The sequence below is a fragment of the Dipodomys ordii genome, unplaced genomic scaffold, assembly GCF_000151885.1.
Source record: "Dipodomys ordii isolate 6190 unplaced genomic scaffold, Dord_2.0 Scaffold97, whole genome shotgun sequence".
NCBI lineage: Eukaryota > Metazoa > Chordata > Mammalia > Rodentia > Heteromyidae > Dipodomys > Dipodomys ordii.
In genome coordinates, this window is record NW_012267313.1 from 6,243,438 (window position 1) to 6,387,616 (window position 144,179).

The following is a 144,179-nucleotide window of genomic DNA, read 5'->3' on the forward strand; positions in this document are numbered from 1 at the left end:
TCTTTTAAAAATGAGTACACTCATGCACTCCTTTAAGAAGCAGTAAATCTGAAGTTATTATTCAAGAATTTATGAGATGCTGGATCCCCTTCCCTCCCCCAATCCAGGCCCCTAAACAGCCATGTGCACTTAGTATTATCCAAAGGCCACAGTAAGGTGGATGTAACAGCTGTAGTTACCACCAGGGGGTGCCAAAGTACAGCACCTGTTTGCATCTTACTCTGAAGGGCAAGATGAAAGAATTACCCCAAGACTGGAAAATTAGTGTACAGATCCCCCGTGGGCCACCATAGGATATCTTCATCTGATAAAAAGATGGTGATCACCATAGATGGACCAAGCCGTTGCAGTTGTCCAGAAAAATCTCTCGATTTTATAAATGAACTGATGCATAGGCAAACTTAACAGGATTTGTCCAGTGCCACACTGTTGGGTAGATTCTGCAGAATGGAGCCAGAGTAGAAGCTTCCAGGCTTTTTGTTCCATTTCAACATTCCATGCCCTTGAAGTGAATGTGCTACAAGGAAAGTACCACTGCATTCATCCCAGCCACTTTGTCCTTCCCACCATTTTGGAGGACAAGGAGTACAGTCTTACTCCCTGAACCACCAGGCTCTAATGAATAGATATTGAGAAATTTCCCTCCCTCCCTAAAGGTATTTTTTCTAGAAATGAATGGGCTTTACTCGAAGGACTTTGTGTCCCGTTCAGAGAAACCATACTCCTATTGGAGTATGTCAAACTCCTCACTTTTTATCTCTGTGTATCCTGGGAGCACCAGCTGCAGGGTCTTGCTTATTTCCATAGTCAGGACACTGCTGGCCCCTTGTCAAAACTAACAAAATCTCTTGTGCCAAAAAAATACATTAGCAACTAATATTTTAGAATATATTAAAATGTCTGTGTTATAGTGCATGCTAAAGCCTCATTTCCAATAGATGCAAATCTGATATCTTCAGGTAAGACCCATGTTCTCACTTTAAGATAAAGCTCCTGATTTCTCCATAAACGCTATGGGTCTAGGGGAAAAGCCCACAGCACAATATCAATTAGAGTTAGAACCATTTAGAGCACCTATTGATTTTTAATATGCCTGGTCTAAAGAGGTGACTTCAGTGGGCTTCCTTCTCCTTAATTTGACAGCTGCTCTACATGTCCAGAGCATGGACTAATGAGGTTACAGCTGTCAGCATTAATCAACAAGTCCAAATACGAACAAGGAATTGGGTAGCTGGTTTCAGTTAATTTGTGCAAATGTACAGATTGGGTGGGCAATGTTGACACTGGTGACTCAAAACAAACTTTCCGGAATTGAGCCAATTATGATCTCACCAGTTCTCAGCTCTACTCTGGGGAGATAAGACACAAATTACAGAAACAGGAGTTGGAATGAAATAGAGTTTATAGCTCTAAGCCACCCATGAAAAGCCCATTTATATTCAGCCTATTTTCCTCCTCATCGAGTATCTAATTGGATTTCCACAAGTTGGGTCTAGTTATTCTAGAAAAAGTTCTCAAATCATTCTGGTGATGCTGTTTGGGATTCACAGGTTTTGTAAGTCTGCCATGGGACTTTATGTAAGAGCCACCCCTCCCCCTGACCTGTGCACTTATGAGAGCATCAGAGTGAGTGCCAGGATTGCTGCACATCCCTTCTGTTATGAAAACATCATTCTATTAATATAAATACACACTGCATTTGCCAGGGCTAACTAGAACAGGTGCAAAGTCTTCAGATGCTTGCTGGTACTGAGAAATGAAAAGAGTGTACAAACAGTTTTCTCTGGTGGTGGCACTGCTGGTGTCGATGTAGCATTCATCTCTGTTGCATTCCTTGATGTTCATGGAAGCTAGCCCAGGAAACTCGACACGACCCGAGAGGAGGGAAGAAGGAGGAAGAAAAAGATAGTGATGACATGGTCTCTAGGATTCTGTTTATGCAAATAGCTCTCCTCTTGATCTAGGGCTTGTGTGGGTTATGTATGGAGTAGATTCTGTCAATTCTCCCACTGTGAATTAAAAAGAAGTTGCCAACATCAATATTCTGCCTATTCTAAACTTAGAAAACAATTTGAAGGCTCCGGATGCTTCTGTTCTTCCTCTATTTTTTTTTCAATCTTATACATGTGACTTGCCACTGTGTTGCCTGTGGTTTCAAATTCACTTTGTAGTTTTCCAAACAAGAGAAAGTCATTACCTGACTGGGGCTCCCTGCCCCAGTAACTGAGTTCACTCAAGATTTCACTTCATATCATGCATGAGGTAAATAAGTGAGCATGCCTTTTGTTGAACTGGTCTTAATAAATAAGTCTTAAATGTTCCATGTGTTAGTAGTGGATTACTAATTTTTGAATTTAAACATTTCAGGAGTACTTCATCATAAGTAAGATCCTAAGGGTCTGTGTGTGTGTGTGTGTGTAAAACATATCCAGTAGTTACCCTATAACTTTAACCATTGTTTTGTTGTCTGAATTTTTAGCTACTCACAGCTAACCATGGTCTATATCTACATATATAGTAGAAAATTCCAGAAATGAGAACTTGAAATAAGTCTGCAATTTTTTATTTTATTGTAAGGGTAATGTACAGAGGGGTTACAGTTACATAAGTAAGGTAATGATACATTTCTTGTCAGTGTTATCTCCTCCCTCATTTTTCCCACTCTCCCTCACCTTGACCCCCTCCTTCCCCCAAGTTGTAAAGTTCATTTCCAACACAGTGTCCTGTGAGTAGCATTGTTGCATTGGTTCACCCTTTTGCCTTTGTCTTTCCATTTTGTTATTTTCCTTCCCTTCCCCAAATCAGATAAACATATATACAAGACACAGGGTACCAAAATTAAGAACAGTGACAAAGCAAAGCCAAGGGGAAATAATAAAAGAAAAAAGAAAGAACTTCACACAGTACTACCTCCCTGCCAAAACCTCTAGTTTCCATATATTGTAGTTCATCTCAATTAGCCTTATTTTAGATGGTCATATGTACATAGTTATTGAGCTATTGTAATCCCCTGCTAGGACTATCCTAACATATATTAATTATTACAAATGAAGGAAACCATGGAGCCTATGTTTCTTTGGGTCTGGCTTACTTCACTTAATATGATGTTTTCCCCAAGTCTTTCTATTTCCTTATGAATGGGGCGATGTCATTCTTTCTGATGGAAGCATAAGTAACTTTTATTATAGTTTGTTATTAGACTTGTCCTATTTTATTAATCATTGTTATTTTCAAACTGTACCTGATTTGTGAATTAAACTTTATAATAGTGATTTTCCAATACACAAGATTCAATATTCTGTGTGATTTCAGGCATGCACTAGACACCTAGTTCCACACTCCTGTGCTATGTGAGGATATTCTACACAGAACACTGTCATCAACAGTAGAAGAATGGTAGAAGAATATATATTTAAAGTGATACAGGTAAAGTGCTTATATGTGCATGTATGTAAATGCCTGTATAGTAGATTGTGACAAATTATTGCCATCATCACTGATGGAGTATCTTTCACTCTGCTGGGCAGAATTTTTAGATGTCTTCTAGGAAATACATCTTGCATGCTTTCCTCTCCTTCAGTGTAAATATGAACTGTGAATACAATGAGAGATTACCATATGATTACATTAAGAAGAAATTGCATGGAAGATGTAATTAAGGCTTCTAACCAGTTGATTTTGAGTTAATCAAAAGGTACTTTATTCTAATTAAGTGAGACAAAAGAATGAGAGACTGGGCCTTCCCTCACCTCATGGAGTTTGTCCTGATGACATTGAAGAACTTGGCTGCCATACTGAGAAAGAGCCCAATGAGATCAAACACCAAAATCTTCTAGGAGCAGATAGAGACCTCTAGCTGACATCCCCAAAGAAAGCAAGGATCTTAGTTTTATGGAGCATAGATGGAACAATAGCTCTGATAGACATCTTGATTTCAGCCTTCAAGAGTTGGAGCAGAGGGCTGGGAAGGTGGCTCGGTGGTAGAGTGCTTGTCTTGCATGCATGAGGCCCTGGGTTTGAATCCTCAGCACCACATAAGCAAAAAGAAAAAAGCCGGAAGTGGTGCTGTGGCTCAAATGGTAGAACGCTAGCTTTGAGCTGAAGAGCTGAGGGACAGTGCCCAGGCCCAGAGTTCAGGCCCCACGACCGGACCCCCCCCTCCATAAAAAAAGAGTTGGAGCAGAAACTCAGCTAAACTGTGAGATGGTGGATGGGTATTGCTTGAAGCCACTAAGTGTGTGGTCATTTTCTATAGAGCAGCAGAAAATGAATATGCTTTTTCTCAGTACAGATGGCATCGTGGCTTTGAACATCAACAAGACTGGCCCTTTGAAGAAAGGGAAATTGGGTGCATACCACAAATTACCTGCTACAAAGAACATCAAATTATAAATGGCGGTGGTTGTTACATCCTTCTTCTTGTCAAACATCTCATTTTCTTCTCTGCTTTAGGGTAGCCACTCTTTCATTTCTCAAAAGGAAAAGAAGTTTGAATTCTGATTTAAAGTATCAAAACACATCATTCATCAAGGATGCAGCACGCGCAGTGTGGGGATTAAGTAATTATTCATGAGAGTTCCCTATCTTTTATCTGAACTGCATTCCAAGGAGGCTGTCTGTGATCAGATTGAACCTTTTGTTTTATACTGGAGAGCTGGAAGGAGATGGAAGGGAAGGGAAGCACAAGTACTAGGCACGGGTGGGGATTTGGTTTCAGATTTATGTGTTGTGAGACAAGCAGGCAGAGAACATGCCTGATTCAAAAAACAAGATTCCATGTCCTGGCCACATGGATACCATGTAGATGACACTAATCAATATTTTTCAAGTAAACCAAATTGAGTAAAGACATTTCTTTTGATAGGGCACAATGAAGATTTTATCTTACTTATTTCATTTGGTTGTTGCTAGTGTCCTAGTTTTCTACCCTCAGTACACACATCCTGCATGTTCTCCCTTCCTTAAGTGTTGGTAAGAACTGTGAATATTATTGTTGCTGGGCCACACCTCCAGTCCAACTTTTTGCTAGATATTTTGGAGATGAATTGTTGTGTGCAGTTTTCTCCTCTGGCTGGTTTTGAACCACTACTCCATATCTCAGCCTCCTGAGGAACTAGGTTATAAACATGAACCTCTAGCATCAACTTTTTAAAATTTATTTTAAAGAATAAAACACATAAACATTTTTGTGTTTATATTTGTAGCATATGAGTAACAAAATGCAAAATGATTATGTTGCATAGTTGAATGTTTTTGTGCTTACCTTTAAAGTGGCATTATACAATATAAAGAAGAGCTAGCAGGAAAAAAAAGAAAAAGAAATGGCTATTGAAAAAGAAATTTAAAAATAAAGCAATGCATTTAAAAATATTTTACAATAATGTGAACATGGTATGAATGCATGCATGCAATACAGGAGAACTGTAGAGTATTTTAATATGATGAGCTTCTTAACTTTCCACTTAGAAAGTACAAGTCTCTGGGAATACAAAGAGAAAAGCTAATGTCCCTGCCCAAGAACTTAGCAGACAAGCCATCCTGCCATCAGGGAAGATGGAGAGAAGGCAGGGATTGGAGAAGAGATGGTGGTAACTCGGAGTGACACAGATCAGGTCGCCCTTTAACTTTATTCATTGTTTTGTTTTCTGCATTTTTAGCTACTCACAAATAACTAACTAACAGAAGGAGTATTGTAAGGAGACATCCACTCCATGTCTACTTTATGTAGCTAAAGTTTTAAATAAATGACAAGTTACTTAAAAAAATTACTTTGTGTTCTGGATTCTGGTGTTTGAACTGTGTTTTCCTCTTTGATGTTATATTAAAATTACTCTTATGATAGGATGTACAAGAAATCGGTCTATCCATGCTTTAGAAAGACATTTTATTATAGAAAGTCAATAAAGGAGGAAAGGGGTACTAGGCACGAGATTTTTAGTTAGAAGGACACTTTCAGAACTTTGTCTCATGAGTATTATAGTGAGGTTTGATTCATGAGTCAAAGAGTCTCTGTCCTAAACACAGATAATGAAAGGCCTTCAGTGAATGGTATTAATACTGAGTCGGATTCATTTGCCTGTAAAAACAAAATGTTTCTATGTAATGTTTCTACCTACTGAAATTTAGAGAGAGTCTCTAAAGACCATATAAACTGAGGATTAGGAAATATTAAGCATAGCTCATTTTTTTTGTTTTCTGTGTAGTAATGATTATAAATGTTCCCTGAAAAGATGTTTAGAAACTCCAGTTCATAACCAGGGGCCATTCTTCAGTTGAAAATATCTCCAAACACTTTGACAGCCCAAGGAACAATTTTACTGGTTATCTGTGGATCCCAGGCCAGAGATGCTGCTCAGACAGTCTAAGGCTACATTGCCCAGGATGGCCTCAACCCAAATGGTGATGGTGTAGAGATAGGCTTAGCCCAAGGAGAATTTGTTTCAGGAAGAAGTTTTTGAAGAGTATCTTCTCCATATCTTTCTCTTCCTTATGCCTTATTGGGGGGAAAAGATGAATTTTCAAGTTTATCTATTTTGTCATGAACATTTTGTCCAGTTTCCTAGGACTGGGTTAAACAATAGAAATGTATTGCAGCATTATTGTGTATGTCTAAGGGCAAGTGTGGGCAAGGTTGCATCTTCCCGAAAGCTGTGGAAGAGTCTGCCTCACACCTCCATCCTAGTGCCTGGTGGTTTGTTGGCTACATTCCCCTGATACCTACCTTCATCTCCACACCACGTTCCTCTTGTGTGTCTCTGCATCCCATTTCCCCTTCTTATAACAATGTCAATCATGTTGGATTAGAGTCTACACTAACGACCTTAATTTAACTCAATTACTTCTGTAAAACTGTATCTCCAAGTAGGGTCATATTCTGAGGTTCAGGGGTTAGGACTCTGACATATCTTTTCTTAGAGTGGGTAGACAGAGTTCAACTTTAGTAAAGTAGGCCAATACTATTGAGAAATGGTCAGCTCAGCCATTTCACATTTCCAGTGTTTCCTAAGCATCTTCTTTCCTTTTGGTTATCTAGAAAGGCAAATATGAACAGATATATGTATTTTCAGGTCAGTCTTCATTCTAAGTATTACATATTCATACATTATGTGCATATATGTACATGTGTCTATGTATACACAATACATGTGTGTATAAAGAGAGTGTTTGACACATGAATCTAACCTCATTATAATATAATATATAATATAATATATAATATATATAATAATATATACTGATATAATATATATTATTATATTTATATCTCTATCTCTAGCTATCATTGGGGATGGAAACCAGGGTTTCACACATGTTAGTCAAGCCCTCAGCCACTGAACTGCCTTTACATCTCTAATGGGAAAGATTTGAATGAACTTCCACTGTGGATTTAATATGAAAAGGAGTTTGCTTTCAAGTCATTCATAGCACTGTTCTCCGTCACAGAAAGAGATCTCAAGACTCCCTGTCAACACTGGGTAAAATGTAGGACAGAAGCAATAAAGAAGATAAGTGTCTGCAGTGAAGCTGCATCTGTTCTGAAACAGAATATGAGCAATTCCACTTTAGCTTGAAGAGGAACGGAGTCGGTACACTTGCTTACATTATGGCTCGTTCCCTTTTCTAAGTGGTCTCCCTGGAGCTTGCAGTCGCCTTCGGTGGTCAGTGAGACAATTAAACAAAAGAGCCCAATGTGCTCACTGCAATCCTGCCACCACGAAGTGACCAGCCAAAATTACCTGTGACCTTTCCCAGGAGTGTGAACAGAAAACCGTTCTTGAAAGAGGGAGTGATAAAGAAATTTGGACTTCATTCTTTCATGGGTTTGCTCATAGGAATGTTTATTGGCGAGACACTAAGAATAAACCCAGTTATTGTAGAGGGAGCTGGGAAGTTGACAAGCATGGCTAAACCCAGCAGGGAAATTTGATGAGGAAATTAGATGCTGTGTAGATGGTGTGTAGTGATTAGTCTTCTGAAAGCCAGGATTATTATATAAGTGAGTGGGGGAAGGGCAGTTTATTGTGGTTGATAGATTCCATTTATACAGGTATTCTTCCATCTAATTAGACCCATAATACTGCATTTGTTTATACGTTTTCAGCTAGCCCTTTTTCTGTGGAGCAATGTAATGAAATGAAACACCGAAGCAGTAGCATTTCCCCTTCTAAACTACACTGGAGCAAAAAGATTTAGGATTAACAGAAATTTATTGCAAAAACCTGGAAGTGGATCTTATAATGTTTAGATTTGAGTGTATTTACGATGAGAATCATAGCTGTCTTGGTAGCTTATCAAAATCAGACAATACAGAAGGAAAGATATGCATGAAGTAGTTATCCCAACCAAGAATCTTACTTAGTAATTCCTATATTAGTATAAGAAAACAGCTCATTTTTACAACCTGTATTTCTCTCAAAATCATTTCATTTTGAAAATATTTTCTCTCAAATGAGATAATTATTATGTAGTTGACTTACCTAGTATGGTAAAGTGCACATAGTAAATGCTAAAGACAACAGATTTTTCTGTCCTCAATTTTACTTTCTTCACTGACAACTACCACTCCCCTATACAGAACCGAAAGCAAAGATGCCATACATAGATTAGCCCCAAATTGAGGGCATGCATGAATCTCTATCATGAAAACCGTGGGATTCTGCTGGTGTCTTGCTCAGCGTTCACACAAGCAGCCAGACCAGTTCCAAATTAAATGGTTTGTTTACACTGCGGTAAACAAATTTTATATGTGGATTTTTATATGTGGATTTCTTTGACAACCATTATGACCCTTTTGTCAGAAAACCCCAACCTTTGCGAGCTAAAAATGCAAGTGACATCAAACGAGGTCCATGTTTCAGATCTACAGACCAATTTTCCTGTCTAAGGTTGCAAGATGCAGTCAGAAAGTATTTGCCTGCCCAATGTCAGTCATGAAATTAGCAAAGCTACATCTTGGGGCGTCTCCAAAGACCATTTTATCCTTGCTTGTGTATTTCCTCTGGTCATCTCTCTCTCTGACTCTCTCAAAATATGTGTAGCTTACCAAATAAATAAATAAATACATAAATTTTCCAGAGCCAAATTATCTAATAAGGAAAATTTATAATGAATCACTTCTTGTCATAAATCAGACATGCCACAGAACTAACTCCAAGTCTCACTGGGCTGAGATTGCATGATTGCATTAGAAACCTTCAAGGTGAGAGATTTCATTAACATTGTAAGTGGATTTTCTTCCTTTCCTAAATACAGTCCAATTTCTTGTTTAAGCAGTGAAAAATGAGTAACAAAGGAAAGGAAAGACATCAGAACTTTTTACAGATCTTGTTTTATATTAGCTTGTTTAATGTAGAGCATGCTTGATGGTAACATGGATTGTATGAGTATGTGCTCTCTACAATCACAGGAGTGTGAAAATTGCACATATTACAAAGAGTTTTCTAAATCCTTTACATTTATTTGTTTATTCCTGAAAGCAGGGTAACATGCAAATGACATTTTAGACCCATTCACCAAATCAGAAAACCTGTCTTCAGTAGAGTTTGTGGTGAAGGAAAGATCTCAGAGGATAATGGTTTCAAAGCAGCATGTAAGCTTCACCGTAAGGACTGGTAAAGTGTTGTGGCATAATAAATCCAATAAGGAAAAAACTAGAGGAAAGCAAAGAAATGGATGAAATGGAAAACAAAAGCCATAGGAAAAAGTTGATAGACCAGTTTAGACATTAAACTAGACAGCAGAGATGGAGTTTAGGTTTATATGTACATTACATGCAAATCATTGCCTTTTACTTTTGATTCATAATTTTTGGGTCTGAATGTAATGTTGGCCTTGATGTTATATTAATTACTGTCCTTACAAACTATTTAGAAACTATTATAAACTTAAAGGTTGCAGCCCAATGATTTTATATTTAAATGGAAAGCACATGTTTAAAATATGTAGTCATATTTTGTGCATACCAATTCTTCATTTCACTGTGGTTTCACATATTGCTACACTAATTATTTTAGGCACAAAAACCACCAGCTTTTTCTGAAGTGCTCAAAAAGTGCCCCACAAAAAGACACAGAAATATGAAGCCCTCAAATTAGCTATAAGTGCTTACTGGTTTGTTTTTTTATTATAATTATTTTCTTGTTTTTGCAAACTCTGCCAAGCCCAAACTGTTTCAGGGATTTATTTTACCTGTAAGTGGAAGAACCAATTCCTAGGAAGAAAATTATGCTTTGCACATTTGCAGTTTAAAATTATGCTTATTTTATTTTATTTTTGCAACAGAAGAATTGTGACAAAACAATTTTCTCTTTGCAGCACGATGTGCCAAGACAGCTTTAAAAAAAAATGTAGCTCATTTTCCTTTCTGAAAACTCTGTTATTTCAAGTATGTTACTCTATTTTTTGCTAGCTGTGCAAATTTTTATAAAACAGCTTCAATATGAATCTTTTATGACTATTCTTCAGTCATCTGAGTTATACTGAGCATGCAAGTCAGAAGAGATATCCACTTTGGATACTGGCGCAGAGAGTAGTGTGCAATCCACACAAAGGAAACTCAATCCTCTAACAGCTAATTAAAAAAGCATTACTTTCCACCAAGGCTGACCTCCAGCCATATAAAGGATAAAGATGGCTGTCTGTCAATCATGTTTACCTAACAAATTCTGGCACGGGATCATGATGAATGGACAGATCTAAAAAGGGACGATATTGCTCAGAACTCTGAGGTACTCTTAATACCGCCTTTAAAGAGGCAGAAGACCTCATCAGTAATTTGAAACCTCTGCCTCAGTGCTAGGGATACACCAGGGCTAAATTTGCCTAGTACTGCAGATACTAGATACAAGAAGAAACATTTTTACATCCTCAAGGATTTTTATGTAAGTGTATTTAAGAGTTTATCGTAATGAGTTATCATAATGAGTTTATGTAACCTAATGTTTTGACTCAGATCTTTTAAAAATCTTTGTCTCATGAGAATAAGCTAAAGACATAATAGTAGACTGTGTTTGGTACTTGCTCTTCCTTGACGTTATCCCTAAATCAACTACCACAAAAGGATCCTTGAAGATTTTTAGGTCATCTTTCTGTTACCAGGCAGGCCAGCAATATCATTTTTCTTCTTCAAATTGTGGGTCCACAATTTACTTTCATATATGTTATTACAGAGATTGAAAGGTTTTACAGTCAAGAAAGCTCTCCAGAATTTAAATGAAACCTTACCATTTTTAAAGCATTTCATTCTGCCCTTCATTATCATTTTTAAAATATCTTTACAGTCAGCCATGAATATCTCTTCACAACTTTCCACAACTTTGAAGAGTTCTCTAGATGGGAAAAAGTTGACCCTGGGGAACAGTAGCCAGCCTGATTCTCTCCAATCTGATAATAGTATGGTTATCTCTGCAGACTTGTCCCGAGTACAGCTGACCTGTTCTTTCCATTCCAGCAGAACTTCCCTTCTTCATTATTATCAAATACAAGCACAATGATATATCTTTCTATAGTATTCTTACAAATATTAACAGAAGAGTGCAATGCTTAGAACAATTTCTGGTCTATAATCAACATTGTAAGATAATTATTTTCAAGAGCTAGTCATACATTTAACATTATAGCAATATTATTGAAAAGTTTAGGCTAGTAATAAAAACATACAGTTATCTGAAGATAATTTCTGGTGTTGCTTGCTTGATTTCATTCATTATACTCATGGTTTTTACCCTCTTCAGCATGCTAAATTATTCTAGGATATACTTATTCTTGCTAAAGTAGTTACTCTCAGTCAGTCTCCTCTACCATTTGGAAAACTAAACTGTGCTATTTATTTCAGGCAATTCTTTTTCAGAACCAACTTGGCACAAGTGTTTCCTCTTTTTGCTTGTTAGATTTGCAATTATATTATAGACACTATCAGGTTTATTTTGCTTACTGTTCTCATCATGCTAAAATGTTACTTAATCCAATTAATTTTCTCCTCCATGTTCCTCAAGATAGGTAAGGAGTTTGAATCTTCATTCTACCCTTTCTTTTTCTTTTTTAGGGAGGGTATGACTTATTTTTAAGTTTTTACTTATTTATATTTTTCTCTTTTTCATTATCTTCAATGAGTTGTACAGAGGGATTTCAGTTTAACTATATGAAACCTCTTATCTACAATTTTGATGGTCAAGATTTGTTTTGTGTGTCTTTTTTGTATATCCTCTTTAGAGACTATATCAGTTGCCAGTAAAAGATTACATTGTAATTACATTCTTTGTTTATTCTTATATGTCCACAAATATGTTATTTTAGCATGCAAACAAATGAAACTGGATTTTGGAGAATTTTACTGAGTGATATGAATTCATTGTCATTGTAGGACTTTCTGTCTGTCTCTGTTACTATTTTCTCTCTTTATGACTTCTTTGCCTTTTCTAAGAAAGGAGACTTTTTTGACGATTTATGACATATTAATGATGCCTAGATTAAATACATCTGTAACTTGCAATGTTTAATAGAAGTGAGGAAGTTTAATTTGCCCTGTCTTTTACCAATGTTATAAGAAAGAAGAATTTTGAGTTTAGAGAAAGTGAAATACTGAAGCAAGGAATACTACATGGCTTTCTCTTTTTATTTGTTTTCCATGAGCTTTATACTAAAATTCTTCTAAATGTCTGTCTTTATAATAGCTTTTGGCACTGTTATTTGTAGGGGGGAAGCTAATAAAGAAAATAATGCAAAAGTAAGAAATTCAGGCTTTGGGCCCTATCTGTAATCAATCATAAGATTTATAGCAGATACTAAAAATGGAGAAGCAGTTTTACAGAGAAAGAATCTAGGATACCAAAATGTCATCCCAGGAAAGGTTTTTAAATGACATTCAATTCTAGCATAGTCCAGAAGTGCAGTTGCTGTTCTGTAAATCATCTGCATTAACATATTATGTTAAAGGGTTGTAAAAATGGAGGCATCAGTGCATGTAATTTAAACAGTTTGGCCTCAAATGAAGTTACCCCCTTTAGACTGATAGGAAACCTAGCTGTCTCCTACACAAAACTTCATGACAGAACTTGTTTAATTTCAGAATTTCAAAAGTAGATGGAAATGACTTATAGACTGAACATTTGGGGAGTTACACTCCATCCTATACTGCTCCCACTTGTTACTAGCTACCATTTCGAAGAGGTGTGGGAACATGAATTCTTTTTAAATTTTATTTTATTGTAGGGATGCTGTACAGAGGGGGATACAGTTACATGGGGGGAACATGAATTGCTACGGAGTACAAACGGTATGGTAGGAGTGAATAGGATATCAGACAGTATTTGAATTGGCATGTAAGTACCTGTAACACATGAAATGAATGTTCCAATGTACCTTCAAGATCATCAATGACACACATCAAAGGAAGCTATGAGACCACCAAGCAGTATCTTGTTTTTTATTTTCAAGGAAAATTCTAAGTACCTACAAAGAATGAAGAATAATATTACATTCATGTGGGCCCATCATTTAGGCTCAACGCAGACCAAGTCATTTTCTAATTTCTTCTTTATCCTCTCTCCCTCAACCAGCACAACATTTTTTTTTATTGTGAAAATACTGTGCAGAGGGGTTACAATTATATGGGCAAGATAATGAGTACATTTCTTATCAAGCATTGTAGCCTCCTCCTTTGTTTCCCCTTCCCATCCCTTCCCATCCCCCCCCCCACCCTCCCAATCCTCCCCACCCCTCGTCCCCCCCAAAGTTGTAAAGTTCGTTTTCGACATAAAGACTGGAAAACCCCTTGGTGCAATGGGTCCACCTGTATCCCTATTTAAACAATTTGTTTTTCCCCTTCCCCTCCATAAATTATACCGACATCAAATACAGTGAAAGCAGAGGTTATACTGTGGGGGAGGGACATACAAAGCAACAAAGAACTAATCTTATAAATGTGTTAGAAACAATCGCATGAGGGCTGGGAAGGTGGCTCAGTGATAGAGCGCTTACCTTGCATGCATGAGGCCCTGGGTTCGATTCCTCAGCACCACATAAGCAAAAAGAAAAAAAAGCCGGAAGTGGCGCTGTGGCTCAAGTGGTAGAGCACTAGCCTTGAGCTGAAGAGCTGAGGGACAGCGCCTAGGCCCAGAGTTCAGGCCCCACGACCGGACCAAAAAAAAAAAAAAAAAGAAATAAACAATCGCATGAAAGAAAAAAAAACATTTGAGTACATATCTTAGGGTTCATTTCCCTAACATCACCTTATCTGACCTTTTCTGCTTGACTCAGACATATACTAAATATCAGCACAACATTTTAAAACAATTTCCACACATCATATTCTCACACCTATAAATACAGTGGCCTGTATCACTAAAAGAGGAGACCAACATTTAAAGCCACAATATAATTATCCCTCTGAAATATTTTTTCCCTAATGTTAAATATCCACCATTTCTCAGTCTCATTTTATAGAGAGCATATTTGAATTAGGATCAAAACAAAGTCTGTAACTTATGTTTGGTTTGTATGTTTTTTTCAGTTGATTTTAGTTTATAGACTTAGCCCTCATTGATTTTTCTTTCTTGCAATTTAGTTGTTGGAAAAAAACCTGAGTTGTTTGCCATGTCTTTCTCCCTATTTTGGATTTTATTGATTTCATTATAGCTAATGTACCTATTTTTTCCTTCTAAATTACCAGTAAGATTGTGAAGCTTGAGCAGCATGTTTTTCTAGGAAGATAATGAAAACTAGACCTTTAAACTTGTTCCCACGTAGACAAGGAAAGTGTAAGGATTAGAAGAGGAAGAGGATAGTTGGGGAGAGGAGTTGCTGTACTGAGTTCTCTTTCACCGCAAATAAATAGAAAAAGATCACTCAGACTTCTGTATTTTCTCAGTGTTTTCATTCCATCTAAAAATGTATAAAAGGCCACTCATTACTATGACTAGACTACCTTCTTTGGCTGTGGAACCAGGCAAAGAGATTTGTAGTCTTGAAGTTTGAGTGACTGGAGGATGTAGGAGATGAATAGGATGTGTGGTGATGAACTGTTACATTCTAACAAAAGAGCTACCAAGAAGAAGACACCAGTACATGTGGATTTGCCCTAGACAATGGAACCTTTAGGAGGAATCAGAAGGAATTGATAGTGCTGTAGAATGAATCGATTAGAACTGGAGTTTTAAGTATTCCATGTAATCTAAAATCATGGACAGTGTCCACAGGCTCTGTTAACTCTTTCATCTTAGTTTCCTCAGAATTTGGCTACTATTAGAAGGTTTTAGGATTTTTCCCCATTTTCTTCTAAATGAATGCGGATTGTTATTTTGTAGACTCCTGGCATATGCTTCTAAATTCTTGTGAAAATTTTTTATCTCTAAAAGCTCTTTATTCTAAGGTCTGTCTTATAGCAGCCCTCTCCATACATGCCCTGGACTGACATGAACACATTATTGTTCATTGCTTCTTTATAGCATCTATCAATAATTGCACTTAATATTTAGTCTTTGGTTCATAATCCCCATCCTAGAATATAAGCTCCATTGTGAACAAGAGCTCTATCTAGACTGTATCACAGTGGTTATTACAACCATGCCTGGTCACTTATAATTAATATAATTTTAATAGAATAATATAATTTTTTCTAGGTTGAGCCATTTCTTTGCAAGTTATATAGTAACACTTTTTTCTACTGGTAGAGTAACATTCTATGGTATATATATATATATATATATATATATATATATATATATATATATATATATGACATTTTCTTTGTCTATTGAGGGGAAATTCGAACCTTGTCTATGAAGAATAGTGCAGCAATGAACATGATTGTGTAAATGGTTTTACTGTATCCTGATATGTAATCTTTTGGATACATGTCCATGATAAATATTACTGTTCTGTTGTTAGGTTTTTGAGGAATCTCCATACTACTTTCTAGAGTCATTGAACAAGTTTAAGTTTTATATGCCTACCAATAGTATATTAGGGCTCCTTTTTCCCTACATCCACACCTGCATCTGGTGTTGCTTGTATTTGTGATAATGGTCATTCTAAGTGGGGTAAGATGGAATCTGAGTGTTGTTTTGATTTGCATTTCCTTTATGGCCAAAGATGTTGGGCATTTCCTTATGTGTCTATTAGCTATTTTTACTTCTTCATTGAAGTCTCTATTTAGCTTGTTTGCTCATTTATTAATTGGGTTGTTGATTCTTTGAGGGTTTGGTTTCTTGAGCTCTTTGCATATTCTGGATATTAGGCCATTATCTAATGTATAGCTGGCAAAGATCTTCTCCCATTCTTTTATTTTTTTGGGGGGTTCGGTCATGGGGCCTAAACTCTGGGCCTGGGCACTGTCCCTCAGCTCTTCAGCTCAAGGCTCGCGCTCTACCACTTGAGCCACAGTGCCACTTCTGGCTTTTTTCTTTTTGCTTATGTGGTGCTGAGGAATCGAACCCAGGGCCTCTGGCATGCAAGGCATGCGCTCTACCACTGAGCCACCTTCCCAGCCCCTCTTCTCCCATTCTTTAGGCTGTCTTTTTATCTTGTTAACTATGTCCTTTGCCATGCAGATCTTTCACAAAATTTCATTTGTTACTTCTTTCTTTTTTTATTTTTTGTCAGTCATGGGGCCTGAACTCTGGACCTGGGCATTATCCCTCAGTTCTTAGGCTCAAGACTAGCACTCTACCACTTGAGCCACAGCGCCACTTCCAGCTTTTCCTGCTTATACGGTGCTGAGGATTTGAACCCAGGGCCTCATCCACAAGGCAAGCACTCTACCACTGAGCCACCTTCCCAGCCCCTTTACGTCTTTCTTTGATTTGCTGAGCCCCTGGAAGTTTACTCAGAAAGTTCCTGCCTATACTGGGAAGATCTCATGTTTCTTCTACTCCTTGCTGTAGTTGTTTCACATCTTACATTGAAGTCTTTGATCTATTTTAAATTGATATTAGTATAGTGTGACAGATAGGGGTCCACTTTCAGTTTTCTGCATGTGGGTATCCAGTTTCCTCAACACTATTTGTTGAAAAAGCTGTCTTTTTTCCCATCCTGTATATTTTGACTTTCTTTTCAAATATTACCTGGCTGTAGGTCTGTGGGTTTATTTCTGGGTCTTCTATTCTGTTTCATTTGTTCTCAGGCCTGTTTTTGTGCCAGGAGCAAGCTGTTTTAGAATTTGAAGTCTGGAATTGTTATATCTTTAGCACTATTTTTTTCCCCAGGATTTCTTTTGTGATTTGGGGCTTTGTAGTCCCATATGAATTTTTGGATTTTTTTTCTATTCCAGTGAAGAATGACATTGGTATTTTGATGGATATTGCATTAAATTTGTAGACTGCTTTAGGCAATGTTGCTATTCTCATAATATTAATTCTGTCAATCCAAAAACACAGGAGGTCTTTCCTCTTCCTAATGTCTTTTTTCAACTTCTTTCCTCAAAATTTTATAGTTTTTGTTGTAGAGGCTCTTCACTTCCCTGTCTAGGTTAATTCCTAGGATTTGTTTTTGAGCATATTGCAAATGGAGTTGCTTTCCTGATTTCAGTCTTAATTTTCTCATTGTTGGCATGCAGAAAAAAATACTGTTTTTTGTGGATTGATTTTATTTATTGATTCATTTTTTGTCAGTTGTGGGCCTGAATTCTGGGCCTGGCTGCTGTCCCTCAACTCTTCAGCTCAAGGCTAGTGCTCTACCACTTGAGCCACAGCGCCACTCCCGGCTTTTTCTGTGTATGTGATGCTGAGGAATTGAACCCAGGGCCTCATACATGCAAGGCAAGCACTCTACCACTGAGCCACCTTCCCAGCCCTTTTGTGGATTGATTTTATACCCTACTACTTTGCAATAGTTCTATCGGATCTAGAAACTTGGGGCTGGAGTCTTTAGAGTACTTTTGATATAGGATCATGTCATCTGCAAATAAACATAGTTTTACCTCTTCCTTCCCTATTTGGATTCCTCTTTTTATTTTTCTCTTGCCTAATTGCTCTTTCTAAGAATTCCATTACTATACTAAAGAGGAGTAGAGAAAGTGAGCATCCTTGTCTTGTACCTGATTTAAGAGGAAATGTTTTTAGTTTTTCATCATTAAATCAGATGCTGGCTACAGATTTGTCATGAACAGCTTTTATTATGTTGAGGAATGTTGTGTCTATTATTAGTTTCTCCAGAGCTTTGATCATAAAAGAATGTTGGATCTTGTCAAAGGCTTTTTCTGCATGTATTGAGATGATCATGTTATTTTTGTCTTTAGTTCTGTTAATTGTATTGTTTTACACTTACTGATTTACATATATTACACCAGCCTTTCATCCCTGGTACGAATCTCATTTGATCATAATGTGCCAGGCTCATTTCTGTCATAGCTACTCAGGAGGCTGAGATTTGAGGATCATGATTCAAAGCTAGCCTGGGCAGAAACATCCATGACTCTTACGTCTAATTAATCATTATTAAAGCTGGAAGTGGAGCTGTGGATCAAGTGGTAGAGCAATAGTCTTCAACAAAAGAAGCTCAGAGACATTACCCAGGCTCTGAGTTCAAGACCCAGGACTAACACATGCACACATAAAATATCTAGAGGCACACATATGGCTACTAAATTTAGAGAAAAGTGTTGTTACCACAGTCAGGAAAAGGTGGTGTTTTAATAAGGGATGCTAGAACAACTGAATATCTTCACAGAATAAATGAATCATAATCCTTGTTTTATACTATAGATTAAAACATAATTTGAGATAGATTGTAGACCAAATATGGATTAAAGACATAAATATATTAAAGGTAAAATAATAATGCTTTCTGAAATTTTATAGAAATCATATTTATGTTTTTGGAATAGTCATACTTTTTTAAAAGAGGAAATGCAAAAAATTAATTGGACAACAAAAAATTGAAAAGAACCAATCTGACTTCATTTACATAAGAACTTATGTTAGTAAAAAATTACCATTGGAAGAGTTATTTTGAAGAGATATTTTTATTGATTATATGCACCAAAGTACCGATATCTCAAGTAAATAAATAACTTTGAACTTAGTAAGAAAAAAAAAACCCAAAATTTAAAAATAGGCAAAGACTTGATCGGGTTCTTCACAAAAGAGGTTGTCCAATCAATATTTTAAATATTGATTTAATATTGATATTTTAAATTGATATTTTAAATATTGATTTAAATATCAGTGACAATCAGGAAAATGCAAATCAAACCAAAAGAAATAACACTAAATGGTCAGACAGATGATCAACTAAAATTCTTATACATGGCTGTGGGAATTTAGATTATTATAATCACGTGGGAACAGAGCTTTAGAGCTAAACATAATGATCAGGACTCATATTGTTGGATATATTTAAATATACATATATATATAGTACAGTATAGTATATATGTACATATTGTTACACAGTGATTTGTACAAAAATATTTTCAGCAGTCTTATTCATAACAGTCTAAAATTAGAAATAACGGGAGCATTCAAATACAGGAAGTGGATGCTGTGGACTAAATCATGCCCCAAACTTTAACCCATAATGTGATAGCATTTGGAGAAAGGCTTTTGGGTGATTCAAATAAACCTGAGGTATTCCATGAAGATAGAAATCTCATGATGGGATCAGTTGTCACATTAAAAAGAAGAGGCACTGTGGGAGGACAGTGAAGACCTGGCAATCTGCAGCTAAAGCAGAAAGCCTTCACCAAGCACCATGCCTGCTGGCACCTCGATTTGGGACTCTGCAACCTCCAGAACTCTAAGAAAATAAATTGCTTTGGTTTACACTACTCTGTTCATTTTTTATGGAAGCCTGAGCTCAGAGAATAACCACATTTTGATACATTGATACATTCATATACATATATGCCAATAAAAATGAACAAACTCTGGATGCATCACAAACTTGATGATGACAGATGAATGAAATCAGGAACAAAAAAGTACACCCTGTAAAAGGCCATTTATATACAGCTCAAGAACAGCAACTCTCATTGATGGCTATCTCTAGGAGTAGGAGAGTCTTACTTAGAAGATGAATGTGGGAAATTTATGCTGCAGATATCTATTACATAATTGGCATTGTGGTTATACATGAAAACTTAGCAGTCCATTTAAGATCAGAGGATTCTCCATTAAAATGTCTAGAAAGATCTCTACAGATTTCTCTCTTTTGTCTTTACATAGCATGTACAGAGTACCCTTTCCCATCTTACTTTAACCTGTCCACACATTTCAGGATCATTGAGCATCACTTGAGCGTGTGCCTTCTGTTCCAGATGCACTGCAATTGAAGCTTTGCATCTCTGCATCTCCATACCATTGTTTGTTTGTAAGAATTTTTCCATCTTAAAATTCTTACCACTTTTTAGATGACGAGGCCGTACATGACTTGTGATGTTGAGTTTCTTTAGCGAATTCTTGCCTGATACTTCTAGGTAGGAAACTTTTATTTACAGAAACATCATTCCTGTAACTATTGAGCATTCATTATTTTCATTCTCTCTCCTTTGTGGTTGTTCATTTTGAGTCATACTGACAGTTGAATTCAACGTCTCATGCTTGTTTCTCAGGTGCTCTAACACTTGAACCACAGCCCCATCCCTTTTTGCTTTATGAGGTCAGGGTATTGTGTTTTGTTGGGGTGTTATGTTTTAGCTGGGATGATATGTGATGATCAACCATACTCAGCTATACTCAGCTGTATACAGATGAGGTTTTAATAACTTTTGACCTGAGCTAGCCTTGAACCAGGACCTTCCAAATCTTCACATCTTGAGAAACTGAGATTACATGGAATAACCAACATTCATTATTTTCTTTTGCATTTAGTTGCATGTGAATTTTCCCATTCAAATGTGAATGACTTGGAGAAGTGATCACTGAAAAGTAAATACTGTATTTAATTCATCTGTACATTTCAGTTACCACAGTATCAAAACTATATTAGTAATCAGAATCGTTAACAGAAAATACCTTGGCCATTTCCTAGTCCTGGGGCCAGAGAGAAAAATATAAAAGTGTAACACTGGAATTGCTGTGTTATGAAATCTATATTTGCTCAAGTGGGCTGTCTGGCTTTAGGCCCTGAAAAGGAAGATATTCTTAGAATTAGTAAGAATTTCACTTTTTCCCTTCTGTGGGACATGGCTGATCAGGCAAAAGACATCTGATTGTTAGAGGGTCAAAAGACACAATTGTTGCATTATGCAACTTTCTCCAGACTTTAGTTGGACTCTTTTATTTTATTTTGATTTGAGAAAAAAATCAAGCTATGTGCCATATAATCTAATAGAATAAAAATGTTTTTAAGGAAATATATCTATAGAAATTAGAGTAAGAAACCACCAGGAATAAAAAAATAGTTCTTGGGATTGATTACATTCTCTCTGTCTGTCTGTCTGTCTGTCTGTCTGTCTGTCTGTCTCTCTCTCTCTCTCTTTGTTGTTGTTGTGGGGCTTGACCTCAGGGCCTAGTGCTCAAAGCTAGTGCTCTACCACTTGAGCCACAGTGCTATTTCCAGTTTTGAGTGTTTTATTGGAGGTAAGTGTCTCATGGGGACTGTACTGCTTGGGATGGCTTTGAACCACAATCCTTAGATATCAGCCTCCTGAGTAGCAAGGATTACAGGTGTCTGGAATTACCTCTTTTCTTTACCAGCTATTTTATTTTGATTTCTGGTTCAGTTTGCTTGAACCTAACCCATCATGATTTCCCTGTACAATTCTATCACCATTTTTGAATTTTAGATTCACCATCAATTGCCTCACTCTGATATCTAAAAATTCAAATGCCCAAGGGTGGTTCTGAATGACTAAGTTCATCTTGCTGCCCAAATTCAAAATGGGTCACTATCCTTCTAGCAGGCACCAAATTACAGACTTTTTCTATAAATAATCATAAATTATTATTTGAACTGATACAATTCATTAAATAACAATTATTCAAAGTTCTGGTAACAAAATAGGTAAGCATACATTCCACTCTAACAGGGTATAACAAGGCTCATTTTCCTTTGCTATTATTTCTATAGCAGTATATTTGTAAAACAATTCTTACTAGATTAGGCACACATACTTGTGCCCAGAAAATATTCTTCAGTCACCTTTAGAGATACTATGAATACTTAGGCCAGAGTAGAAACTCAAGAAGATGTTGTTGGTTTAGGTGGAAATTCAAGTATGCTTTATTCCTCTTTTGCAAAGTAGATGCAGATAATTAAAAAAATATACCAATGGCATCCCCATATCATTTTTTTAGTTTTGTATGCATAAGTATTAGATGTAAGGAGACATGAAGTAAAGGATGTGTCCTGTTTCTATATATTTGCATTTCTTTTTTAAATAAGTTTTTTATTGTGAAAAATTCTGTATAGAGGGGTTACAGTTACATGAGCAAGGTAATGAGTACATTTCTTATTTCTTTCTACAGAAACAAAGTATCAAATTCTAATAGTTATTTATATTTCTTCTAACATGATTTCTTCTTTGGTAGTTAATTTAGGCATCTAAACAAAGACAAGTGTCATATTAGTCAAAATTTGCTGAAACTATCAAATAGAAACATAAGTTTTTGTTGCTGGAACTTGAACTCAGGACCTCAAACTCTAGTTCAGCCTTTTTGATCAGGGCTGGCATAGTATGACTTGAACCACAGCTTCTGTTGGTTATTTGGAGATAATAGTCTTAGTGATTTGTTTGCCCAAATCTCAGTCCTCAGATCTCAGCTTCCTGAGTAGCTACAATGATAGGCAGAAACTGCCAGCACCTAGCTTAAATATAACTTTTAGAAAATGCATGAAGTGTGATTTATTTCAGTTTGCCTTTTTCATGAATGGGGTCTTTCAAGTACTTGGGTGGATGGCGCATGACTGAATGTCTGTCCTTGATTGTGTGTGCCCTCTGCAAGTGTAGGAAAGTGGCCAGTTTCAACATGTGATTTCCAGAGTTCATTTGAGGTTTTGATGATAGAGTGCATGTGTGTGTGTGTGTGTGTGTGTGTGTGTGTGTGTATCTCTATATGTGTGTGTGTGTGTGTGTGTGTGTGTGTATATATATATATATAATGTTGTTGTTGGGTATAAACCATCTAAATTGGCATTTTTCTAGATGTTGTCTGGCTATATAATTATATCTGAATATCACGTCATTGGCATAAGTGTTTCCTATTTTGAAGAAGTGAAAGCTAAATGACTAATTTGCAGTTACAGAGTCATGGATATAAAATATGATTCGTGGAAGTAGGTATGGTGTCACATCCAAGACCTGGTAACGCTTTATTTGTGTGCATTTAAGGAAGACGGTGGCAAGAGTTCACTTGCTGCACCTGTTTCCAAAAGTTGTGAAGGCAAGTAAGAGTCTGGAATGGGCTGCACATCATGCCCAGTGGCACTTCAAGAATGAGCGCCTCTGCCAGCCATGCTCTGGCAGCCCTGCTTCTCCAGAGTCTTATCATAGCTCTCCTGCACAGTTAGTACAGAGCATGAGGAAACTGAGATGGGGGATTAAAACCTCCACTAGAATCAGAGCTAAACAAAGAAGGCACAGGGGGGTTGGAGAAAGAATTTTCCTTTGCATTGTGGAGCAAGTGTTTTGTATTTATTGATTTCAGAACATTCACAAGTTTCTACATTCTTCCTATTAGTGTATCAGGCATCTGATGGTTTGTCAGAAGTTATTGGCCATCCCACATATACATTTTTCTAAAAGCAGCAACATTTCTAAGCTGTTTCACACTTCGGATTTTATACAAATCCTCAAGTCCTGATTTTTATAGCTTTATCATATTGACATGGAGACTTCTTTGATGCGTGAGTCAGGTTCTTGGATGTCCAATGGCAAGAAGGAGCTATGTAAGGCATTGATGTAAAGGAAAGAATTGTATTCTTGGTTTTGTTTAGTTACATTTCTAAAAACCTTTATCAATTTGAAAATGGCGATTCAACAGGTGAAGTAATACATGCGTGATACTTTTTGAGAGTAAATGAAATATCAGAGTATGATGATTTTTTTTTTTTTGTGGGTCATGAGGTTTGAACTGTGTGTCTGGGCACTGTCTCTGAGCTCTTTGGCTCAAAGCTAGCACTCTACCAGTTGAGCCACAGCGCCACTTCCAGTTTTCTGAATGGTTTATTGAAGATAAGACTCTCATGGACTTTCCTGCCTGGGGTTGGCTTTGAACCATGATCCTCAGATCTCAGCCTCCTGAGTAGCCAGGATTACAGGTGTGAGCCACCAGCGCCCAGCTCTTTCTGGGTTCTTATATTCTTAATGTCCTAAACCTTTCAAATTTAAATAATCTAGTGCATGCTAATTTTAAAGTGATAAATTTACTGAAGATATTTTGAAGAATTTGTGAAAGATTATTAGATACTTATTTCTCTTTATACTCAAGAGGAAGAGAATGAATCTGTAGACAACATCTACAAGATAAAATTCAAATCTAAAACTTTGATTTATTTTTTAAAAGAAACAATGTAATGATCATCTTCCCCTACTGAAATTGTTTTTGAAAAAGCACAAAACTCTTTAGTAGCTTTTCCATTCAATTTAAGTATGTAGCCAAAAATTTCAGAAGTCTGGTCCAAAATTATTCTTAGTTTTACTAGCTAAAAAGCTCAGATTAAATATCACATAAGAATAGGCTTCCTTGGAAGATTTCTGGTTCAGGACTTCCTGGCTTTGGCATGAAGCAACAACACCACAGTATGACAAGTAACTGACTCAGAACTGGAGGCAAGCAAGAGGTACCTAGCCCGAAATCAAAACAGCATTTTCATCTTTCCTCTGAATGATTCAAAATAACTTTTTTTCTATCTGTGTGACAATATCAGGAGTAGGTAATGCTTTTAATTTCAGAATAAAGAAACACCTAATATTAAGTTCCTACATGTATTTTTTTGAGGTTTGTCTAAATGACCATTTGTCTTTAAGAAGCATACACACTCTTTTACCACTTCATATTTTATTTTTATATTTGTCTGTGGTATAATTTTTGCACTTTAAATAGCGCACTGTTAAGAAATGAGGCAGGTATTTCTGCTACATCATACCTATGGCTATTTGGTGTTTAAACATAATATGGTTTCTCAAAGGTGTGGTATATTAGAAAAACAAATTTAATTACTCTCTTAACCAAAATCCTGAAAATGAAACCGCTTGAATTCTAGCTCTGGATGAATCCTAGTCACTTTAGAGCCTACCTCTCCTTGTCAGATAGCCGTCCCAGTGTGCAAGACAAGCCAGATACTTCCCCTTCTACCTATAAGAGTGTGGGATTGAGAGCTGTTTGATGAAAGGTAATTGTTGAGTATTTCCTATCACAGCCTAGTGCCACATAAATGCTACAAAATTGTATATTTTAAATGTGGTGCTTATAAAGCTTAGCCCATCCTAGGTATTTATATCCCTTTTTCTAAATATGAAATAATTTATAACTTAATTTCATATTTTAGAAGATTCTGTCCTAAGGTAAGCTGGTCTGAAAAGCTATATACTGTCTAATTCTAAGATATTCTAGAAAAATAAAAAATAAAGGGATATACAGTGACCAGAAGTTGCCAGGTGGCTGGAGGGAAGGGAAAAGGACGGATAAGTAAAGCACTGAGGAATTTTATGACAGTAGAGCTATTCTGAATGGTAGTTTAATGATATATGACATTATACATTTTGTCCGAATGCTAGGCAGTTTATAGCAGAGTGAACCTGAATGTATGCAGATGTTAAAGATCCAAGAAATAAACTAATTATAAAAAATAATATATCTGTATTATATTTATAAGATAAACTAGACAAAGTTTAAGGTTAAAGATGCTGATATAAGGAATGTTGGAAATCAAGAATCCGTAAGATATACAGTCAAAGGAACTGTACATAGTGCTGTACTTTGGTTAATACAGGTGTTTCTCAGTTATGGATCTGATACTGCTATACCTATATACTAAAAGAGTAAATTACATGAAGGTGGAAGTTTGGAAGCCAGATTTCTAACATTTTGAGTGGAAATCTACCGATATATAAAATGTGCTAATAGCTTAGAATTGATATAGTAAAACTATATTAAGCTTAAGATGAACACAGTTGGTTAAACATAGATGTGTTTATGAGTTTTTTAAACATAAAATGCTAGAATACATACTGTTTTGCTGGCTTTGTCAGATGAGAAGGCCTAGATACAAAAATATCCCAGTAGTGAAGAACACAGCTGATCCTCAGGTTTCTAATGCTATTCTCCAATTAGTGGAAGCAGAGCCTTTGGGGTAAGTGGTGAATGCCACAATACACAAAATGAGAGTGGAGTAACTTGTGACAGGAGTAAGGCATCATTCAAAAGCAACATAAAATAAATTGATGGGTTTGTGTCAAAGAAGTACAGGAAGTAGTTGAAGCAGCTACCAATGGCCCAAGTTGGGCTAATTTGAGGAATAAAATGAAGCAGTATCGGGTTATAGTCCAAAGTAAAAAAGAAATACAAACTTATTCTTTTATAAATACATGATTGAATAGTTACTATTTGGAATTATTCTACAAGAGAGATTTTTCTCTTCTCTCACACATTTATTATTCAATTGCTACTGATGACAGTATTAACTATTTGGGTAATATGTCATCATGCTGACTTTTCTAAAAATTCCTGGGAATATGTAAATATGTGTTAACAGTTTTTCTTACATACATGGGATTACATTAAGATCTATTTTGCAATTTTCTGTTCTTATTTGACAACATAATATAGATAGTATTCTATGAGACATATATCACTCTTTAAACAACAGATGGTATCCTCCACTAGGTATGTATATGTGTATATTATCTCTAATTTTGGTTGATAAAACTAAAGATGTGTACATCTTCCGCTATCTAACTCTGTTATTTGCATTAAAACTTGGAAAATGCTTTCCATTTATTTTCTCTGTGAATTCAAACATTTATTTATTTATTTATTTATTGTTGATCGTGGGGCTTGAACTCTGGGCCTGGGCACTGTCCCTCTGTTCTTCAACTCAAGGCAAGTGCTCTACCACTTGAGCCATAGTACCACTTCTGGCCTTTTCTATTTATGTGGTGCCAAGGAATTGAACCCAGGGCCTCATGCATGCAAAGCAAGCACTCAACCACTGAGCCACCTTCTCAGCCCTCAAAATTTCATTTCTAAGAAATAAGAAAATATTTGAATTTCTAAGAAAAGCCCTGAAATATTTATTACGAGATTACCTCTTATCACCCAATACCTCGAATGTTTATTAATTCCTCTAGTTTTGAAGTTCCTATTTTTGGATGTTATATTTGTAGAATGGCACAAAATTCAAATATAAAACATATTTTACTCTTCCTACAGAATAAACTTTGTGGCAAGAATGCCAGGCATAAGTTGAGTATTAATCTGACATTCACCTAATTTACACATCTTTTGGATATTAACTTGATTTGTTGCTTGTCAATATAGGGAAACAAGTTCGTTTTTTAATAGGTTTCTAATTAACATTACTGTTGCTAAGGCATTTTAGCTTAAATAATGAAGTCAAAATGAGTATCAAGATTTTCTAAAGAGCTGTACCCAGAAAGTATCTCTTTTGAGTTTTGAGATGAAAAAGTCTTACAGGATAAAAAGCCTCTAGTGAAGAACATTTGACTTTGCTAGTCAAGTCAGTGGAAAGTACAAGGGAGTTATGAAAAACATGAACATGACTGAAATTGGGTATCTAGTTTGTAAGTCACTAAACACTTCAAAATTCATGCAGTAGACAGTTAATTCTCCATCTGACAGTGTTGGGAGGTGGAGCTTCTGGGTGGTGTATAATCCAGTCTTGTGAATAGATTAAGGCCACTATAAACAAGGCTTGCAGAAATCTGTTTTCATTTTCCCTCTTCTGCCACGTGAGGACAAAATATTTGTCCTCTCATGCCCTCTGCCTTCTTGCAGGATGCCAGTGCCATAACCTTGGACTTCTCAGCCTCCAGACCTGTTCTTTTAAAATTGGGCCATCTGTGGCATTCTATTATAGCAGCACAGAGTACATCCAGGCAGCCCAGCAGGAAAAACAAAGTTGAAAACTCGCAAGAAAGGAGTGATGGAGTCAAGGCCGGAGCAGCATCAGGAGCTGCTCTATAAATACCATCTGACTTTTCTTCGGATGTTGCTCTTGAGGCAAATAACCTGTTTTGTGTTTTGATTTTGACCTAAGCTCTTGTTATCTAAATTATATGACAAACATGATTTATTTATATTTATGCAAATAATGTGACATATTTTTGAGTAAGAAAATATTTTCAGTCCTAGAAAAGCAGGTCTGCTAACCACAGGGACCTTGGCAATAAGCATGGTTTAGAGCCACTAAAAGAAGACATGAGATTGCACATTTTAACATTATTTGTCAGCCATGTTTCGTTGAGATGACTTAGTGAATTCTGGCTATCTAAAAATGGGAACTATTAAGTTTACTTTCAATGATTTTTCTAATTATAATTCTTTCGATTTATTGTACACTACATGCTCATGTGTATGGGCATGCACACTCACAAAGTTTTGAAGTGTTCAGAATCTACAAGAAATATTTATGTATTTTACTATTTTGTTTCTTTTAAATTAAAATTTTAGTGTACGGAAATTCTTAAATATCTGTTGTCTACTGTAATATAGTCCATTTAAAAATGGACAAAGCCAGGTGTCAGTGGCTCACGCCTGTAATCCTCGCTACTCAGGAGTCTGAAATCTGAGGATTGTGGTTCAAAGCCAGCTCAGGCAAGGAAAATCCATTAGATTCTTAATGTCCAATGAACCACTAGAAAACCAGAAGTGGCGCTGTGGCTCAAGTGGTAGAGCACTAGCCTTGAGCTGAAGAACGGAGGGACAGTGCCCAGGCCTAGAGTTGAAGCCCCATGACTGACCCTTCCCCTCCCCCTGCCCCCCAAAAAAGACAAAATGGAGAACTATGTAAGCTCCTAGACTGGAAAAGTATAGTGTTTACTTTGGTTTAGAACACAGCAAAATATCACCTCAACTTTATTTAAATGTTAACGTTTGTTTAAATGTTAATTTATAATATTATAAAACCACATTTTATAATATAAAATGCAATACATTTTGAATTTGATTTTTTGGTAAAGATTTAAAGCATAACATATTTTAATTTAACAAAGTGAAAGTATTCTAAATACAAATAATGAAATAAAGGGGAAAATAATGTTGGCTTAAAAGGTTTCTTTTTTTGTTTCCAACTTAAATGTAAATTTATAATATTGTAAGATGCTGTGCACAGGAAAAAGAGCAAACCTGTAATTTTTTTTCCAGGCTTGGGCCTTGAACTCAGGGCCTGAGCACTTTCCCTGAACTTCATTTGCTCAAGACTAGCACTCTATCACTTGAGCCACAGTGCCACTTCTGGCTTTTTCTGTTTATGTGGTACTGAGGAATCAAACCCAGGGATTCATGCATGCTAGGCAAGCACTCTACCACTAAGCCACATTTCCAAACCTATAATCTTAAGGACTCTTAGCTCAGCCTGTTTCTGTGATTACAGACAAATTAGGCACACAAAAAAGCAAAATATTTGTTTCTTTCAGTAAGGCAGTTTTAATTTTAAAAAAGAGTTGCATGTTTTGCTTATTTTGTCTTTCTCATAATGTTGAATTTTGGTTATGATTTCCTTGAGATTAGAAAAGCAAAATCCATGATTTAAATGCACTTTTAATCAAGACATATAAACAGAATTTGTATATTATTGTATTTGGTATTGTATTATTGTACATTGTACTTTCTTGAGAAACAAAAGGCTGAAGCCACTTAGCAATATGGGTATGTCTATGTCTTGTAGATTCTGGGAATAGCTACACAATTTAAGAATCAATCACATATAAAATAAATATGAGTACTGTGAAACATACATGAGATTCCTCAACTGTCTTTTAACTAGACAGAAAATGTATTGTAAATGGCCCATTTATTTTGGATTTGAGCAGTATTTTATATTTGGACTTTTACTTCTGTTCTCCTAAGGAGAAATAGAGAGCTCTGATGTATTATTCAGATTAATGAAGACTTTGTGCTAAAATATAATCCTTTATGTTTAAAAGTTGGAATTTAGTCGCATTTGAATTATATCATATATATATATATATCATATATATATATACATTTGTAACATATAAACCCAGAGTTGTGCTTGCTAAGCAAGTGTTCTGCAACTTGAGACATACCTCCAGTTCTTTCTTTCTCTCTGTCTCTCTGTCTCTGTCTCTTTCATTCTTTTTCTTTCTTTCTTCTTTTATTTGATTTTTATTGTAAAGGTGATATGCAGAGGGGTTACAGTTACATAAATCAGGTAATGAATACATTTCTTTGTGAATAGTGTCACCCCCACCCTCATTTTTTCCAAGTTTTTCCTCTCCCTCATCCCAAGTTTTATAGTTCATTTTCAACATAGTGTCTAGTGAATATCATTGCTGATTTTGTCCCACCATTTCTGTGCTTCCCTTCCCTTCCACAAATCAGATAAACTTATATACAAGACAAAGGGTACAGAAATAATAAACTGTGACCAAAGGGAATAAACTGAAGGGGGTAACAGTGAAAAAAAAAACAACCTTTTTTTTCCCATTTGTTGGAGTTCATTTCAATAAGCATTGTTTTCTATGATCATATGCATATAGTTATTGAGCCCTTGAGATCCTCTCCTAAGAATATCCTGCTTTGTTCTCACTGTGTGAGTATTTAGAGTGCTGTTTAATGAATCGTGTCTAAGTGTAATTATTATTATTTTGTTGTTGTTGTTCATGGGGCCTGAACTATGAGCCTGAGCTCTGTCCCTCAGCTCTTCAGCTCAAGGCTAGTGCTCTACCACTTGAGCTACAGTGCCACTTCCAGCTTTTTCTGCTGGAAACCCAGGACCTCATGCATTCAAGGCAAGCATTCTACCACTGAGTAACCTTCCCAGCCCCCCAAGTGTAATTATTTGTCTTTTATTATCCATTGGATTTTCTTAGCAGGAAGAAAGTGCTGGAGGAATATCAATACCAAACTACAAACTATTACAAAGCCATAGCAATAAAAATGGTTTGGTACTGGCACAAGAATAGGCCTGAGGACAAATGAAATAGAATAGAAGATATAGAAATGAGCCCACAGACCAATAAACACCTAATATTTGATAAGGGAGCCAAAAGCACAGGATGGAAGAAAGCCTCTTCAGCAAAAGGTGCTGGCAGAATTGGCTATATACATGCAGAAAACTAAAGTTAGATCCTTATATATCACCCTGCACCAGAATCAATTCCAATGGATCAAAGACCTGAATGTAAGACCAGATACCCTGAACATATTACAGGAAGGACTGGAGGAAACACTAGGACTCCTATGCACAAGCTGAAACTTCTTAAGTAAAGATCCAGAATCACAACAAATCAAAAAAAGACTGGATAAATGGGTTTGAATCAAACTGAAGAGTTTCTGCATGGCAAAGGACATAGCTAGCAAGATAAATGGAAAGCCCATAGAATGGAAGAAGATCTTGACTAGCTATGCATCAGACAAGGTCCTCATATTTAAAATATACTCAGTGCTAAGAAAATTAACACCCCCTAAACAAACCCTCAAAGAAACAACCACCTCATTAATAAGTGGGTATATATATATATGTGGATATATTTATCAATACATATTGATATATATCTATATGATATGGATATGATATAAATATATATATCCACATATACTATATAGATTTAGTAGGAAGGAGAACATGAATTAAAATTTCCCTATCCATATGATAAGCCAGCTTTGCATTCACAACCCTGTGCAAGCTTGGACACAAGTGGGCTAGACAGGCATGATAATGGAAGATTCACAACCTCCAGGACATTGTTGATCACAGTCTCATCAGTGCTCTTGTTACCTTCATGAGCCTTCACCTGCCTTGAGCATGACCTGGCATGAATCCACCATGGATTAGTAGCTGTGCCTGTGGGTTTTTGAACATCAGAGTAGCAATGAGGTCATCATGGTTGGGAAATTTTCAAGTGTAGAAAATGAGAAAACAGATGTTTCAGCTTACAATTAAAGGCATTTGAATTAGGGTTGTTTAGGAGTTCTTATAACATGAAGAGAGTGGTAAAAAGAGGAACACAATACAGAATTTCTAAATCCAAAAGCCATCTGCTAAAATAGGCAACATCTAGAAGGAAAAGGGAGAGATAACACATTCTCACACCGAATTTTGGATATATTTGCATATCGGTGTCTCCTTTGTAGCAGTTGGTGTTCTTTTTCAATTTGTATTCTCTAAGTATGAAAAAGCAAAGAAAGAGAAAAAAAATAGCTCCTTCAAGAAAGCGTTTCTGGTTCCAAGGCACTGGGACTAACTCTGTAAGAACTGTTTAAATCAAAACAAAAAACCACAAGCGCGTAAGTGCTTACATCCACAGTGTATAAACAATCTTCTTCTCAAGACGAAATATACCACACTTTACATTTCATACTCTACTTGCTATACCTCAAGAGAAACATAATAACAAAAGGTGCTTTCCAGCGGGGTGCTGGTGGCTCATACTTGTAATCTTAGCTGCTCAGGGGGATCATAGTTCAAAGCCAGCCTGGGAAGAAAAGTCTGTGAGATTCTTTTCTCCAATAAGCTATCCAAAAAAGCCAGAAGTGGAGCTGTGGTTCAAGTGGTAGAGCCCTAGTCTTGAGCACAAGAAGCTCAGGGACAGTGTGCAGGCCCTGAGTTCAAGCCCCAGGACTGTAACAACAACAAAAAGATGATATCCTGAAAAAACTGAAATCTCATGCTGAAATATTAATATGGTTCAGATTCGTTTATTTTTAACATAGTGAAATATAAATGTGAACAAGTAAGAAACAGAATAAAAGAGTTAAATTACGAAGTGAACATCATTTTAATCATGATTTAGAAATAAGGTTAAGTACAGAATTACTATAACATTCTAATTCAGGCCTGTAAGAACTCCTGCCTACAAACATTGGAACCAAATTGTTATCAATGGATTATGTGTAAATTCATCTTTAGTAAATAAGGCCACACAATTTTCAAAAGGATTATACTGATTTACATTCCAGTCATCAAGTTCCAAGAGTTCCATTTTCTTAACATCTTTATCAAAACTGGTGGCTGTCATTGGCTCTCTTTTTCTTTAAGGCATATAACAGCTGCTCATTTCTGTTTTATTATCATTATCCTAATTGCTAATGTAAATGAGCATTTTTCTAGATGTCTATTTTGTATCCTGTTTTTATTTTCCTTCTTTGAATACGTATTCAAATCTCTTGCCTGTTTATCTTTTGGGATGTCTTTTCTTAAACTGATCTGTAAATATCTTATGTAGATTTGGCATGTGAGCCCTTTGTCAGGTACTTGTGTTATAAATACTATTCCTAGTCTGTGGCTCACCTCTTTCCTCTCCCAATGGTGTCTTTTAATGTAGTTCTCCATTTACAGCAAGTGGATGCATGACCAATATTTATTTAGCTTTTCTAATGTCTTTACATTTTCCAGTGCTTACCATTATTTTCTGCATTCAAAATGTTTGTCTGAACTTACACGTTCCTGCAGACTGTCCTTCAGTGTAAGTCCTCAAAAGAATTCTCTCCATTTCTGTTTTCTAAAACAATGTACTTCCTCATTCTGAAAGTATATTTTATTTGAGTATTAATTTTTAGGTTAGCTGAAATTTTCTCATCCCCATAACCATCTTCTTTTTTCTTGCTTTTACTTTTTTTTTTTTTAAATGTCAGTCGTGGGGCTTGAAATCAGGGCCTGGGCATTATCTCTGAACTGTTTTGCTCAAGGCTACCTCTCTACCACTTTGAGCCACAGTTCCACTTCTGGTTTTCTGGTGGTTAATTGGAGGTAAGAGTCTCACATTCTTTCCTGCTGAGGCTGGCTTTGAACCACTATCCTCAGATCTCAGTCTCCTGAGTAGCTAGGGATTATGGTTGTGAGCCATGCTTTTACTTTTTGTCAGTTACTAAATGCTTAAATAGGTATACAGGTTGACCCATTGTAACAAGAAAACGAACTTTACAACTTGGCAGGGGAGGGGAAGCGAGAGAGGAGTTGGGAAAGTGGGAGGGAAGGAATGGTAGGGGAAAAACAAAGGAGGAGATAACAATGCTCGATAGGAAATGTACTCATTACTTTACTCATGTAATTGTAACCCCTCTGCACACTATTTTTACAATAAAAATGTATTTAAAAATGGGTATTACCTCCTTGAAGATGATCTGACTTGTTTCATTTGCTGCTTTTTAGGTATTTTTCTTGTTTTTCCTCTCCACTCCTTCCTTATTATTGTCTCTCTCCTTTTTCCTCACTTCTTATATTCCTTTTCCTTTCTTCCCCTTTGTCCTCTCCCCTTCCTTCTACTTTTCCCTTCTATCTCTCTTCTTCATCCCTTTCCATTCCTCTCCTTCCCTTTTTCTTTCTATTCTTCTACTTTCCTCAGTTCTTTCTTCTGTGCTCCCTTCCCTTCCTGCTTCTCCTCATTTCTGTCTTTCTCTCTCTCTGTCTCATGAAAAATGCTGATAGAAATCATTTCAAGCTTAAGGAATTACTTTTACTCCTTCCAACTGTTAGGGCAGAACAGGCAATCTGAAATTCATTCAGACTTACTTCAAGAATTTCATGATTTAAGTTTCAACCATTTGGGCCTCTTTATTTTTGGTTCATCATTAGTTCCAAAGGGAAAACAAGGCGAATTACCAGCACTCTATCCTTTCATCCTTTTGGCAGGCCATGTGCTCCATTTTCTGAGCCAAGATCCTGCAATTCTTGATCCTGAGATCCAGATCTGTCAAAGGGATAGCTTGTCTCTCCAAAATATGGAAGTGTCCCTGGAGGACTGAGCCTCACTTCCCATTCTCCTTCCCAGCTCCCAACCTCTCCCACATCCTGCCCAGTAATTTTCCACCATCTTAGTAGACTCCTTTTCATTTAAGTGCATTCTTAAAAGCAATTTGTTTAATTCTTATAGTTTTTTCCCTCAATTTTTAATATGAAGATTGGTTAAAATTACCTCTCTTTGGAGCAAAAACTTAGAAAATAAGTTAATTTTTCCTAAGGATGGAACTTAACCATGGCCTTATTTTCTTAAATAAAGCAAACACTAGGAGTTAAAACAGTACTAATACAACTGAGAGTGGGAGAAAAATACAATAGATAATACTTTTAGGAGATCATGAAATATAAAGTTTTCAATTCTGTGCTGATAGTATTATTCACTCTGTATTTTTCTTATTTGATTAAAGCTACTCACAAAATAGTTAAACTGTACACGGAAGTTGCTACTAGCTAAGGCTTAGAAAATATGCGTTTAACTGGCAATAGAAAGAAAATGTTAGATCTTAAGTGCCTTGAGGATGCGAAGTGGAGGCAGAACTTTCAATGCACCATTTAGTTTACAGGTGAAGGGAAACAAAAAAGGTGGACTGAGTTTTTCTTGCCACACATCCTGAGACATTCTATGTTGTGGATTGAAAGATATAAAAAAGAGGCAGAGAGAATATTTTAAATTCTAGAACTAGAGTAGAGTGGTCTAATAGAGTCAGTTAATGTGTGATTTAAATATGAGATGAGGTATGTTTGTATTTGGATAGCAACATTCCATTCATTTTTTTTTCTGCCTGGCTATAGGCCATATTTTCAAAGTGAAAACAGAACCGTAAACTGCTTTGGAATTTGCTACCCAGATTCTCAATTGTTTCACATTAACACTGGAATCAGTGCTTCCTCCCCTCCCTGCCCTCCTCCCCCCCATTCTCTTTCTGCTGTTATCTTATGATATAATGTAATTGTATCAAGGTGAAAGTGATAAAAGCTGGATTCATTTGCAAAAAAAAGAATGCCCTATCAGGACAAGATTGATGGATTTACAGCAACCTTTTATATATCCTTGTCTCTTATAGCATTGGTAAAAATGCTTAAAAATTTTTAGAGCTTAAAGGGACTGAAGCTATGGAAAGGGGCGTGGCCTGGCTGGCAGCAAGCATGGCATATTTTATACAAAGAAAAGTAGGCATTAATGTAGTTTGCAAGCAGCCACCATTGGCTGCCAGGTTGTCCCGAATTATGTACCCTGGGCTTTGGCTTCTGTTGGTTGGGCTGGCAGATCAGATGCCCTGAAGGGTTTCCTAGAAAAAAATGAGACTGCTTAAAGCATTTTTTTTATGAGATTACTGGGTTTGCAGGAACTAAGGAAAACTCTATAAAACACCATAAAAACCATGAAAATATGTGCAGAAAAGAAACTCGCACAAACTCAAAGTCACTTTGGTCTGAGAAAAATTTCCATATTTACAGTAAAACTTGGAAACTATACCTTGGGTCAAGGGCAATATGAGAGAAATTAATCAAAGACTCTAGAATCAACACAAGAGCTTTCCAAAAACAATAAAGTCATCTAAGGCCAGTACGAATGTTTTTGCTTTTATTGTAAGCAAGCTTAATTCTTTTCCAAAAGTAAATGGTTTCACTTTAGGCCACCAAATAAGCCAGAACTCAGAATCAAAGATCAGTGAACACATAAAGTTAGTCACATGAAGTTAATTGTAGTAGAAAACAATGCAACTTGGATACTCAATTATCAATCAACCAATCAATATAACATAACTAGGCTAAAATGTTTAAACAAGGATGAATTGTAATGACAGATAAAATGAACTCTCATGTGGTAGCTTTTGCTTTAGTTTATATCCTCTGTGCCACTTCTCATTCCAGTCATGGACACAGTGCCCAGTTCCCAGAAGCTAGGCTCAGCTTTGTGCAGGTGCATTCTGACACAGCTACCTCACATGCTGTTTCCAATCTTTTGCATTCTGCCATTATACAAGATGCAGGACACCGGAATCAAGCACAGTGAAAACAGGGGTTATACCATGGGGGAGGAACATACAAAGCAACAAAAAAAATCACATGCTACATAATAAATATGTTAGAAACAATAGCAAGAAAGAAAAAAAAGATATTTGTATTCCTATCTTGAGGTTCATTTCATTTAATATCATCTTATATGGTCATATACACATAGCTTTTGGCTTTTTCTGCTTGTCCTACACATGTACTAGTTATTGCAAATAAAGGAAACCATGGGACCTATGTTTCTTTGGGCCTGGCTTACTTCACTTAATATAATTTTTTCCAAGTTTTTCCATTTCCTACCAAATGGGGCGGTGCCATTTTTTCTGATAGAGGCATAAAATTCCGTTGTGCATGTGTGTGTGTGTGTGTGTGTGTGTGTGTATGTATACTATATTTTCTTGATCCACTCGTCTACTGAGGGGCATCTGGGTTGGTTCCATATCTTAGCTATAATTCACCAATTTTTATAATAATTTTTCCACATAAAAACACTTTCCTTACCTTAGTTTAATAAGTTTCTTCTTGGGTTGTTTTTGAAAATGTATATGTCGGCGACAAGCAGAAAAGGTCAGAAAAGATGATGTTAAGATAGGGACACAAGGCTTTTTTTCTTTCTTGCTATTGTTTCTAACATATTTATAAGGTGCCATGTGATTTTTTTTTGTTGCTTTGTATGCTCCTCCCCCACGGTATAACCCCTGTTTTCACTGTATTTGATGTTGGTATAATTTGGGGAGGGCAAGGGAAAAAGCAAATTGTTTAAATAGGGATACAGGTTGACCCATTGCAACAATGAGATGTACAAGATGTTATGTTGAAAAATGAACTTTACAATTCAGGCCGGGGAGGGGAGCAAGGGCTGTAGTTGAGGAGGTGGGAGGGAAGGGATGATAGGGGAAAAACAAAGGAGGAGGCAACAATGCTTGATAAGAAATATATTCATTACCTTGCTCATGTAACTGTAACCCTTCTGTACAGCATTTTCACAATAAAAGACTTAATTTAAAAAAGAAAAAATGTATAGGTCTAGTGCTCTACATTTAGGTCTTTCATCCTTTGGAATTATTCTTTGGTGAGGGTATAGAAATAGTATACAGCAGAGACTCAATTTCATATGTTTAAAATTGTATGACTGTCCTAGTCTCTAACATGGACCTCAATCTGCAGTTTTTATTTTCTGCAGTAGGTAAGTTTCTAAGAACACAATATATTCCTTTATTTGGTTTTATAATAGATCTTGCTATTTAGTAGGATACTTCATTTCTTCTTTCTTCTTTTTTTCTTTTTTTCTTTTTGGTCCAGTTGTAGGGCCTGAACTCTGGGCCTGGGCGCTGTCCCTCAGCTCTTCAGCTCAAGGCTAGTGCTTTACCACTTGAGCTACTCCTGGCTTTTTTTCTTTTTGCTTATGTGGTGCTGAGGAATCGAACCCAGGGCTTCAGGCATGCAAAGCAAGTGCTCTACCACTGAGCCACCTTCCCAGCCACTCTTCTTTCTTCTTGTTTGTTGTCTTCAATATCTTTTTCTTATGTATGAGTTTTAGAATAATCTGTCAAACCATTGAAATTTTTTTTGCTTGAGTTTGTGTGTGTGTGGAGGGGGGGAGGGGTACCTGGCACCATTGCTTGAGTTTTAGCATTGAATTTGGAATTTGTTTTAAAAGACTGATTACTTTGTGCATTTTAATCTTCCTAGATTCAAAGTAAGTTGTATCTTTTTTTCAGGATATACATATATATAATTTTTAGTGATTATTTTTCCTTGTATTTTATTAATTTTTTAAATTAATTCTTTGTTTATGTGAAACCAAGGAATAAAACCCAGGGCTTCCTACATACTAGACAAGCACTCTACACTAAGTCACATTCTGTACCAGGAAACGATAGCAACTCTTTGTAAATACTGATTTTATATCTAGTTATTTGCCATGGTCTATTATTTTAATACCTTTATTTTCTAGGTAGACATACAGATTATGTCAATAATGAAAATCTTTTCTGTCTTTCATATACTTGGAGTTTGGTACTATAGCTTGCTTTAGCTATTGGGATACTATCCCACATGATAGGATCATAGGCTTAAAATTTGAACTCAAGAGTGCACTGGGTCTCTGAACTTGGCTCCTTGGTTATAAGAAGACTGGTCCATGAATAACCATTGATCCAAGGAAGATGAAAGACATGAATTGCAGATCTGCATGCAGCCCACAACTTGGGGGCGAGTTCAGCCAAGCCCAGGCTATATCAGGCAAACCTCAGCAGAGTGAGAAATAAATGTTCATTGTGGCATGTCACTGAGATTATGTGTTTTATTTTGTCACAATTGCAGATGGATATAACATTGAACCATTCAGTGTGAAGGAGTTTTTCTCTATCAATAACCTTGTAATCTATGTCTTTTGGTGTTTTTTCTCCTTAAGAACTCTTCCTACACATAGCTTCTGTTTTATTCCTTGAGATTTTTGTGATGTTTAGCAGTTATTTCATAAGTAAGGTGTCTTCTTTAAAAGCAAATGCTTGCATTTTTCCCATTGGAAGGCAGTAACTAATAAGTAGTAAGTAAGGAGTGAATATTAAAAGAGATGAATTTTGTTATGTAAAACATCTAACTCAGGTAAGGCTCCTGCAGAGAAGATAAAATTGCTCTTCTGTAGCAAAGGTAGAAGGATTTGTGACAGGCAGTTGGTGCATTGCACTGTGGGAATCTGGGGTTCTTACATGGCTGTCCCCATCCCAGAGTTGAGTCTCATTGTGTCTCTGTTACAAAAGGGATTTGGACAGAAGAGAGTTGCAAGGCTGTGCACCAGCTCTCCTGTGTAGTTCGTCACCTTCATTCTTACGATATAAAGCGTAGGAAGTATCTGACATGATGATTAGGCTTTCACTTATTTTTCATGTCTCTGTAAACTAGTTGACTATACTCCTCATTCTCAAATGACAAAGGTAAAGTCTACAGACATTAATTAATTTATAAAAGATTTCAGCCAATAAGTGGAAGAGCTAAAATTTGCACAGTTTGGCCTATTTGATATGTAATCATCGACTCCATTTTTTGTAAAGTTCTCACTTTACAAAACCAACACTAAAACCAACAACACTAAAAGCCAACAACATTAATGGAAGATAAAATGGAAACCATTAATTTCCCCAAAAATGTTTTGGGGGAAAAATACCATAATTAGAAACTGACAAGGTCTAAGGATATAGCTATTAATGTGTAGAAAGACAATAATGCAACTGTGAAATCCTCCCACGTGCCCAGCAACTAATGAATGGAATAAAACTCTATATGTTTGTGTGTGTGTGTTTGTGTGTGTGTATGTGTGTGAAATTATGTCACATTCAGGAAAATAGACTCAATTGAATATCTTAATGCTGAGATTAAACCAAGCTTAAAAGGCCAAATATATTTTTACTTCAGACTTAACACGGTAATAATGATAATTATAATTAAATATAAGCATAAATGTGGGGATTTGGGGGAGGAATCAACAGGATGGGGAAAGGAGAGATGAGAACTAGAAAGTATATATTACATACACATGCATGACACACAAACAAGAAGAAACATACACACCAACACACACACATATATGTATAAATCTGTGTCTGTATACATGTATCTAGATATATCTCATTATATGCATATATGTATATCTAAAGGTACATATGTACATATAATCATGTATGTATATCTACAGATGTATATCTACAGATATGTATATTTAGATATATGTATATATTTATTTATTTTAAGCATATCATACTGAAACCCACCAAATACTGTATAAAAAAAAAGAAGAAGGAGGGAATTAAGGGAATATAACGGGGGATGAATTCACTCAAAATACACTATATACATCAATAGAATTATCACAACGAATTCCCTTCTATTATTAATGTATGTCAATAAAAGTCATTAAAAATAAATGAATGAAACTAATGAGAAACCATAAAAAAGATCTGCAGAAAACATATAGGTACATGGTAGGAAAGAAATTAAGATGAATGAATGAATACTGGTTAATCCCACTATGCTGTGTGCCTTCATATATATATTTGTCTGTTTGATCTTAACTTATTAGCATTGTCCACTCAGTGAGGACCACAGTCTGGTCTCCCCTCTGATGTGAAGGCCAGTGCTCTCTGTTCCCACCCACATCAGTCGGCGTCCTTGTTCCTCCATCGGCAGCATCAGATTAGCAGCACCCAGCAGGCTGTTAAGGATGTAGTATTTCTGGCTGAAGCCTGACCTTCTGATAAGAATCAGCTCTCGATAAAATTCTAGATGAGTCTTGTGCACATTAAAAATTCGCAAGTATCACCAAATTACACGTTACATTTTCAGCATGTGGACAGACTTAACAACAGACCCGCAGGAGCACAGCCTCAAAAGAAACTTGACAAAAAGCAACAGCTTAAACTCCTAGCAGTCCTGGTGTGGGAACTGCAGCCAATTCTGTCTCCATCTCTCTCCTTACCATCAAACCTAACGGTACTGCCGTATGCTATGGTGAAGGATATTTATTAGGAGGTTTCTGGTGCTGGATATAGTTCTTTCCAGAAGGATTTTAAAGAAATAAGACATACCCCATGTTCTTAAGAATCTTTGAATATAAATGAAAAGTGATACAAATCCAGGTGAAACTAAAAGAAAAGAAGACGGACAAACAAAAGGAAAGAACTCAAACAAGTAGCCAGAAGAAAAGCAAGAGAGTCACTTGATTTTCTATCACAGAGCAGCTGCTGAGGTGATACTAAGCCAGTGCTTTGAGGCAAGGATTGTGGTTTGTTGGAAGGGGGGGCCTACGGGTACTTTATATTTTCTTTATGCTTCCCTGTAGTCTCCAAATTTGCTACAATGAACATGTATTAATGTTATTTTTAACAAAGCAAAGCAAATAGGGCCAGCCTACATTCTACTTTATGTTGACCACAAATGACCCTGGGTATGGAAACCTCTTAGACTGGTAGAACAGTGAAGGGGTCTGTGAGAGGGAAGCTGGGAGACAGGAGAGCCACAACTTTGTAACTTTTTTTTTTTTTTTTTAAAGAATCATAGTGGTTTTGGACCAGTGTTTTTCAGTCTATGCTTATTCTAGGCCCCTGTTTTCTGGCAGATTCACCAAGGCTAAAATGATGGTTTCATTTTTCTTTCTGAAATTGCAAATATCCCAAACCATGTCAGAGAGGTAAGAGGTACAGAGTCCTTTTACTGTCACAGTACCGGCAGCGAAGGCATGAGGGAGAGGTAGGTCCATCAAGTTTTGCGCAGTGAGGTTAGGATATGGTGGTAAACTGCGGGGGAAGTTTGGGGGAAAGCAGATCTTGTACTGATTGGTGTACTGTAATTCCAAACTGCAGGAAACACTGGGAGAAACAGGCAGCCCACACTCTTACACCAACGCCTTTGTTTCTCTCCACTGAAATTTGCCTCCCTATGCTTCTCCTCAGATAGCCAGCACAGCCCACTGTTGGTTCCTGTTTTCTTTTTCACAGAGAACCTGGAGACACTGACCTAACCGATGTAGAACTTGAGCACAGATCCTGGTAGAATTCATTGCCAACTAAGAGTTGGTAGATTCCAAGAAAGGAAGACAAAGACATACAGGAACAGATGGCATTCAGGACTTGAGCAAGATACTGGAACTCAATTCTCAACTCTTCTTAAGGACAAGGTTGGACATCTGTAAGTTCCCCAACTAGTTACTAAAAGTTGCCTGGGACTTTTCAAGTTCCCTGACTCATCATTGAATGAGACAAAAACTTCATAGAGCAGAATGCTGGACTTGGATCTTGTTCTTTTCAATCACCAGAAAAAATGCCAAATGAGAGATACTTTTTCACTCAAGTTATATGCTAAAAAAAACTCACACTTAATTTTTTTATTTTATCTTTTTTAATTTTGTATACATTTTTATTGTAAAAATACCGTAATAGAGGGGTTACAGTTACATGAGTAGGATAATGAGTACATTTCCTATCAAGCATTGTTGCCTCCTCGTTTTTCCCCTGCCCTCCCTTCCACACGCTTAAACTTTGAAAAATGAATAGAAGATACAATGATACAACTAGTAAAACTGGGAATTTCTGTAATGCAACCAAACAGGCAAAGAGTAGTTTCAGTACTTTCTCTGGTGGGGATGGCTGAATGGCCTTTTGTGGCAAGTTTGAGATCTCTGTGCTAACTCCATACATCCACTCGATGCCCTGGGCCACCACAGGCCTGGAAATGATGGATCCAACCTATCAGGTACTGAAACCTCTGAAGCCATGAGTGCAGATCACCTATTCTTCTTTTTAAGTTCCTCTTTTCCTCAGGTATTATCTCATCCATGGGAAGCTGGTTAGTGTATCCAGTTTGTTATTATTGAAGTAGAATTGTATTACACATACTACATTAAAGTTACATATTTCAATTGGCAATAGAAGGGTTTCCAGCATTTCAAAATTTCCAGTATCTCAATATTTCTAGTGTTCAATAGCAATAACTGATAACTTTCTACCTTTTTTGTTTGACTAATGTATGTATTAATCGATAGTAATGACTGACAGTTTCTATGAAAAACAAAGAAGCATGAAATCCCTGCATTTTACAAGAAAGATAGCACTAAATAAATGAAGCAATTGAAGAATGTGCAGTAACTACACAGGTAAGGCCAAGGGCAGAGCAGGGATTCAGTGAAGAGACATAGGGTAGACAAAGAGCCTGGGTAGGTAGACAAAGCTTTAGTGAAAGATTAGGGCTGTGTTTGTAGTAGAAGTTCATTCATAAAGATCTGAAATGTATCCTGTCCATTCCTAACTCTGTTAGGTAATGTAACAGCAGTCCTACTCTCTTGATGTCTGGTTGGAAGATGGATAGAGTTATTATCATCCTAAGGTTGGAAATACAATACAGGCTCTGGAAATTTGTCCCCCCAGATAAAAGGGACAAAGGTAGTTGTCCCACCTCTAATTTAGAGTGTGGGTGTGACTTCTGGAGCTGTCAGAACAATCCTGTCACCATGACGTGATGAAAATGAGCCCTGGCCTTGATGACATCATTGAGAAGTTGCACATATGCCTACAACCACTTACATTTCATTTTCTGTAGGAGAAACACAAAATCCTACATAAAAGCCAGAATTTTCTTTAATTGTTCCTGAAGTTACTATTATGTCACTTAGATAAACAAAAAATATCAACAAATGAATGTCTTTATTGTTATGGTAAATTTAAATGCACATCAGTATTAGCCTGGTTAAATTATTTCTGATCCACTTATAGAATGGATGACAATATATGTCTGGACAATAAACTCTCTTTCTCTCTCTCTATATAAATTGGGATGGAATAACCATCAATATATACTTGCTTAACAAAAAGCAAGGGACAAAATAGTATAGAAAATTTAGCTTGCCGGGTGCTGGTGGCTCACGCCTATAATCCTAGCTACTCAGGAGGCTGAGATCTGAGGATCACGGTTCAAAGCCAGCCTGGGCAGGAAATAAAAAGTCCATGCGACTCTTATCTCCAATAAACCACTAGAAAACTGGAAGTGGCGCTGTGGCTCAAGTGGTAAAGTGCTCACCTTGAGCTGAAGAGCTGAGGGACAGCACCCAAGCCCAGAGTTCAAGCCCCACAACTGACAAAAAAAAAAAAAAGAAAGAAAAGAAAATTTAGCTCTTATATAGTAAATGTTGAATAAAAGGAAAGAATAAAATATATAAAAACTATGGCTAAATAAAGTTAAATGACCACAGTGTAACATTAATACTTCTAAAACGACTAAACCAAATACGCCAAAATGTTTGGGACAATGCAGAATATGCTTCATTGCACTAAGAAACAAAAGATGTGTGTGTGTGTGTGTGTGTGTGCATGCATGTGTGTCCACGTTCAAAAGGTATTTTATTTTTTAATTAGTGTATATTAATAGCAAAACCAATGAGTTTCATTAAGACATGTACGTTGTATCTACTCCCATTGTCCTCTTTTTACACTTCTTTCCTCTCCCCTATCCCTTTCCACATGCCTAATACCCTGTTTCTTTCGTGCAAAGATATTTCTTTGAAAACACAGATACACATGCAGAAATGAAATGTCATGTGTACATATGAAATGGCTTGTATGCCGGGAAAACTCTTCATGTCCTAAAGGAGAGCTGAGATGGGGAAGGGGGGGGGTAAACTTTTTACTACATACCCCCGTTCACTACTTGCATTTTTTGTTTTATTTGCACTTTTAAAGAATAATACACAAGTGTATGAAATGAAAAAAGAGTTGTGTAGACTTTATGAGGGACCCAGGCCATCTGTGTTTCATCTATCATTCGCACATATTGGTGCTGTAGGATGGAGCCTCCAGCGAGATGCCCCCAGAATCCACTCTGTGAGGTGCTGGGGTCCTCACAGGCAATGCACGGAAAGGAGATGCCCGCCCCAGAAACCAAAGGCAAGTCCAGCCACCATTCAGGGCTGGGGATTGTGGTGTAGCTGTGATTTTTATTGGGACTTGTTTTGCTCCCTGCTTTCCTCCTCAGCCACAGACAGAAAACTGGATGACCTAGAACTGAGCTGTTAAATGGATGAAGGATACACTGTGAACCTTGGTAGTTATTCCCAGCTGTGGGCCAAGGTGACAGTGGCAGAAACATCAAGTCCATGGTCCTGCAGTTGGAGAAAAGAAGAGCAAAAGACCCTGCAAGCTTGCGGAAAGGAAGGAAATACAGTTCTGGGATAGGAAAGGGGGTTCTGGGGTTTAATAATCTCAGGTTTGCCTGCCATCATTGATGGTGGGGTGATAAATCTTTACATGTTAGATTTGACAGGCTTTGGCTCTTTACCCACCACCCTGCTTTTTGGGGGTAAAAATTACCACGACTTCACTGGCTTTCTGTAGCCATCACTCTCAACTCAATACCTTTCCCCAGCCTGGTTCTTCCTCTTCCCCAAGCCTTATGGACGAACCAGAAGGCCCCTGGGGCCCTGTGGGCCACACTCATGAGAGGTTTTGGCTCCAGTGATGCATGGCTAGGAAATAAAATACAGTATATCACATAGTTGGCCTCACTTATCACACTCAATTGGTGACAGTTATAAGAGAAAAATACAGAAAATCCGGTAACACAATACACTTGCCTTAAATATGACATCATTTTTCAGGAAAGGCAGCACATTTTTGTGATGTATGGGATGTATCTTAGTTAAGTGATTTCTTTGCCCTGGGGTTTTGAGCTGTGGTATGCCATGGTGGACAAATGAATGTGGAACAAGCCTTACACTTTACGTAGTAAATGACTAACACCTCCCTTCATATGTTAAAGTGAGCACTTTCCATTCCACCTTTCCTTTTTTTCCCTCATTGGGCAAGAGGAAGTTTTATTTTCTATTAAAAACTATGACATTGTTCACTACAGTCATCACAGGCTTTTCTGCAAATAATAATCTGGTTTTGAGAAAGTCTTGACTGTTGGAACATTGTTTTGTTCTATATCATCAGATTTTGACTAGAGTGAGTGGAAATATGTGTTAAATTGATCTCTTTTACCTTCAGTGGCAGCAATGAAGCACTGGATATTTGAGTGAAAATGGATCATACTTCCTTCCAGCAACACAAAGAGCCAGTTAATTTCTGAGGATGGAATTTGTCTCTGATGATACACATGTGTACATTTGGAAGAAGTTTTATACATAGATAGATACATACATATATGGATAATATGAAAGAGAATTCTGTATTTGATGGTATATAAACAGCACATTGACCTGTGATCTTGTTAATGGGCTGCTGTGGACTGAATTGTCTTGCCCCCAATTAATATACTGAGTTCCTAACCTCCCAGTATTATGGAGATAAAGTCCAAAAGAATGGCCAAGGTTAAATGAAGTCAATGAAGGTAGGTAGCTGAGATGATAGCATCAAGGTCCTTACAAGGAGAAATACCCTCTCCCCTCATTCCACCCCAAATGAACACAAAGAAAAAAATCATGTTGGCCATATAAACAGAGAGGGCTAAGCATTCAGAATCGCAGCCACTATGAGCGACCAACTGTGCTAGGCCTGTATCTATAACTTCTAGCCCCTGAAACGATGAAAAACTTGACTCCTGTTATTTAAGTCAACTAGTATGGTATTTTGTTATAGCAACACTACCACTACTACATAAGCCAAATGTGTATTGTTGGAAAAATCAAAATCCTGTAAAAAATTAATTTTAAAGGAACCCTACAATGTTTCACATTAAGCAGTGTTTTGAAAAGATGAACTATTTTTGTTGTTTTATTTTAAAGTTTGCCTTCTTAGTAGTCCAAACTTTGTAGGATGTAGAAGCTCATGCCTGTAACTCCAGCTACTCAGGAAGTAGAGATTAGAAGAATTGTGGCTCAAGGCAAAAAGTTCATGAGATTTTGTGTCAACTAATAAAAATTGGGTGTGGTGGCACATAGCTGTTATTCCTAACATTAATGAAGCATAAAGAAGATCCAGGCTGGTCTGGGCACTAAATGTGAAATCTTTTTTTTTTAAATGAAGCAGCTAGGTGCCAGTGGCCCACACCTGTAATCCAGCTACTCAGGAGGGTAGAATGCTAGCCTTGAACACAAAGAGCCTCCAGGACAGTCCCAGGACCAGCAAAAAAAATGATGAGGTCATTGCTCAAGTGGTAGTGTGGTAGTATGGTAGTGTGCTTGCCTAACAAGTAGAAGGTTCTGAGTTCAAACCTTAGTCCTGCCTAGAAATAAGGCCAGAAGGGAGGAACAAGGAAGGAAACAAGGAAGGAAGGAAGGAAGGAAGATTTGGGTTACTTTAATATAGAATTTTTCTTCATAACCTCACAAAAAACCCACTAAAGTTACTATATGATATATCACATCTCTTGGCTTTACATTAGGAAGGTTATGTTATTAGACCAGTATTGTAGAGAGGGAAGATGATGAGTTTTATCTTGTTATGGAAGAATTTTAGCAATCTTTTGGCTGTATCTCTATGGAGTAGTCAAACTACAGAGCCTGCACTTTGTCTTTGCCATCTTCCAGAGCTCACTGGAAAAAAAAATGGAACTATCAAAAGCCCTAAGAATGAACGCAGTCATTCCAAACTCCTGACTGTATGATTTATTTTTCAGGCCACTCATAATTTTCAGTATACCTAACGTAATTTGGTTTGCTTTAGCTATCTGTATTTTTTCCTTATATATATAGATATATATTATAGTAAAGATACTGTACAGAGGGGTTACAGTTACAAGAGCAAGGTGATGAGTCCGTTTCCTATCGAGCATTGTTACATCCTCCTTTATTTTTTCCCCTACCATCCCTTTCCTCCCCATCTATCTGTACTTCTTAAGTATACTAGTCTGCCTCTATCTCTAATTTGCCTCTGCTCATCTAGCAGCATCTACCTGCAGCCCATGAGATTGTCCTTTGAGTATATTTACCTGGGAGATCCTGGTCCCCGTCTTCGCAGCCTACGGTGTACCACTTACCTGTACCTCACAAAGCTGGTTTTCGACCGGAACTACAATAATAAATGGAAATCTTGAAAACAAAATATGGGTTGGTGATCTGCCACATATTTTGAAAAGTCTGACAAGACAGGGAGAAATATTTGGGGGCATAAAAAGCTTGACCATTTTTGTCGAGAATTTTCTTTCACAGATAGACAGTTTGTAGCTGAGTTCCTTGACTCTGAAGTTCTGTCCAGGATTTAAACATCAGATCTGTTTGCCAGTTGATATGGAGGCAGTGTACTGCTGACTTGAAACGGCACCAATATCTTTTGGCTTGGGTTAAGGCAGCAAAGATCTGGAATCCTTCTCTTCTTTAAGGCGAAGGGGAGGACCCCTCATGCACTGGCTGTGACCAATCAAGTTTTGCCTGATGCCAAAAAATTAAACACAGTAAGGCCAGACCCTGTCAGCAGTGAGTTGATTGCTTTAAATAAGGGAGATTTCCTGAATGTTTAAATTGAAACTTCGACTTTGATTAAAGCAAAGAGAAGTACCAGGATGGCTTCCTAACTATGTAGTTCCTAAAATTCCTGTGAGGTCTGGAGATGACAAATTCAATTCTGATGTGCTGTGTTTTACACTCTGCAGGCTGTAGTAAAAGGGAAAACTAATCAAGCTTGGGTTTCCCATGGGCTGAGCTTTAAGATGTTTTCCTATTTAAAGCCATGGAAATATGTTCAAACCCACATAGGCAGAGTGAAGTTTATACAAGGCGAAATCTATGTGACTGTTTTTTGCACAGTGTGCATATTTTGACTTTTCATTATTTTGGGGTTCCGCAAAGATTTTCTCTGTTTAAAATTATATTCCTACTACATTTCTACTATAGAGATGTGGAATCCATACTAATGTATTTACATATAAATATATAATATACATATATGTATGTATAAATATATTCATGTAATATAGTATATATTACAAAGTGATCTTGTTGCCAAGTAGAATTTAAAAGTTTGGTTTAAAAATGTAAAATTGGAGCCAGGAGTCAGTGGCTCACACCTGCAATCCTAGCTACTCAGGAGGCTGAGCTATGAGTACTCAACTATGAGGCTGAGTAATGAGGTTCAAGGCCAGCCCCGGCAGGAAATTCCATGAGACTCTTATCTCCAAATACCCACCCAAAAAAAGCTGGAGGTAGAGTTATGGCTCAAGTGGTGGAACACTAGTCTTGAGCAAAAGAGCTCAGGGACAATACCCAGGTACTGAGTTCAAGTCCCAAGACTGTCACAAAAAATGGAAATTGATAAATGATAGATACATAAATTCATCAGAGCATAGGTAGGTATGCTAGAAGCAAATTGCCAAGCTTTCAGACCGAGTACCACATGGTTCAATTAAAAAGAATTATTATATCAAATAAGAAGAAACAGGAAAGGAAAATTGATGGACCCCTATTTTAGCAGATGATCCTAGCATTCATATATGAATAAGGGTTTGGAATACATGCATATATATATTTATAGTTGCTGTTGTTGTTATAAACAAATAAAATTAAAACTAGCACTTTCTTCAACAAGTCAAACCGTGGGCTTTCTTTTCTTTCTCTGTTCCATTTTCAGTTGGTTCCACATTAAATTGCACATTAGGTAAACCTTATTAAATCTTATGTCTATGAAATTATAGTCAAAATGAAGATCTTATGAAGAAGTAAATGATGTTATATGTTGTTTTATATTGGTATACATTGTCAGTCTCTCTATAGTTTTTCAGTGGCACATGACTATTGGGTTTTAGAATATTAGAAGTAAAATTTGATTACCCACAGTCAACTATATTCTATTGCAAAGCAGAGATTTCTTAGTAAATATCCACAGGAAAGATTCTAGATTTAAGCTTTGTCTCCCTTGTCATCTTAACATACAAGTAGGCACAATCAAAAGAAAAACATTTTTAATCCTTAGGATATGACATTTTAACTTTATGCTTCGGCAAAGAGTAGAGTCCTCAAATTTTAGAGATATATTTATTCTTTCAAGTCATATTAACTGAGTAGTTTACTCTTGTCTAGAAAATATCTGTTCACTAATAGCATCACAGATTTTCTTATGCCTATTTATGATGGGATAAACACATTTGACTAATTTGACCAATGCACAACTTAGACACTTAACCCAATGTTAGTGTTCTTCCTCTTTGTATAGGTTATGAAGCTGAGTCAAAACAGAATTCACCTGGAGCTGAATAAAAATTGCAGAATCAAACATTTTTTATACAAACTGGGAAAAGGTAACGTATGCCAAGTTTTCATTGTAGGAGCTGATCACTTTACACAAAGATTAAAAATGATATTCATAGGTTAGTTTGTAAAATGGTAACTCCTTTGTAACTTAAAGATAAAAATAAAATAGAAAGATTAGAAGCTTCTTTGATTATTTTAACATTTGACTGACCTTTGACTAATCCTGTGTTTTTACTAGTACTCCATAGCATGGAAGAAATCTTGGCATCCCAAATTTTATAGATGAGAAAATTAAACCCAGAAACCTGAAATGCAGTCCATAGCACAGTCAGGACCATTTTTGAGACCAGCCCTTGGCTATCTGTATAGCTTTCCTCACCACCCCACAGCCTCCCTTTCCTTTCTTTATTTTAATCTTTTTTATTAGGATATTTTAGTTTACAAAGGGGGTTTCATTGTGGCATTTCCACACATACTTAAAATGTACTCTGACCAAATTCACTTCTGCAAATTCTCTTATTTCTCCATCCTTTTTAGAAAGCAATTGTTAATGGGTTTCACTATTCTATTTCATAATGCCTCTCTTTCTTATCATTGCCTCTCTTCTATGGACAACCTACCATTTCTCATGAAAGCCATGAAACACACAGCACATGCCATCCTAAACCATGGAAATCGTGATGGAAATTTCTAAACCGTCTTGGTAATGGGTTTTATTTATCACAAAAGATATTTATCAGCAGCTTCCATGAAGAATAATGGCACAGTTACAGCTGGGTTGTCTGTGAAATCATTTTGTATTTCTTTTAAAAATATAAGAGGTTTTAAACAAGCAAAAAATAAAAGTTCAATAATAGAAAAATGCCATTTTGACAAACCTTGCCACTATAGTTAAGTATAAACTTGGCTCTTGCGGTCTTTGAAGAATTTATACTTGTGTTAGAAGGGAAGTTAAGGACATATTTATGTGAATACCAAATTAGCTGTTTCAGAAACAAATAAACTATCTTTTTGAAATGAGAATGTTTGAACACACGATTATAGATCTGGTTGGTTTGATCTTTGGAAGTCTCTGGTGAATTTCATTGCATAGCCTCCTCCTGCCAGGCTCCACCAGGGATTGTGACTGCTGCTCAGAAGTTTGACTGTATAACTGTCATGCTTAGCATCCTTACCTTCCTTATGGACATGTTCATAGAGGCTGATTGATAGAGGTGACTGCCTTTCACCTAAGGAACTGATTGGTAGAAATATTTGGCAGTATTGTATGATAGAAAATAAAATCCGAACTTGAAATTAGTTTTGTTACAAAATCATATGAGATTTGTAGGTAAGTCTTGGGGAAATAGAGTTCAAGATTATTTCATTACTTGCCAATTTCATTCAAGTCCCCCCTCCCTCAGGTCTTTGGCTAATACTTCAGGTATCTTGTGTATGTATTTAAAAAGTGATATTTGATTATACCTTTCCTACTTGAAATTTATTTAAATTATGTAAAATTTGACAGTGTCAAATGGTTCCTCACTCAGAAGGTCAACAATAATACAGTCTGGCTTAGTTTGCTAGTAGCATCCTTTAATTACATTAAGGACTATGCTGTCCAAATAGGATAGCCACTAACTCTGTGTGGAGTATCTGACATGTGTTCAATCTGAACATGTTGTATATGAAGAATATACTCTAGATTTTAAAGGTTTTGTGTGTGTGTGTGTGTGTGTGTGTGTGTGTGTGTGTGTGTGCGCGTGCGCGTGCGCTGCTCCTGGGGCTTGTCTTCAGGGCCTGGGAATTATCCCTGACCTTTGGTGCTCAAGGCCAGCACTCTGTTACTTGAGCTACAATTCCACTTCTGGCTGTTTTTCTTTTTTTTGGTAGTTACTTAGAAATAGGAGTCTCGTGGATTTTCCTTCCCCAGCTGGCTTTGAACCCTGATTCCCAGGGTAGCTAGGATTATACGCATAAGCCACTGGTGCTTGGCTAAGAGTTTGAATTTTTTTAAAAAGAATATTAAATATCTTGTTAATTTTAATTGATCATATTTTGAGAAGTTATTATTATATACATATTAAGTAAAATGCATCTATAAAAACATGTCCTTTTAAACTAATTTTTAATTTAGCTACTAGAAAATTAAAGATTACATATGTGGCTCATATAGTAATTCCATTATTATTGTTATCTGTAGTAATTTTAATACTCCTGTAGTACATTCCTAGAAATTGTCTAAACTCCTTTCTGAAGAGTGCATTGGCAGAAGTTGGAGAGAACTGTTATCTGAAATTAAGAGTTGAACTTTTTTCTCTAAACAAGTTCTACTATTAACAAAAGAATCAGAACTTAATTTGAAAGCTTGAACTCAGTGATTGTTGAATCAGCCTTACCTCTTTCAAAACTTTCCTTCATCCCCATTTTTCCCAAAACGGAACTGGCATGACAGATCTCTGAGATCAGAATAGATCTTCTTATCAATGTCCAAAATTAGAAACATCATTCCTCACTTTGATGTCTGAGAGTGACCTACTTGAATCCAGCTGCTGCATAGATTGATGGTTCTTTTGTTGTCGTTATTCACAATGTGGAGAAACAGAAGCACAGGATGTCCAATATCGTTATAGTGGTAAACACACACAAGCCAAGACATAAGAACTAAGTTTAAAAAAGAAAGATGTATCTCCCCTTTGACAAGCTCTTTGAACTTGTTGATTCTGAAAGATGGAAATAACTATGTAGTTGAACATGAGTTTATGACAGTATGTTGCTTATCTTTTATCCCCAAGTATTCCAGCACCAGTCAGATATCTATTAGAAATTCAAGAAAATTTGTTGAATTAAACTGAGTCAATCACGACTGTAACTTACGTTATTGAAAAAGATATTTGGGAGATTATTTGTAATAGAATAAAAACGGAGAAAGAATACTAATCAGAATGTGAACTTATTCCTGAAGTGTCTCTTAAATATTATAGATATTATGTATTTAACCAATTTTAGTTTGGGAAGAAGTGGTCACTATACCCTTTGAAGCTTGTGTGTTCTATTTGTCAGAGCACCAGAGCATCTGTCACTTAATAGCACATGCAAAATTTATCAAGTTTATTACTTGACATAGAGGTTACTCTGTCATTACTAACTAACTTGGATCTGCCAGAGAACTTTTTATGGAAATGTGTGCTGCCAAAAAAGAAGTGTCCTTGATTGATTGCCACAGCTGACCTAAACACTAACTGCTGGGTAAGAAACCCTTTATCATATATTAACCACAAACCCATGTCGAACTAGTTGTAAGGTCCCTGTTCAAACCCACAAAACCTGAGAAAGCCAGAGACTGGGAGGATTTTTATCCACTTAAGTCCAATGGTATCTCACACCCTTCATATGAGACAGAGTTTCTTACTTGCATTCCCTGAGAAACAGATACACTGAAAACTGTTAGAATCAAAGGATTCTTCATATTACCAATGTTTTCTTTTCTCCTCTTGGTTTCTTCTACTCTTTAAATCCACTTTAGCTTAAAATGTGAGGTATAATCATAATATTTTAAGTCATAAAATAAATATACATGGATTGCTGTGAATGTATGCCAGACCAACAATACTTCAGGAAAGTGGTTCACATCATTCTATTTTCTCTTTTACTTTGGTAAATGCTAATTTGAAAAGAAGGAAAAAGAGATTACTAGGCAAAACCATCCTGATTTTGTAGGTGACAGTCGACAAAATAAGTGTAATGGCTGTTCAAACCTATATGGCCTGTCTTGTATCTACCTCATACCACTACATTGGAAGTTTCTAAAAGAGATTAGGAAGGATGAAATAAATAGGACTTCAGAATTTGTTCTGTGATTGGGAGAAAAGGGTTGGATGATGAGATCCTACGTCAGTATGGGCATTAATAGATTCAGAAGACATCTATCTATCTATCTATCTATTGTAAGCTAATTTTTTTTTGGGTCCAGTCATGGGGCCTGAACTCTGGGCCTGGGCACTGTCCCTCAGCTCTTCAGCTCAAGGCTAGTGCTCTACCACTTGAGCCACAGCGCCACTTCCGGCTTTTTTCTTTTTGCTTATGTGGTGCTGAGGAATCGAACCCAGGGCCTTGAGCAGCAAGGCAAGCGCTCTACCACTGAGCCACCTTCCCAGCCCCTGTAAGCTAATTTTTGAGTCCTGACATTATTGGGAATATTTATGCTCATCTAATGATTGTCACATTGAAAGCTAGAAATATATGGTATTTGTTTCATAGTAGATGTATAATTTATAGACAGCTCCAGGGACTATTTTTCTTTTATATGTTTACCTCTTCCTCTCTTCTTCCTTCTCTCCCTCCTTCCTCCCTCTTTGCCTTTCTTCTTTTTTCCTTCATTGTTTTTTAACCTTCCTTTCTCTATCTTTCCTTTCCTCTCTCCTTCCTTCCATCTTTCCTTCCTCCCTTCCTCCCTCCTTCCTTTCCTCCCTCCCTCCTTCCTTCCCTCCCTCCCCCTCCCTCCCTCTCTCCCTCTCTCCCTCCTTTCCTTCTTCTTTCCTACCTTTCTCCCTCCCTCCCTCTCTCCAACCCTCCATCCCTCCCTTCCTTCCTTCCTTCCTTCCTTCCCTCCTTTTTCTCTTCCTCCTTTTCTTCCTGTCACATGGTCAGAAAAATCATCATTTGCTTAGTGAGAGCAATGTCAGTAGTCTCAGTGAGAAGATGGTGTGGGGGAAATTCTAGTACTATTAGGGAAGGCCTTCTAATTTGTCCACAGTTCTCATATGCCGGCTAGTCAGTGGAAGTTTTAGTATTATTACTTCATTTTTATGGTTAAAAGCATTCCCTTCTTTAGGACTTTAAATATTTGTCTCCACAGGCAGTTATTTACACCTTAGAATTGGATCCTCAGTGAAAACATTGATGGGGTGGAGATTAAGGAGCATAAAAGATCACAGGTCTAGGAAGGAATGGAAAAAATAGATCACAAAGGAAATGTTGGGTGCTCACTTCATGAAGCTGAGTAAGGTTGATTTGAGGAGGACTATTTACTAATATTTCTTTGTAGTAGGATGATGGAATTAAACTCACCCTGACGTCTAAGCCCTAAGGAGACAAAACAAGGGTTATTCTTGGAATGACATCACATTTTAGAGACACAGAGATCCAAGTTCTAGCCTGAGGACAGAGATGGAGAGATAGAAAGATAAGAGGCTGAGCCTTGGCAAGGGTCATTGACAGAATTAAAGCATAGAAATAGAGAGAGAATTCTAAATGTGCATACTGGCAATATGTGTTCAGATTCTTCTTGTGGTAAAATCTATACTTTGTTTTTCCATTAACTTTTAAAATACATTTTTAGCAGCATTATCTCTTGAGCTCTCAGATTTGGGGAGAGTTCCTACTATTTCCTCACGTACATGCTACTTTATGAGATAAGATGTAAGGTTCCTTAGCCTGAAAGACCTCCAAGAACACTCTTGAGACACCAAGACACTGTGTATGATGTTATGTTTTTGCTAGCTAGCAATGGCCTTTCCCGTATATTATGCTATGCAGGATACATGAGTTGTAATGTCATAGTAGGGAGCGTGTGGAGAAGTAGTGCTGAAGAGGTAGCTCACCCAGGTTCCTTTCTGTTATAAGAGCTATATCTTACTTTTCCACTGTAAGTATAGATTGTGAAATTCTTCTACTTGTAGTCACATAAATTTGGGATTTGCCTAAACTAGGTGATGAAGAGCCTTTGAAAAATTGTAGATGGAAGAAACACATTGTGTTGTGCAAATTTAGAGCTTTACAAAGAACAAACCAATATCCATATTCTTCTTAGTTGAAAACTTGCACAAACATTTTTTGTTCATCTTCACCTTCCCTATCTGCAAGATAGACATGATATATATTAAGTAAGTTTGTACAAGTAGAGCACTTCTTTCATAACATGGAAGCCAAACAGGCTGGGTAAACTAATGTTTACACCAAACTAATACATAATAAATGTTTGTTCTTTTTTAATAAAGAAATTGATTGGTTTAGTGTGGAAAAGAAATGGACAAAGTGCTTTTCTGCCCCCTGAGTTCGAAATGCAACAAATCTGAAAGACACAGAGAATTTTCAACCTTTCACCGTAAAAGAACCCTAAATTTACATCGGAAAACAGAACAGCAGATTTTTTAGCTTTCTTTTCTCCCACCTAATTTTCTTGAGATTCTGGATAGTATGTTCTAAGCAAGCCTGCCCGGTGGCTCCACTGATTTAAGGAACTTCAATATTCTAGCTCTATGAAAGCACTGAAAAATTGCCATGGAAGCCAAAATTCAATGGTAACTACCGCAAGACAACATGTACAGAAGTTTCTTAGTTATAGTGGCCTTTTGGGAGATAAAATGCTCTGTTTCTAGTCAGAATTCTTCTCTTGAAAGGCCATGCACTGAAAATACAATCTCAAACATGCTAGCCAAACATCTTGAGAAAGTGAAAACACATTCTGGGACTTGAAACAGTGGCCGTCTAGCTTAACTTCTGCCAATATTACTCTATGTGAACTTGCATATATTAAATTACCTCTCACCTTCAAATTCTTTTTTAAAAAAATAAAATGGAGGAGTTGATCTGGACCCCTAAATTCCCAATCAAGTTTAACTATGCATCACTGTAAATCCTGAGGTGCATTTTCAGGTTCACTATAGCACTATTACTGTGAGTCCTAGTCTTGTGTCTCTTCCAGCTTCCACTCAGTCACTCAGTTGTGTTCAGCATTTCTGGTAAGAATCTGAATTTTGGAATTAGATGGACTTTAGATCCAAATCCCAGTGTAGTCATTGGCTTAGTGTTAACAGGAGGGAAGTTATTTCCTTACTGTACATTTTATCTCCATCTACATAGTTGGAACAATAGTATTTTTCTTGTAGCTTTGTGATATAGATTGGGTTAGCCAATGTATGTAAAGTGCTTAGAAAAATGTCTACTATTTAAATAGTTACATTTAAATAAAAAAAAACCTGTCCAAATAGTTCATAGGTTTGACTCATCTTCTCTATTACTATCTTACCTCTTTTTCCCAGAAATCCTGAAGCCAAATTCATTTCTTTATCTCTAATTCTGCCCTGGCAGAAAAGTAATCTTTCAAAACCATGACATTACCACAATAACAAAACTTTCTAGGGATTCAAAGAAATTGAAGGTCTTAGAAATAGTAGGAAAACAGGTCTGAAGTAACAAATTAGGGATTAAAAAATTCCTGTGGTCTCATTAAAAGGTAACAAAAGGAAGGGTCTTTTTTGGAATATTTCAGGCTAGTTTTTCTCCAAGTGAAGGGGAGTTTCAGGTGTGGATAGTGTGAGGCCCTAGGATGGGCAGGTAGCATCATTGCTCCTGGGATCTTCTTCTGAAACTTCCTATGGCTTGCTGTACATGGGGTGCAGACTTTAGTTGTCTGCTGGGCAGAGTGTGGTTGATTGATCACTGACTGCATAGACTGGTTTCTGATCAGACAGGCTTATGTAAAAGATGAGTTTTCTAAGTCAAAAGAGGTCATGTGCTGACATTTCTTGATGCATTTTGGATCAGAGCACAAGCTGCTGGAGACACCTCCAGGGCTTCATTGATCTATATGAGAGGCAAAAGCCAGAAAAATACAGTTAGAATGACAGCAACTATGATTTAGTCTTGGCACAGGCATTTCCTGCTCTGAGTTCTATAAAGTCTAGTAAGATTTCTTGGATTTTGCATGTAGGAGTTTTCATTTTGAAGAGGAATCTCTCCTGGTAGAAAATAAGGCAATTATCACACTCTCTGTTTCTTTGTCTCTGTCTCTGTCTGTCTCTGTCTCTCTGTCTGTCTCTGTCTCTCTGTCTCTCTCTCTTTCTTTCTCTCTCTCTCTCTCTCTCTCTCTCTCTCTCTCACACACACACACACACACAAGTTGGTATCCATAAATGATGTGCATTAACTTCCTGGATTATCAGGACCAAGAAGTCAAGAGGACACAGAACTGTCAGCACACAGGGGGTGAAGAGGCACAGGACAAGCTGTGGGCTTTTAACCAACCCTTTCAGTTTCAGGGCAATGGTAGTAAGGGCCCAGGAGTGGGGAAAGGCAAGGGGGCCTTTGGAGGCTGACTCTGGAGTCACATTACAGGGCCTCAGGGACAGAAGAAAGGGAACATTTGGCTCTCATTACAGAACAAAGAGACAGAGTGCTAGAAAACCAAGAGAATCTGGGTCAGAGGTACCTGACCAGCTCACAGGTGCTCCAGTCAATTTGCACATCTCCACCCGGAGGAGGGAGCCTTCCGACGCTGTCTCCTGCCTTCTGTATTTGCCAAAAACAACATTTTACCATGAGCACAACTTGTCAAAACCAGCATTAGGGCAAGAATAGGGGTGTGATGAAAATGGGGTGTCTCGGGGCAATGCTTACTGTTATTGAGAAGTCTGAGCTGTTAACACGCCGTTTTCATGAAATCTCCTCCAAATATATATATAAAAAATCCTTTATAGAATGTACCTCTTTTGCAGACTGTTTTCTCTAGTAAATGATTTGCTTTCTCTGAAGAGAATTTTCAAGAAGAGAGGAAGTCAGAAAAACCTGTGATCTGGGTGCAGGATCAATATTACCGCTCATCATTGATGATCCAAGTATTGTATCTTCCTTAATTATGACAAACTTGTACTTAAACCAACGAAGAGAATGCTGCTTTTTCACTTCCATTTTTTTTCTTTTGAACCAATTCTTCGTCTTTTCTTTTCTCATTGTCTCTGAATGAAATAGTATTTCGAAAAACTATTATTTCTTTTTCCTTTATATTTTAAAATGTATTTTGTTGGCTTCCTGACAAAGCAATATTTAGTCACACTTCTTTTGGTGGCTTCACTAGTGTTTCTTTCCTATTCTTTTCTCCCCAGGCCTTATAAGAAAGAGGCAATGGCTTGTATGCCTCCCTGCCTGCTGATCTCCCCCCACCCCGTCCCAACCATGAAAATGTGTGTATCAAGCCATTTATGGCAAAGCCCCAGTAATGCTGGCAGAGGGTCCGTTTCATCTGAAACAATATAAAAGAGTACAAGGAGAGAAAAGCAGGCCTTGGGTATTTGCAGGGGTCCTGTTATGTGGTGGTTGTGATGAAAATAGGCTTAGTGTCTTTAACAGCTGGCAATTTATTAGCAAACCTGGTCCTACTAAAAAAATATGGAAAATCAGAATTGATGTCGAGTGTTAATCGCAAATCCTTTATATTAGCAAGACTTCTGTACTGTGTTAACTTTTACTATTGTAGGGAACAGACATCCTTTTGGAGAAAAAGGCTGAGCAAATGAATTTCCTTTGTCAAACTGCACAGGCATACAGGTCACATCTTCCCGGGCCATTCTGTAAGGCAAGGTGTTTTCCTTTATGGAACCTGGCAAAGCCAAGTGCGGAGTCTTAAGTAGAGTCACTTTTGAATGTCCCGTAGTTGTCATTTGGGGGTCTCCATGTGCAGTAGCACTTTCTCTGCACACATCATCTCTGAGGGTGCTTTTCTCTGTGGCTGAGTTTTATCCCTGGTAATTGAAAACAACACATTTTGTGCTGCCAACTGAAGTGACCTGGGTGATCACTCTCTCTTTTTACTTCGGATTTAACAATGTGACGGTAGATGAGATGGGAGACGTGCTCTAAGTATTCAAAATGAAAAACACCAGAACACAACCGTTATTTTATGAAAGAGGCTGGAAAATGGTTAGTAAAGGAATCACAGATGTGTTTCACAGATGAGGGGGAGGTGAGGGAAATACTGAGTTTGGGAAGTAACAGGACAAACCTAATATATTCCTAACTTTGCTCAACACATTATTTTTTAGGTTTCTGAACCTTGATTTGGGACTTCATTTTCGCTTTTCTTGACAGTAGCTGTTCATGGATGTGCATGAAGGATGTGTGTATATGCTTTTACACGTGAGGCAAACACAAGAGTATTGACCATTGGCCATACTTTATGTACCAATAGCCATATTAAGTAAAGACAGCTAAGTGAAACATGGGGACAAGTAGATTCTCAAATTATAAATTACATATATATATATAAGTAGTTTCACAAGAAAAGAATGCAAATATGTGATATATTTAAAGTTTTAGATCATTCAAAATGGACCTTTTGTTTGATTTGGAACTGCAGTCACAAATCATTTTCTTTTGCCTTAATTTTACTTAATAGAAGATAAATACAGAGGTTGGATGTCATGGTGCATGCCTGCAATACCAGTTAACTTGGAGGGCAGAGGCAGACCAGTTTAAGGGCTGCCTACCCAAAGTTAGTGTCAGGGTCATAGTTCAAATAGTAGAGCCTGAGAGCATGACTCTCTGGGTTCAATACACAATGTCATATATACACACACACACACACAAACACACACACACATACATAGATGATTTTTTTTGAGAACAAAGGAAGGGGTGACATTGATCACGAAGTATTGTGCTCATAACCTGACTTATAGAATTGTATCCCTTTTGTATAACTGCTTAATAATAATAATAATATTACTATTACTAATATGAAGAAGAACAACAACAAGAAGATGGACAAGAACAAGAACAAGAAGATTTTTTTGAGCTCAGGGATTATACAGGTCAATATGTTTGACTAAAGAATTAAGTATATTAAAGATGTACTAATTTTTATAGATAAAATGTTTTGTTCTTCCCTTTGCTACAAAAAGGTGTCAATGAATCTTAATCTTCAATGTATTATTTTATCAAGCTTTAACATGTGGTAAACTTTAATAACTATAATGAAAGAAGAATCACAATTTCATCCTTTGACTTCTTTTAGTTTCATTATGTGTCTAAGCCACATATTACTTACGTTTGAAAAGTAGACATATATTAATGCTTACATTCATTCATTAGGTGTTTGCAGAAGATTGTTATGTACTACCAATGCTACCACTGAGTGAAAACCTTTTGTAAATTTTTTGTGTCTATTTATACATGTATATGTTAATTGTACATACGTATGTATGTATATATATGAAGTTAGCATACATAAAATGAAAGAAATATTATTCAATCTCAAAAAAGAATAAGATCTTTCCCTTTTTGATAATACAAGTGAACATCAAGGATGTTCAGAAAGATAAATACTACATGATCTCTTTAATTTATATGGAGCATTCCACCAAAACATAGTCAAACTATTAGAATCAGAGAGTAGAATTCTAGCTACTATATGCTGGCTAGAGTGAAAAATAGAGAAATATTGATCCAAAGAACAAAATTCCAGTTATGCAGGATGAATAAATTCTGAAGATTTACTCTCCAATATGGTGACTAAAATTAATAATACTTTGTGTGTGCTTAAAGTTTGCTAACAGAGTTATTCCTGTTTTTTCCCTTGTATTTTCTTGTTTCATTTTACAATAGATACATATATCAGATCAATACACTGTACCTCTTAAATATCTTTATGTTTTATTTGTGTAAACTAAACAAAGCTGGCAAAAACTTTTGAAAGTTTACATTAAATGTGGAAATATGTACACATTTAAGTTTATGTTATGAGCCCCAGTGCAGATTTAATTTAGAAATATTAAAGTTACTTACATTGTGTTTTTAATAATATTTTGTAAAATATTTTTATAAACTGGTGTTTGTTTTAATTGTTATTGAGGAAAATATATTTAAATTACATTTTCTAACTTTTCAACATTTTATTGAACAGGAGATCTTATGGTACCTAATGGGAAAGAAAAAGTTTGGGACTCTACATGCCTGCATTTCAATTCAGGTACTGCCACTGAAAACACTTTTAAGCTTATACAGTTTATATACTCTTTGTGGCTTTCTAGCTTCCTGTCCTGTAGATTGCGGACAATAGTGCATATTTCATCAGACTGTTAAAAATGTAAATGACAAAAACACATGTAACATGCTTAACATAACGTTTGACACATATTAGGAAGCTAATAAATGTTAAATCTTTTCTACAGTTGCACGCACATTCTTACAAAAGAATGGTTTTAATCCATTCAAAGCTTCCAAATTTTTATTAACAAAACATACTATTCAATTTGGCTTATGAGTCTTTGATCTTTAAAATTACTAATCTGTTTAATTATGTCCCATTCTCATCAGAAATTTATGCATTTTCCCTTATTAGTGATTAAAGTGATCAATATGACTCAACATTTTTAAACTTTTTTTTTTTTTTACAATTTTCTACAAGAAGGAAAAAGGTGTGAAAGAATAAATTCTTGCATAGAAGCCTGTTAATTATACCAGTGGTGATTGGGTAAATGTTATTAGTGTTTAGACGAGTTTTCTGTTTTCAGCATGCCCACAACGATGGGGATCCGGCTGAAGTCATCTCATGATGCACACAGTCGAGCTATTTAAAGGCTGCTGTCTCATCTCCAAACTTCACTCCCTCTGACGTCTCCAGAGCTGTTCACTTGGCGCCCTTGACTTTACTTCAGCAGATAATTTGTATGCTGCCTAAGCATTTAGAAAAACCCAGAGTTAAACCAGGGTAAGAGTCATCAGTAACATTTATAGTGACTCAAGTCTTTACTATGTGTCACAAAGGGTCAGAGGGCACATCTTTCAAGAGAAAAGGAACCTTGTTTCAGCACTGCTTCTACTTTTTCCTTGCATAACAGTCATTCCCATAGCTAAATCCAGGTTGGATCACATTTGTCAGAGGATTCTATTTAATCAGAAGATTTTATTCTAGATATTGACCTCCCTCTCTTATTGTTTTAATAAGAAATATAGTATTAGGTACAGTCTTCTTTTCTTTCTTTCTTTCCTTCCTTCCTTCCTTTCTTCCTTCTTTCTTTTTTTTTTTCTTTCTTTCTTTCTTTCTTTCTTTCTTTCTTTCTTTCTTTCTTTCTTTCTTTCTTCCTTTCTTTCTTATTTACAATGAAAGTACAACCTTTTGTTCGCAAGAATTTAGCCCCAGGAAAATTTCGATATGTTTTTGGAAGACAAAACTCTCATAACAATAATACCATCTAGTTTAATAGATAAATGAATGAGTGAGTGGGGAGAATGTTTTCTTTGCAAGGTTAGAATATGTGTTCTGCTTATGGAAAGCAGCTGTCACTCTACTTCTAAGCACTCTGCTTAGAAACCTGCTTCTTCTTCGCTCCTGCTGCAATGAGGCTGTGCCCAGGAACAGGGGATCTACATGGTTTTATGGAATTGTGGAAGGGGGTCAGAGAAACATATGTCTTTGCAAAGAAATTTCTTCTTCTTCTTCTTCTTCTTTTCTTCTTCCTCCTCCTCCTCCTCCTCCTCCTTTGTTTTTCCAAATTGGGCATTGCCTAAAAAATTGGCATATTCAGCACTCCATGGGATGAAGTATATACACGGCACAGTTTCCCTCTAAGGCGAATACCTTCATTGCTGGCAGACCATCAGACTTCGCAAGCTCAGCCAAGCACCTTTGACCCCACCACGCAGCTGACAGCACAGTTGGCAGTTGGTAGCTTCCATTTATCCTAGCTCAGCTCCTGAGGCATCAACATAAAATGAAATAAAGATTTGGACAGACAGAAATAAAAAGGAGAATGCTCGATAGTCAGCTTCTGTCTGCTCAGGTTAAGAACCATTTACTAGACTGGAAAATGAGAAAAGTCAGATATATGAGAGCAGCTGGGCAGGATAAAGAAACAGGTTGATCAGACACAGGATCTGAAGGCCTAGAAGAGGAAACCTCTGCTTTCTAAAAGCCACCCATGGATCGCTGAAGATGCTGTGGGAATGCCATACCTTTTGGGGAGTAGATACTTTGACCTTTACATCCTTACTGTTCAGCTCTGTGTCTGGTAGATGGTACTCCCTCAGTAACTGTTTGGGCAGTTAATTTGTGATGCCTAGGCTACACTTCTGGCTGATGCACCTGCTGACATGTAATTACATTTTCTAGTTAAATATCTCATGGCCCCAAATCTCCAAATATTTTTTCTACAAAGGACAGGAAGAGGAGGAAGAACACCATATTCTCCTTCATTGCCTGCTGTCCCGTACATTTAAGCTTTCTGCTTTACAAACCATCTTTTACTTTGTCTCACCGGGACAGGGACAAGTAGATGAGTATGCTGGGGTTCAGCGTAGGTAAAATGAGTCCAAATGCAACGTGAGATACTTCGTTTGGATATTTTGGTATTTAAAGTTGGTGGGATTTTTTTTTTTGCCTAAAACTTTGTAAAAAGTCTTTGTAATAGCAACTGCATTTAAGATGATATTCTTCCAATTTTTATGCTAAATAGCTGTACAAAGATTGTAGAATAATACTTGCGGAATGCTGATGGCTCATATTTGTAAACCAGCATACTCAGGGGCTGATGGCCTGAGGACCATGATTTGAGGACCAGTCTGAGCTGAAATGTCTGCCAGACTCCAACGTCAAAATAGCAAAAAGCCATGACTTCAAAGCATGACTGAAGTGATATGGTGCCCGCCAAACAATCAAGTGGAGCTTAAAGAGATGGTGCATGACACAATTGAAACAGCACTACTTTGTTCCTCTCTCTCCCTCTCTCCCTCCCCCCTTTCCTCTTTCTCTCCTCTTTCTCTCTCCCCTTCTCTCTCCCTCTTCTTCTCTCCTCCTTCTTTTTCTCTCTCCCTCCATTTGTAGTCTATCTCTCTGTCTCCATTTCTAAGTGACTCCATGTTTCTCTTCTAGCCTGTTGTCTGAATTAGTTTGAAACCCCATGTGAATAGATTTGGGTATGTCATAAATAAAATTTAAAAAGTTATTAAAATAGATGTAACATGCTGCAGAAAGATTGTATCTTTAGAATATAAGGATTTCATTCAAAATAGAAAGAATGATCAGCTCCCATTATATAATCTACACTAATAAAAATGATCATCATCATATAAAAGAGACAAAACACAGTTACTATAAGACCCATAGATTTATACATTTAAAAACTCACTAATAATCAGATATGCTAATTAAAATAAATATCATTTCTTGCCAAATTCATATGCCAATGCATATCATTCTTGCACCACTTTCAGGTTGTTCTAGAACTTTCCTCCTCCTGATGTTGCTTTGGGTTAGGTTGAACAGAGTTGTGAGTTGTCTCTCACTGGCATTTGCTGGACACCATTCTCATACACCACAGTTGAAAAAGGAGAATCTCCAGGTACCAGAAATTTCCTCGAAGTCCTTGGACAAAAGGTAGAGATGGTGCCTCTTCTGTTATGGCTCCTGCATTACTCCTTAGGCACTTAGTGCTTTCCATTGGACCAGCTCTTTATGACTATCCAGAACTCTGCTGGGCTATACTATGATTTTAATGAAGAACTGGCAGGAGAGAACATTTCTGGCACCAGACCCCAAGTGCCCTTCAGAATCTGGACCATCAACTCCCCTGAAAAGATGTCCTGAGGAGTCAGGCGCTCTTTGCTGCTAACAAATCAACTGAATCCCAAAGACTCTATCCATGATTACCCCTGACTAGTTTCCCCTTAAGAATTGCCTTCAACCTTCTTTAGTATCACACCATCAAATAGAGTTTAATTTTTTTTCTATATACTTTAAAATTTGATCTGAATTTATACCACAATAACTTTACTTCACTAATTATACAATGTCGTGTATGTGTGTGTGAGTGTGAGTGTGTGTGTGTGTGTATGTATTGGTCTTGGGATCTGAACTCAGGGCTTGAACTCAAGGGTTAGACACAGTCTCTCAGCTTTTTTGCTCACGCCTAGTGCTCTACCACTTGAGGCACAGTCCCTACTCTGGCGTTTTGCTGGAGATCAGACTAGGACTTTCTTGCCTGGGATCCTCAGATCTCAGCTTCTTGAGTAGCTGGGATTGCAAGTGTGAGCCCACCTTAAAATATGTGTATGTGTGTCTGTGTGTGTGTGTCTGTGTGTTTGGTCCGGTCATGGGGCCTGAACTCTGAGTCTGGGTGCTGTCCCTCAGCTTTTCAGCTCAAGGTGAGAGCTCTACTGCTTGAGCCACAGTGCCACTTCTAGTTTTCTAGTGATTTATTGGAGATAAGAATCTCATGAACTTTTCTGACCGGGCTGGCTTTGAACCGTGATCCTCAGATCTCAGCCTCCTGAGTAGCTAGGATTGTAGGCGTGGGCCACCAGCGGCTGGCATAAAATGTATTTTTATTCTTCAGCTGTGGGGAAGAATATAAAACCTCCCACACTCTAGGCAAGCACTCTTCTTTGAAGTGAGTAACATTCCAGACCTTAAAATATTATTTTAAATGTAAGTATTACATGTGTGGAAAATGCAAATTTTATTTTATGAGTTCTTAGCCCAGGGATGTTGAACTCTTAAGTGAAACATTTTCCCTTTGCTATATATTCAAGTCTATACATTTATAGATACTTTAGATTGAATAAAGTTAGAAGTAAGTTGAGTTTTTAATGTCTCTAGTTTTGTTATAATCTTAAAATTTTGCACTTAAATTATAACTCAGACTGTGAGGATAAACTTGCAGTTTAACCCTGGCATCTAATAAATTCCTTTGAGGGTTTCTTACAAAATAAAATAAAATATTTTCCATATTTGCTACCATTACACCTCCCACAAAACACGTAAAGGATATTTGAGGAAATGTTTCTAATTTTCAGAGTGTCTCCTAAAAGTTGGTTTAGACATGGGAAGGAGCAAGAGCCATAAATATTTTAAAGGTGTTTATGAGCAACTACTAATTTGTTCTAAGTTTACATTTCATACATTGAAACTATTATGATGACAAAGTTCTTGACATACACAGTAATAGTTATGCTTTTAAATACTTCCAAAGTGAGCTGGTTTTTATTTACTCCATACAATTTGAGTTTAATCTCTTTACCAGTAAGGATTATAGGCCATTTTCTGTCTTATGTTTTAAACATTCTTTCCTGGTGACCAGCTATGCATTTGGTATACAGAAGTCATTAAACTGAACCAATCAACATTTTTTTGCCCATTTATTATGTGAAGGTATTTCATAATATGAATAAAAGGTGTTTTAAGAGGAAAGCAATTTTACTACATTGTACTTGCCTCCTAATCTTGGGGATACAATAAGCATACCACATTAAAGATCAAGTATAAGGTAGCAGAATCAATGATGATTTAGGTGGGCTAGTAAACATACTGACAAAAATGATAATGAGGCCCAACATATTAGATGCTAAATAAGTTATTGTTTGAATAAATGTATGTATTAAATTAACTAACCATAAATCCTACTCTATGTCTCTAATCTTCAAAGTAGCTATAAAAGAAGACATTATTAGCATGACTTTTTATTATTACATATTAGTTCAAAATAATAGGTTTAATGTAATTTTTTATATATGCATCTAATGTTCTTTGATCATACCCACCCTATTTCTCTCTCCTATTCACATTCCACAGTCCAACTGATTTCTTCTCTCTTTCCTAATGGCCCTCCTTCTACTTCCATTTTTAAAAAATTTTCTATGTTAAATATGAGAGAATACATGTAATACTTGTCTTTCTGAGTCTGGCTTATCTCATTTAGCAAGATGACCTTCAATTCTATCTATTTTCTTTCAAACAATATGATTTTGTTCTTCTTATGTCTCAGTGACACTCCATTGTAGTGTGTTGTGTTGTGTGTATACATATACACACACATACACACAACATTTTCTTTACCAATTTATCTTTTGATAGGCTGATTCAATAACTTGGTGCTATCATAAACAAGGCCAGAATAAACATGAATGTGAAGGTAGCTATATTGTATACTGTATACTGACTTAATTCTTCTGGGTTTATGCACAGAAGTCATTGGCTGGATCATATGGTAACTATATTAAATTTTGAGGAAACTATTCCCATAGAGGTTGGACTAGTTTCCATTTTTATTGTAAGTCTTAATGAGGGGACAGTTGACCTTTCCACAGGTAGAAGGTTTCATATCCACATCTGTCTAGCACCAAGGTCAATGCTTCGCCTAACGCACTGTATTACTTTTTGCAGAGAAAATGCCTCCATTATAGCCACTTAAATAAGCTGGACCAACTGTTGTAGGGATGTTTACTCATTAAATCATTTTTGGAAGAAATAATTGTTATCCTCTCAAGATATGCCATGTGCTGAAGACACTGAAATGAGGGAGTTGGACAATGTTCTTTATTGAATTCAAAGTTCATTTTAAAAGATGGCTATGAATACCTCACAAAGATCAGATGAGAAATTGAAATTCTAATAATATCAGAAAGAAGATATATGGGGTGCTAGAAAGCTTATAAACTTGACCTAGCCAAGGTGCTCAGGATCTGAACATCTGAAAAGTAATTTTAAACTTGTAATTTGGAAAAGGAAAGACTATTTCAGATATGAAGAATGTAGAGCAGTGAGTAGGAATAGAGTTATTTATGGACAGAAAGGCTTGAGCCTGGAGCACCAGAGCTGCAAAAGCAGGTAGGCACAAGGCCACTTGGGGGTCTTAAAAGTCATTGTGAACATTTTGTCTTTATTCTGAGAGCAATAGAGAAAGCCAGTGAGGGTATTCAATTGGGGAGTAGTAAAATTGAGGGAGCAGATGCAAATAATGTATGATAGGAAGTGTATAGAGGTACAGGGGACACAAATGGATTGAGGTAAACCAGATAGACGATTTTTAGCTTTTTGAAAGGCCAAAGTTTCAGTTATGGTGAAGTCTAAAGATTTTTAATAATTTAGTGCATGAAGATTATACAACATGATTGCCTTGTATGCTGGAAATTTGCTAGGAGTGTGAATTTTGGGTTCTTTTAACCTGCATACTTGAGGTAACTATATATGAACAATAATGTATTTAATTTCCTTAATGGTAATAATTATGTCACCATAGATATATATAGTAAAACATCATAGCTACTGCACATTGTATGCCACTGTGTCCTACACCAGAGAAGTCTATGTATACAGTCACTGTGACTCACTAGAGTTGTGGCAAGAAGAGTAGTGTCAGGCATAAATGCTGAAGTTTTATCATGCATCATAGTGAATTTTGATGGTTGAGCCAGGGGAGCATGCTCATGAGGTTTTGCAAACTGTGAGATGATGCCAAGCTGTTCATGGAGATGAAGGGTAAAACTGTCAAGGACTTCAGTGACAGCAAGAGGCTTTGTTAAACCCATTATTCATGTGGGACAGTAACAAGTGCATCTCAGAGCTGAATGGGAAACTACAGGGCCTCAGTCAGTAACTGAGCTCCCTGTTTTCAGATGTGAAGTAATTTGAAACTAAATTAAAGCTGTAGAAAATGTAACACAAAAGCAATAACAGGGGCTGGGAAGGTGGCTCAGCAGTAGTGTTTGCCTTGCATTCATGAGGCCCTGGGTTCGATTCCTCAGTAACACATACACAGAAAAGGCGGGAAGTGGCACTGTGGCTCACATAGTAGAATGCTAGCCTTGAGCTGAAGAGCTCAGAGATAGTGCCCAGGCCTAGAGTTCAAGCCTCACAACTGACCAAACAACAACAACAAAAAACAGAGTACCTTTCCTTACCCTGAAAGATTAGAAGTCTTCTATGACACTTGCGTATGCTGATTATACTGATGAACTTGTGAAACTAATGATGGCATTTGATGAAAGATTCAAGGACATGGACAGTAGCAAGTAGAATTGAACATCTTTGCTACACCATTAAATTTGGAACTAGCCAATGTGTCAGAAAACCTACTCTATGAACTTATTCAACTACAAAGTGATGATGAGCTGAACGCTAGATACAACAGCCTTTTGCAGTTTCAGTTCCATAAACACTACATTTAAATGATGCAATTCCTACTTGGAAGAGACTACCATTACAGCGTGCATTTGTGTTTGGAACAGCTTTCTGTGGTGTATATTCACTTCAAAATAACATCACAAAGAGAGTTTGCCTGTGCTCCAGACGGACACAAACCCAGAGAAGCAGTTACGAGTAGCAACATCAGCAGCAACTAACATCAAATGCCTCACCAAAGAAAGCAGTTCCAGCCATCACATTTAGAGGGGAGTTCATTAAATGTTGACCAAATATAGCAGGCTAGTTTTTAGGCTAGTTGATAATGTTTTATGTCCTGTGAAGGATGTTATAAATAAACAAATGGCCCTTGGTAGAAAAAGAATGTCCACCATTCCTGTAGTAGGTAATCCCTTCAAGCTTTGATGGTAAATGAAAAGGAGAGAGTCTAGCCTGCGCTCAGGCTGCATTCACTGACGTGGTCTCTTTTGCACAGCTGGACTTGGGTGCCCCATAGGGTTCTCTCTCCCTGGCTTATCGACCCATATGGCAAACTCAGTGACATAGTGACTATAGATTGGGCCATGTTCAAACCATTAAAGTTCTTTTCAAAGTATTTCAGCAGGAAATACAAAGGGAAAAGTTGATCTGTTGTTGTTTTGAAACTGAAGAAAATGGTTTGTAGCAAAAGATGGACATTTAACAGAGAAATAGAAAAGGAGGTCTTTTAAAACATTGTTTATATACCTCCAGAAATCAGGTCTAATTTCAGTCAGGGATCACAGAAGACTTGGATACATTTTATATTTTCTTTTCAGAAGTGTAAAAAATACTTAAAAGTGCAAATATAGACTGAACATAGATTTATTGCCAATGACTTTTGTAAGGCGGGTGGATTGAGGCAGCTAATGTAAGTTTATGAGCACAGCTGGTCCATTTAACGGCAGGTTTATAGGCACTCCTCAAGAGCTGCCCGTGTCTGTGGAAGGTATGGTATCAAACAAACTCTGTTGGACATATGGGCCCATCTATGGGCAATGTACTATAAACCAACCCATAACTACTGCAGCTGTGACCATAAACCCTTTTAGAAAACAACTAGAAAAATCTGATGTAGAAATGTTTGCTATGTTTCCAAATGGGAGAGTTGACCATGCAAAGTTAGGCTTTGAGGGAACACATGACAGACTCAGGTTAAACCAACAAAACCTATTTCATTCTCACTCTGCATTGTTTTCATAAATCTCGGCTGAAGGACCAATGGCAATTCATTTTCTGCTTTTAAAACTCTAAGTGCCTGCGACCACTGGAATTCCATTGAACACTCGGTATTCCTGGCTAAGTCACCAGGATATTGGTACTTACCTTCAATGTTGATATAAGGTTTTATTACACAGGCATACCTTGAAAGATTTGTCTCCCATGTAATGAAGACACTTTCTGAAGTTGAGACTTTTCATCTGTTAAGAGGGCATTTTGCCTTTCCTCTGACATTTTGAGATATTTATTTCCAAAACCATTTCATGGAACGGACCACCAGCAACCTAGTTAAATGCATTATAAAAACTTACTATGGAAATATTTTGACAGGATTTTTTTTTTACTAAATATTGACATATGGATACAAAAGTCTTTCTCTGTCCTGAGATCTCTCCCTGGACCACACAAAGAAGAAATTCTAAAAAAAAAAAATCAAGATTTGCTTTTAACCTGCAATAAATATGGCTACCACCTACACATCCTTGAAGAATTGATCTCTTACCCGTTTTTGTATTTTTATGATGCCTACAGTTAGGACATGGAGAGAAGGCTTGCCATTTGATCAGTAGAACACATGATTTCATATTTAAAAAGAGCCCCATATATCACTTGACTGGCACCAACAAGCAAGTTACATTTGCTTCTTTTTCTGGTTTTGGTTGACCAATCAGAGTTGGTGTGTATATGTTTAAGTGGTAATTTTCTATCATCTACTAACGAATATTTTTAAATGTGCATAAAACCCTTAAACGTTATTATGATTATCTGAGAAAAATAAATGGTAATGGGAAATGAGCATGTGTCCAGTGTTGGATCTGTGCACAGCATTAGTTTGAGAGTGTTCTGGTCTCTGTATTTTCTGTAATTTACCAAATCTGTGGAATCTATTTAGGCATAGTCTGAGTTACACAGAGAATATTCTGTGGTTAAGTAATCATATTTTGGTTAAATGAATCTTTTGTTACCTTTATAGTGTATTACAGTTGGCAAATGTGAATGACTCCTTTTTAAAACAGGAAATCCTTCCTATACTAGATCCAAATGCTTGTATATTTACATATATTGTAGGTTCTCTTAGGCTTACATAATACCCAATGAAAGGCCTTTGAATTTTTTATTGTTATGTCATTCAAAAAGTTTTTAGAATATTTCTGAAGACTAATTTGATATCCTGGACCTTATTGGTACAGTATTTCTAATTCTTGAACACAGTCAAATAAGGTATGTGTATGAATGTTGATTACACTGATATCACATTTTCTAGATAAACTCTTTTAAATTTTTTAGTTTTTCAAGTAAGGATCAGAGAATAGTACTACCTTGGTATGTACTGTCTGTATGATAATTAGGCTTCTTGACTTATCTCTTCAAGATAACTTTCAAAACATTTGAAGGAAATGCAGATGCCCATTGACTCATGCATTTAAAAGGGAAATTGGCCTTAAAGACTGTCAGTCACCATGTTCAAAATTGTCTCTAGGAAAGACAGCCGTTTGAATTAGAATACAAATGCAATAAATAGTAACTTGTAGAGCTGTAAACATGTTGTCTCATTTCTGTTAACAGTTATCCTTTGAGGTGGGCAGTTGGCATATTTTTTCTCCTTTTATAAATAACAAGGATTCAGGCTCAGAAAGTTTACTTACTTTCCCTAAGTTTGGAGAACAGCCTTGGCATTGAAGAGAAATCTTGGGCCCATAATAAACTACAATTAAAATTCTCATGTTACTAAAGTAGAAGAGGGTCAAAGAAATGCAGTTCCACTCACACTTTTCTACGAATACATTTAATGGACTGAAGAGATACTCACAGGGCTCAGAACACAAGATCTGCACATTTATTGTAAGAAGGTCATTGGAAAAAATTTTCCATTTATAGCCCTAGTTTGAAAGGGCAGTTAGGGCACACTCTGGACAGCTGAGAGGAGGGGCTGAATGGGTGATTAGGTAGGAGATGTTAAGACAAAAAGAAACAAAGCACCGGCATCACAAATTGACAGGAACCTTTTGTATGTTGTTTCTGAAGTAACTAGAGGAACTGGGGAGGATCACACTTTTAATTTTTATATCTTTAAAAAATATATACTGACACTTTTTTAATAACCTTGGGTAGAAGATGGAAGGAAAAAACACATGAAGAGGAACTATTTCATTCAGCTACCACATCTGTTCAAGCACAACTGGACATTCCAAAATTCTTTTGTGCTTGGTGAATCATGCCAGATATTCTGTCTGCTAGAGAGAGAAGTCAGCAGGCCACTTCACAAAATACTACCTAAAGCTCAGGGCTGACTCCATCTTAATTCTAATTTTTAGATTTTTTGGAGGTAATTTCAGTATTTATTTAATATTCCTCCAATTTTATAGTTTAATTTTAGCAAATTTTTTGAAATAAATAATATAAGATGGTTTATGTCAACTTGCTAGTATCTTGAAAACATATTATTCCAAAATCCCTGCACCAGAGAGATTTTTTTAACTTAAATTCTTAGAAATGGGGAGCACAGAAATCTGATGGTTAACCTGATATTCTCAATATTTTTCCTTTCTGACTTCTATTATACTGATCATGTCTTTTTTTAAGTTCTTTTTTATTCTCTTTAAGTAGTTGTAAAATGAGTTGCCATTTAATAAAGCAATTTATGAATACTGTGTATCCTAATCAATGTCACCTCCTTCAATATTTTCATCTTTCAACATTCTTACCTATCTTCCCCTATCTTCCCATTGCTTCACTCTTCTTAATTTTGTAAGACATGCATTGAATTCCTGACTGCATTCTCCAGTTCTTGTGGACCTCTTTTTCCTTGACCCATCCTCCACTCCTCTCCAGTACCCACTTCCTGGTGTATTTTATTTGCTGAATTTTTACTTTGTCTTTCTAAGGAATTATACTATTTGAGTTCTTATTCTTTATTTTTCTTAGTATACTCTGATAAGAACCAGGGAAATCCTTTTCTTTCTTTTTATTTTTAACTAATTATTTATTTTTTAAGTTTCTTAAAAATTGCCGTTAAGTAGTCCTACAAAGATATCTCAGCTGGGTGCTGGTGGTGCCATGCCTGTAATCCTAGCTACTCAGGAGGCTGAGATCTGAGGATCATGGTTCAAAGCCAGCTCAGGCAGGAGCATCCATGAGACTCTTATCTCCAATTAACCACCAGAAAACTGGAAGTGGCACTGTGGCTCAAGCGGTAGAGTGCTAGCCTTGATCTGAAGAGCTGAGGGACAGCACCCAGGCCCAGAGTTAAGTCCCACCACTGACAAAAAAAAAAAAATTCAATTCAACATGTTAGTCTGTGAACACCATGAGTCTTGATCCCTGTTACTCCTTTCATTATTCTAATCTATAAGAGATCAAACTTAAAGTGTAACATGCTTGTTATTAATCCTGGCTGAGGTTCCTAGGTATCCTAATTTTCCCCCCAGTCAATAAAGAGCATTGGAGCAGCCTCACTCTGATTTACTATCTGTACATAACAATTATCCATACTTACCTTTACTTTACTCTTATATTCCAAAATTGAACATATAAAAATGTAGACAAATTTTACTTCCAATCACACAAATTTCATTGCTGGGTTCAATTCCTTTCTTAAAGTGTATCTCTTAATGATTTTTATGCAAAGATGACCTTGGAAACCATAAACTTCTTCAGACTTTGTCTAAGAATCCCTGAGAATATTTAAATCTGATTTGTGGAAGAAGTTAATTTGTATAACTGAATGTTTTTTGAATTTATTTTCATTTAGTACACAGACACCATTTATTATTCCTGACTTCATTGCTGTTGAAGAGTCTGTTTGTTAATCTAATCATAATTCCCTTTGTAGGTGATAGTGTTTTCTTTTCTTTAAAGATCTTTAAATTTTTTTTCTACATGATTGGGAATTCATTGTATTGTTTTAATTTTACAGTTCAAGCTTTTATCAAGTTAGGAAAATTGTGAAGTATTAACTTTTGAAATGGTGTTTTTCTTCTGTTCTCTTTAGTCCTGAAAATGGAAGTCAAAAAGAGATTATATCCTTGTCTCCTAATCTTGTTCATACTTTGCAATTCTTTGGGAAGTGTCTTAGCTGTCTTTCATTTAACTTCTTAGTTCTAACTTTAAAAATGAAATAAATACTTTTGTTTTTTCATTTATTGAATTTTATCTTATCTGTCCTTTTCAAACCTGCTAGAATTTTTTTGTTTTTATGTTGCTTTCTGTTTCTTTTATGGTTTTGATTCTTCTTTTTATATCTTAAATAATTTTAAAAATACTTATTTTTACATATTCTATTAATTTATGTTGATAGGGCCTGACTCTTTGCTATAACTTCTGAATCTCGTTTGTGTGGGGTTGTATCCATGGATATGTTGTGATTCTGAGTTATAAATCCCAGACTGTAACAACTACAACATCAACTCATGAGCTAACTACTCTGGCATTCAGCTTTCAACTTATCCCAAGCATTTAGTGACAAAGCTTCTGCACATTCAGCTTTCAATTTATCCCAAGCATTTAGTGACAAAGCTTCTGTACATTTCAGCAATGAATTTTAAAAGTAAGATTTTTGTTTTATCTTAATGTTTAGTTGTTTCTAGATAGAATGACTTACAGACCATTTTTCCTATATTTTGTTATATATGAATACAAGAGGCATAAACTTGATTCAAGTAATGCTTTACACACATAAATTAGAAAAACTGAATCTTAGGTTCTTAAATTTTTCTACTTGGTCCAATAACTAATGGCTTATGGAGCAACATATAGTCATTACTGAATTCCAAAGGCAAAAGACCTTAGCTAAAATAAGAATAGTCTCAGAATTAAATAAACCTATTGTTCATGGTTATATGATTTATTCATAAAAGAAACTAATACAGTTTTGTTTCTAGGACTATTTGAAAATTTCTTTTTGAATATAAAATTTCCACAACCATATATCTGTTCATTGTAATAATATAAATATTCCACTGGGTATCATTTTACGATTTTGAATTAGGTCACCTTTTATATCATTACTGAATGCTTGTCCAGACTTCGGGTGCTTTGCTTCCTTTCTTTTATAAGCCATGATCACTTTAAATCACTTGAATTATTCTTTGATGAAAAAAGCAAGATTCATAAGTTGTATGTAATTTTCTTTTTTTCATGATTTATCAATTTTCCCTTCCGCTGTGGTAAGCTTGAAATAGGACTATGAAACTACAAAGTTGGCTCAGATATTGAAGATTTGATTATTTCCTGTCTCCTTTACATCAGAAATATGTATTTTATTTCAAGGGGAAAAGTTTAGAAGGTTTTCTCTAGGAGAGTGACTAATTTAGTGTTCTCCTGGGTAGCAATAATATTCATGTCAAAAAATTATGAAAATTTTATATATCTAGGGTCTTTGCCCTGGTGGGTCTCCATTTAACAGCAGAATGATGTTGGACTCACATGAAACAGATTGACTGAGTAGAAGTGTGTGTTGTATAAAAATAGATGGGATAAATATACACATATAAGTATACATATGAGTAATGAATAATGATACTATTTATGTAAATTACAAAATTCTTTTGTAATTTTAATTTTATTGTAAAAGTGATGTATAGAGGGGTTACAATTACATAAGTCAGATAACAAGTACATTTCTTTTTGAACAGTGTTATCCCCCTCCCTCATTTTCTCCCATTTTTCCCCTTTCCCAATTCCTTCCCCAAGTTGTAAAGTTCATTTCCAACATAGGATCTCAGGAGTATCACTGTTGAATTGGTTCACCCTTTGTCCATTTATGTAAATGATGAAATTCTTTACAAAATAAAAATCAATGCAAATGTTATTTTGTGTGTGTGTGTGTGTGTGTGCCAGTCCTGGAGCATATACTCAGGGTCTGAGCATTGTTTCTTGGCTAATTTTTGCTCATGGCTAGCACTTACCACTTGGTCCTCCACTTCTGACTTTATTGGTAGTTAATTGGAGATAAGAATATCACAGATTTTCTTGCCTCAGCAAATCTCAGCCTCCTAAATAGCCAGGATTACGGACTTGAGCCACCAGTGCCCACCTTATGTATTTATTTTAAATATAAATAGTTATTTTCAGGAAAAACTATTCATTTTATATATGCTATCTAACCTACAAATTCCTTTGGACTTTAATCACAAAGAACAAAAAATAAACTTGGCAAAAAATAAAATTAAAATTTATTATTATATTGCTCCTCCTTCTTTTAAAGCTTGTATATCCTGCTGATCTATTTGGGAACTACTTGAGCTTGAAAAGGAAACTAATAATGAACTGGAGATCATCATGTTTAGGATAAGCTAATCTTAAAATATAATCTCACTTTTATACTCATTTGTGAAAGGCAGCTCTAAAGGAAATATCCATTCATGACCTGCACATAGATATATATCTAGATGCAAAAGGGCATATCTATTTCATACATGAATATGTGTGTATGTATACACATATATATGTGTATACGTTTATGTATACACATACATATGCAAACATAAAACATGATTCTGACTGTAAGACTATTGGGGGGATAAGTGGGAGGCTGGGTGAATAATTTTAGAATATATAACAACCCTTTATGAAAATGGCAAAGACATCTCAATGAAAGCTATTGTACAGGGTGATGTTTCTGGGCATCTCTGGAAACCAAGTATTCTGGTTCTGTTGTTCTTCCAAAACACATCATTTTGCCCATGGTAAAACTCAGTATTTGTTGGTTTGATACGAATTTTTAATTCAAAGCAGTATGTATTTTCAACATACAAAAGAAGAAAACCCTGTGAGTCTTTTAATAAGTTTGTTTTTACACAGCTGTTTTTCAGTGGTTCCATTAAATAATTAGAAGTAAAGAAATCCAGACCCTAAGATACAGAGCACGACATCATTTAAATGATGCTAAATTAGCTGAACTTAGGCACCATAGTTCCCTCAGGACTTTCAAAGATTTTTGGCCTGAATACAAGGCTCACAAAATACTATTAGCTGGGGACCTAGGGCATGTTTTCTCAGAGGCTGTTTGGTCCCTATTAGAGTAAAACTTTGTTTATCCAAAACTATCATAATGTGCATTGCCTACTCTACTAACCTTTCAGTGTCCAATGACCAAATGCTGTACCTAGATTTAATTTTAATCTATAAGATTTTAATTTCTCATTGGTCCTATAAGTATTAGTAAATTATTTTGCACTAACCAAAACCAGTTCAGAATATCACATTTTATACAAAGAGCATCTTTATCATGTAAGTTTGAGCTAAATGGTGGTATGTCTACAGTATGTCGTTATAAATGCAACTAATAAAAATCACATTACAATCAAATGTTTTTCCTAATAATTATTAGGAAAAATAAATTTTTACAATTTATTTAAAAATATACATGGAAGGAAGAGATGCAAAGCAAAAGTTAATTTAACTATATTGTGGTTTATCAGAAGCATTTTGACAGAGGAGACCTGGCTTTTAAAAGTGAAAGTTTTTCTTGAAAGCCTTTAAGGATATTTCAAGATCATAACGCATGTCCTTCGAAATCAAAGCATCAAGCAGTATAAATGAATCAAACAGTATACATTTATCAAATAGTGTCAGCATGCAACATTTTGGTAAAATTTTTGCCTTGAAAATATTCTTAGCAGCTTAAAACTTGCTTACATCACTATTACGTCCCTCATATAACATACAATTCCATAGCCATTTCTTTCATCTCTCTTGATAGCACAATGGTGTTTTGTTTGTTTGCTTTTACCAAGGCTGAGAGCATTCTGGGAGGATGGATTCCTTGTGAAAATGCAGGGGATAAACCATGACTGTTTTAAGCTATTCCTTATAATTCATTCTCCGTGGTCAGTGAAAGTTTAGTAGGGATACGTGATCCATTTCTGACTAATGAGACACAGTGTAAGTATGATACAGAGTTGCTGGGAAAATGTTTCTTCCCCGATAATAGGAGAGATGCTCAAGAAATGACCTATTTCTTAATTTTGTGTTTAAATATTAGAAAGAAAATGATGACTGAGCTACTGCGGGCTAATTAGGACCCCACATTTTCTTGAAGCACTCTGGCTTTGTTGTTCTGCTAAATTCACAAGTCATGAAACTCTACTTCCGGGCTTCTTATTAAGTAAGCTGGACAAAAATGGAATTTATTTGAGTATTTCATCTTTTGCAGCCCAAAATATCTTAATGGATGCACCACATTATTAGCACTTTATATGTGCTATTTGAGGGGATAGTATTGATCTGCTTGATTTATTAAGTGATACTTCTTTTGCTGGCATTTTTTTGTTCCCATAAATGGATTTACTGTTTGATATCCTCCTAAGACTTTTTTGTGTTTATCTTTTTATGGGGTCTCTATAAAAAAAGATAATGGGTTTCCATTTTATGATGAGAAAAAGCAGGGGCTACCAAATAATTACAATGAAGTTTCATAACTCATCAGTGCTAGAGCTGAGATTTGCTCTCAAATGCAGTTGATTTTGAAGACAGTGCTCAGCTACTACTCTATGTACAGCCGCAGTGCTGGAGAGTGCGGTCCATGCTACCAGCTCATCACTACTAATACATTTCTCTTAATTATCAGTCTTAAACATTCTCCTAAATCTCACTTCTCCATTAATTTTTTTCAAACATGTAGAATAAGTTGAGTTACTTTTTAGTAAGCACGGATCACTAAGATACTATCGTTTGTACTTTATTATAGTCACTTGACCCTTCATTCTATCATACGTTATCAGTGTTTCTCATGTCTTTAGTTTATTTCCTTAGTTTGCAACAGTTTTCTTACATGTACACATTTTCACTGATAATGGATGCGATGGTCTCTTGCAAGAGAATTTAGTTTTCTAAGATCTGGGTGTTTCAAGTAATTATTTAAGTAAGTGATGGCTTTGCTTTCATACTGTTTAGCTGTATGTTAAAACAGTGCTCTGTGGTGAGAAATTAAAGTAGTCACTAGTATAACCACTCAGGTCAGAAGCTGTTTGGTTCAGGAGAGAGAGGAGGTATGGGATACTGCTGTAATCGAGTTAGATTATCTTTCACTTACAATTATCTTTGAACAATAGTTAATGACGGTATCATTAAATAATTATTGAAATAGACTCTTTCTACTTGTAGAATTCCTGCAGTCATCCTGATTCAATCTGCTCGTGCATGTCTCCCCTGATTTGTAGAGAATAAAGAGGCTGCTCTTGGTTCACTAGTGAGAAAGTTGTGCAAGCATGTGTTGTGTGAAAGCCATGTGAAGCTTTTTTCTGAGGCTCCCCTGTGTTCTCTGCAATATGTTTCTGTTTCTCAACTTCTGGCCAGACTCACTTAAGACAGCAGAATAATTTAGCAAAGTTCTTTAATTCAGTTCTAATAATCCAACTGGGAGATATAAAAGAAACCGGGTTTGTAGCTTAGGTCTCCAGCTTCCCCTTCTACTTCTATAGCTTCTAACTCTTCAGCTGCTCCTAACTCTTGGGTGAGTGGTGATACTTTAAAGATCCATTTACATATCTCTTATCTTCAGATAGACAAAAATAAAAGGTCTCTGTGGTAAGATTATGTTTTGTAGGCTTAAATAGATGAATGCACTGATTATTTGATGCGCAAGTTAATAGTCTTTGGCTTTCAAACAGCGTTTTCAATATCTTTTTTTTTTTTTTTTGCTAAAAGAAAGCAAATATCGCTGGGTATCCCTGTTGTTCATTTACTTGATATTAGTGCATTTCTTCCTGTAATTCTTTGTCTACATAATATGGGTATTTTCTCTTCTTAAAATGCCTGTAGTAGTCAATTGCTGGCTATCGCTCCTTTTTCATTTTTTAAAACAAATGGTTGTTGGGGGTCTTCCTTTGTGAAAAACATGGTCTGGGGCTGGGAAGGTGGCTCAGTGGTAGGGTGCTTGCCTCCCACGCATGAGGCCATGGGTATGATTCCTCAGGAACACATAAACAGAAAAAGCCAGAAGTGGTGCTGTGGCTCAAGTCATAGAGTGCTAGCCTTGAGCTGAAGAGCTCCACACCTAGGCCCAGAGTACAAGTCCCATGACCGACAAAAAAAAAGTGATGAAAGACCTGCTGTGGATCAGAGGTAGCGCAGCCCCTTATACTTGCCCCCTATACCAAATAATATGTGTAACTCTTATATCTGTCTCTCATAACCAATAACTCGTTATAACTCTTATACCTGCCCCTTATACCAAATTATATGCATAACTCTTACCCCTGCCCTTTATACCTAAGAGCTCAGCATAACTCTGCTGACCATAGTATCTCATACCTGTAGTTTTAGTATTTGGTTGGCCAAAGCAGGAGTACTGCAAGTTCCAGTACAGCATGAGCTACATAGGCTGAACCTCTCACAAACCAAGACAAAAAGCCCCAGATCTCATTTTTTGTATTATCTTCTCATTTGGTCTAATTTGAGCCAGAATAGTAACAAAATTTTAGGAAATAGTTCCTTATTCCTTTATTCCCTCCACAATTGAGTGGGTTTTGCTTCATCTGTGTGTAGAAACGGAATTTCAGGATTACATCCTAACCTAAAATATTAAGCACTTGGATCATTCAAGAAACAAAGCCTAACCCGCAGTTAAGTCCTGAAAACGTAAAGGAGGAAAAAAATGCCTTGCCAAAGAATTGTCTTTAAGGTAGCATCATTGTGACACTTTCAAGTCTTCCTGAAGGGCAGGCCCTGAGATGACCTCTCTTATTCAAGGCCTAAAACGTATGCTCGAAGCTGGAGTGGTGGTGCAAGTGGTATACTACCTGCCTAGCAAGCATAAGGCTCTGAATTCAAACCCTAGCCACTTAGCCACCCACCCACACATCCTGCTCCTCCCCAACACTCAGCTTGTTAGAGAACAAGAGTAATCAAGAGTAACATTGCAGAACTATTCACAGCAGCATGTAGATTGCCTTTACTCCAAAGAAACAACTCTGTCTGGTGTCCCCAATAACTTGCAATTATTCAGAAATAAGTTTAGTGAACAACAAACCCTTCAGCCTGCTTGGGTTATCGCTCTGAGCATCTGTACTTAGCTTGAGGAGTCTCTCTTCTGTAGATTTCTCCAGATCTGCTTCCTCTATCAGATGTCTCTTCTAATGTCTCTTTTCTTCAAACAGGTCTCTCTTGTCCCTGCTCTGCCCCTCTGCCCTGACATCCCTGTTACTCTCCATCTCATGGAGCAAGGCTGTAAGGGAAATAGGCAGATGATTCTGAAAGTAACAGGATGAGGAATCACTGTTTGCCCGGTTTCTCCCAGGAGACGTGACTTCACTGGAAACAGAGGCCTTTATCCTCCCATGATCCATAGTCCTCAGTGTCTACCTCCAGCAGCTCCTGGCATGTGTGAGCTAAGCCACCATGACTGTCATTACATTTAACTTTATGCTCACAGGCACCCATGGCTTCCTTGCTCTACAGAACAGTACCTTCGGTGGATTATTTGTATTTTATCATAGGTTGGACTCAGAGCAACACAGTCATGCATACTGCCTTAGGATTTAGGCAATTGTTTTGTTAAGTTGAGTTGATTATCTCATTGGGATGGAGCCAGGGACTATACTAATCTTGGCAGGTGTTTATTAATATTATAACCTGTTTCCTGTTGCTGTTCAAGACTGCCAACTTCGAAGCAGAGACACCAGAGTCTTGTGTGCCACATGACAGTCTTGTATTTTTTTTCTACAGGTGTGAAAACAAAACAGGGATCAGCAGGTTTTGTAATCTCTAGCGCTGAGCCAAGCAGGAGCTGTGAGCCTTCTTTTCATGGTATAGTTCACAATGGCCAGACAGGAATTAAGTCGGACATGACCAGGGGCACAGCATACTTCTACTTACTTACCTGGCTCATAGCCCAAGATCTGTTTAAAGTACTTGGTGTAGTAACAGGAAGCACCATATTGAAACATCCTACATCTTCCATTTGGTACCTGTTGCATCAAGCTGGGCTCAGGATTTTTAAATAATTGTATTTTTTTTCTGGAGACCAACATAGTTTGCCAATGGAACTAGACATCAGGAATTAAAAAAATACAACCACCCAAGCCCTGAGAGGGTTTCATCTGCTATGTGCTTTAAGAAACTCGTGTTTGGGGCTGCTTATTTGATAAGTTGATCCTTTCAACAATGAGCATAAAAAAGCATGCCTATGTATTTGTACATCAACATTCAAGACTAGTACTTTAAATATTCTAAATAATTTCTAAAATTATTTTAATGTTATACAGGCACTGCTTGCAAATGTTGAAGCCTGGATGTAGCACCCAGCATGATTTATAAATCCTAATTACTGTTTCCTAATTACTGTTTAAGTGTCATTCCAAGTGCTTTATCATACATATTATAGAAATATGCACATCAAATAATCTGTAGCACCGGAATCTACAACCTTTTGTCTCATTCTTTCATCCTACCTTTTCTACCACACTAGAGCACCTCCGTTACAATATTACAAAATACTCAAAATTCTATTAAAGGAGACATTTGAATATAGTTGCTCAAACAAATGAGAGCCAGGCAAATGATATAATAATGTGAGGCTTAAAACACACTCCTAAGTAGTATTCAAGTGAAAAGTTTCAGTGAGCCCAGGCAAGGCCGAGACAACTTGAAGCCTAATGATGATGGTTGTATTACTGGCAATTTCATAAAATTTTCTTTGGAGCTGCATCAAATTACAGTGTGAAAGCAAAGTCCAAGCTTTGATCTGTTTTCTTGGATTTAGAGAAATCTGGATGCACAAAAAGAAGCTCTTGTGTGGCACTGAGGAGAGGGATTCAGGGCCCACATTATTACTGTCTTTCAGTGCTCTGTGTTTGGAAGCCAAAGACCTGGTATGAACTAAATCAACTAACAACAACAACAACAGTATGGAGGTGGTGCTCTTACCTGCTGTTAGTCTCTTGGACAATTATTTTTGCCCATTCTTGGTCCTCCCAGGAAAACAAATCGCTCCTGTTCTTCAGGGTCTCTATTTTAGGCTCACTTTTTCTTCTAACCAACACACACACACACACACACACACACACACACACACACACACACAGGCGGTGGGGGGGGATGAAGAGGAGGAGAAGGAGAAGGGAGAAGGAGAGATGAAGAAGAAGGAGGAGAAGGAGAAAAAGGAGGAGGCCAGAAGAAGAAGAAGAGATGGAAGAGGAGGAGGAAGAGGAAGGGCACAATGACAATTTATTTTTATTCTTTATGGTCAAGACATCACATTAGAGTTTTGTATTTTCTCTTTCAATGTGGTGGCAAGTTTCTTGGGCTAACTAGGATGTGGGATGAGAACGCACAGATTGCTTACTTGCGAAGGAAGGACTTTGATAGAAATGAAACTGGCAGTCTGAATGTAATGGGGTGGGGCAGGATAATAATCTCAGACACTTCATGCTTTATGCTTTGCTTGGCCAGATTCTGCTAAGATAACTTCATTTTGGAAATAATAGATTTTCCTTACACAAATAATTTCAAGTCCAGAAAATAAAAATTGTTGGGAAATTATGACTTCCAAGACTAGAGTTGAAACAGTGCCAATTCCAAAGGTTGTTTTTTTTTTTTAAATTGGGCTGCAAGTGTGAAATCCTTCCAGCTGTTAAAAATATCCCATATCAAATTGTAGTCATAGTTTTCCAGAATATTTCCTTCTGTTTGAAGGCTTCTGAAAATACATATGCCTACAAGCTAAGATGTAAACATACTTTTCATCCTCTAGAGATTCAGAGGAAAGCAAGTGTAAGAATGGAAAGTGTATCGATCACCTTTTTAAAATGGGTTTGTCCACATTTATTTGTGTGTGTGTGGCTATCAGTTTTCACAAAAGTCCTTTGAAAATAGAATGAACTATATCCTGTAACTTGGCTATTTCATAATTTTATAACCTTAAGCAATTAAAGCTTTATTTGCATATAAAAAAGTAGATGTCCATGGTTTTGAGTAGCTGTTTCTTCCAAAGACTGATGTTTTTTCCATTAGTGCAGCAGCTATATGGTGCTCTTTGGAGGAAGTGATTCTCTGTGAACTTTGTATTAGTCACATATGCTTTTAACTCACAGGATGTAACCGATTCAAAGTCCAAATTCTCAAACTCAGTTTCTGGTAAAGAATTTAAACTTAGATATGGATTAGTGAGATGCATTTGTTTTTTAAGTTTTCCAAGCTTTGATTTTTTTTCTATTATCATTTTATATTCACATGGATGTCCACCTCAGAATATTTCTGGAGAAATGTACTATGTCCTCTGGAATATTGTATAATAATTGTTTTTTTCTGCTTTGCCAGAGACAAAGAAGAAAAACTATGCACTGTGCATAGTTTCTTAGCCTATTTTGTAGGAGTCTGCCAAATTCATTCTACGTAGTCTGTCTTCATTCAAGTCACAACTGTGAATAGGTAAACCAATATCAATACCAATACCAATTTTAAACTCTTCTTATAGTTTGCATCCCAATTTTATGACATCTGTGAATTCTTCCAATAGCCTTCCATGTTTTTTCATGTCACTGAGGAAACCATCCCAGTGGTGACAGTAGTGAAGCCAGGATCAGTTTTTCGCTCCTTTGCAGAGTGCATTGTGTTCTGGCTATAAAAGTAAAATGTCCCTGTATGCTTGTAGCATTCATTTACTCTATCAATGAAAACATTCATTTGCGATTTTGCCATCTTTTGTAGTTGAACATTATCATGTTCTTATCTTATTTTCCATGCATTATAAAGCAGAAATTAGACTAAACATAATAAATATGGGAAATGATCTCACGAATATAGAAGTGCGAAATAATAAATATCATGAAGTGCTGATGTTCTGGTGAAGATTCTGAGCACATCTAGATTTTGAAATACGAATTAGTACATAGAGTTGAGAGTTTGGGTATCATTTACCCATCTGTTTCATTTATTTAATGCTTTTTTTTAAACAAGTCAGTGTGTTTAGAAATTCAGTTGATGATGTATTTTTGTAGGCTTTCATGCTGTGATAATGGGTCAATAGTATAAAGCAAGTATGAGGGATCTCCACTAAAATATCTTTTCAAATTGTTTATTTTTTTGGGTTATTTGTTTTTTTCTTTGCTTGTTTATTTATTTTTTAATTTTATTTTATTTGTGAACATACTGTACAGAGGGGTTACAATTACATGGGCAAGATAATGCATACATTTCTTACCAAGCATTGCAGCCTCTTCCTTTGTTTACCCTTCACATCCCTTCCCAGCCTCCCCCCTCCCCCTCCAACCCAATCCTTCCCCCCCTTCCCCCCCCCCACCGACATTGTAAAGCTCATTTTTGACATGACAATTTGTACTTCTCATTGTTGCAACAGGTCCACCTGAATCCTTACATGACTTGTTTTTCCCCATCTCCTCCACAAGTTATACTGACATCAAATATATTGAAAGCGGGGGTTATACTGTGGGGGAGGGACATACAAAGCAACAAAGAAATAATCTTATAAATGCATTAGAAACACATGCATGAAAGAAAAAAACATTAAAATACCTATCTAAGGATTCATTTTCCTAACATCACATTATCTGACTTTTTCCGCTTGACTCATACATATACTAGATATTGCAAATAAGGAAAACCATGGGACCTGTGTTTCTTTGTGCCTGGCTTACTTCACTTAATATAATTTTTTCCAACTATGTTTATTGCAGCATTATTTACCATAGCTAAGATATGGAACCAACCCAGATGCCCTTCAGTAGATGAATGGATCAAGAAAATGTGGTATATATACACAATGGAATTCTATGCCTCCATCAGAAAGAATTGTTTATTTTTATATTAGATTATCAGTTTGTTTTGTGGGGGAAACATCAAATTCATGTAAGTAGCCTCGATTGTGTTCATCTGAACCTGGTGATAGAATGCCATTCATTCCTTCATTTCTTCACTCAACAAATATTGTATGAGTGCTCACACTGTGCTAGGAGCTGAGAGTGCGTTGGTGAATAATTCCTTGTTCATGAAGAACTTGCCTTCTTATGAAGTCCTCAATTCTGTTTTCCAAATGAACTTAAACAATAGAAAGATGTGTCAGCTCGTTTTTCTTTCTTTGGAGGTTCTAAGGTTTGAATGTAGGGCCTTGTGCTTGCCAGGCAGCTGTTCTAATGCTAACGCCATGCCTTCAACCTTTTTTTATTTTCTAAATAGGGGCTGTCCTCTTTGCTGGGCCAGCATGGACTATGATGTGAGCCTTCTATTTATGCTTCCCAGGAAGCATAAATTGGTAACAGGAGGGTGCTACCAATAAAATCTAGATTTTAATGGTGAGATGGAGATCTCATAGACAACTTTCCTGGGCTGGCCTCAAACCACAGTCTTCCAGACCTTTGCTTCCTAAATAGCTAACATTATAGGCATGAGCCAAAATGCCCAATTACATTAGCTTTTGAATAAATCTGACCTCAAGAGGCAGGCACATGAGATCTACTGTAGGTAGCAAGGATTAATTCAATACCAATCATCTAGCAAGCTAAAATTTTTATCTTAATATCTGCTATTGTTTTTACTTTAAAATTTATTTATTTATTTAGTATGGGCTGGGAATGTGGTTAGTGGTAGAGTGCTTGCCTAGCATGCATGAAGCCCTGGGTTCGATTCCTCAGTACCACATAAACAGAAAAGGCCAGGAGTGGAGCCTTGAGCGAAAGAAGCTCAGAGACAGTGCCCAGATCCAGAGTTCAAGCCCCAGGACTGGCAAAAAAAAATATCAAGTAAACATTCATTTTAAAGGGGTTATTTTACATCAGAAATTAGAACAAGATTAACTAGAGACTACTAGAGTTAACTAGAGTTGAGACTAACACCCACAAAATTTACTTAGTGTCTGCTTTGTTTATATGTTTAGAAGAAGCTTAGTCACAGCTAGTAATTAGACAATATCACCTGCTTAACTTGGCTCTCAGCTAGTTCACAGGTGAGTCTTTCATTGGGAACATCATGTATTGGATTTTCTTCCCAAACAAGCTACAAAGTAAATACCCTATAGCAGACCCAATGGAATGACTGATTCTCTTGTATTTACCTTTTGTCATCAAGAGAATGTGCTCCAAAAATGCTCACAACCTAATTTCTGGAGCTTGTTATTTTGTTTACATTACATTGACTAGAACACTCAGCAACACAGCTAAAAAGGAAATGGGGCTTTTAGCTCTATAAATGCATGAAATTAAATTATGTCATCCACTGACTGCATCTAGAAAAGGCTCCTCCTGAGCAGATAAGAGCTGATGCTAGTGACACCTTTATATACCTTAGGAGACCAGAGTGGAGAGCCAGTTAAGCTCACTGAGACTTCTGATGAACTATGAGATACAGGTTTCTTCTGGGTTAAGACACAATTTGTGATAACTCGTCATGGGAGTGATAGAAGATGAATATTCAATCGAGGTCTTCAGTTACTTTTTTTAGAAATAAACTCCTAAATTTGTATATTTATATTTTGTCAATATGTAATATATCTGATAATTAGAGAATGACATATTCTCCTGTAATTCCTAAGTGCCTCTCTCATTCTTTCTTTCTTTTTTTCTTTCTTTCTGTCTGTCTCTCTTCCTTCCTTTCTTCTTTCTTAATTTCTTTCTTTTTTTCTTTCTTTCTTTCTTTCTGTCTGTCTGTCTGTCTGTCTTCCTTCCTTCCTTCCTTTCTTTCTTAATTTCTTTCTGTGGTTGTTTTTTTGCCAGTCCTGGGGCTTGAACTCTGGGCCTGGGCACTGTCCCTGAGCTTCTTTTGCTGAAGGTGAACTCTCTACCACTTGAAACACAGCACCACTTCAGGTTTTTATGAGTAGTTTATTGGATATAAGAGTCTCATTTTGAGTTTCCTGCCCAGGTTGGCTTTGAACCATGATCTTCAGATCTCAACCTCTTAAGTAGCTAGTATTATAGGCGTGAGCCACTGGCACCTGGTCTTAAGCGTTTCTTAAACACTGATGATTCCTTAAGTCTTTTCCTTGGTAAGGAAATATTAAATGCTGGAAAATTCTGCTGTTTGGAGCTCTTAACTGTGCCAGACTCCCTCATTTGTAGCATGGAGAGATGTATTTTATGATGGTGAGAGGCTTTGGGGCCACCTATGCCATCAAAAATGTCCTGACAAAGTAAGACCCAAACAGATTCTCCGATTGATATATAAATAAGCCTGAGAGGATACAAGCTTATTTATGTAAGTTAATCAGGTCAGATTTGGTTTTCTACACATAGAGTCTCTCTAAGTGGGTGACAAGTTTAGTATAAAACAGAAACATTGTCAAAAAAAAATGGAGTGACCAGCTACCCAAGGATGTCAAGTAGAACCGGAAGTGAACTTGAACTTGTATCTTCAGCCCAATAGCAAAGCCTATTTATTCTGTTTGGTTTCACAATGAAATATAAACCATCTTGAAAGCCACTAACTGTGATGACAAAGGCACACTTTTGCTTAACTCTCAACTTTATGGTCATTCCATAGTCAGACAGTATAGAAATCTGATTTTAAAACAATTATGCTGGCTTCTAGGGAATAATTACTTTAATGATGTTTAAAACATTTTTCCTGTAAGATTTGACCTTGCTGTAAATTCTTTATTGCCTGCTTATATGGTAACAGGGGATTAGGCACAAGCTGTTTCTGAATCTTTACTGAGCTAGGGGAAAGGGGTGAATAGCCTGCAAAATAATGGAGAAATATTTAAGGGGGGAAATGAAAATTCAGTTTTGTCAGAACCTACAGAAATCGCCAACATCAATGATGAAAACAGAAAAACATATGTCAAAAAGCATTAAAGGGAACTCTACTTATGTGTCATTTATTTTCTTTTTTGCATGAGGACTTAGAGTAGAAAACTATTGTACTTCAGTGATCACACATTTTGAAATATATCTAATACCATTTAAAAATTAATTTGGAAAATAAATAGACCAATAAAAGTTTAAGAATGGTGGAATTCTATGATTTTCCAAACAAAGCAAAAATTCTACTTAGAAGCAATTTTTTGTTTATTTCCCAGTCATGGTTTACGCTAAGCAGTACCAGATCCAAGCCTCTTGTAGGAGCTAGTATGCTTCTTAAGGTTTGGAGTCATATTTAAAGACACTGACTAAGATATTTATTTGAATCCACATATAAAGGGCACTTCCACTATTCATATAGAAAAATCAAGACATGTCCTAGGGTACATATCATTCATAACACAACTCTTTTATTAAATATAAATTGCTGTGATAAGGAAGTTTGAAGACAATGTCATTCACTTCTATGTAATAAAATAGACACTGAGTTTGAAAAACTCAATTGGCTGTGTCTACTATGTGATGAAGAAATATACATGTAACTTTAGTCTGTTGAACAAGTTTTATTTACTGAACACTTAAAAGACTTTGGCTTATTGGATACTCTAATGAACAGTTGGATATAGATGAGAAGCTACTATTAGTAATACCATTTTTCAAAACAGGAGGCTTGTCCACTTGAGTGGTGGAGTAGAAATCAAAAGGACAGAGTTCCAACCAAAAATAGATTGCTACTTATAAAACACAATGAAGTCACAGAAATTATATATGGACGAATAATAAGCCAGAAGCCAGATTAAGAATGCCTAGCCTTTGTAGTAGTAATTAATTTTCTAAATTATTTGACCACAATGAATGCACAGGTCTTTTTTTTTTTTTGTAGGTTGTGGGCTTGAACTCTGGGCTTGGGCGCTATCCCTCAGCTCTTCAGCACAAGGCTAGCTCTCTACCACTTGAGCCACAGTGCCACTTCCAGTTTTCTGTGATTTATTGGAGATAAGAGTCTCAGAGACTTTCCTGCCCGGGCTGGCTTCGAACCGTGATCCTCAGATCTCAGCCTCCTGAATAGCTAGGATTACAGGTGTGAGCCATTGGTGCTGGAGAAATTTGTAAGCCTATTAAATTACATGAAAGAACACCTGAATAAATAAAATCATAGGAATATGTTTGTGAATAGCAAGGCTCAACACTTGAAAGACATAAATACTTACCAAATTAGCCCTAAGGCAATTCCAAAGATTTCTGAACCATATTGTCTACACCATGCAGAATACTTGCTCTATCACTTGAGCCATACCTCCAGACCCTTTCTGTATTGATTGTTTTCAAGGTAGGATCAAGGTAGAATACAATTCCAATGTAAGTTCTACTGAAACATTTTAAAGAACTGGACAGACTTATTCTAAAGTTTATTTTAAGATCCAAGAATCACTAGGTCAATCTCAGAAAGAAGATTCACTTTCAAATGTTGGTAGCAGAACATGCATCTCTCAGATCTCTGTAGCATGTAGGATTGACTTATCACAGGAAGAAGGCAAGGAGGAAAGAAAGAAAGAGAGAGAAAGAGAAAGAAAGGGAGGAAGGAAAGAAGGAAGGAAGGAAGGAAGGAAGAAAGAAAGAGAGAGAAAGAGAGAGAAAGAAGGAAAGAAGTTGTGGTAATTCATGCCTGTAATCTAGCTACTTGTGAGGTGGGGATCGTGAGGCTCAGAATTAGAAGAGGGGGTAGGAAGATCATAGTTTAAGGTGAACCCCAGGCAAAACTTCAAGATCATACCTAAAAAATAAATGAAGGCAAAAAAGAGCTAGAGGAGCTATGTTGGAGGCAGAATTCAGGGGATTGTAGTTCAAGGCGAGACTGGGTAACAAGTCATGACTGGACAACATACCTGCCACCCCAATGGTGGCATGAGCCTATCATCTTAAACTACAGGGGAAGCATAATGTCTGGGCACAGTAGTGCTCACCTGCCATCCCCAGTGACACAGAAGGAGGATAGCAGTGTAAGAAAACCTGAGATGAGATCCTACCTTGAAAAGAATCAGTACAGAAAGGGTCTGGAGGTATGGCTCGAGTGATAGAGCATGTACTCTGCGTGGTGTAGACAATATGGTTCAGAAATCTTTGGAACTAGCTTGTGGAACAAATTTGGAAAAGTTTGGAGATGCAGGCTAGAGAAGCCCTGGAGTGCAGTGAGTGGGGCTAAGTGGATAATTCTGCTACCAGCATAGAAGACCAGTGGTTGATGGGAAAGTAGACAGCAAAGACTATTCATGAAGTTTCATATGGGAATAAGGATTCCATTGGGAATAGGACCAGAGTCCATTAATGTGACATTTTATTCATTCTATCCATGTCCCAAGACATTGTGGGAGCATGAACATCCTAATAATTAATCTCCCAGAAGAAATTTTAAGGCAGCCTGAGTATTGGCTGGTGCATTTATTCAGATGTACTGTGAGAATAGGGAGCAAAAAAGCACAGCAGAAATTTTTGAAAATTTTGCAAGTTTTTCTCCCAAAAAGGAGGACGTCAAAATTTTAGTCAAGATTTCGGAAGAGATTAGTGCCATTAAAAAAGAGGACAAAAAGAATAAGAAAGCCAAAACTTTGCCCTGAAACAATAGGAAAGATACCTTGAGTGCATCTCAAGAACTGGAAAAACTCCGTTCATGGTACCCAAATCTTCGTTAGTCAAGATTCACTAGAAAACAGAACCAGTAGTAATGCTATAGAAATATTCTATAGTAATATTCTATAGTATATATGTAAAGTTAATTTACATATAATTATAAATGGAGATTTGTTAGTTGCCTTACATGATTGGAGGCTGGACAGTCCAATGATGGCTGAATCTAAGTTGGGAAGGTATAGAATCCAGTAAGTAACTGCCTAATCTGGAAAACTGGAAACTTGAGTACAAAGAGGACCAATAATGTATCCCCAGTTTACAACCAGAGGCCTGGAAGCTGCCTGGAGAATTAATGATCTGAGTCTGTTGACTAACTGAAGAAATTGGGATCTGCTATGTCACATTCAGGAAGAGTGTAACTGGCTGGAATCTTTAACTCCATCCTGGCCCCCAGCCTATAGGACAATGTCACCTTCATTCAGGGTAGTCTTCTCACCCACCCTCCTCACCCATCCTCCTCACCACTCCTGTCTCCATTGCTTTCTAGCAAATGCCCCCTAACACACACACACACACACACACACACACACACACACACACACAGAACGTACTTACCTAATCTCCTAGGAGTCTCTCAATCCAGTCAAGTTAACAATCAAAATTAACAGTCATAGCCAAATAATCACAACCTTAGCATGTATCAGCAGTGGAGAGTAGAACAGTAATAGGGATCTGGAATAATGCACAAACAGTTGACTCCACTCCCAGCCTTTTCCTTAGTCCATTCATGTTTTCTAATCACTGTAACATGCAAATCTAGGAATTTCACAGAGCCAAGAAATCTGTTAGACTAGAGCCTTCTCCACTTTTCTGTCTTCTGTTTACAATAAATGATTGCAAATGTTACAGCCTAGGCTAGGAATCTGGCCATAGTTTATCTAAACCTTTTGCTCCTTGGTCTCAATAGGCTCAAGTCATGGTATTAGGTATGGCTAAGGGCTTTGTCCCAACTTCACTAACAGAATTCACTTCATTAACAGAGTTCACTTCATTAACAGAATTCACTTTTTTTTCTGGCCTAAGACTGAAGTCTGCCATTTTCTGTCATGCAACTTCTCTATACATCATAGCACTTTGGCTTTCAAGGCAACTATTTGTCTAGTAAGTGTCTTTTAAAGGGCTCAACTGATTAGGTTGAGTGATTGACTAATATACTCCTGATTTATTCAGTCTATTGATAATAATTTTTATCCATCTGCCTTTACTATATGACCTAATCACACAAATTACATCCACTTGAGATAGTAAGCAAATATGCTATTTACTCAATCACTAGACAAATAGTAGCATAACTTTTAGGCAAGGTACCAACAGAATACATAGGATGAGAACAATTGACGATGAGTAAAACATGGCTGCTGCCATAGCATTTCTCAGTTTACTGATGAAGAGAGATGTTACCCATTTAATTAAAATGAAAGGTAAAGCAAGGTAGAAAATGTTGGTCAGTGTCTGGAATCTGGCAAGAAATTACTTGAGTTTCAATCCTGGCCTATTAACAACTTAATAATCTGGGGAAAGAGTATAAAATTGTCATAGAAGGAAGAAGAGGAGAAAGGAAAAGAGGAAAGGAGAGAAAAGAAGAAAGGGAGAGATGAAAAGAGGAAGGAAAGAAAGGAAAGAAGGCCGGGTCGGGAAAGAGGGAACGAAAGGAAGGAAGGAAGGAAGGAAAGGAGGGAGGAAGGGAGGGAGGGAGGGAGGAGGGAGGGAAGGAGGAAGGGAGGACATGCATCTCTGTTAAGATCAAATGGGTTAGAAGATAAACTGAGAACAGCAGCTGTGCTCAGTAAATCTCAGCTCGGACAAGCCAGGTAATTTTAAGGTCTTAGGGTAGCATGGAGGAGATGACAATGGCCGCATTTTATAGATGAAAAAAGCTAGACCCAGAAAGATAAGGGCTTTCTCTATATTGATAAACTAGTAATCCAAGCTGGGACAGAAATGACTCACCGTGCTTCAAATCATCCTGCTCTGAATACAAGGTCCCAGGTAGTCAATGTGATCAGAGCTGTTTCTTTGTTACATTATTGCAGCAACTTCTTCCCAACTCCTTCACCCTATGACCCTTAATATTTAAGGGTTAGAATGATGCTCATGATAATATGACTGGAAATTATTAAAACTGCCAATGCCAAGAACAATTGTCAAAAGATAAATGCTCCAATCTTAAGTCAAGTGATTAAATAGCTTACCATACAATCCTCTCAAGGTCTTTTCTGGAGAAATATGTAGGTAATCTATTCAGTGCAGCACATATTTTTCAGGGCCCTCTATATTCCAAACTATATAACTTTTGTGAACTTGCATAAGAGCATTATTTAAAAAAACTGAAAAATGTCAAATAGTTGTCCATATATTACAATTCAGTGTTTTATTTGAGTAGGTATTGTTGATACAAAATGAATGAGATGAATTTATAACATTTCCAGGAAAAGAAAAATTCCAACTCTTCCCCAAACCAGGATATCTGCTGTGGAATCACAAAATGCTAGAGATCGCTGGCTGCTTTGAACAGCAGGACAATCTGCAGCTGCTTAATTCTCCTCACCTGTGTCTGCTGTGGCACACTCTGAAATGAAAAGTTAGTACTTGGTATTTTCTGGGATTAGTTTGAGCATCTGTTTATCCTGAACAGCAGATAGAAAATAATTGCTACAAGACAGTGAAGTTTGATCAGCTTAATAGAATCAGAACTGAATTTTACAATTCTACCCAACAACATTTTAACGTTTAGTTAACAATAGTAAAGCACAATTAAAAGATGCTTTGACGCAAGCAGCTCCAAAGGTTTTGCAAATTTAGGTGTGTAGACTTCAGAGTCTACACACACACATACACACAATTGTTTGAAACAATAGAATGCCACATTGATACATTTTAGTCCCCTAAAAATTTCAGTGTATCATGGAAAAGGAAATTTTGCTGAGAGTTAAATCAGGTCAGTAAGAGACATTTGTATTCATGAAAGAAAGTAATTGGACAACCACTAGTCAAATAAAAGATACCAGTGAAATTTAAAAATATCAATATAAATTTAAATATTGTACTTAAGTGAAATATGCTGTTAATTTCTTGCACTTCTATACATTTTACTCATCACAACTTTCACCTTGTATTATTGTAACATGTATATGTGTGTATACAAAGAAATAAGAGTAAGTGTCTGCTATTTTGTATAAGATGCTCATTTTAAATGTCTAGTCCAGGGATTATATTCTTTGTAATATACTTGGACACTGTTTTGAATGAAGGAAAAGGACCTTTAGCAATTTTGTGAGTATGACAAGTGCCAAGCAGGAACATAATAAACAAAGCCAGAACATCAACTACCTACAAGGATGCATTTTTGACTTATGACAGATGTTGATTTGAGCATTCCGGGCCATAAATCACACCTGTGTTATGCTGGGATCCCATTGCCCTTTGTATCATATATGTTCTTCCTGACCTTTTCTCATGCAGCTTCATACCTTCCCTCATTTACTCCGTGACTTAGTTCCACATATCAGATGTTTTTCTAGTGACTGGTGGTACAGATTCAGCCCTTGACCAATGAAGGCACATTTTACTTAACTCCTTAGATAATTCTATTTTAAATAATCCTTCAAAGGTGCATCATGATGTGGTCCATCTCAGAGACCCAGCAAAGTTCCTTTATTGAAGCTGCCCTAGGGATAAACTTCTATGTTTACTGTTCCCCATTTTTACCTACAGTTAAGGATACACTTGCCTTTTTGTCAGTATATTATTCTACTCTCCTCCTTTTAAACGCACTATTTTTGAATTTCCCAATCTTCAGGGTTTTGTTTTTTATTTTTTTCTAATTTGCCAATCAGACCTCAGCTTTCTGTCTGTGTAAGACAAGGCATGCAGAAGTAAATTCATCTCTATTCCAATTTTACAAGGGATTTATAGATAAGCAATACAACATAAACAAAAAGGTGCTTTGGCTTCCAGGGAGAATTGCATCTGGGCAGATTCTAAAAAGCCAACATTAGTCAATGTGTTTGTAACTTGAGCCCCTTCAGTACTCTGCCGGCTCTTTGTCACAAGCCTCTGAAGGTTTCCCTACAAGGTTAGCATTCCCAAGAGTCTGTTATTAGCCTATATATATATGTTCATGTATATATCCCTTTCTATATGTATATATGTATATGTACATATGTATATATCTATGTGTGTGTCTGTATGTGTATCCCTTTAGAAAGTGCTTCTGCTTCCGTGACTTCCTTTGTACACATAACAGAAAAAGGCATCTTCTGCTTCCTAGCAAGGTCTTTACAGGCAGCAGTGTGCAGCACAGGGCCACAGTCCCTGTGCTAAAGTCTCTGCAAATCCCATGGAAATTATTCACCTTTGAACTGGATTGTTTCTCTCCAGCCTCAACCTGACCCAACTCCACACTGCAGGAATATCCTTGTAAAATGCATTTGCTCCCACCCTGACTGCTTGGTCTTTCATTACTCTCCCAGTTCTTCACATGGGCCGCCTCTTTCTGAACATTCACCTCTGTTTTTCCATTTAGACTCAGTCTCTCTTCCCCACCATGCCCTTCCTGCTCTTGTGCTGAAAGAGCTTATGCTTTCTCTCATCCCCAGACATCACACATGTTGCTGCTTCTTTCCGAAACCCTTCTTCCTTCTCCTGACTAATCTTCATTCATCCCTCAGGTCTCAGCCTCTTAGGAGCTTTCCTAGATCACTGATCCTAGATCACATTTTATTCTTGCCTTTTAATTGGCTCACTCTCTCCACTTGGCAGCAAATCGTGTCACTGCATAGAATGTAAATAATACTATGACATGGGAAGGTTAAACATGAGCAGGCACAGTTGTTGGTTTGATCCAGGGCCTGAAAAAGTGACTAAGTATACAAGATAGGAAATGCATAAAGGGAATAATATAAGCCAAGATGTGTCTAAGAATTTGCAAATGCAGTTATTAAATTATTCTGAGTGAAACATAGATTCATATAGGAAGACAAGTAGAAGCAAAGTTAAGGCCTTCGATCCCAGACTTTTGACATTTATCCCAGCCCTTACTATATACTAAATTTGTCCTTGCTATGATTTAGACTCAGCTGAGAGTTTTCATAACAGTACCAGTGCCTGGACTTATCTCCAGTGATACTAAGGGACTTAGGATAAGCATTTTTAGTGTCTGAGTCAGAACCAGAACTTTTGTAGGTGGTAAAAACCTTTGACATTTTTGAGCACAAACTGTGCAACAAAATGAGTTGAATGAATGTTGATGCTGAACGATCATTTTCTTAAGGAATTTTTCCTGTTTATAAAAATAAGGATTTTCATTTTAAAATGTCACAGTGACCTCATTACATAGAGATAATATATAACTATATCTCACAAAATCTGTTTATTAGCCCATCCTTTGTTTTTTGCTTGCTTATGTTGGTTTGGCTTTTTTATTTAGGGCATGGGTGTGTGTGTCTCACAACGTAGTACACGCTGACTTTGAACTCACATTCTAGCAGTCTGACTATGACTTTTGATCTTCCTGACTCTGTCTCTCTGATCCTGGGATAGCAGCTATGAACCATGACAGCTATTGAGTTTCATTTTTAGTTTCCTTATGTAAATACATACGTGCTTTACACACCATTTAAGTATGTGCACCCTTCTTTTCCTTGAATGTTTGTATTGTCTAAATATGTGAGGTAAAATGTACGACTTCCAAAGATGTCCTTCGAGTTCTGGTAATGAGAAAGGCGGGAGTACATTTCTCCATGTTCTCGTCCCTCACTACCCAGGCTCCTGTTCTTCCCAAACGGTAGGAATTCTTCTAGGGCAAGCATAGAGCATAGCAGTTCCATATTCGGCCTCTAAGAAGAGGCATGGCTCTTTGGCTGTCCCAGATTTGTTTTCACTTTTCACATTTTTTTTCTGGTGGTAATAGTCATGGAGTTGGGAATAAGGGCCCCATACTTGGCAGGCAGACAGTCTATTAATGGAGCCATGCCTCCAGCCCCATTTTGATTTAGATATTTTTCAGAAGGGTGTCCTTGGACTGAGACTCCTACCTTTCCAAGAGTTGGAATCATAGACATGTACCAGTATGCCTTGCTTTGACAGTTTTTGATTTGGTTCTACATCAATAATGTTGGCTTTCGTATGGAAATTATACATTTATGATACTATGTAAAATTTATAATGCACTTGTGTATTCGAAATGCTAAATAAGTATATGTTAACAGTTAATATCAGAATTACTTAGCCATTACTTCTAAGATATTCTGAAAGTTTTACTCTAAGATTTGAAGGGAAAGAGCAGTGTTACATATTTTAATCAGACTTAAGAGATTTTCAAGACAGAGATTTTATGCCATAATCACAGAATAGAAACAATAGCATAAAGTTGTGATTATTGTACTAGAACAAGAATAGATGACCAACCAGATTGTCATTATGCAATGAATAAATAGTCTTAATTTAATGACAAATTTTCTCTTAAGAAGAATTCCAGTGCTATGTTTCTGTGAAGCATTTTCTAATGTGGACTTTTTTTGTTAAGGGGCAGGAATTAATTTTTTCCTGAGAAGGAAATTAGTTAGAAGTAAATTAATATTGGAGGAATAACAAGATTTAAAATCTCTCGCATGTTCATCAGATAACACATTTTTCCTGGTTTCTATGCTCCAATTTTTGATCTTAAAGCATCTAGTAAAAGCAACAACAAAAAATGCAATGGAAAGTGAGAAGGCAGAGTCCATCCCTTTACAAATAATCAAACAACAATTAAGTTTCTATACTAGCACTGCCACAGAAGAACAAGGCCTGGAGTTCATTTGAAAAGATCTTCTTAATTGAAGAATTGCAGTTGTTCTATACAATCATAAATTAGATCAATACTGAAAAACTTGAAGAAGAGAAAAGAACTGAAACTATAGTTGAAAAAAACACGTTTTTAATCTAATTGAAGATAAAAGCAACTTTTTCACTTTGTAATGTATGATTATATATTGCTGTGTGTGACTGCTGAAGGATGTCTGAGGGGCTGCTCAAGGTTACAGGAAAAACCCTGAGGAATTCTTGCAGCAACATCCTGAAATCAGAGCCCTCACATAATAGATTCACTGTGGTTTTTCGGCGAAGGAGCCTCTGTGAAAAACCAGCAATCTTTAAGTAGGCAGGATCAGGAAGAGAACTGAATCGTGCATCACAGTGTTTTAAGCTTTAGTTTACCCTCTGTTAAAAAGAAAAGAGTTATAAGATTTGCTTAATTTGATCATTTTTCCTCTTTCTTTTGGCAATCTTCCCTCTGTATTATAAGATATAAGGTGTTTTCTTCACTGCTCAAATGAAAGCTACAATGAGTTTTCCATGCATGCTATCTTGCAGAAACAAGGTCAAAAATTAACGTAAAAGATCTGAATGTAAAGCACACTAGAGAATTGGAAGAAGACAAAATAGTTTCATCATGAAAAGAATTTGGATGTTCAATTGTATAGGATGATGGATGAGGAAATATGAATTATGGCCTGGATACAGAAATCAGATATTTACCTAAAATTTCCACTATATTCTTCATTTCACGTTCATCATTTAACCTATGTGTTGTAACTTTTCATTAAATTATCAAATTAGGGTATAGACATGAACTTAGACTAGTGAAAATCTTAATGGGATAGAATAAAACAGCAAAAATGTAAAAAAAAATTGTAAGGATTTGAATACTCAAGAGCTTGGCCTCTTGGCCTCTGTGGTAACCAGGCATAAAGGCCCAGGTTTCAGAATCAAAAGCCAATCAGAAACTAGTTGAGTACATCTATAATCCTATCTATCTAAGAAGCTAAGATCTGAGGACTAAGGTTCAAAACCAACTGGGGTAGAAATGTCCTTGAGACTCTTATCTCCAGTTAACCATCAAAAAGTTAGAAGTGAGGTGTGGCCCAAGTGGTAGAGTGACAGCCTTGAATATTAAAGCTAAGTGAGATTGAGGCCCTGAGTTCAAGTTCTAGCACCTACTTAATTATCTACACACACACACACACACACACACACACACACATATACACACATGCATTCATGCATGCAAACACAAATCAAAAGCCAGATAAAAGAAATAGAAATGAAAAACCTAGAAATAGTTCTTAATTATAGTAATTATTATCACATGACAAAATACCACAATAAAAATACCACAACAAATAAAAACAAGCAAACCTCACAAGCACAAACTTATGAACTAAATCCCTTAATAAAAATCCAATTCAATGGAAGAAACATTTCCCCATGAAAAAAATTTAATTACCGGTTCTGTGAACGTGAGTTAAATAAAGTAGATCCTAATGTCACAATCAAATACATTTCAAATGAATTAAAAAGTAATGTCAAATAAAAGCTATAAAATAATTTGCATAATTTTCAATCTGATCTCAGATTTTAGAAGAATAATCACCAAGGCATGGAAAATTATAATATAATACATGTAGGAATAAAATATATAATTTGCTTGAGGATGTAAAAATCCCAAAATGTTTTTGCTAAAACCTAAAATTAAGAGGTCATCAATAAAGTAGAAAGTTATTTTCAGAAAAATGGCAGGAGTTATACCATTAAATAGAGCTTACAGCAGCCAGGAAGTTGCATAGAAATTATATTAAAACATGTTTTCTTTCCCTACTAAATAAGGAGATAGCAACTTGAAAGAAATTATTACTTCAACTCTTGAAATAGTACAGGACAATGGAGGTACAGGGAACTTTCATCCATCCGGTTCCCCACTCTCTAGCCCATTACCTTACTACAGCAGTTTGGTCACCCAACTTGCCTTCTGAGATCCTAGTTGAAGAATGAAGAGAGGATTGGATAGCAAGATCAAAAAGAGAGAGCACAGGCATTTTATTATATTGCCATGTTGTCATGTCCTGAAGATCTTGTGCTTGGGGATAGTTTTTGTTATTTCACCGTCATTTAATAAGATTGTAATTCTTTGCAGGAGATCCACAGTCCATGATCAGGCTGGAGAGAAATTAGTAAAACTGAGATAATGGGAAAGGAGAACTTCCCAGAATCCTCTGTATCCACAGTTTGCTCTTTAGTGACGAGAGCTTCTGTATCATCACACTGGCCACATGTGCTGCTAGCTTGCATAACCCAAAGATTTTCCTTTTTGAGTAATGGATTCATGAGCAGTATATGTTGATCAATGGGTTGGTTATATTAGCAGAGCCTTTCGGAAATAGTAATTCATTATGCAACTGAAAGAATATTGATACAGTCAAGCTGATGCTAATTAATATTACTCTCACATTGACTAGCATTATGAGTTTTTACCGATATAACTTTTCTATAAAGCATAAAGCATCAAGAGTTTTATGCTTCCTTGGCTCCCAATTGCAATAGTAAGACAGCACCTATTATATACAAGTTCGAAAATACAAAATAATAGAGGGAAATAATGATTTACTTCTTACAGAATATTTAATTTTATTGCTCCTACTTCATGCTGTTTATAATATACTTCTTTTTATGTGTCAGTATAAAAACTATGTGTCATTATTCCTTGGCAGTGCACGTTTATCAGAGGTCAGAGAAGGTTCAGTGCTTCATATGGTTTCATGTCTTGCGATAGTAATCTGTGTAGTGTAGCCTCCTCTGTGACATTGCTAGGGTCTTATGTTTCACTGGAATTCTTCATTTTCACTTCAATGTCATAAAACTGCAACCTTTAATTTATTGCATATTTACATATATGACAGCTGTTAAAACTACAGTAGTTCAAGTCCACTTTGGGAATACTTACCAGGGCAAATGTATATATATATACTCTCTTTGTCTCTCTATCTCTCTCTGTCTCTGTCTCTCTTTCTCTCTCTCTCTCTTATTCTGTGAATAATTTATTATAAAGTTAAACATTGTTTTCCCTAGTGCTTTTTTTAAAGCACATGCATTGATATTAATGTAATAAAGTTAACTGATTCACTCACTCCTTCATGCATTGTTTACTCACACCAATATTTACTGAAAAGATTATGAAGTAACTACTATGTACAAGGCAGTGAGCCAAAATACAGCTGAATCGGGGAGAAGGACACATATTCAGAAAAAACAGCATTGCCATATGTTGAGAACTGTTGAAAGGGTATAATCAAAATACATCAAAATTGCATCAGGGAATGGGAGAAGGTGACCTCAGAGCTGGGTGTTGGAGGATAAACGAACATTTACCAGGCACCTGCAGGAGCTATGAAAGGAGAAAGAAAGATTGAGGCAGGAAATAAAGCTTGAAAAGGAGGTTCAGCTTGCCCTGCGATGATGTGGCCTGTGTGCCATGGTGAAGAATTTGGGTTATGTTGCAGGTCAGGGGCAGTCAGCAGAGGTTCCTGTGCACGGGGGACTGTCAGGAGGCATTTAGGTTGGAAGAGAATTCTGCAGCAGTGGGAGGATGGATTCAATTGGGAAGAAAGAGCCAGAGGCTGAGCTTAATGCATGAGATGAGAAGACTGAAAACTGCAGCCGTCTCTGAGGATTGAGAGGAAATTGGGAGATTGGATCAGCAAAAATGCTACCATACAATGATCCACGAAAGGAAGATTGGGGTAATGAAAAAAGAAGATGGACACTAAACTTTTCAAAGAGAAAGTTGGTGTGAAAATCAGAGAGATTGGAAAGTAATTTAAAGAAGGGTTAGATCAAGCAGATTTTTTTAAAAGTAAAAATAAGGTTTCAATATGTAACCTAAAGGGAAGATATTGAGGGGAAAGCAGAGGAGTACCTTTTCTAACTTCAAGCCAATATGGTTGAATAAGGCTTTTGTTTTCCCTAAATTGGAGTAGGAGAAAAACAAGGGTGTTAGAAGCCTGCTTTCCTCCAGACTGAACAGGTGTGGAAGAAAGGTCCTAGGATTGGAGGATGCTACAAATGAAGCTGCTACCTGGCACGGTGAAAGTAAGAATGCTGACCGAGGTGCATATGGTGGCTCATGTCTGTAATCCCAGCACTTTGTAAGTGGGGTTCGGAGGATCAAGAATTCAAGGCTAGTCTGAAAGATATAGTGAGAATAAATAAAACATAAAAATCTGACCTAACCTTTTACCTTTCAGACCATGTATTAACAGGGGTCTATAGAGAAACAAAACCAATAACTCATGTGTGTGTGTGTGTGCGTGTGTGTGTGTGTGTATGTGTTCTGTTTAATTATACAAAGGAAAGGGGGACTTATTTGATTGTCTCACATGATTGAAAGCCTGATAGTCCCACAATGGCCACTTTCATGCTGGAGAGACAGAGAAACTGTTTAGTAGCAGCTGGAAACCTCAGGACAAGAGGCACCAATGATATAGCCCCAGTATGACACAGTGGGCCTGTTGTCTCCTGGAGAGTTGCTGGTTTGAGTCCCCATTGAAAGGCTGAAGATGATGGGTTGCTGGAACAAGTCCATATTAGAAGATGGAAAAAGCTAGAGTCTGATGTTTTAGGGTGAACTATAGCTGTATCCACTCAAGAAGGATGGAGCTTAGACTCAGTGTGTGGCTTCTTTCTTCATTCACCTTTTCTTCCATCCAGGCCACTAACCTATTATATGGTGCTGGGTAAGTTTTCCCCACCTGTTGCTGTTCTCCAGGCCAATATCTTCTGACAATCCTTCACAGCCGACCCAGGTGTATGTCTCCCTAATTTCTTAAGTGTCTCTCAAACCCATTGAGTTGACAATAAATATTAAACAACACTAACCACTAAAAGCAGTTCCAAGATAAGCAGAGAACTCAACCTGACACAGAAAACCATACTGTTATTTCAGTTCTGCAGTGAGCTAGTACTTGATGTTGCCAATAGATACTTTCCTCAATGTACACTTTCCAAATGACACTTTAAAATGATGTGCAGACTATACAAGCAACCACTGAAATCTTCGGTCTTGTCTTGGCTCTGTCACCTTCTATTATCACACTAGACAAATCACCTAAATTTTACTTGTGTAAACTTCATTCTCATAAAATTTAAAATGGTATGAACCCTGTCTCTGTCTACTCTGTTTTGTCTGTGAGGAATAAATGATAATGCTAAGAATAGGGCACTGAGCATTCTAAATAAACATGGAAAACATTCATGTTATAACACATATAATCACTCCAGTTAGTAAACAAAGACCTTAGGACACTCCCCCACCAAAAAATTAAACCAAAACAAAACCAGAGAGAGCTAGTTTAGTACTAATTGAATTAGTGGCTTAAGAAATTGAGTTTTACTAATCCAAAGTCCCCATTAAGAGTCACAACAAAAATCAGGACTAAGAGACTGAAAGATACAATCTTTGTTTCATCACCCTCTGCTTCTAGCTTCTAACTTGATCCTATCTACTAGGAACACATTGTAGACAGACTTCAGGGAAGTACAGTTTTCCAGTTTTATGCTTTCTGTATAGAGAAAGGGGAAACAAAAAGAGTGGACCTTGTATTCAAACACAACTTCCCACCAATTTTGGGGACAGCCTCAAGGCTATGTACAAACAAATCCTGCCCCTTCCCTAGCCAGCTCCAGTCCCGTGGTCTCCCTGCCAAGCTCTGTCCTGCTTACATGCTGCACAGAGGTGACCCATCAGAGCCACTGGCCCTGACAACAATGCCTGGGATTATGAAACCATATCTGATTTTCTGTTCTCCTTGCCCTGTCCCATTTCATGCAATCTCCAGCAGATGTAGAATATTCTTGTTTCTTCTCCTTCCCCTTCACCTCGCTGTGAATTCCACAAAAATCAAACTTCATGTTGCCACAACTCCTGTGCCTGGCTTGTCAATTAGTAATCGTTGAACGAAGAATAAACACATCTGCAAGTAGAAATGACCATTTTGAATGCCCTCTGTTCTTGAAAGGCTTTTTTTCAAAATTTAAAAATATGAACAAACATAAGGACTATCACTCAAAATGTTATCCACTTTAAAATACTAGATAAATGCAATGAAATGTTAATTTATTAATAAATAAAATTGTCCCTGCCAGTATCAATAATTTATTCAAGTCTTTCAACTACATTTGGTAAATGTGGGGAATATTTTAGTTCAGGCAAGTATAATCCTTCTCATCAACAAAAACAAAGGATCCAAATAGTTTTATAAAATAAAAACTTTTCAAATAGTCACTTAGAGTGGATTTGGGAAAAAGTCCTCTTGTCTGTTTCTGTTAATGCCTACATGAGTTTTACTAGTTACAACTGAAATCACAAAAACCAGGGCTTGATGCTTAGGTGGCAAGGAGCCAGCATAATAAAATTAGTAACATATGCTGAAGAACCCATTTGTAACAATTTTTACATTAAAAAAATAAGACAGCTCAAAGCTACTGACAGGGCTTTTCCCCCAACCCTATTCCTTTATTTTCTTTTGCCTTTAATATGGCTTTAATATGTCCATGTGCAGAAGCTAGTGGTTCCCAGATCTTCTACATTAAAATGAGTTTAGCATTCAAGTAATCCTGTAGCTGTAAGACAGAAAGTATGTTTTGTGTGTGTGTAAGGTCCTCTTCTCCCTCTCTGACCCCTCCCCTCCCTTTTCTTCCTTCCTTCTCTCTTCTCTTCTTTCCTTTCTCCTCTCTTCTCTCCCTTACCCCACTCTGTCACAGTTGAAATTTTCATGCCTGCCAGCTAGGACACTGTACAGCCCCATGCTTAGCACCTAAGACACAGTTTGGCTTGAATTGGTTAGTCTCACCTATCAGTAGCTTGACATGGATTCTTGGACTCCAAATCCTAAAGGCATGTACATTTTATTTAGAGAAAAACCTTCTGAAATTCCAAGAACATCTTTGCTTTTAGTTAATACACATTGTTGGAAATCTGCAATATAATTTTTAAACACAGTAAATTAGGTGCAGCCAATTAGGAGGAAAGAAATAGTAGCAAAGACAAGAACATTGCTGCTTTTTCCACAGGTGTTCAAATGAAATTTATAAAGAGAATGTTAAAATAAAGGTAGCTGGGTGGATCTGAATGTCTATAATCCCATATACCAAAGAGGTAGGTAGAGACTGGGAGATCATAGCTTGAGACCAGCCTATGCAGAAACGTGAGATCCTGTCCTAAAAATAACTACAGCCATATCTATCTGCCATTAGATTGATGGGCAGAAACCAGTCAGTAAGATAAATCAGTACAACCATTATCCCCTCAGCTTTATCTGCAACAGTCACCTTGGTTCTGTCTAGAGTTTGCTCCAGCTTCTCAAGAAAAGTTTAGCTGATGATATCATAGATATTATTGGAGATTTTGTATTAGTGTCCTTGTTGCTTGATTATTACTGTACTGAAATAATAATTAGGCATCTGTTATGTTTAGCATGATACTCCCTGTATACAGTATGTAGTAATATAGAGTTCCTTTAGTAAGGGTGTGAGGGAAATATGTACAATTGCAGATCATTTTACTGGACACACAGTAAGGAGCTTTGAGAGGTTCATAAAGGCAAGCGCCTGTCTTTATCAGCATGTAGACATTGAGATTGTGTGAAATCACTGGTTGTAATTTATCAGATTCTATTGGCTGTATGGCCTTATGGGCTCTAATCAAGTGTGATAGCTCGAGGCATCAGTAGAAGCAATTTGCATGAGGCAGGCAGAATAAAAGTATTTCATTCTTATGAATGAGGATGTGTTTGCTTATGACCACTAAGAAGACTAATTCATAATAATAACTAATATTAACATGATGTTACTTAGCAGGCATAGAGCCTACATTTTAGGGACCCAATGATTTTGGATGGATAAGTTAATTTTCTCATACATAGGTAGAAGAAATATGGTTCACAGCCCAAATTCATAAACATGGTAACATTATATGACTCACAATTGTAATTATTCCTTTCTTAGTGCACATGAAATAAATAATTGTTTTCAGACATCACATTCTAACTGAAGAAACTTTCAGAAGAGATGAAATCCACCACCTTGACTATTTTTAGAATTTTGGGGTAAGGGAGGAGAGTTGTTGTTTCTTCTTTTGAATGATCTTCAGCTTCATAGGAAATGAATGACTTCCTGGTTGTTATAAGTATGGTGATGTATAAGTGAGAGATAGGAGAGATGCTCTTTAAGAAGAACTTCTCCAGGAATCTGCCCATTAAAATGGAAACCAGTATGTCATCAATCAGAATATAGGATTGAAAAGTTATCTGCAAGGGATAAGAAGATTCTAGGTCATCATTACATGATTTCATTGAAAATAACAGTAACATCTAGCCACAATTTTAATACAAATTCATCTCTTTTCCTATTTAGTATTGCAAAGACATTTTGATAGCAAAAGATTAGAATCAATATAAATGTTAGCCAATAATGTACTAGCTAAAGAAATGACAGTATATACTCATAGTGGAATAATACGTTCAATTTAAAGTTTGAAGAAGCCCCTATGTATTACAGGAAAGATGTTCAAAGTACCTTATTGAGGTATAAAAGAATGATTATATAAGTCAACACATCAGGTTACCATTTATATAAAAAAAAAAAGAGAGACAGTGCTGGGTGCTGGTGGCTCAGACCTTTAATCCTAGCTACCCAGGAAGCTAAGAGCTGAGGATCATGCTTCAAAGATACCTTGGGCAGGAAAGTTGTGAGACCCTTGTTTCCAATTCAAGCACACACAAAAAAACCCTGAAAGTGGAGCTGTGGCTCAAGTGGTAGAGTGACGGCCTTAAGCAAAAATGTACAAGGCCCTGAGTTCAAGCTCCAGGACCATTATGAAAGAGAATAAGGGTGAGGAAAGGGAAAGGGAGAAGTAGAGTAAGAGAGAAAAAGAAAGAGAGAGAGAGAGAGAGAGAGAGAGAGACTGTCTTTTCTTACAAAATGTAAGATTTTTCTAGAAGAATAAGCAAAAAAACAGCAATAAGGATTATCTATCAGGAAGTGGGAAATGGAAAGATAGAGTAGAATGAGAGACTCTTCACTAAATGCCATTATATCCCTTTGAATGTCTCAACTTCAGAAATGTTTCCTATTGTTCAAAATTGCTTTAAAATTTAGAACATGCATTTTTAATACCTTGGTACAGATTATTGAAGCTAAAACTTTGGGGACAAAGAAATAGGAAGTGTAGAAGTCTCAGATTCTTTGGGTGAAGAAAACATGTATTACTTAGCACTTACTTAGTGAGCAGCATACAAGTAAACAAATTAGGACAAGACAAGTCTCTGCGTAAGTGTAAAGGCATGAAGAGTGAAGGCATGCCGAGTATTTGCTGAGTAGAATCAGAGATGTCTTCCTGAGAGAATTGAGTTGCAGGCCCTGCTTTGAGAGAAAAGAGATATGGTGTCATAAACAGTGTGGCCTTGCACATACACCATTCTGAAATTACCTCCAAGTGTGAAGAGTCCAACTGAATTCTGTAACATCATTGAGTGTCCTGAGCACTCAACATTGGAGCAAGATCAAGGCAAAAGGGCCATATTCATCTTGTTTGTGTAAGAATTGGGCTGGTCATATTTTACTTACTATAATTCATCTTGTATTCTACAACTGTCTGAAATACTTTTTAATTCATTCTCTAACAGGTTCCAGGTACGTATTTATACGACTGGCAAAAATTACCAATTTTACTCCTTTCCAATTTTATTCTTACAATTTCTTTCTATATTTTGCATACATTGGCTTGTACCTACAAAGCAGTTTTAAATAGTAGTAATAGTATCAGGATTCCTTTTTCCTAATCTAGAGAATAAAGTTGGGCATTGAGATAAAATATTTTATTATCATAAGGAGAAATTTTATTAATATATTAGTTTTAAAATTTATTTAAGCATAATAATGATACCATTCAGCATCTATGAAAAAATCATGTATGTTTTTTCTTATTGAACTACAAATACAATGGATTATACTGACAGATTTCTAATGTTGAGCCATTCTTGCATTTCTGTAATTACATCTACTTAGAGAACTCTATTTTTTTCCTATCTCTATTTTATCTAAGAGTTTTGTGTTGATTTTCATAAGTGAGATTTCTATGTAAAGGGACAGGCATTAAGTTGGTCTATTCATATTCATACACTTGTGTAACCAACTTTATGAAAGGACAAGTTGGATCCATGATTTGTTCCTAATCAACTGAATTCAGTCAAGGTGATCATCTATAATTCCCACACTTATACTACCTTATTTAAGTCTTCACTTTACTAGCTAAGCCGGTATAAAAACTCTTTCTCCCTGTCATGAACTTGAGTAAATAAACTGTATGAATTCCATATATTTAATTTAATTTATTTTTTATCTTTCCATTTTCCCTTGAACACAGCATTGATGAAATATCATAAGTTGTAATATGAAGCATCTTATCAGTTCTTAGATGTTTAGTAATTTCAGATTTTTTTCTTTGAGAAGATCAGTGTTAAACAACTTTCTGGAGTTGGACACATCAGTCACATGAGAGATTCCTTGCTTAGAAAGTACAAGGTCTTGAACTCAAAACCCTGGTGCTATCAAAAAAACTAAAATAATATTTTAAAAATAGAATTATTTTCCATAAAAAGACAAGACAGCATCATTGTGATAATTTCATAGATGTGTATAGTATAGTTGAACAAGTGGAGAGAATGGGTCTGATGTATTCTCATATCCCTTTCTGCTTCCTGCTTGTTTGGTGGATTTCATTATGCTGTCTCTCTATATAAATATGAAACATACTTTAATACTCTTTACCCTCAATGCCCTTTCCTTTCCCAACACCTTCCTCTGCTTCTGCCAGATAGTCTCCATTTTATACATATCTATCGTCATTATTACCATGAAGATCTACTTCCTAATCATTTTAGGAGTAGATTTCATGGATGTGTAAAAATAATCAATATTTGGCCTTTTTAGCTTGATGTATCTTGCACAATGTCCAGTTCCATCCACTTTGCTACAAATGACATGATTTAAGTTTTCTTTCTGCTTAATAATATTCCGTGTGTGTGTGTGTGTGTTCTCTTCATCAATTGTTCAGTATGTTAGGTGATTCTACCTGTTGACTCTAGTAAACAGAGCTGAAGTATAAACATAGGTAAAAAACAGGTATCTTTCATGTATGTTGACTTATTTATTCCTTTATATAGAGATATATGCCAAGTGTCATAAACTAGATCTTTTTATAGGGTTTGGCTTTTCTTTCTTTCTTCCTTTCTTGCTTGCTTGCTTGCTTCCTTCCTTCCTTCCTTCCTTTCTTTCTTTCTTTCTTTCCTTCCTTCCTTCCTTCCTTCCTTCTTTCTTCCTTTCTTTCTTCCTTCCTTCCTTCCTTCCTTCCTTCTTTCTTTCTTTCTTTTCTTTTCTTTTCTTTTCTTTCTTTTTGTTTCATACTGAGTTCCATAGTATTTGCCCTAGTTTGCATTTCCATCAACGTTTTCTCACATTTCCTCACATCTTTGCCAGTATTTGCTGTTGTTTATTTTCTTGATTCTTGACATTCTGACTGGGGTGAGACTAAATCTTAATGTAGTTTTGATTTCACTTATTTTATGGCTGTTGAACATTACTTCATGTACATGTTAGTCATGTATGCTTTTTCTGAAAGTTGTTTAGCCTAATAATTGATTGGATTATTTATTTTTCTGTGTTTAATTTTTTGAGCTCTTGGTATACTCTGGATGTTAATCCTTTATCTCTTAAATAGTTGGCTAATGTTTTCTCCCTCTTTGAGAATTATCTTTTGATTTTGGTCATTGTTAGCTTGATATGGAAAACCTTCTTAGTTTGATGTAGTCCCTCTCATTAATTTCTTTATTTCCAGTACAATTCAAGTCTTTTTCAGGAAACAATTACCTGTGCCTGTGTCTTCCAAAGTTTTCCTATACTAGTGTCAAAGTCTTGGATCTTATATTAAAAATTTTGGCCATTTGGAGTTGATTTTGTGCAGAGAAAAAGATAATTGTTCAATTTCAGTCTTCTACAGGTAGTTACCAAGTTTCCCTAGTATCATTTATTGAAGAGATTGTCTTATTTCGGATGTACATTTTTAAGACCTTTTCCAAAAAGTAGATTGCTGAAATATGTAGGTTTATTCCTAGGTCTTCTATTTTGTTCTATTGGATTTTATGTCTGTTGTTGTACAGTATTATTCTGTTCTTTTTACTATCATTTAGAGGTATAATTTGCTCTTGTCACTCACAATAATTTTAGCTATTTGGTATCTTTTATGCTTCCATGTTAATTTTAGGATTGGTGAACATTGCATTCGATGGGATTTTGATGAGCATTGCATAGTATCTATAGATTGCTGCCAGTAATATAGCCATTTTCTATCATACTAATTCTGCCAGTCCATTAACATGGGAAGTCTTTCCATCTTCTGATTTCTTCTTCAGTTTCTTTCTTCAAGGTTTTGTAGTTTTCCTTTTAGAAATCTCTCATCTACTTGGTTAGGATTGAACCTCAGTATCTATTTTCAAGTCTACTATTAAAGGTATTGCTCTCCTATTTTCTATCTCAGCTTGTTGACTGTAGGTTACAGAAAAGTGGCTGGGTTTTGTAGGTTGATTTTGTATCCTACTCATTGTTAAAAGGCATTTATCAGGTTTAGGAGGGTTTTTTTTTTGAGAGAATCCTTAAAGATCTTTTATGTATAGATCATCTGAAAATGAGGTTAATTTGAGTTCTGAATTCTTGCATTCATTTAAGAGATGATGAGGCCTAGACAAACAATTCAGACTACAAATAAGCTGTCTCCCTTGACATACAAATCTATTAAAGTGTCAGAGACATCCTGCCAACATTCATGTGGGTTTATTTCCCTAGTATTTCACCACCATATAGCCACAGGGAACAATGAAATGTTTCATTCCACAAGGCCTCTTAAGAATGCTTCTTCAATGTTCATCCTACAAGGTTCTGATAGAAATCAATACAGGATATGACTATCCATCCAAGAAAACATTCTAGGAGGTCTCCCTTTGTCTTCCATTTCACATTCCTTCTGAATTTATGTTCACCAGAAAGAGTTCTGCAAGGAGTACCATTTGCCATGTAGTCCAAGTAATTCCTTCATCCTCTGAAGTATACATTTCCATCCTCATTATCGAACTCTCACAGATGGTCCCTTCATAGACTGAATCCTCCCCTTATTTTTCCCCAAAATCAACTCAAACTTCAGAATAATGAATATTCCTTCCTTTAACCCACTGAGAAATGCATGTCTATTCCCTGCTCCTCCCTCTATTTTTTTCATTGAACTTGTGAGATAACGTCACGAAATTACAAAGCCAGATCATTCCATCTCTGTTCACATCATATTGATGTTTCCAAAATTCCACAGAACCTAAACCGGTATTATAATCCAATCCCATATACTTTCAGAATAAGCACAAAATAATTTGAGTGTCAATGCCATTTTTGTAATGGGAATCTTTTATAGAACGAGAGACTGAGACTCACAGATCACAGTTTCTCATTAGACTCAATAAAAATCACTCTAGGGCTGGGAAGGTGGCTCAGTGGTACAGTGCTTGCCTTGCATGCATAAGGCCCTGGATTCGATTCCTCAGACCACATAGGCAGAAAATGCCAGGAGTGGCGCTGTGGCTCAAGTGGTAGAGTGGTAGCCTTGAGCTGAAGAGCTGAGGGACAGCGCCCCCGCCCAGAGTTCAGGTCCCACGACCAACAAAAAAACCTTACTGTAGATCATGGTCTCTAATGGTACCTGTGACTTCATCCTGTCTACTACTTCAACCCATCCTCTATCCCAGCCTCTCATTTGGCATGTGCAGCCACACTGTGTAGACTACGATTAGGATTAGGATTAGGCTCAGTGGTGGTACATTCCTCTTGTCCCAGCACTCAGGAAATAAGGTAGCAGTTTATTGTGAGTTTGAAGCCAAGCTTGGCTCCAGATGAGCCTGGGCTATATAGTAAGACTCTAACAATAAATTGATTAACTAATATTTAAAAAATAAAATACTTGGAGATAACGTTGCTTCCTGCATGAGTCACAGCCCCCCTTTTAACCTGAGTTGGTCTTTGCTGTTAAAATAAAGATACCACCTTCTTAAAATATGGTCTGTGGTTCTGGCCATGGCAGAAGGCTAGCCATGCTCCTGAAACCTTATCCTATGGGTCACAGGACCAGCTGCCTTAGACGAAGTTTTGTCAGCTTCTTCAAATCCCCGCTTCTTTTCTGTTATTTCTAAGATTTGCCAAAATAGAAATGCCTCCCTGACCCATAGATTTTTCAGCTCAAATGACCACACCATTTAAACATTCCTCTTCCCCACTTCCTTACTGTTTCTGCATGGATTTTAGGCACTTAAGCCACTACCCCGGCAGCCCTATAAACCATGGGATGGGCGTTGATTTCGCAACCACTGGAGAATAGTGTGCATAAAGGGTGGGATTCAGACAGTCCCCACCTCATCCTATATTCCATTCTTGGATCACCAGGTAAGACTGGATGACTAGAAGGTCCATCCCTACATTTGCTCATGACTCATTTAAGATGCTCACTAGCATAAACCTCACCAAAGCTGGCTGCTCATTAGTCTTCGAGTAACCCAGAGGTCCATGCACATATACCTAGGACTCCAGAGATTCCCCTGTTCTCTCCGGAAGCTAGGTGGACTCTTCTTGATCATAAGTCGATTGGAACAGCCTATTTTAAAATAGGCAGCTGAGTGTGGCTACAAAATGTTTACTGTGTCATCTCCTAGAGGTGACTCAGTGGGCAGGCATCTCCAGGAGCCTGGCCAGGAGTGCCCAGTGTGGAACTGACACTTCCCTGCCTCCCACACTCTGCCCACTATTACCCTGTGCCTGCTTTTCTGCTTCTGGGTGTTCACAGATGCAGGAGACAGAGTCATCAAAGGGGGTCTAAAATCCATATCATGTGTATGGCAGAAAGCGAAAACAAGGGATAACAACTTATTTTCGAGTTCTGTCTTTCACTTTTATGTTTCCTATCAAATGCATCCCCCGAGGAGCAGGAATTGGAGTGTGATGCTACTTTGTCATTTGGTGAAAAACTGCCTCGATGCATCTCTGTATCCAGAACATCCTTTTAGAAATAGTAGATATTCTGCTCTTTAGGGACTGGGAGGGGGGCTTTTCCGAAGTAGCAAAAGTTGGTAATGTTGAAGGAGGAGGTTGGTCCTCTTGTTTTTTCCCATTCAACAAGCCTCAGTCCTCCACAGCCCCAGGGACTTTGGTCTGTGTCGTAAAAAATGAAACATATTTCCCAATGTGTTTTCTCTCTCTCTTTTTAATAAAAAAATATCAAAGGGATACTTCTTAGTGGCTGGAGAAGGAAAGCTGCGGCAAAGGCTATTTTTTAACTGGAACATGGCCTCGTGTTGTGTGCCACACTTATCCAGGGCCGGTGGAAGATTGATGGCTGGACATGTGGTGGGACCTGCCACTGATTGAAATCAGACAACTGCAAGATGTGAGGGAGAGCAAGGGAAGCCAGTGTAGCCACAGCCATGCAGTCTTAGCACATTTGGACAGGCCTTCTCCTCAGCCTGCTGTCTGTACCACCGGCTCAGAGGAAGCCCCCGGAGGGCAGAAGGAGAGGCCATGACAATTTCAGGGGTGCACAGGCTTAGTGTTGGAGAGGGAAAAGAATCAGACCGATTTCACAAGCAGAGAAGAGATAGAAAATGAGAAAGCCCATCATTTCTCTGCCAGAAAACGCTGATGCTATAGCACTTTAATTTGGGGCATGATTCCTTTATTTGCTTTTCAGTAGCCAGGGGCTGGGGAGGAAGGAAGTCATGGGAAATAGTCAGTGTGTGGCTTGGTATCCATCACCGGGATTGCAGCCAGAGTTCAGCCATGACTATCAATGGTAGAACTATGCACTTGAACTGAGACATTTTTATTTCTTTAGGGGTGTCCATTTACAGCCATTAGCTAAGCAGATTGGTCAGCACCAAAAAGCCTTTTGTGTGTGTGTGCCTTATCTTCCGATCTCTCTTCCATTATTCTGGTCTCTAAAAAAAAAAAAAGAAAGAGAGAAAGAAAGGGAAGAAGGGCATACATTATATTTTGTAACTTGCTTCTGTCCTCTAGACCAAACAAGTCTCAAATAGGTTTTTATTAGAAATCATTATTTAGATTCCAGCCCAGGAGCCTATTGATCGCCAGTGTGTAATGGTTCCCAGATCACAGAAAGTAGCAGAGAGTGTCTCCAATGGGCTGACATAATGTCAGTGACAATTCATTTTTTTTTTTTTTTGGCCAGTTAGGATACTGGTTTAATATCCTGAAAAAGGCACTTAACACCAGCCTTTCATAACATCTGTCAGGCCCCTTCCAGTGGCTTGTTGCTCACACTGCTGGCTCACAGGCAGTTTGGGGCCTTTCTCTAAAACATACCTCTCTCAGAGGCCTGAGAATTCCTCAGACATTCAACCACCCCCAAGCCCCAGGGCCCAACACTCGCACAGCAGCTGTTACAACTTTCCAGGACACTCCTAAATTTTCTAAATGTGTGCCATATAAAAATAAGATTTAGGACGGTGAGTGTTCAGGAGCCTTGCATGCGAAGAACATAACTCATCCTAGCCTCCATCTCATCCAGAGCACCTTCTTCACTAGAGCTTTGGTCTCTGAGTTCTTTCTGGGACCTGAGAGCAGGTCAGCAGGAAGCCCAGGACTTGAGATTTGGGGCAAGTGATCCTTACCTCCATTTTTCTCCCTTGCTTTTTTGGAAACTCTAAAAAGTACCAAAATGTCAAGAGAAAGGTATAATACACTCCACATACCAATGTAACAGTTGTTAACAATTTTTGTTTCTGCTGTGCTTTTTTCTCTTGCACACTCACATATATACAAACTCACACTTGCCTGCATTTTATATGCTCACAGTCACAGTCCACACTCATACAATGTTATACCCACTCACACTTGCACAGGGAATCACACACATAGTCTCATATAGACACACACATTCAGGCAACTTTTTCCTGAGCCATTTGCCAGTAAGTTGCACACATCTTGATCATTTTCATATATTCAAATATTTATTATTTCTGTGCGCTGGGAAGCTTTAGATTCTTCTTTTCTAATATTTAAAGAATGTCATAAATCATGGCATACTATAATTACACTACTGCACTATAGAATACTAGCGTAAATTATTCCTTTCTAAATGTATTCAGGTACCTGGTATTTAACCTAACTCTATTCTCCCTTCTCTCCATTTCCTTGTGGTATTTTGAAATTAAATGTTGTAATTTTGTGTGTGGGAGAGGGTTAGGGGGGTGGACTCAGTTGTAGGGCTTGAACTCAGGGCCTGGGCCCTGTCCCTAAGCGCTTTTGCTCAAGGCTAGCACTTTATCACTTTAAGTCACAGCTCTACTTCTGATTCTTAGCAGAGATAAGAATCTCAAAGAGACATTTCTGACTTTGCTGGTTCCAACTTTGATCCTCAGATCTCAAACTCCTGAGGAGCTAGGATTATAGGCATGAGTCATCGGTGCTCAGAGCAGTTTATTCTTTTTGTTCAGATTTTTTTTTTGACTATTCAGAATCTTTTTTGGCGAACTACTATTATTTTTCATTTCTGTGAGGAATATCATCAGCAGTTTGACCAGGATAGCTTAACATCCCTTTAATAGTATAGACTTTTTCTTTTCTTTCTTTTTTTTATTGTGAAAATACCGTACAGAGGGATTACAATTACATGGGCAAGATAATAATACATTTCTTATCAAGCATTGTTGCCTCCTCCTTTGTTTCCCCTTCCCATCTCCTCCCCCCCACCTCCCCCACCAAAGTTGTAAAGTTCGCTTTTCAACATAACAATTTAGTACAGACTTTTTAATGAGATAAATTCTTCCAATCCATGAAGATATGTTATCTTCACATTTTTTAATGTGTTCTCTTCAATTTTCATCAGTGTTTTATAATTTTTTAGGTATGTTTTGCTTCCTTGGTTAGGTTGAATTTATTAGATTTGGTTGCAAGTATTACTGCAATCAAGAATTATTTTATTGATTTCTTTTTCAGCAAGTTGCTAATGGCATATAAAAATGCTACGGGTATTAGTATGTTGATTTTATATTCAACAACTTTACTAAATTTTGCAATGCTTAATTTTGGAGAGTCTTTAGGTTTTCTGTATATAAAATTATGTCATATAAAAATAGGATAACTTACTTCCTTTCTAATATAGATTACCTTTACTTCTTTCTCTTAGCTAATTTCCCTGGCTGAGATTTCCAAAGCACTTGAGTGAGGATGATGAAAGCAAATGTCTTGTTTTTTATCTTTTTTTTTCCTTATAGAAAATAAATACACTTTAATACATCCCATGATATATATAGATAGATAGATAGATAGATAGACAGATAGATTTTTTTATTGTGAAAATACTGTATACTGTACAGAGGGTTACAATTACATGGGTAGATAATGAGTACATTTCTTATCAAGCATTGTAGCCTCCTCCTTTGTTTTTTATCTTACAGGAAATGCTTTCAATGTTCCTCGTTTAGTATGATGTTGGTTGGGGGTGGATTAGCTAATACCTCGTCTTTACTGTGTTGTGGTACATTCCTGCTATGCCTAATTTATTGAGATTTTTTTTTAATCTTGAAGGAATGTTAAGTCTTACAGAATAGTTTTTTCTGTATCTATTAGGACAATCATATTGTTTATATATTCATTCTGTTGCTGCATTATGCTTATTGATTTATTTAACCTTCATTGCATCCTTGGGATAAATGCCACAGGTTTGTCATGTATAATCTTTTGGATGTGCTGTTGGAGTTGATTTGCTAGTATTTTCTTGAGAAGTTTGGTATATATGTTTCATGAAAAATATTTATTTATTTTTACTTTTTCTCTTATGACTTCATCTGGTGTTACTATCAGGTAATTCTGACTTCATTTAATGAGTTTGACATAGTTCATCTTTTATTTCTTCTAGAATAATTTGAGAAGATTGGATTTAGGTCTTACTTAATCTTTTTTTTTTTTTTGGCAGAATTCAGCAGTGAGACCAAGAAGTCCTTGTTTTTGTTTTCAGTGGGAGATTTGTAATCACTGTTTCAATCTTATCGCTCAGTATTGATCTTTTTAGATTGTCTATTACTTATTACTTGTCCAAGAACTTATTCATTACCTTTAGGCCTTCTAATTTGTTAACAGTAAATATTCATACTAGTTTCTTGTGAATCTTTTGTAGTTCTATAGTATGATTTATCTTTTAATAATTGAATTTTCGTTTTATTGGCAGTACTTAAGTTTGGGATCAGATCCTTGTGCTTATTAAGCAAATACTCTAACCCTTCAGCAACACCTCCAGTCCTTGGTTGGTAATTAGTTTGTTTTAGATTAGATTTTGCTTTTGTATCATTTGATAATTATACTGAGTTTTCTTCTACTGATTTTAGGTTTTTCCTTGCTTTTCTAAAATCTTGGAATACATAATTAAATTGAAACCTTTCTAATTTGTTGGTGCTGATATTTATTGCAACAAAGATGTCATTTGTACTGCTTTGCTTTGGTATCTTGCATTCATTTAAATTTCTTTCAATAATATTTAACTTTCCCTTCTGATTTTTTTTCAATAAACTTTTGATTATTCAGATGCAAGTAGATCAATTTCCATGTATTTGTATATTCTTCATTCATTATTGAGTTCTGGCTTCATTTTTATTACAGTAATAGAAGTTAGATGACAAGAATTTTATTTTTAAAAACTTACTAAAACTTGTGGACTATCATATTATCTATTCCAGAAAATGTTTGTGGTAACGAGAAAAATATATCTGTTTATAGCTGGTAGAAAAAGTCTTCTGCCAATGTCTGTTAGATCATTTTTTGCTATATATTATAAATTAACTTAGGTGTCTCTTTATTGACTTTCTGCTCATTTTGAAAGTAAGTTATTGAAGTCCTCAATTTTATTACTATATTTGTGTCTATTTTTTATCAATAATAATTGTTTTATATGTGTGGTGCTCTAAAATTTTGTATACTTACAACTGTTATATTCAAATTTATCTTTTTAATCATTACAAAATACTCTCATTTTGTGCAGATTTTGGGTTAAAGTCCATTTCATATGATGTAAGTCTTGCAACTCCTGTTTTCCTTTGAGTTCTATTTGCATGAGACTTTGTCTTCCATCCCATTACTTTTAGTTTATGTATGTCTTTACTGGAACAATAGTTTCTTGTAAATAGCATATTATTTGGTCTCTCAAGAAAATCTGTTTTGCCAATCTGCTATAGTATGGATCTGGACTGTCCCCCAAGGCCCATGTGCTTAATGCTTAGTTTTCAACTTAGCCCTATTTGGAGATAGCAGAAATCTTGAATAGATAGAACTAGTGGGAAGGGTCTTTAAGGAGATTGTAGGACTTGTTCACCTTCCTAGCTTTCATGACATGAGTAGATTGTCCATTATGCACTTCCCCAATGATATACTGCCTTACCACAAGGCCAAACACAATGAGTCAGAGCATGGGTTGAAACATCCAAAACTCAACCTTTGCTTTTTATAAACTGTTATAATAATGGAAAGCTGATGATCACACAGTTTATATCATTTACTTAGGGAATTTGTGCACATCAAAGTTTATTACTAATGGAAAAGAGCTTAACTTCTTCCAGATTTTTTTGTTGCTTTTCTGATTGTTTTGCTTATTCTTTGTTCCTTTCCATCTAACTTTGTTATTTGGTGATCTTTGATGTTTGTTTTTTCTTATTCTTCTTTTTAATTTGTGTATTTGTTTTACAAGTGTGTATTATTTTTTAATTTGCATTTATAATGATAGTTATCATCAATTTGATGTATACTTCCTTAGCATTTTTTGTGCAGATTTCCAGTTTAATGGTGATGAATTGCCTCAGGTTTTGCTCATCTGGGAAAGACTTTATTTCTTGTTAAATTTTTCAAGAATAGCTTCCCTGGTATCATATCCTTGGCTTACTTTCAGAATTTAACTAAATCATCTCATTTATTTAAATAAATAATGTATTTAAATAAAGAGTATTCTAGACTTTAAGGATTTTAAATAAAATTTTCCATTTTCTACTGGCCCCAGGAAGTTTCTAATGACAAGTCTATATTATCCTAGTGGGAATGTCTTTATACATGACTTACTGGTTTTTCTTTTGATGCTTTTAGTATTGCCAATTTAGTTTTGCCTCTCCGTAGCTTGAATCAAATATACCTAGAGGAGAATCTTTTTTGATTGAAGTCTACTTGGGGTCATTTGTGCTTCCAGATTTGAATGTACACATCTCTCTCAAAATGGAGATTTTTCAGCTATTATTTCATTAAGTAGGGTTATAATGCCTTTTCTGTGCTCTTCTTCAAGAATTTCCTATTGCAAAATGTATTCACTTAGTGATATACGATATATTTCAGAGGGGTTCTTTCTTTTCTCTCTTACTTTTTTTCATTTACTGTGCTCTCCTCATCATTACCCTAAGCAAACAACAAACAAACCAAAACCAAAGCACTGTTCTAACTTCTACCACCACAGACGAATTTCAGTTTGTTTCAACTATGTCAGTACTTGCTGAAGACAATTCAGGATATCCAGTCTAGTACCCCAAATTGTCTCATTTAATTTAGACCACTAGTATACATTTTTCTTGGAAAAAAATTTTTTACAAATACTTTAATATGTATAAGTCAGGGACTATTTTAATTAAGATACTTTGTTATCTTCAAGCTCTACTGCATTCCAGGTACTTTTTTAAAGTATTTTTTCAATTCTGTAAGCTATTAAAACTTTAATACTGTTCTTCTATTGAGTAATGACTTTGGAGAGAAGTTATTAGTTGAGGATTCTTTGGCAAGTTTAGGAATATTTTTAAAAAGAAAGGTAAAAATAAAGAATTAGGAACCAACCTATGATAGCCGCTAAATGCTTTCTGCTTACCATTAGAGGGAAAAAAATACTAAATGTATACATCATTATGCCATAACTGAGATATGGTTACCTGGGCCAATGGAAACCACGATCTTCCTGAGTAAGCACTAATAATAACATATTATATGCATTTAGCTTTTAAAGCCATGGTTTCTCTCTAATGATTACTTTGCACAGAAGTAAAGAATATTAGTGTCTTTAAAATGTTATATTCTACATTCATTACATTCATTAAATCTCTCTGTCTAGAGGGTAGGAATATGTGGAAAGTTGTTTTATCCCAAAATTTCAATATCAAGAAATAACATGAATTTCATATAACTATTTTATGTTCATGATAAATGCATAGTCAACTACTGTCTGACTGAATTTGACCAGAGAGGGAGAGTAATTACCTATTTATTGGAGCTCTTTGATACCCTAGCAAAGATTATTACTGTTTTAACCCTGAATAGAATCTTATTTTGGAAACCAACATACCACAAAATGAAAAATTTTCAGAGTTGGCTAAGGTTGCCTCAGTCTTTGAATTCTGTGAATTACAATACATGTGTGTTGGACAGGAGCTATCGTTTTCATGGGGAGTAATATTGAAGCAGATGTTAGGATCTGATGTCACATTTTTACAGAAAGAGCTGTGAATGCTTCAAAGTAGTAAGAAGTCTAGAAGAAGGTTGCGACATTTCACTTAAATAATGGCGTCGCCGGGCGCTGGTAGCTCACGCCTGTAATCCTAGCCACTCTGGAGGCTGAGATCTGAGGATCACAGTTCAAAGCCAGCCTGGGCAGAAAAGTCCATGAGACTCTTATCTCCAATAAACCACTAGAAAACCAGAAGTGGCGCTGTGGCTCAAGCAGTAGAGCGCTAGCCTTGAGCTGAAATGCTGAGGGACAGCGCCCAAGCCCAGAGTTCAAGCCCCACCACCACCACCAACAACAAAATAAATAAATAAAAAATGGCGTCTTCAATCCCAACAAGGGGCTTAAACAACTTCCAACCTAAACCTGACAACATCTACAAGCTCCATTGACTCATCACATATGGTCAAACTAGCAAACACGAGCTTATTTCTGGCATAGGTGGAAATCCCAATTTGACTTCAGTTTCATTAATAACTTCTCATTCACAAGTCATGCTTTCCTTTTCTTCCCATGAACTGTGAAATGAATCCCTATGTGAGAAAGAAATACTTATCAGCCTCTACAATGCGTGATTCTGTAGTAGAATTTTAATTCTAGTCTTGGTTAATAATAGCAATTAAATCTAAGTTTAGCATTTTAATGTCATTTATGGGTTGGTACTTAAGCAAAAGAAAAGAAGTAAATACAAAACAAAGGCTATCTAAACTTGCCAAACAAGCCTAGAAGTTAACTATTCCTGAAAATTAGCAAATGTGTCTTTAATTCACATCATAGTCACATTGCAGTTACATTTGAATCAATTGCAGAAAACTATGATCTATAGTTTTCAGTAGACAACAGAGAAAAAAGATCCCTACTGTGATTTAATATAAAATGTCTTCTTGGTAAGCCCTTTCATAATAAATAGCATATGCTTTTTTTAAAGACATGAAGTCATATGCTAAAAGACATTATAACAAATATATTTCCTGCCAAATATTATACTTATTACTTCCATCAAAGTTATTTTGCTATTGAATACCATTGTACAACAATAGAATGAGAAAAATAATCACAAGACATAAAAATTAAAATAAATAGTCTTTTTCATACAAAATTAATGTTTGGGTTCATATTTGTTGTAATCTTCTAGAAAGTACATAGATGTATACTGTGTATGAATGTTGATCTTCAAAATGTTTATATTAATATTTTATTTTATAATGAAAGTAACTAAGGTGATTTACCCATTTTACTTAGGTATATAATGGAAAATTTGATAATCTATTGACTAAATGAATACTTCATAAATATCCATTAGGTGGTTCACTTTATACTTTGTCTTTTAATTCCTAACCTAGTGATTTTTCTTCTGCCTATTTAATTTAAAATTTAAACCAGCTTGGTCTAAACACTGAGATGAACCTATTTTTTCATGTGACTGGAGCAACTCCAGAGAAAGGTGGTTATTTTACCTCACTTTTTAAAAAGTCTCCCATGTGCCCACTTGATATTGTAGCTGGCTCCTCATTTGGTTATAATATGGCCACTAATAAATGGAAGGTGATTTTTCACCTACATCAGGAAAATGAAGGAGATTAATGAGGACAGAAAAATAACATTATTTTCCCTTTCCTGGCTCTATAGGGTGGGAATAAAAGGTAAAGAATTATTTGGAAGCAAATAAAAGCTATTTTTCCACAAAATTTTATTGAGTTAAGAACAAAACTGTATGTTAAAAAGTATGAATTTCCAATCACAATGACTCATGGTATTGGGGAGTCAGAGGTCAGGAGGATCACAATTCAAGGTCAGCCCAGGTAAGCATTTATTAAGACCTCATCTTAATCAATGTGATGCATACCATAATGTACAGTACTCATACTTGTAACTTCAGCTATACATGAGACCATATGTAATATGAGTATGACCCATGCCAGGCCTTGGATAAAACATACAAAATCCTTTGTGCAAAAGAACTGAAATAAAAACAAAAAAATACAGGGAAATGGCTCAAGTGGTCAAATGCCTACAGGTGTGAAGTTCTGAGTTCAAACTTCAGTACCACTAAATTTTTATGAATATATATCTGTGCAGGCTATTTGGGTTGAATTAGGCAGAAAAGTTTGGCATTGTAAAAAGAAAATATACAAAGCACAAGTGGAAAGGGGAAGCAGTTTGAAATCCATTAGGAATTTGTGGCTCTTAAATACTAGAGACATTAATAGCAAGGAAGCAGTGATAATATCATTCATTTTCAACAGTTATTATTTCCAGAATTAGTTGGGTCCTAAAGTTAACATACATGGACCAAAGAAACAAAAGCAAAAATATAACTGCAACTCTAATAAATCATACACGAGCACTAAACTTTTGTGTTTTTTTATGATAACATATGCCAGAAAATGTATTTTTTTCTCTCCTCAAGATGAGATTTTTTCATGGAAACTAAAAAAGTCTGACTCATTTGCGGACAAAGTTCAGAGTCAAGACTATTTCACATTACTTTTCTTAGTCTTATGTTCTTCATTTGGGACATGATTCATCCAAATGCCACTTACAGAAATTCTATATTATCTTTCAGGAAGTTACATTCTCTGACCTCAAGAACTTTTTCTTTCCTAGGTATTTTCAAGGTCCTTTTTTCCAGACATAATTTTCCCATCTCTAACTTTCCTGTTCAGAAATAAATTGTTTCATAAAGCATCTTTATTGTCATTTTATTTCTTTATTAAATATAAACTCAACAGTAGTGCTTCTTCACACCTTAGTAGGAATAAAAATTGCTAGGAAGAAGGGCAATTTATATTTTACTAAGCCAAACCCTTAGAAATTGGTATTGAATAATTTAAGTGCTACCCAGGTTTATGACATACACAAGGGAATTTCTGTGATGGATAATGCTAAAGTTATAGCTTGAAAATAATCTTTCAGACCAAAAAGGAAGTGTCTCTCATCCCTGTTGGAATCCCTAGTGACAGTTTACCTATGTTAGATGCTCTGCGTGTGGCCAATGGAACAATAGTGGTTGCTGGAAAAATTTACCTCTCCTTGATGTAATGAAATAAAAGGGTTTACGCTTTGCTGGTTATCTAGAAGTCTCTAAGAGAGTTGTCTGCAATATTCTCTCCATGAAAATGAAAAACCACCAGTAAATACTCTGTTTCCCCAGGTTCCTCTCTTACTACAATTTGTTGCTACCTAGAAGCTGAGTATTCTGCTCCCTCTTATCCATGAAGTAAGGTGAAAGTTTCTCACAGTGAGGAATATTGGACTTTGTTGCCATGCCAAAGTCCTCTAAATTAATCACACTATCTACTGATTGGAATCATTCCAATCAGACCAGAAAAGAATTGCTCAGCTCAGGAAAGGGAGCTCACAGACTCTTGGAGGCAAAATCAATCCGATTAAGAGTCTGTCTTCTGAAGTTGGTTTTGTAAATGTCCCTTTCTGAATTTTCCAGTTACCAGATGTTTGGCTCTCCAAACTCACTTGAAAGAAAGTGTCTTTCTCACATGATTTAATTGGTTAAAAAATAGGATACAATTAGCAGCGATTTTAATTGAAAGAATTACATTTCTATGCCACATTTGAACATTAATAATTAAAGACCCACCTTGAGTCCAGATTCTTTAGAAAGTGGTGAAATTATTGTCTTTGATTTACACCAATGACAAATGCAATGCTATGCTGTTCTTTGATAGCAGTATGGCTTAGTGTGAGAATGTTTTCATTAAGGTAGAAAGCAATCAAGAAGGAAATTTGAAAAAGTTTGGCCTGATTGTATTACCACTCCTTTATCCTCCAGCAGTTCTTTTAATTAAGAAAGAGCAGCCATTATACAAAATCAAACTGGGAAGGCCAGGATGTGGAAGCATGTGTTGTTTTTTAAGATTACCTAAAGAAAATATGACAAAATGAATTACAATTTAATTACACCACCACTGTTAGTTTTCAGTCAGTCTGATTCCCTTATTACAAGTTGTTTAGATTTTTTTCCCACTTAAAAACACTGGAAATATAGTAATCAAATAAGTTTGTTCATCTTCCACAGTGTGGAGACTAGGATACTTGAGATGTATGAATACTAAGGTCATAGTAAAATCTAAGATCTTATTGGGCTCAAAGAGCAATACAGCTGATAGAGCCTGTAAAATAACTGATTGCTATGGAAAGTTTGTTGCAAACACATTTCTCCTTTCTATGAGGGAGGCTTCAATGGCTTCTAGGATAATATTTATCTTTAGGATGTATTTAGAGTGGTAACAATAGTTGACTCTTATGATGATTTCTATAAGTAATTTATGTTTTTGCCTATTGATCTTGAAATTACATATTCATTTTGAAGTGAAGTATTGACCTTTGCTCTATGCCATAAAAGTCTGCAAAACTCTTACAAGTTCACACAATCAAATGAAGAGACGAATAGGTAAACATATGATTTCAGTCTGTCAAGAGGTCACCATAGCAGCTTGAACAAGGTGTTATGTGATTACAGAAGGCACAAGTCCCAGCTACATGGTGAACAGGACAAAACTTAATAAAAGCAGCTCGAGCTGAGTCTCAGAAGGATAAACAGGTGTCTTTCTGGTATGGAAAAGCAGTGACTGAGCAACAAGGAGGCTCAAAAACTTATTCTTTCTTAGAAAAGCTACAAGTTACATAATGCAGGCAGAGCAGTGATTGCAAGAGGCCATTCATTACATTAGAAACATTGTATGGCATGCCAGGGAACTGGCTTCTACTTTGGGCTGTGGAGTTTCAAGAATTTTAACCAGAGAAGTGACATGATTATTTTGTGTTAAAAACAACTTTATGTATTATTGATGTGTAATAAACTATTGTGATTATTGAAATTATATATATATATACCACCATCAGAATAATTGACATATCCATCATACCCCAATATTTCCTAGAGCCCCAGGAAATCCTTCCCTTCAGCCTATCTTCTTTAGAGACCACTCAGCTAATGGCTACTTTCTGTTGTTATAGATTAGCATTTTCTAGAATTTTATTTGAATGGAATCAGAGTATGTACTCATTTTCTCTAACTTCTTTCATTCAGTACAGTAATTCTTGAGATTCGTCAATGTGGCATAGCAGTACTTCATTAATACAAGTAGTACTCCCAGTAGGGAGTATTACAAGTACAACAAGAATTGGTTTATCCATTTTACTATTGAGGTATATGGGAGTGTTTCTAGATTGGGGCCATTACAATAAAGCCATTAGGAACGTTCTTTCTTAAGTCTTTGTACCATTTATGCTTTGCTATCTTAGGTAAACACCTAACACTTGACAGTTAGACGCCATAATAGGTCACAGTTAAGATTTTCACTGATTGACAAATAATTTTTCAAAGTTAGTGGAAACTTTTTGGAATGTCAGCAATAATATAAGCTGAGATTCCAGTAAGCTCACATTGTTGCCAACACTGAATATGACTAGTCTTTCCAAATTTGATCAGTCCTAATAATCATACAATGCTAATTAGTGTGGCTTTAGTATACATTTCTTAAGTGGCTACTGATATTGAGTATATTTTCCTTAGCTGTTTTCTACTTACATATCTTTTATTGATGATGTATCTTCTTCAAATCTTTTTCAATTATTTTATAAATTTCTTTACTATTACATTTTTAGTATTCATTAAACATTCTGAATATAAATCCTTGATGAGATCTATGAATCCTAGTATTTTCTCCAAGTATGTAGTTTTCCCAAGAGTAGATACTTTAATTTTTATTAATTCTAATTTGCCAATTTTTGTATGAATCATGCTTTTGACACCATTTCTTAAAATCTTCACCTAATCCATGGTCTCAAAGCTTTCCCCCTAGTTTTTCATTTAGAATCTTAAGGTTTTAGGCTTTGTATTTATGTGCACTTTTAATTACTTTTAAAAATTTGTACCAAGTTTGAAGTTCATTGTTTTGCATATAGAAATCTAATCAATTCAGCACTATGTTTTGCAAATATTAACCTTTCTTCACTGAATCACTTTTGTACTTTTATTAAAATCAATAGTCCACCTAGCATAAATTCATAGAACATTTTACTCAATCACAGAACCATGCACGTTCTTCTTTAGAGCACACAAACTTTCTTCAGAATACGTTCTTATGTTAGTCCACAGAGTAAGTCTCAATTAATTCAAAAGTATTGAAATTTTATGGAATATTGCCTGTGACTATAGTAGATGAAAGCTAAAAACTAGTAGCAGAACAAAACAGAAAGTTCGCAAGTAAGAGGAATTAACAACACGTTTAAACCACCTATAGTTTGAAGAAGAAATCACAAGAGAAGTTTAAAAATACCTTGAGTTTAATGGAAACAAAAGCACAATACCTACAAAATGTGGAGAAATTAATGACCCAGACATTTATGGCTGGAAACATCTACAATGAAATAGAAGAAAGGGGCTGGGAAGGTGCTCAGTGGTAGAGTGCTTGCCTTGCATGCATGAGGCCTTGGGTTCAATTCCTCAGCATCACATAAGCAGAAAAAGTTATAAGTGGTGCTGTAGCTCAAGTGGTAGAGTGTTAGCCTTGAGCTGAAGAGCTGATAGACAGCGCCCAGGCCCAGAGTTCAAGCCCTACGACAGACCAAAAAAAAAAAAAATCAAAAGAAGAAAGATCTCAAATCAATAACTTAACTTTATACTTTGAATAAATTGAAAAAGAAGAGCAAACCAAACTCAAAGCTAGCAGAGAAAGGAATTCGTTGCCAACAAAATGCTGACAATGTAGAACCTAAATGGCAATGTGCCCTTTGATCCTGGGCATACTATTATTTCAGTATACTATTATCTCAGTATACTATTATTATTTGACCCTAGGCATACTGGCATATTATATGCTCAAAATAATGGCATCGTTATAAAGAAATTTTATGGTATAGTCAAAATAATAAGTGTGTAGCTGTTAAGTACAGAATAAAGTTGACATTTGTATGCCATTTATTGTGAAAGAACCTATGAGTTTGGGGAACACAGATTTAACAGAACTCGACCTTAAAATTTTGCACATGGTGATTACATAATACAGATGTTCACTCTGAGGTCGCAGCTCATTACATAATGTACCAGTGGGGGGAAATATTCATTTCAACAGTACGTGGCTAATGCTATTCACTGTAAAATTCTGTCAGAACAATGAAGTCCCTGAAATATACCGTTCTTTGTGCATTAAAAGATAGAGTAGAAATTTTATGAGGAAATTACAAGGTTGGATTTAAGTGTATTTTTACAAAGGTAAACATAAGAATTGATTGTCTTTCAATCTCATGAGTTTTAGAGAATATGATCTTATTTTAAGTACTTTGAAATAACATAAAAATGAAAAGTCATACACACCAGTGGTATATGAGGAGAATAGAGTAAAATCTAGTTTCATCTGTACAGGAAATGATTACTTACCTTTCTTAGAATAAAAAGACAAGTTTTCTTTTATGGATGATACATTGAAGAAGCCACATGATTATCCTAAATGGGACTGCCAGGAAAATCACACTGAGTTGTCATGTGCTATAAACTCTAGATAAAGCAAATAAAGAAATGTAAAAAGAGATATAGTTATATAACAAGTAAACAAAACAGTTCTTTTCATATTTCTGTATATAGTGTCACTCGAATAATATACAATGCCTAGTTATACAAGTATAGCAAACTACTAGCTCTGCCCTTGCTTGTGCCTCATTCAAAACATGAACCTACCTGAACTCCAGTGTGGTGAATCACATGATAATGTGGACTTGAGATCAAGTGCCCATTTGTAATATAAATGGCACAAGGAGATCTGGTACTGGATTTGGTGAAAGGTTGTGTTTAGCAGCATTTTGTAATTACAGAATCAGAAGAAAAATAGTTTCAATAGTCACTCAGTGGACTTTGAGATCATAAGGCAATCTAGACTTAGGTCCAATTTCTATAGACAAAATCTGCTTAGTACCTGCTATCATCCAAATGTTTGTGTCCCCTCAAAATTCATTTGTTAAGAGGAGAAGAGGGGGGAGAATACAGGCAAGAATTCAATATATATCCTACAAAATTAAGAAGAGGAATCTTGAAAGGGGAGACATAACTAAAATTGTATTTATAAACTGCTTTGTTAAGTAGCAACTCCTTTCTACAACTAAAGAAAGTAATTTTAAAAACGTAAAACACTTATTTGTTAAATGCCACCCCCAAGCCAGATACTGGTGAGATGCAGAGACCAGGCAGAAAAGTCTGAAAGTTTCTACAACCAGTAAAAAAGATGAATTGAGAGGTGGCTCAATCATAAAGCACTAGCCATGAAGACAAGGAGCCAAGTAAGAGCACAAGGAGCTCACACTCCCTGAGTTCAAACTGCAGTGTCTGCACAATAGATAGCGAAAGAGGGAGGAGGGAGAGGGAGGGGGGGAGAAAGGAAGGAAAAAGAGAAACAGCAAAAGGAAGGAAATAAGTCTTACTCCCAATATACTAACAAGTAGGGTCTGGAAGATGATTATGTAATGAGTGGAGCACTCAGGAACAAGATTAGTGCCCTTAAAAGGGAAAAAAGATAAAGGAACAAAAAGAAACAGCAAAGAAAAAAAGAAGAAAGAAAAAAGAAATAATGTCATACAGTACCAAAAATTTCCCCTTCAATCATGTGAGGACACAGTGAAGATGGAAATCTATGAATCAAAAATAGGTCCTCATAAGATACCAAATCTACCAACAACTTCATCATGACTTTCAGTGTCCAGAACTATAAGAAATTCATTTCTTTTTTTAGAAGATGGGTTTCTTACAGCACCTGAAAGACTAAGACAACATCCCACCTTTATGCTGATAAAGACTTTGTTCAGGAGATGAGAACGTACTTTCATGTATGGTTCCTTAAATAAAAAGAAAAATGATCAAGAGACAAAACCATTTTTAAAAATCCAGAAACTCATAAAAACATAGGTGTAATTAAATCTGGAGTAAGCCTAACATCAGAAACAATTATTGTACTCCTTCTTTAATCACAAAATAATTATTGAAATCTATTAGTATGTTGTACAATGCAAGTTGTCTGAATTAGTTTCCCAAACGAGCAGAAAGCTTCAGTGTCCAGTGTAGGTCTACATATAGAATGGAGCTTGAGTGCTGGCTGCTTCTATGGCTCAAAGCACCCAGTTCCACAGGGCGATGCAAAAAGTCAGTTTCTAAGTGGGAATAAGCAAATAAGGTAACATATCAAGTTGTAGCTGAGATGGTTTTCAGCAAGATTATGGGAGAAAAGTGAAAAAAGTCGGGCTCAGAGAGGATGCATGTTTTCTCTCATATGTGGAAGTTAGATCTAATATATATAGATATATATGCATAAATTCACAAACTAAAATGTGGTACATGCAGGGGATAATTCCATGGTGTGACTTGTTTGAACAAGTTGGGACATATACTATCTGGGAGGAGGAAGGCAGACAATAGGGAGAGGAAGGATGAACGAACGTAATCATAATATTCAGTCTACGTGTGTGAAAATGGACCTAGAATACTTGAGAGGGTGGATTGGGTTGGAGGCGATAGGAAAGCATGATGCGGTACCCATGTACAAACTGACGCATTGAATTGAAGTCCCCAAGGATAATGTTAAAAGCTAAATAAACGAAGATTGTGGAGGACTAATCACAAAAGGAAGAATACAAAACTGAAAGAGAATAAATACTTCAGGCATTGTGATGGAGAAGAAGGGAGCCTTTCTGAGAAAGACCCTTGAAAAGCAAGGCTACCTGAACCATAAGGCAGAAAAGATACTGGAAGTTCCTGCCTCCCAATTCTTCCTCATTCTGATTCTTGCTTCTGAATCTGTACAAGACTTCTTAAAATGTTTTCCATTATTCCTCGTAATCAAAATATGGTATTTGGGGGGAAATAAACCCTAGATATTTAATTTTGAGTTCTCATCTAACTCAGTATTTTATAAATAGTAACGACTTCCAATTTAAATCTGATATCTAAGTATCACAGTAGTCAAATGTATCATTGAAGTACGTGACTATGAAACAATTCTTGGCACTATTACCAGGTGAATAATCATAAATCCGTGCTGCCAAGTATTAGAAATTGCCGAAGTGCTGAGTTTCAGCCTGAGAGATTATGAAGGCCATTCTCTGCAGGTGGGCTCTCCCTCTTATCCACACTACTGAAATTTGACCTTACAATCAGTGCACAGACTGGATCGTCTGCAAGCAAAACCCGGGATTAGCATGTCTAAGCAGTTTCTGGAGATCACCATTCAGCTCTGTCCAACTGAGCAGACACAGCATTATAGGGAAAGCAGGCACCAAGAAAGCTTCCTTCATCATATTTTTTTTATATTAAAAGTGGGTGAATGAGGAAGAATATGGTCCAAGTACTAGAGCTGCGTGTATAAAAAAGACAAAGGTGAAATCTCTTGGAAGTTGTTTGCAAAGAAAAAAAAGAGGTAAGAGAGATGATAGAGGGGGTGAATTTGAGCAGAATATATAATATGCCTATTTGGAAATGTCACAACGAACTTCTCCCAGGTACAGATAATGCATGGTAACAAACAATCATAAAAATCACAGCACATCTTAAGTAATCTTACAACGGTGACTAAATACTCTTCTGCAAGGAGAGGAAAGGCTGAAAGGAATCCACTTTAGTCTGTATCACTGACTATAGAGGTCAGGAGGACCATACTTCTTTGTTTTTTCAATCTATGTGTGAATCAATTATAAAGGCAGTACTTGGGGGATGATCTCATGGTCTCACGCTTGCTAGCTGTTATATACCACCGAGCCGTGTATTCTTCCAACCTTGTTTTTCCCCGGGCTATTTTTACTACCTTGTGTCACTTCTCACCCAGGCTAGGGAAGGAACCACATTGCACTTACTTTTAGGCTCCTTGGTGTTGCTAGGATGGCAGGCACATGTCACCACACCAGCTTCTCTCTGGGAGATAGTCTCATAGAACTTCTGTGCCTGGCTAGACCTCAAACTGTTCTCTCAGTCTCTCAAGTAACTAGAATTTCAGGCATGCGTCCCCAGGGCCCAGTTCAAGAACCATATACTCTCAAGCCCCACGACCGACAACAACAAAAAAAAGAACCATATACTCTCTATTGTTTAGTGTTTGTTCTACCTTTTTAGATAAAGAAGATGAAACTTTCAGATTCCCCAAGAAAATCAGATCCATAGACTCCATTATATTCTTCATCTCTTCTTCAAAACTAAAGAAGACTACATTGACAGAGTGGCCAAATTGTTTAAATACCCGTTTTGCTTTTTTCTGGCTACCTGATAACATATACCAATGAACATGCAAAAACCACTGGAGAAAGTTATTTATAATCAGAGAAAACCTCTGAATAATAAAAGACAAGTTACTCACATGTAAGATTACAAATCAGTAATATCTCAGAGAAACACATAACTCAGAGAAAAATTATAACTAATTATCATTGAAGAGTCTTTCACTAAAATCTTGCATTAAATGTTTAAAAATTATATGTACATATTTTATTATATTATATATAACTATAAGTTTTATATGATTATATATTATTAAATTATATATTTTATGTGTAAATATAAATTTATATATGTTATAACTATAACTATATATATTTTTTCACCATGGGGCTTGAACTCAGGGCCCAGATGCTTTCCTTAAGCTTTTCACTGAAGGTTGTCACTCTACCACTTGAGCCACAGTGCCACGCCACTTTCAGTTTTGAGATGGTAGATGGTTAATTGAAACTCTGAGTCTCATGGGCTTTTCTACCCAGGCTAGCTTCAAACTCAAATCTCAGTGTCCTGAGTAGCTAGGATTACAGGTATGAGCTACCAATGCTGGGCCAATGTTAAAATAGTTTGCTGATTAGTTCCATGATAGAAGGGTCTATCCATATTCGTTTCAGTAATAACTATGTTTGACACCCACATCATATTTTATACATTTTCTTAGCTTACATCTAAATGAACTCTGGATCTTTAAGTATTAAATTAAATTAACTCTGGATCTTTATTATTTTGAAACATAACAACAGACCAAACTCTTACAAAACTCTTACATGCATGTCCAATGCCACCAAATTGATCAGAAATGTAATGAACCTTGTCATGACTATTGCATTCAAGAATCTTAAGACAATAATTTTTCTGTGCAGAATCAAACATTTTCAGAAATGCTAGCCTATAATAAGGCTTCAGAAGAAAAAAAAGCTTTGTTCCCTTGTAGGAAATTATAGTGATTTTTCTTCATTGTCTGCTCGAGATATTTTAGTACTGTAGAGCTATTATTATAGGGCTCAGAAGACCACCCTGTTGGATGGCACTTGTATTGGTTACTAGGAAGAAACAGGGCCAAGTTGCTGAACCTGAGAAGTTGAAAGGTAAATAGTTACATTGTTAGATTCTGTTCTATGATATGTTAACTTTCTAAGACTAGAAATTCTGATACAGTAGAATGCCTAACAAGAAGTTTGGACACATATAGAGAGTAGTTGGGTGGTCAGAGAGAGAAAAACAGTAGAAGAAGCCAACAGACTTGGGTATGACAGTGCCCAGGCTGAATCTTGGTCCTGGCTTAGGATTTAAGCTGAGCAGTACCAAAAATAGAAGCTATGACTTCAGAAAAAGAAAACAAAACAGAGAAAATGAGTGGAAGAAGCTAGAACTCTGCAATAGTGCAACAAAGAACAAAGAAAAAAAAGTTATTAGGATGATGCAGAGTTATGAAGAAGAATCTTGGGACAATCACAGGAGAAGGGTCTTACCTCATTGAAAAGAGCAAAAATTAGCTACAGAACTAATAAAATAAGAACTATGTAAATGAGAAGACTTACATGAATGACTTGTAGGAGAATAAATAGATCAATGAGATACCAGGCTTAACTCTGCACATTTATCTCAGACATTTCAGTGAAATGGATCAATCTGGCATAATAAATGTTATTGTATATAATCAGTTCTCTTAGTGAGAGGACAATTATAGTGGTGGTAGGAAGCAGGGAGGGGTGAGCAGGCATAATGATGAGAGTTTTATAGATGATCTACGAAATTGCTGTTTGAAATATGCATCCATTGAATCTAAAATATAAATCTAAAATATTAAATTTCCCCCCAAAATGACATCTAGCTAATCAATTACCTAAGAAGTTTAGTCATTTTTCCAGTTTTTCAGAGGTTTTGTCTATGTAGCCTTAATTTACAAATCAAGAAAAAAACCAGAATGAGATATTTTAAGGCAGATTTCTGCTTCACCAAAAGCTAAAGTTATTAACTTTTGAGCAAAAACCAAGTTGGACAAGAAGAGCTTTTTTAATTTTGGAAATTTTTGTGAGAAGGCCTGAAATAAAAATGACAAGTGAATGAGTTGGAAATTACTATAGTAATTATGCAGTTTCTCACTCACTATCATAAACTATAGATATTTGTTAGAATGAATACTACAGTTTCAACAATCAATACTAATAACTATAATAAATTTTAAACTGGAGCACTCAAGTATCTTAAATAAGCAATATATATATATATATACACACACATATACATATATATATATATATACGCACACACACACACACACACACACACATATGTTAAATGAGAGCTGCTGAATGCATCAATTCCTTTTTGGGTAGCATAGGTCTTCAGGATCTCATGGTTTCGAATAGAACAAATGGTTTTTGCACGTGTTAAAATCCTACTTGTGAGTTTTAGTAATGGAGCAAAAAGTTATAATGACTTAGGACATTAAGGATATAACATAGAAACCTTAACACTGTTTTGGGCCAGTGAGATTAGGCAGAAAAACAATAGGATATTTTAAAATGGAACAATAAATGACAACCAAATGATAGGATACCTGAATGTTTGTGAAAAATTAACCCACACACAAGTTATCAGTGCTTTCCTAAAACTTGTACAAAAGGAAAAGTTTATGTAACTTCTTAGCACTGATTTTATAGAACTAAAAAGCACTTGCGTTTTTGCTCTGTCTGCATTTCCTGTTTCCTTCTTCACCGCTGCAATGAATGGCTATTTAAAACTGTTGAAACCAATTTCAATTATTTTCCCCATCAGGCTATGTGCTTGTGATGAGAAATCTGGCAGTGTTCACTTGAGGGTTTTATAGAGTTGGCAGACTTAGATGTGCCCCTTAAAGTGTGAGGGGGTCGGTAGAAAGGGGCAGCATGCCTGGGTGGAATTCATGATGCTGAAAATTTTAGAAAAAAAAGGGGGGAAATGCCTTTGCTAACTCAATCATCTTCTGCTGACAGTAGCCTTGCCTTGGGGAAAAGAAATGCATTTAGTGATTCTTTTCTCTATTAGCCTTCAAGCTGATTCAAGCGTGAGTTTTCCACTTTTACTCGACAGGGCGCCATGAGCCACATTTCCCTCTTGCTCTCTGGAGGACCCTAGCTGTTCTAAGAACTGATGAATCAGTGCAGTACAGCCCTGAAGCTGTATTCCCGAGCTTCCTGAACCAAATTCACTTTCCAATGCTAAGAAAGAAACGCAGTGGGGAAAAGCATGGGGCCCAACATTAAAATTCTAGTTCTCTGCATTTTTACACATTGATTAACAGTGAGTACCTTTTTAATACCCTCAATGTGATCAGACTTGACTGTCTCTTGAGTCTTTTTACCTCAATCATCTATGACACAGAGTTTTGGTGCCAATTCATATAATTTGGATTAATAAACAAGTCTCTAAAAGAGTATAACAAATGTGCTGGTTGATTTGGTGAAAAAATCAGCTAGGTTCTAGGTCTCTAACCTTCTAGGATAGGCACTCTGAACAAATCCATCTGTTTTTATCAAATCACATTGGGTAGGACGGGCTTTTTTGCTTTACTGTGCTCTTAGTACAGAACTAAAGACACAGGAACTTGTGGAAGAGCTGGGAGTGTCCTTACCAAGCACTTCCACAACACAGCCCTTCTGATTATTGCCAATGCTTCAGCTATGGTTAAGTCAGGTAGGATATAACCAATAAACATTTGTCATTTATTAATGGCATGTTGATCTAGAATATCTGCAAAGGTTTCTAATATTGTTTGCAAATGCTATTGGTTTCACTTCTAAATCTTCAATACTTGAGAATTTAGTTCTCAGGAAAATAGCGAAGAAGTCACTGATATGTGACTTGGTAGGGTGAAAGGTGACTACAAAAAAATTAAAGGAATTATCTTCAACAGTGGCCTGTTGTTTGGTGCTGAGCTGCAAGGGAGACCTTGGAAGACACTAACCAAACATAGGCATGTCACTTGTCCCCTGAAGTTGTACTGGCTCTGCAATGCTTGAAGCATCCAAGAAGTAAAAAACCCAAAATAGTAAGTGATTGAATGAGCTCATCCTGAGTCACATTAGCAGCTGAATTTATGAAGCTGTGATTCTGTAAGTGAAGCCATGACATGAGAGCAAATACAGAGATCATCTTTTCCCACAGAAATGGCAACAAATATTATACTTTGAAAGATAGACTATTTAAAGCTTATTTAGAGCCTCTCAATGGAACATTTTTATTCACAAAATTATGGCTTCCATATTAATGTCACAGGATTTTAATTTTGTTTTTTCTTCTATTTCAAATAGAAGAGAAAAAAAACCCTTATGGCCTTGAGTCCCAAACTTTTGAAGTGAAAATAACCTATTTTGTTTTTCTTTTTTAATGGTTACGTTCAAACGGCCCTACAAGGAATTTTCAGGTTAAGACGTCCCTTTATGTGTACCATGACCTCTTCCTCACAGTCACGCCTTTCATCTTTCTCTCCACGAAGATCCTACTATAAATGCCACCAATTCTATATTACCCTTGACTGGGAAATTATACAAAGAAGCATGAATGAATTCAGTGGGTGTTTTAATCATTAGTATCCAATTAAGCTAAACAAAAATTGGGGGAAGCTATTTTTTATTTATTCAACAGACAACATATAGCTTTATTGGAAAACTTACCTGTGGGCTTGCCTTGCAATAACTTGCTAACACACGGGATTGTGTGAGCACCACCAGGGATCAATTAATCTAGATTATGAAGCTTCTCATGCACAAAGCTTCTCGTCTGTGCTTGTTGGGGTGGAGGGACATTTGAAAGCTTGCTGAAGGAAAGACAAAAGCAATTGTGTTCCTGCTTAAACCTCCTTGCAGAGCAAAGCACGCACAAATGATAGGGGCAGAAAGTGAGCCCCACTCTGTGTGGGCATATGCAGACATCAGTCATGGGCTTTGCACTTCATCTGTCATCGAAAGTTTGCTGCCATTACAAAAAAAAAAAAAAAACCCACAAAAGCCTCCATCCATTTACATCAATCCAAATCATCCTGGAGTTCAATTCCTACTTTGGACAGGTTGATAAGAAGCAGTCCTCACAATAATAATTGCAATAGAATATATGTTGCTATTTTTATAAGGAGCTTTGGAATGGTTCTCACCTATTGGTAAAAGTAATTAAATTTTACCTCAGAAGTATACATGATACCAGAATAAACACAGAAAAGATAAACTGATGGTTATGCGAAGTTTTATGTACCAATTATAGTCCCAGTTACTTGGAAAGCTGAGAATGGGGGATCTATTGAGTCCAGCTGTTCAAAGCCAGCTGCGACACATAGTAGGACTCTGCCCTAAAAACAAAAGAAAGAAAAAACAAGATGTTAACCCATGTCAAAGAATTGCCATTTGAGGGGCTGGGAAGGTGGCTCAATGTAGAGCGCTTGCCTTGCATGCCTGAAGCCCTGAGTTCGATTCCTCAGCACCACATAAGCAAAAAGAAAAAAGCCGGAAGTGGCGCTGTGACTCAAGTGGTAGAGCACTAGCCTTGAGCTGACGAGCTGAGGGACAGCGCCCAGGCCCAGAGTTCAGGCCTCACGACCAGACCACACACAAAAATAGAATTGCCATTTGACAACATGAATTATTTCAGAAATATATTCAGAAAATTCATTCTGACCCATTTTAAGAAATTGTTTGTTCCAAGTCTTTTTATTTCCTAACAAATGGGGCCGTGTTGTTCTTTCTGATGAAAACATAGAATTCCATTGTGAATATAGATAGAGATATAGATATAGACATAGATATAGATATATTACATTTTCTTGATTCACTCATCTACTCAGGGGCATCTGGGTTGGTTCCATATCTTAGCTATGGTAAATAATGCTGCAGTAAACATAGTTGTGCTGGCAGCTTTAGTATAGCCTTGTTTGTGATCATTTGGGTAAATGCCCACAAGTGGGATTTCTGGGTCATAGGGGAGCTCTATGTGGAGTCTTTTGAGGAACCTCCACACTGCTTTCCAAAGTGGTTGAACAAGTTTACACTCCCACCAACAATGCAGTAAGGTTCCCTTCTATCCACATCCCCTCCAGCATCTGTTATTAGAGTTCTTGATTATAGCCATTCTAACTGGGGTGAGGTGGAATCTCAATGTTGTTTTCATTTGCATTTCTTTTATGGCTAGAAAAGTTGAGCATTTCTTCATGTGTCTATTGGCCATCCTTCTTTCCTCTTCAGAGAAGTTTCTCTTTAAGTTTTTAGCCCACTTATTTATCGGGCAGTTGTTTTTTTGAGGATTTGTTTTTGGAGGATTTAATTTTTTTAGTTCTAAGTATATTTTAGATATGAGGCCTTTGTCTGTTGTATAACCAGTGAAGGTCTTCTCCAAGTCTGTGGGCTTTCTATTGATCTTGTTAGCTATGTCCTTTGCCATTCAGAAGCTCTGCAGTTTCATGCAATCCAATTTGTCCAACCTCTCTTTGATTTGTTGTATTTCTGGGTCTTTATCAAGAAAGTTTTGACCTGTGCCAAAGAGCACTAAAATTTTTCTTATTCCTTCCTGTAATGTTTTCTAGGTGCTTTTACTTGGCAGTCTTGATCCATTTGGAGTTGATTGTGGTAAAGGGTGATATATAAGGATCTAGCTTTAGTTTTCTACAGGTGTTAAACCAATTTTGCTAGCACCATTTACTGAAGAGGGTGTCTTTCTTCCATTCTATTTTTCTAGCTCCTTTATTAAAGATTGTGTGGCTATAGGTCTGTGGTTTTATTTCTGGGTCTTCAGTTCTATTCCATTGGTCCTCAGGTATTTTCTTATGTCAGTACCAAGCTGTTTTGATTACTATGGCTTTGTAGTAGAGTTTGGAATTTGGTATTGATATTACTCCAGCACTGTTCTTTCTGCTAAGGATTGTTTTTGCTATTTGAAGTCTTTTATTATTCCATATGAACTTTTGCATTGCCTCTTCTATTTCCTTGAAGAATGAAGTTGGGGTATTGATAGGTATCGCATAGAATTTGTAGATTGCCTTTGGTAGTATTGCCATTTTCTCGATGTTAATACTCCCAATCCAATCCAGCGCATAGAAGGTTTTTCCACTTCCTTAGTTCTGCTTTAATTTCCTTTTTTCAGCTTTTTAAAGTTTTCAACATAGAGGTCCTTCACTTCTTTTGTTAACTCCTAGGTATTTTGTTTTTTGTGGGGCTATTACAAAAGGAGTTGCTTTCCTGATTTCAGCCATACTCTTCTCATTATTGGTATACAGGAAAACCTTTGGTAGCTGTCTTTTTTTTTTGGTGGGCATAGTAGGGAGGGGTCCATTTAACATTGCTAGCTAAAGAATTGTTTTTTCTTTGCTCATGACATTGAATTATGAACATTAGCTTAGTCAGTATTCTCCAGAGACATAGAACCAATGTCAATAATGCCAGTGCATACTAGAGAGGGAGAGAAGGAGAGAATAAGAAATTGGCCCACCCTCATCTGGTTATGGCGCCTGAGAAATCCCACCATCTGCCTTCTTCATGATGGAGATGCAAGAACTCAGCAGCATTTCTGAATTTAAAGGTCAGATGAACTGTTTCTGCTTATTAGTGATGCGGAGCTGAAGTAGAACAAATTCCTCATTCTTTCTCTGAATTTTGTTCTGTTGGGGAATCAATGGAATGTGGATTCAAATGTTCATCTTCCCAGTCTCGCAGGTACACTCTGGCACAATATTTAAGGTATTTAATTGTAAGCATATTCAAAACATTGTCTTTCGAACAGGACCTGCCTTCATTAAAATCATTGTCATGAAAGTATGGCTCATAGCTAGAATTAAATCCAGAAAATAATGTTGTTAAGATTGAAGCATGCATAGACTGACAATCCTACATCTTCACTCTGACTCGGGTGTCACTCCTTGTTCTATGATTTCCAAACCATCTTTAAACCCTTTCCCTTGGTTTTGGCATGAGATGAAATAAATGTGTCAATATGCTAGGTTTCCCTGCTTCCATTTAGAGTCATCTTCTCTACAGCTACAGGGTCTGTAGAGGCTTACATGCCCACCTCAAAGTTCTACTAGCATGTGAGCTCTAGCTGCAGTGAGCTCTGTTAGTCAAAGGCATTTGGGGAGAAGAAATCACAGAAGACAGCATTTGGAAGTTGCTGTGTGCTGTAGCAAAGTCTAGGAAACTTCCTGGGAATACCCAAAAGAGACAGCACGTTCACACCTGAGAAGAAACCCCACTGGGTTCTTGGGTTCTGCCACCCACATTAGACAATATGGGTTCAGAGAAATATTTCAAGGTCTCTTGCTGCATGCTTAGGAGGCAAGGAAGGAAGTACATGAAAATGGAAGCCACCTCATCAGGAAATCAGTTAGTATAGTGTAATGTTCTAATTACATGGCACTGTGGGATTGTTCCAGTACCTTTGACTTAGCCCCAGCAGGCCTCTGCAAACTGTAATAACTGCTTCATAATGATAAAATGTACCTGGAAGGGACCAGGGCCATGTGTTAAACATTTTCTTCTTTACTTTTTTTTTGGGGGGGGGGTCCAGTCGTGGGCCTAAACTCTGGGCCTGGGCTCTGTCCCTCAGCTCTTCAGCTCAAGGCTAGAGCTCTACCACTTGAGCCACAGCGCCACTTCCGGCTTTTTGTTTTCTGCTTTTGTTGTGCTGAGGAATCGAACCCAGGGCCTCATGCATGCAAGGCAAGCGCTCTACCACTGAGCCACCTTCCCAGACCTCTTATTTTCTTTTGAGATTTTTAACATGTCAGGGTTTATAGGTAGAATGGCGGTGGCAAATATTGCTTATTGTCTTATTTTGAGATATAAACACCATTTCAATAACATTTCTTTAAATTATACTGTTTGGCCTGGAGCCGATGGCTCATGTCTCTCATTTTAGCTGCTTAGGAAGCTGAAATCTGAGGATCACGGTTCAAAGTCAGCCAGAACAGGAAAGTCTGTGAGACTTTTATCTCCAATAAACTATCAAAAAGAAGTAAAGCTGTGACTCAAGTGGTAGAGTGCTATCCTTGAGCACAAAAGCTCAGGGATCCAGGCCCCGAGTTCAAGCCTCAGAACAGCATGAAAGAAAATTTATCCTGTTTGTGTATGGAAATGCTACAATGAAACTACCTCTATCAGGAACATATATGGACCCAAAATATATAAAGGATAAATTGTACTGTTTGTAGGGTTTGATTTGAAATAGTACCAGAATTCTAAGGAATGTGATTTTTCAATCTATAGTTGGGCACTGGCATTTTTGTGTTGATGTTGACTTCCCTTAACTTTGGGGGGAAGGGGAGATGTTTCTTTTTTAGAGCACCAGCTACTTTTAGTCATAGTGAGTAAAACAGAATCTGATTCTTGCATAGGCTATTGCATTTTATCATTCTTACGGAATCCTTTATTCATTTGTAAATCAAGCCCCACTAGGCAAAATCAAGATTCACTGCTCATATTGCCCAACCTAAATATTTCATTATCTCTTGGCATAACTAGTACACATTATTGCAAACAAAACTATGTGACCTAACTCTTCTTGATTTTCAGAATTTATGGTCTCAGGTACTACTCACCAGGCATGGAGTTACATGCCTGAAATACCAGCTACTTAGAAGACATATGTAGGAGGATCAATGTCCAAAGCTAGTGTTTGGGAAAACAAAAACAAACAAAACAAACAAACACCAAACATGAGATCCTATATGAAAATATAATAAAATATATATTTCATTAAATTCATGTTAAAAATTCTCCATGATAAAACTGTTGCAAAATAATGTGGCAAAGAATTGACAGCTAAAATACAGAATGCTAAGATAAAAAAATAAACAGTAGACTATAAATAATTTTAGTATAGGTGTATCTGGGATACATGAGACATGTTTTCTAAAATCATATTCATTTGCAATGGGAAACTAAAATTTATCCAGGTCTCCAATAGTTTTGGTAATTTTATATAGGAAAGTGTATAATCTATAATGTCTTTTTCTTTCAGCACTAATAAAATTAGCAACTGGCTTAATATATTGTTTTGGAGATGAAAAATAATCCCTAGTTGAGGCTGCTCACACTGTATAGTAATACTTCATGCCAACTTTGCTCCAGTGATAGCTTTCCAGCAGATTCTGAGCTGAGAGTGATACCATCGGCTAGCCTGTATAAAGCCCTTGTTAGTCAGGATGTATGAATGAGTTCCAGCATCTCCCAGCATTGTCTAGAATAAAATCAGCTACTGTCCTCTGGGTTGAAAGGATGCCTTTTTCTTTATTATTACCCAATCTCACAAAACATCCAGTCCCCACTTCCTATTTTTTATGACAGTCAGCATACAGTATTTTTTGTTCTAACAGGTGTATAATGATGTATCTGATTACTTATCACAGCTACTTTATTTTTCAAGACATCAGCAGAATGCCTTTGTAAACAGTCTGTTCCCGCTTCAGCGTGAGCTAAGACTTTTGAAATCTTTAAAATGAGTTTTCTTTAACCAGAGATCCTATGTACTAAGCACATTCTACCTCTTTCTTTGCCTATGTTAATGGCAAAAGTACCACAATGTACTGAATCCTTGTGAATAAAGATGAACAACTTTCTGTCTACTTAATTAAACAATAAAGTTGTACTTTTATTCTATTATGT